The following is a 142,262-nucleotide window of genomic DNA, read 5'->3' as shown; positions in this document are numbered from 1 at the left end:
TGTGGCACCTCAGGATGATGGACAGCCCTGCTCCAGGGGGACAACAGCACTGGGACCACGCAGGGACAGAGGCAGAGGACGCAGAACAGAGCCTCCCTCCCTGGGCTGGATCAGGCAGGCCCTTCCTGCTGTGTGAGGCCAGGGCCTCCCCTTGGTGACACACGGTGTTTCCCAACTAACCAGAGCGGGGACAGGCTTACTCCCCGGGATGGCACTCAGGCTGGAGTGCAGTGGCGTGATCTCTGCTCACTGCAACTTCTGCCTCCTGGATTCAAGTGATTCTCCTGCCTCAGCCTCCTGAGTAGCTGGGATTACAAGTGCCCGCTACCACATCCAGCTAATTTTCGTATTTTTAGTGGAGATGGTGTTTCACCATGTTGGCTCTGGTGCAGCCCCCACTCTGCCCATCCCTCCATCTGGTGACCAGGAACCTTCCAGAGCCTCAGGAAGGGAGCAGAAGTAGAGGCGAGTTGAGGGCTGGCAGAGGAGAGCGCTGGCTGTCTCCCTGCTGAGGCCCAGCTGGTGCTGAGAAGAGCCCGGCTTGGGGCTTCCCGGCTCAGAAGCTTCACTCCTGCTCCTCATGGTTGGCAGAATAGCGACCCCCAAAGATGTCCACGTCTTACTCCCTGGAACCTGTGAATGTGCCACCTTTCGTGGCAGAAGAGGCTTTACAGATGGGATTAAGTTAAAGACCTTGAGATGGAGAGATTCTCCGGGGTTTTCCAAGTGGGCCCCATGCAACCACAGGGGCCTTATCAGAGGGACAGATTGAGAGAGATTGGATGATGTTGTGCTGCTGGCTTTGAAGATGGAGGAAGGCACCACGAGCCAAGGATTGCAGGCGGCCTCTAGATGGTGAGCAATCAATCAATCAGTCAACCTTTCTTATTTGTACCCATGAATTTTGTACCCTTTTTATTTATTTATTTATTTATTTTTGAGACAGAGTGTTGCTCTGTTGCCCAGGCTGGAGTGCAGTGGTGCGATCTCGGCTCACTGCAGCCTCCACCTCCCAGGTTCAAGCTATTCTCCCACCTCAGCCTCCCGAGTAACTGGGATTACGGACACATGCCAACACTCCCAGCTAATATTTTGTATTTTTTAGTAGAGACAGGGTTTCACCATGTTGGCCAGGCTGGTCTCAAACTCCTGACTTCAAGTAATCCTCCCACCTCAGTCTCCCAAAGTGCTGGGATTACAGGTGTGAGCCACTGCGCCTGGCCTGTACTCTTTTTTTAATCATTCAACTCTAAATATTTTCTAGAATCTCTCATGATTCCTCTTTAAACCATAAATTACTTAGGAGTGCATTTTAAGTTTCCAAAATATAGTGTTTGAGGACTATCTTTTTATTGTTAATTTCTAATTCAGTTACTTTGCAATCAGAGTCCATGTGTCCTTGGAACGAAGGAATGGTCTCAATTCATTGCATGCAGTTTTATATTTATCTGTTTGGTCAAGACTGTTAATTCTGTTGTTCAGATCTTCAGTGTTCTTGCTAAGCATTTGCCTGTTTGATCTTTCTTTCTCTTTTCTTTTTTCCTTTCTTTCTTCCTTTTCTTTCTTCTTTCTTTCTCTTTCTGTCTTTCTCTCCTTCTCTCCTACTCTCGTTCTCTCTTTCTTCCTTTCATTCCGTTTTAGAGACAGGATCTTGCTCTGTCACCCAGGCTGGACCACAGCGACACCATCACAGCTCACTGCAGCTTTGAACTGCTGGCTTCAAGGGATCCTCCGGCCTTGGCTTCCCAAAGCAATGAGATTACAGGCATGAGTCATCACACCTGACCTTTGATATGTTTCTGGTATTTGAAAAAAAAAAAAAATTCTGGGCTGTACACAGTGGCTCACACCTGTAAGCCCAGCACTTTGGGAGGCCAAGGCAGGAGAATCACTTGAGTTCAGGAGTTTGAGACCAGGCTGGTTGACATGGTGAAACTCCATCTCTACTAAAAATCCAAAAATTAGCTGAGTGTGATGGCACATGCCTGTAGTCCCAGCTACTCGGGAGGCTGAGGCAAGAGAATCGCTTGAACCCAGGAGGCGGAGGTTGTATTGAGCCAAGATCATGCCACTGCACTCCAGCCTGGGCGACAGAGTGAGATTGCCTAAAAAAAAAAAAAAAAAAAAAAAAAAAAAAAAAAAAAAAAAAAGATTCTGCCATCAGGACTGTGGATGTGCTAATTTTTCCTTGTAGTTATATTGGTTTTGCTAAAATTGTGAAGCTGACCTCCCAGGCAAAAAGAAACCATGGTAAGCTCTTTGGTCCTTCCTTTCAATATTATGTAGCATCCCTATCTATCCTGATTTATGCTTTTTACCTTAAATTCCGTTTTGTCCATTATGAATATTGATACAATGGCAGTCTCTTGTACATTGACATTTATGTGTGACAATTTTTTCAGCTTTTCTGTGTGATCCAGTTTTATGTATTTTTGTAAGCTGTATATATAGCTGACTGATTTTTTGAGTCCAATCTCACCATCATCTTTATGTTTTAATGGATAAATGAAATCTATTCCCACTTATCGTGATTACTGACATGTTAGTGCTTGATGTCTAACATCTTATTTTGTGTTTTATTTGTCGTCTTTTTTACTTTATTTTTTCCTGTATTCTGGTTAACAAGGTTTCTGTATTCCTTTTTTTCCCCCTGAATGTTTGGAATTCAATTCTTCTTGCGATTTCCCTCAATTTTTAACATTTGTGCTTAACTGCACAGTTTTAAAAGAAACTGGCTGGGCATGGTGGCTCACGTTGGTAATCCCAGCACTTTGGGAGGCTAAGGCGGGCAGATCACCTGAAGTCAGGAGTTCCATACCAGCCTGGCCAACATGGTGAAACCCCGTATCCACTAAAAATACAGAAATTAGCCAGGTATGGTGGTGCATGCCTGTAGTCCTAGCTACTCAGGAAGCTGAGGCAGGAGAATCACTTAAATCTGGGAGGTAGAGACTGCAGTGAGCTGAGATTGCGCCACTTCACTCCAGCCTGGAAAACAGACATAGACTCCATCTAAAAAAAAAAAAGAAAGCATAATTCTCTAATATTTCTTTTACTCTTGAAGCAAAGAAGAGCTCTCTCCCCACAAGTTGATATTACAATCTATAGTTTTAATTTTCCTTTTTCTAAGAACACATTTGAAAGACTCTAACTAGTTAGTAAACTTACCAACACATCTTATTGCTAACTGCACTATTGTCTCTGAGATCCTGTACCGTCCATCTGAGTTCTCTCCTCCTCATGTTCAAGTATGTCTTTCAGTTACTCATTTAGTGATAGCCTCTGTGTGGTAAACACTCTCAGTCTCTGCTTGTCTGAAATGATTTTGCTTAATAAGAGTTTATCAGAGGTTCTGGAAAAGATACGTGTACACCCATGTCCCTGACAGCATTATTTACAATAGTGAAAATGTGTCCACCTACAGTTGATTGGATAAGCAATATATACTACAATGAAATATTACTCAGCCTTGAAAAGGAAGGACATTCTGACATACGCTACCACATGGAGGACCTCACTGAGGACATTGTGCTAAGTGGAATAAGCCAGTTACAAATGGGCAAATATTGCATGATTCCACTTACAGGAGGCCCCTAAAGTGGTCAAATTCCTAGAGACAGAAAGTAGAATGAAGGTTGCTGGGGTGGGAGGGGCAAATGGGAATTAGTGTTTTATAGGGACAGAGTTTTCGTTTTACAAGATGAAAAGAGGTAAAAAGACAGATAACAGCGATGGATGTACAACAGGATGAATGTGTTTACTGCCACCGAAATGTACGTTTCAAAATACTTTAAACTGTTGTGTGTATTTCACTACAATTAACAATTTAACAAAAGGAGAACGATCGTTCTGCAAGACATGAAGTTCAAATTTGGTCATCATCTTTCCTTAGTGCTTTGAATTATTTTCGCTATTTTCCTTCAAGGTGTGTTGCTGCTGTTGAGAAGTCTGCTGTTGATTTGGAGGCAATCCAGCTTTCTCACTGACATGTTTGGAGACTTTCTCCTTAACCATGAGGTTCTGAAGTTTCATCATAAAGTGTCTGGATGTGTAGTTACAGCATTTGTATTTATCTTGTTTACTACTCAGAGAGTACTCTCAGTCAGGGGATGCAAGATTTTCTTCAACTCTTCAAAGTCCTCAGCCATTATTGCCTCAAGTAAGGTTTCTCTGCTGTTTGTATTATGCTTTTCTGGAGCATCCTTTTTTGTGTATGACAGGGTCTTGCTCTGTCACCCAGGCTGGAGTGCAGTGGCAAGATCATCATTTACTGTAGCCTCAACCTCCCGAGCTCAAGCGATCCTCCCACCTCAGCCTCCCAAGTAGCTGGGACTACAGGCATGTGCAGCCACACCCAGTTAATGTTTTTATGTTTTTGTAGAGATGGGATCTTGCTATGTTGCCTAGGCTGGTCTCAAACTCTTAGCCTCAATGATCGTCTTGCCTTGGCCTCCCAAACTGCTGGAATTACAGGCGTGAGCCACTGCACCCAGCCTGAAACATTCTTTAGACATATGTGGGAACTATCAATCTTTCAGTCATGTCATTTAACTTTGCAGCATAGTTTGATTTTTTTCTCTATACATTGCTTTCTGGGGGAATTTCTCAGAGCCATCTATGAATTCCCTAAATTCCTCAGTTGGGCCCAGTCTAGAGTTTGTCCCATAATATTTTTATTTCAATTACTTTATAGTTTTTACTTCCAAAATTTCTAAATGATTCTTTTTCATACATGACTTATTTTATTTCTTTCTGATTTTGCTTCATTATTCCTTTTTTTCTTTTTTCTTTTTTTTAGACATGGTCTCTCACTGTCGCCCAGGCTGGAGTGCAATGGTGCAATCTCAGTTCACTGCAACCTCCACCTCCTGGGCTCAAGTCACTGCAACCTCCACCTCCCCCTTGAAAGTCCTCAGCCATTATTGCCTCAAGTAAGGCTTCTCTGCTGTTTGTATTATGCTTTTCTGGAACACCCTTTTTTTCTGTGACAGGGTCTTGCTCTGTCACCCAGGCTGGAGTGCAGTGATACGATCATCATTCACTGTAGCTTCAACCTCCTGAGGTAATAATGGCTGAGGACTTTCAAGGAACAAGTGATCCTCCTTCCTCAGCCCCCACAAGTAGCTGGGACTACAGGCACACGCCACCATACCTGGCTAATTTTTGTATTTTTTGTAAAGGCAGGGTTTCGCCATATTGCCCAGGTTGGTCTCGAACTCCTGAGCTCAAGCTATGGGTCCACCTCAGCCTCCCAAAGTGCTGGGAGTCCAGGCGTGAGTCCCCGCCCCTGCCTTTCTTGTCCTTTTTAGATGACAAAAAACATCTTTTTTTTTTTTTTTTTTTTTTTTGCTTTGCTTATCTCTCTGAACTCCTCAAATTCTTGTCTTAAAGTCTTGTCAGATCGTGCTGTACATATATTCACTCTTTTTTTTTTTTTTTTTTTTTTTAAACTGAGACTCACTCTGTCACCCAGGCTGGAGTGCAGTGGTACGATCTTGGCTCACTGCAACCTCTGCCTCCAGGGTTCAAGTGATTCTCCTGCCTCAGTCTCCCAAGTAGCTGGGATTACAGGCGCATGCCACCATGCCTATTTTTTAATACTTTTTGGTAAAGACATGTATCTTTATATGTCTTTTTACATTACAAATACATTTTACATTACAAATACTTTACAAAGTATTTGGTAAATACTTTTTGGTTTCACCATGTTGGCCAGGCTGGTCTCAAACTCCTGACCTCAAGTAATCTGCCTGCCTCGGCCTCCCAAAGTGCTGAGATTACTGTATTCACTCACTTTAAGTGTAAACTTTGATGACTTTTGACAAACGATTCCCCCGGTATGCCACCACTGCAATCAAAATATAGAACATTTCCATCACCCCCAAAAAGTGCCCTTGTGCTAAAATCACCATCTCTGCCACCACCAGCTTTGGACCAGGAGGCCGCTGATGTACTGTTTGTCGCCAGAGTCCTGTGTCTTGTTCAGAGTCTCATCCACATAGAGCCATCTAGCGTGCAGGCTTTTGTGTCTGGCTCCCTAGGCTCAGTGGATGTTTCTGGAATTTATTCAGGCCATTCGTGTGTATCAGGAGTTTGTTCCTTTTTACCGCTGAGTGGTATTCAGTTGTATGGATGAACTATGATGTAGTTATCTTTCAACTGTTGGTGGACGCCTGGGCTGCGTCCAGGCTGGGATTGTGATGAATAAAACTGCTATAACATGTGCAAGGCTGGGGGTCTATGTTTTTACTTCTGTTAGGTAAACACCAAGAGCGGAATTATCAGTTAACATGGTAAGCGTATCTTGACTTTATAAAAAACTAAAGTAACTGTACCATTTCACACGCCCCCCAGCAGTGAGAGTCCCACTTGCTCAGCACCCTCATCGACACTTGTGATGTCTCATTGTGCTTTTAATTTGCACTTTGAGGGGTAGCTTTTAAAGGATGGGCATCTTTTCAACCTTTGAGTCATTCAATCAGGATGTGTTGATGACTTAGGTGAGGAAGAAGGAATTGAAGTGAGATCTAAAGTAAGAACATGAGGCCGGGCGCAATGGCTCACACCTGTAATCCCAGCACTGTGGGAGGCTGAGGGGGAGCAAATCACAATGTCAGGAGTTTGAGACCAGCTTGGCCAACATGGTGAAACCCCATCTCTATAATAATACAAAAATTAGCCGGGTGTGGTGGTGCACACCTGTAGTCCCAGCTACTCAGGAGCCTGAGGCAGAATTGCTTGAACCTGGGAGGCAGTGACCTGAAATCGTGCCACTGCACTCCAGCCTGGGCAACAGAGTGAGACTCTGTCTCAAATAAAATAAAATAAAATAAAGTAAGAACATGAATACATAAAGCTGGTGTGTTTTTAAAACCCCATAAAGGTGAGGAAATGTGTGCGTTATAATTCTCTGTAGAAGTTAAGGGCACTGATTCTGGATTCAAATCCCATCTTCACTGCCTGCTTGCTGTGTGACCCTGCGATCTTGTGCAAGTTACTCATGCAGGCTGGGCCTCACTCCCCACAACTCTAAGATGACAGAACCCACCTCCTAAGATTGTTGAGAGAATTAAATGACTTGATATATGTTAAGCTTTAGTTGGTGCTGGCTGTAGTGGGCACTCTGAGAATTCGAATTTATTATAATTCTAAGCAGATGTGGTGGCACCCGCCTGTAGTCCCAGCTACTCGGGAGGCTGAGGCAGGAGGATCGCTTCAGTCCAGAAATTCAAGACCAGCCTGGGCAACATAAGGAGAGCCCATCTCTAAAATGTAACGGTAAGAGTAATTCTAAATCCTCCCGCGGCCGCCCTGGGGTGCGTGGTGATCGTGCCCACCACGAGGGGTCAGGCTTCAGCAACTTTCATTTACTCGAACCTCGCTGGCTTTCAGGGTGGGAGACCCGGGGACTGTCTTCTGGGGGCGCAGACGTCCCGCCTTTCCTTCCCTGCCCGAATCCGATGACCCCCAAGCACTACAGCCCCCTCCCCGACGCCGGCTGGAAATGGGGCGGAGCCAGGGGCTCCGGGCTGGCCGGGCGACCCCTGCAGAGGCTCAGGTCCAGCTCACTCGCGGACTAACTCCCTCGGAAGGGAAGGGACACCCGCTTCCCTGCTGCCTGCCGGCGGCCACGACGCCAGGACCCGGGCTCGGTCCTCAGCAGCTGGCGAGCCTCCCGGAACCGCCCCGCAGCCCCGCCGAGCCCCGCGGAGGCCCTCGGCCGGCGCTGCAGCGTGGGGGTGCTGGCCTTCGCGCATTCGTTCCCTTGTTCATGCACTCGTTCATGCACTCATCAGTGCCCTTCGGCGCTGACCGGACGCAGGAGGCGGAGAGAGGAACCCGCAGCCTGGTGCGGAAGCGCGGAGCCCAGACAGGAGCCGCTGGCCCGGTGACCACAAACTGCGCTTCACTAACGGAGCGGAGCGTCAGGCAGAGCGGGCATCGCTGCCCCAGGCAGCCCTGGCCCGCGGACAGAGTCTAGTCTGCCCAGCTCTCGCCCATGCCAGAGCTTTGGTATGCAAAGTGTTTCCAATTTTTTTGTTCGTTTATAAATAGCTTTAAGAAATATATGTATTTCTTAAAGATATAAATATATATATAGAGAGAGACAGAGTCTCACCTTGTCGTCGCCCAGGCTGGAGTGCAGTGGCACGATCTGCAACCTCCGCAGCTCACTGCAACCTCCGCCTCCCGGTTCAAGCAATTCTCCTGCCTCAGCCTCCCGAGTAGCTGGGATTACAGGTGCCTGCCACCATGCCCAGCTAAATTTTGTATTTTTAGTGGAGACAGGGTTTCACCATGTTGGCCAGGCTGGTTTCAAACTCCTGACCTCAGGTGTTCTACCCGCCTCGGCCTCGCAAAGTGCTGGGATTATAGACGTGAGATATGTAAAATTTAAGAAAAGACAAGGTCTCACCCTGTTTCCCAGGCTGGTCTCGAACTCCTGGGGTCAAGCGATCCTTCTGCCTCGGCCTTCCAAAGTGCTATGATTACAGGTGTGAGCCAGCGCGCCCAGCCGGTTTGTAAACATCTTTTGAGGGCCTCCTCCTTGGTGTCCACAGCTCTAGCGCTGAGCGCCTCGCCCACATAGATGGGATGGTATGCGCTGGCAAGAGAGGTTGGGGAGTGGGGCTTGGGGGAGGCGGGGCAGAGGGAGCAGGCCCTTGAGCTCTGGGAAGCTCAGCTCAGGTGTCAGGACCGCACCCCAGGATGGGTACGACATCTCAGGAGGCCTGATCTCAGGGTCCTGCATATCCTGGACCCTGCTTCACTTGAAGGAACATGGGAAGCCATTGAGCAATCTTAGGTAGGATCAGATTATAGGTGTTAAGTGAGTATTCACATTAGAGCACCTAGGAGCCCCCCTATTTGTAATGTCTTATTTTTGTTGTTGTTGTTGTTGTTGTTTGTGTTTTTGTTTGTTTGTTTGTTTGTTTTTTGAGACAGGATCTTTCTCTGTTGCCCAGACTGGAGGGCAGTGGTGCAATCTTGGCTCACTGCAGCCTCAACCTCCTGGGCTCAAGCATCCCACCTCAGCCTCCCTAGTAGCTAAGACCACAGGCATGTGCCACCATGCCCGGCTCATTTTTAAATTTTTTTGTAGAGACAGGGTCTTGCGTTGTCACCCAGGCTAATCTCAAACTCCTGGGCTCAAGCAATCTTTCCTCCTTGGCCTCCTAAAGTGCTGGGATTACAGGCATGAACCACCTTGCCTGGCCTGTAATGTCTTATTTCTTAAACTGGAAGGTAGACTCGCTGCCTAAAATGACTCATAACATATATATATAGGGAGAAGAGCCACTCTGGCAGTGGGTGGAGAACAGTCTGGAGGAACCCAGAGCAGACAGACCGGGATGCTGAGAGGCTCCCGCAGCAGTTCCACTGGTGCTGATGGTGGCTGGAACTGGGGGTGGGCATGGAGAGGGAAGTAGGGAAGGGGACAGAACCTGGGGGTCTTACACAGTGGTATCACATACAGCCTCAGTTTGGAGGGGAGTCCTGAATCCTGTCTCTCAAACGCTACCCAGGATGGCCTCTCCCAAGCCTCAGGACCACTCTGCTCCCAAGAGCATTAGGATGACGCTGGAGGCAGGGGGCCACTGGGAAAGTGCCTCCCCACAGCCTGTCACACACACCTAGAGCTCCAGAGTGAAGGGCTGGAAGGGCCTCATTACCCACTCACATGACTTTGAATTGAATTAGGGCAGGTTTGGGAGTAGCCACAAACTGGGAAAAAGTCTAAAATGAACCCACACAACAGGCAATAGACAACAGGTTAATACACCCACAGCAAAGGAACAGACAGCGGATTCACACACACACACACACACACACACAGAGCAAAAGAATAGATAGCAAGTTAAAACACACACACAGCCAGACGTGGTGCCTCATACCTGTAATCCCAGCACTTTAGGAGGCCAAGGCAGGAGGATCCCTTGAGGCCAGGAACTCGGGACCAGCATGGGCAACATAGTGAGACCCTGTCTCCACAAAAAATTTTAAAAACCTAACCGGCTGTGGGCATGTGCCCTTAGTCCCAGCTACAAGGGAGGCTGAGGCAGGAGGATGCCTTAGCCCAGTTGTTTGGGGCTGCATTGAGCTATGATCGTGGCACTGCACTCTGGCCTGGGTGAGAGTGAAACTCTGTTTCTAAAACAAACAAACGCATGCACACACACACACGCACACACACACGCGCACACACACACGCGCACACACATGAGATCAACAAGGAAAGACTCAGAAAAAAAAATGAGCAAAGCATATGAGCAAGCAATTTACAAAAGATCCAATTCAAATGAATGTTGTACATTTGAACTGATGTTGAGCAACTGACCTTGGATCTACCAAGGGTGGATCTCATCTGTATGTCAGTGGGGTCACTGGAGGACCTCTGTGGCATCTAGTGGCTTGAAGGTGAACTCATGCTTCAACCCAGCAATTTCACCCAGAGGCATGGACCTCAAAGAAGGCAGTATTGGTCCCAGGGTGCGGTTGGAATTTTGTAGGGTGTTTCTATTTGTCAGAATGCTGGAGGACGGGTGGGCAGGCCCCACGTTGCTGGATATCCCATAACATCCAAGGAGACACTGTCCCACAATTTCCCCTAGAAATGCCTAGTATTTTTTGCATGGTTTTAATATATACTGAAGATTTCCTAGTATGCTATTCACTAGATCTGTAGATGGAAGATTTTACTTAGTTTTCTGAGAAATTCTACTGAGCTTTGTTCATTCACCATTTCAGAAACTCTTGTCACTAAAAAAAAAAAAAAAAAAAAATTTCAGAAGGCTACATATAATGTAGCCACACTAAAATGTTTCTATTATTTACAGGTACACACGAAGAAAGTAAAAAGATGAAAACACACGAAGACATAACACAAAAATCAGGACAGTATCTTATCCTTATGGGGAAGGAAGGCTTCAACTCTATGTATAATGATTTCTAATTTTAAGGAAAAATATGGATCCGACATAAACAGGGCAAAATGCTAAGATCTGACAAACTTCGTATGGTGGTGTTATTGTTCCTTATATTATTTCCTATTCTTCTCTGTGCTCTAAATTACCCAAAAGCGGGAGAGACAAGAGGCAGAGAAGGGAGGCAGGCAAACAGGTGATTTATTATTAAAACTGTTAGTCTCCATGCTGTAAAACTCTCCAATGCTGAGCAGCTACTGGTAGTTCTAAGGCTACATGTTATTGAGATTTTATTTTTTTAAGCCATGACAGCATTCTTAGCTCTGTGTCTTCTGTACTATCACTATATTTATTCTCAGTCCATTCCCCTAGAATTTTGTCCCCAACTAGCAGCTGTATACTCACTCAAGATCTCACCTATCTCAAGGTACATTTTAACAGTGCTCTACCAAAGATGACTCAAAAAAATGACTCTAAGAAATGACTCTGATATTGAAGTTTGCATATTTTGCAGCTATTTTGGGCAGAGGTTCTACCTGGGCACAAATAGGTAATATGAATCTTAGCAGACTCCTCCTCTGGTAACTGAATTATAATACAATCCCAGGTGAGAACTGAGATATTGCATTAGAAACAGGGAATGGATGTGAAATTTGCAAAAATCTTATTCATCTACCCATTTTTAACAATTTGAGTGGGGCTTTTAGCTAGGCATTTTTTCATCTATGTTTATCAGAAAACACCCCAAATAACTGCTTCCGTTTTGGATTCTGTTCTCATCACCTTTTTGGGTTGTCCGTGTGCTCTGGCTCTGCTGTGATGAGGGCAAACACAAATTAAAAATATGAAGTTTAGCTGGGCGCGATGGCTCACGCCTGTAATCCCAGCACTTTGGGTGGCCGAGGCGGGCAGATCACGAGGTCAGGAGATGGAGACCATCCTGGCTAACACAGCGAAACCCTGTCTCAACTAAAAAAATACAAAAAATTAGCCAGGTGTGGTGGCGGGTGCCTGTAGTCCCAGCTACTTGGGAGGCTGAGGCAAGAGAATGGCGTTAACCTGGGAGGCGGAGCTTGCAGTGAACCAAGATTGTGCCACTGCACTCCAGCCTGGGCGACAGAGCCAGATTCCGTCTCAAAAAAAAAAAAAAAAAAAAAGAGTTTGGAAGTTTGGCTGGGCACGGTGGCTCACACCTGTAATCCCAGCACTTTGGGAGGCCAAGGCAGGCAGATCACTTGAGGTCAGGTGTTCAAGACCAGCATGGCCAATGTGGTGAAGCCCTGTTTCTACTAAAAATACAAAAATTGGCCAGGTGTGGTTCACGCCTATAATCCTAGCACTTTGGGAGGCCAAGGCAGATGGATTGCCTGAGCTCAGGAGTTCAAGACCAGCTTGAGCAACACAGTGAAATCCCATCTCTACTAAAATAAAAAAAATTAGCTGGGCATGGCAGCATGTGCCTGTAGTCCCAGCTACTCGGGAGGCTGAGGTAGGAGAATTGCTTGAACCCAGGAGGTGGAGGTTACAGTGAGTTGAGATCATACCACTTCACTCCAGCCTGGGCAACAGAACAAGACTCTACCTCCAAAAAAAAAAAAAAAAAAAAAAAAATTAGCTGGGCATGGTGGCACATACCTGTAGCCCCAGCTACTGGGGAGGCTGAGGCAGGAGAATTGCTTGAACCTGGGAGGCAGAGATTGCAGTGAGCCAAAATTGCATCACTGCACTCCTGCCTGGAGGACAGAGCAAGACTCCATCTCAAAAAAAAAAAAAAAAAAAAAAGCTCTTAAAACAATGAGACACCACTACACACCTATTTGAATGGCTAAAATCCAAAATTTGATACCACCAAATGCTGACAAGGATGTGGATGTGGAGCAACAGGAACTCTCATTCATTGCTGGTGGGAATGAAAAATGAAACAGTCACTTTGAAAGACTGTTTGACGGTTTCTTTTTATTTGATTTGATTTTGAATTTTTTAGAGACAGGGTCTTGCTATGTTGTCCAAGCTGGTCTTGAACTCTTGACCTCAAGTGATCCTCCTGCCTTCGCCTCCTGAGTAGCTGGGATTACAGGTACAAGCCTCTGCACCTGGCTGTTATTTATTTTCAGTTCGTTGCAAAACAAAACATACCCTTAACATATGATCCAGCAATCCCACTCTTTAGTGTATAGTGAAAGGAGCACATAAAAATCTACACATGGATGTTTATAGAAGCTTTCCTCATAATTGCCAAAACTTGCAAGCAACCAAAATGTCCTTCCATTGATGAATAGATAACTAAACTGTGGTACTTCCAGACAATGGAACATGATTCAGCAGTAAAAAGAAATGAGTGACTAGTCCAGAAAAAGATATGAGGGAATTTTAAATGCATATTACTAAGTGAAAGAAACGAATCTGAAAAAGCTACTTACTGTCTTAGTCCGTTTTATGCTGCTATAACAGAATACCACAGACTGGGTAATTTACAATGAACACAAATGTATTGGCTCACAGTTCTGGAGGTTGAGAAGTCTAACATCATGGTGCTGACATTTTTCAAGGGTCTTCTTGCTGCATCACCCCATAGGAGAAGGGCAAAGAGAGGGTGAGAGGGAGAGCAAAAGATAGATCTTGTAGCCCTTTATAGTCAGCATTAATCTATTAATGAGGGTGAGGCCCTCATGACCTAAACACTTCTCATGAGACCCCATCTTTTAACATTGTTGCGTTGGGGATTAAGTTTCCAACACATGTGTTTTGGGGGACCCATTCAAACCATAGTAGCTACATACTGTAAGATTCCAAATACATGACATCCTGGAAAAGCCAAAACTGTGAAGATAGTAAAAAGATCAGTGGTTGCCAGGAGTTAAGGGGGAGAGAGGAATAAACAGATGGAGCACAGGGGCCTTTTTTTTTTTTTTTTTTTTTGGAGACGGAGTTTAACTCTGTCGTCCAGGCTGGAGTGCAGTGGTGTAATCTTGGCTCAATACAGCCTCCACCTTCCAGGTTCAAGCAGTTCTCACAGACTCAGCCTCCGAGTAGCTAGGATTACAGGTGCCTGTCACCACACCTGGCTAGTTTTGTACTTTTAGTAGAGACAGGGTTTCGCCACGTTGACCAGACTGGTCTCAAACTCCTGACCTTAGGTGATCCACCTGCCTCGGCCTCCCAAAGTGCTGGGGTTACAGGTGTGAGCCACCACGCCCAGCCCGCCCAGGGGACTTTTAAAGCAGTGAGAATACTCTATATGGTGCTCTAATGGTGGAACCATGACATTACACTGTAGGGGCAGCAAAGTTCTACCTCCATTCTCTTAGGGTCCTGGCTGGGCCTGAGAAATAAATTGAAATAAGACAGATTAACAGAAGAAAAGCATACAAACTTATTTAATACAAGTTTTATGTGGCATGGGATCCCTTTTAAGGAGATGAAGACCTAAAGAAAACATTATGAGTCAAACACTTATATACTGAATGGGACAAAGAGTAGTAAGCTGTGAGAAATCAGCCACATTATGTGGGGAGACTTTACAAACGTGTGTGTTATTCTAACAAAGCCTATGCGGCATTCTCTCAACTTCTCATCCTGTGTCCCGGTGTATAACATAGGTTCATCGGTTGTGACAATCGTACCACTCTAATGGAGGTGTTGATAGTGGAGGAGGCTCTGTGTGTCTGTGTGTGTGTGTGTGTGTGTGTGTGTGTGTGTGTGTGTGTGTGCATGGAGGGGCAGGGGGTATATGGGAAATCCCTGTACCTTTTGCTGAATACAGCTTGAACCTAATGCTGCTCTAAAAAATAAAACCTTTTTTAAGGCTTACTTTTCCCTGTTGAAAATAAGGGAGGAGGCTTCCCTTTCCTCCCTTTTCTTGCAGAATTTCCTTCTCTGTCATTTTCAAATGTGTGTAAATCTTTTTAATGGCTACACAAGCCTGTTGCAAGTCTAACAACTCAGTCGTGCTTCCTCTGGGAGCCAGGACCATCTCTTTGAGTCTTGACATCAAGCAGTAAATGCTGCCACCCTCCCCGTTTCCTGAGAAGCCTGACTTCAGCTGTCACCTGACTCCAAATCGCAAAACCCACCTCCAGTCATAGCGATAGAGAAAATCAGCAATTTTGTCCTGAAAACATGAATGCAATGGGTTGTGTCTGCTTGGCTGCAGAAGGGTGAGATCTCTCTCCATCTTTGCGATCTCTTAGGGGGGAGAGATCGTGATGCAGATCACATTCCAGTTTAAAGTTTATTCAGTAATAAAATTGTTTTCTTTTTCTTCTACCTTCGTGGAGAAGTTTTCTGGGTTGGCAGGAGATTTTGTTTTTAATTTTATGTCCCCACCAGGGCCCACGTCCAGAGACAAACATTGGAATGTGTGGCTTGGCAAGTAAGGTCGCCAGTGGAGGCAGCCTGCTGGGCTGTGTCCCTGGGGAAGACCGTCCCCGGGTTCAAGGGTGACATGCAGGTTCTGGTTCATGCCCTGTCTACTTCTGAAAACCTCCCAAAGCAGAGGCACGGTCACCCCTCTGCCCCAAGAATCACATAACCTCCTCTTCCTGGGCCTCAGTGTCTCATTTGTGAAATGGTCATAAAAATATACTCTATTGTTTGAGGGAAGAGCAGCCCAAACTGTTCCCCAAAGCTCCTCCCTTCTCTCCAGCAGAACCCGCTGTGGAGCACCTGCCCCCGCTCCTTTGATCTCAGAGCCCTGTCCCCCACCACCCCAGCCATCTGAGTCATGGGTCCTGTGTTCCCAGCTCATCTCCCCAGCCGTTTGGGGCGACACATCCTGTGGGCTCCGTTCGCTCTGCTCATGCCACAGTCTCTGAGCCTCTGCTTTCTGCCAAGTGCTTCGTCCAGGGCTCTGGGGAACTCTCCCTCCGCCGTGGGACTGCTTTGTGCAGTAAACTGATCCTGGGCGTCCAGGGTGCTATGGTTGGTGCAGCAGAGAGGCAAGGGGCAGAGCACTGTGCCCCCAGCTCAGGGCAGCGCGGGTCACCTGGGCACCCTAGGCAGGATCTTCAAGGAGAGAGGGACCCAGGGAGAGAGAGTGCCAGGGAGGGAGGCAGGCAGGAAGAGAGAGGGAGGACAGGCAGGCCTGACCTGGCCTGGCATTTTGGGAAAACGGGGAGGGCGTGCATCAGGGGCTGGGTGAGTAGGAGCAGGAGGTCTAAGGTGGGGACCTGGGAGCTCAGACCAGAGCAGCCGGGGGAGGGGCGGTCAAGCCCTGTCTGTCTGTCCGGGAAGCTTGGGTTGCATCCTCCCGGAGACAAGTTGGCACCAAGGTGAGACTGCGTGCAGCCAGGTGAGAAAGGGGAGTGGACTGGGAAGCTCGGAACAGGTCTTGGGAGGGAGGGAGATGGGCCTGAAGGCTGAGGGGCAGCGCCGGGGAAGAAAGGCCGGAGGGCTGGAGAGACACCCCCACTCCTCCCTTCACCACTCCAGGGCAGGACAGGGGCAGCCGCGGGCTGGGCGGGAGGGCTCAGGGAGGAAGGAGGCCTGGGAGCTAAACGCGGAGAGCACAGGGAGACCCCGGGCAGGGCGGGCTGCATTCGCGGTGGCACAGGGTGGCCGCGGCGGGTCTCAGCAGCCTGGTGGCCCCTCGGGCTTAGCACGCCCGACAGCACTAACGCGCCGGGGCCGGCCCAGCAAATCTTTTGTCCCGGGCGGCGCTGAGCCAGCAGGGCGCTGCCCGGTATAAACCGGGACCCGTGGATGGGGCGGGGCGCACCATGGCGCAGCGCTCGGGGAAGGTGAGTCCCTCAACCCCAAGGAAACCGGGCAGGGCCCCACCTTCGCCCCCTGTGAGAGGGGATTCAGGAGGGTGCACACTGTTGCTGGATGACAAACCCAAGGGAAGCTGGTTCAATTTCTTAATAAAACGGGGTCGGCCTGGGGCCTTTCTAGTGTGGGTGGATAGGAAGGTCTCCGTCTCCACTCCTTCCTTCCGGGGTTCCAACCCCTGGCCTCGCAGTCAGGAGCAGGGAGGGTGGTCAGACTCCCTGGGGCTTCCTCGGGGTGGGGGAGGCTTGGCTTGTCCCACAGCCCTCGGCCCCACTGCTGCAGCTTCTTTGCCCAAGGCTGGTCTGTGTGGCTTGTCCTTCCTCAGGGTCTCTTCAGGGACACTCAGGGCTGGTTCTCTGAAAAATGTTGAGATTTGAGGGAGCCCCGAATCCCTTTGGTGCCCAGGTCTCCCCGAAAGCCTCAGGGGCCCTCTACCAGCCCTGCCTGGTGCAGGAAGGATGGGAGACGTGGCTCTCCCTCCCTCTCTCCAGTGCCGCTAGCCTAGCCACTCCCATGAAGCCTCTGGTCTCCAGGGCCACATGCCAGAGTGTCTGGGGGTGACTGTGTTGCTGTATCAGTCCGCATGGGCCAGGTGATGCTTCAGTAACAAAGGCCCCAGTAACTCTGGGGTGCAGAACACCAGGGTGTCCGCCTCCTTTCTGGTGAAAGCATGTGGCCACGCCTGACTCCAAGGGGCCTGGAAGGGCATTTCTCACGTTCTTTTGAGCGAACTGGAGACACTGGTGAGGCGCAAACGGCCATAGTGATTGGGAGCATCACTGCGCTCTGACAGGCCTGTTGTAGGGCCGCAGTTCTTGAAACCCAAAGTGTTAGGGAATGGTTGGGGTTTTAGGTTCCACAGCAGGAAAGGAGTTTGGGGGGTTGTTATTGCTTCCCTTTGTTTTGTTTCGGGACAAGGACAACCTGTGGGTACCACGTAGCTACAGGACACGATGTCTGAACTCCCACCAGGGTGATGGAGCTCCAGATCTCATACGTGCCTGCTACCCAAAGGAGTGGCCTACAAAACACAGAGAGACAGGGTGGCACTTATAAGCCCTCTTTTGAGAACATTAATCCCGAGCCAGGCCCTGACGCGGCTTCGGCCGATTCAGCCTCTCCATTGAAGGAGGCCCAATCCCAGGAACCTTTCTGCAAAATATATGTTGGGTTACCACGAGAGGGTTGTGAGTGCAGTTTCTTCTTTTGAAAACACCTCCTTTAATGTTATTATCGGCTTTATGTTTTAAGAATTAAAAAATGAGTTAAAAAATGCAGTGGAAGTTGACAAGAGCCCATTTTGAAATGGACACCTAGGCAAAGGGGAAGCCCCTGTCCCCAGACCGCTGTTGAAATTTGTCTGCTCCACTGTGAGCTCCTAAGGGTAGGAAGGAACAGTAGCTGTGTTTGGCATCAGTCTGCCAGCTATTCATGCTTTTGCCCAATTGGCAAATAATGTTACTGTGTGCAGCAGGAGTGGGCTTTGGCGGGCCTGGGAGTAGGGGTTCCGTCGAGGGTGCTGAGTCCCAGACACCAGCCTCCAACACTGAAGGAGAGAAGCCCCTGACCCTCAGGCTCTGTAACCTGCCCTTTCTAGATCACTCTCTATGAGGGCAAGCACTTCACGGGGAGGAAGCTGGAGGTCTTTGGGGACTGTGACAACTTCCAGGACCGGGGCTTTATGAACCGAGTGAACTCTATCCGCGTGGAGAGCGGAGCCTGGGTCTGCTTCGATCACCCTGACTTCCGGGGCCAGCAGTTCATCTTGGAGCACGGCGACTACCCTGACTTCTTCCGCTGGAACAGCCACAGTGACCACATGGGCTCCTGTCGGCCTGTAGGAATGGTGAGTGGGCCTGTCCACCGAGGGTTGAGTCTTCCTGCCGGAGGGACCGAGGGTCAGCCCTGGCAGACAGTGGTAAGGAATTGGGGAGCGTGGGCCTCCCAGCTTTAAAGTCTGTAAGACTGAGGGAGCTATACCCGGAGCCACCTGCTGGCATGAGGTGAGTAGGTGGGGGCCGAGTTGCTGGGAACCGAGCGGGAGTGGCCCTGAGTTTTCATACAGGTATCAGGAAACCACTTTAAGTTTTGGATCCAAAAATCTAGCTGCATTGTCCATTTAAAATGCCGTTGAAATCGTCCAAATTTAGATTTCCAGCCAGATAAGGGACACTCAGCCAATGGGAGGCTGATTTGGGCCTAGTGTGGCCACTGGTACAGGTGGTCTTGTAGCACATTCTGGAGCCTTCCGTACTGCGGTCTTGGAGTGGCTGATGGAGGAAGCTGAAGAATCACCCACCAGTCAGAGGAAAATTGGGGGCAGGTCCCTTGGAATTACACAGGTAGCTGCCACCCAAGAGGTGTATGCAGGGAGGGCAGACGAAGGGCATGGCTCCCCCGTGGTGAAGGACTGTTTCTGTCCAGCTGCTCCTAGGGTGGGATTTAAGCAAGGCGGTTCCCCCAGGTCATGAGTACTCGCTGACCTGCTGTAAGCTCTGGGAGCTTCCGGTGGGAAGTAGGGGATTCCTGAGCCTGGGGGTATGCATGTCTCATCACAGAGAGTCTGGGCTTATGTCTGCCGAGGACCCTCCCCTGATACCTGGGCCGGGCGGTTCTGGTGAACGTCTGAGGAACCCCAGGGAAGGGGCCTCTGTGTGGGGCCCCCTCTCTTTTCTGTATCAGTTGCAAAATCAGCTGGGCTTTGGCATCTCAAATTGTAAGAATGCTTTCTTAGTATTTCTTCCAGGCTGTGGTACAATTGGCAAAAAAGAAATTTAAATGGTTGGCCCTGGACCCTGCATAATGCTATTTACATGAAAAATATCCTTGGTATCTTGAGAACTGCTGTTCTCCTAAGAGCTATCCTGGGGCCAGCTGTGACGCAGACCAGGCCCGGCCGGCTTCTGAGCCAGGCAGGGGCTGGCCCTCCTCTGTCTTTTGGAAATGCGGGAATCGTATAGGGAGACGTGCTGAGCCTAGGGGGCGATGATGTCAAGGCCAGCAGGAGTTTCAGCACACGAGATCTGGTATTTGTTTTAGATTTTTGGCTTTATGTTTTACTAAAAGGTTCTATTACAGTTTTAAAACGTTATCATTTGAAGGCTTGCCTGTGGGCTGCGGCCCTGGAGTGAAGTCAGAAACGGGAGTGTGTTGGTGTGACCAGGGCAGAAGTCCCCCAGGCTGAGCACCCAGAGGGAGTCCTGAGACCCCAGCCCTGGTCTGAGCCTGACCGCTGGCCTCTGGTCAGTTTGGCTGTCTTTGGACCTCAGATTTTCTAGTTGTAGAAAGAGGTGCTTAGACCAGCTCAGTGGCTTGAAACAATTTTAGAGTAATAGAACCCTTTCTTCCAACAACATCTCATGTGGAAGAACAAACAGAAGTGCGGGACTGAAGTATGTGGGGTGGGGGTGCCCAGTGCCCTGGGTGCCTCCTAATTCCTTCCTGCCTGGGGCTTCTATTTCTGGGAGAGGGTAATTCACAGTAGCCTCCTTCTTTCCTTCTTTTTCGCTTGGTCTTGGAGCACGGGGAACATTTCCGCCTGGAAATCTTTGAGGGTTGCAACTTTACGGGCCAGTGCCTGGAGTTCCTGGAGGACTGCCCCTTCCTGCAGAGTAGGGGCTGGGCCAAGAACTGCATCAACGCCATCAAGGTGTACGGGGACGGAGCGTGAGTACAGGCCAGCCATGTGGCCGCACCCCAAGGCCCAGCTAGGCCCTTCAGCACCAGGCGTGGGAGGCTGCCCGCCATGCAGGGTTGGTGGGTGGGGTGAGAATGAGACCTGCAGCAGGGGGCAGCGTGTCCCTGGTCCCACAGGCCATCTGTTTTCCTCACTGCCTCACCTGCCCCAGTCAAGCAGTGGGGAGCTTCCCCTATGGCCCAGAAGGGCCTCAGAGAGGGACCCTGGGCTCCAGAGGCATCCTGAGACCTTCCCTGTAGGGCATCGGTCCAGGAACAGAGGTAGGAGAGGGCCTTGAAAGCTGCACAGTTCTCTGCGATTGATCTGATGCAAGAGACTGCCTTTGGTTTTCTTGAGCTGGGGGACACCTGCTTACCAAAGGATCCCCCCCAGCCAAAGGGCCTTATGGGCTGGAAAGCCACAGTGGGCTCACCTGCTCAGAGAAGGGTGGACCAGCCCACCCTGCCCAGCGCCTACCCAGCAAACCTGACCCCTGAACTGGGCCTCTCTGCAAACCCTACCGCCCTGGACTCTGGGGGAAGACGGACTTCAGGGTGGCTCACTTCTGGACAGAGAGTAGCTGGGGGGATTTTGCCCAGGCCCAGACGGGTTTGTCTGCCCCACACTTGGGTTTCCTCCTGGTCAACCAAGGGCAGCCTTCGTGCCCCCTCCTGCCCTCCCGCATACTCCCCTTTTGCAACTACCCTCTGAGCACCTTCAAGTTGGCCATCTATTTTCATTGTCCAGCCCACACCTCTACGTCAGGTAGATATTATTGCCCCCGTTCTACAAAGGGCAAGCTGAGACTCAGAAGGCTGACTGCCCAGCCGTCCCGTGGGAGTGGCACAGCTGAGACTACAGCCAAGCCTGTGTCTGTCCCTGTTCCACAGCTGGCCGCTTTCCCAGGCCTCAGTTCCCTCCCCTCAGGCCAAGAGCCCCTCACACAGGTTCCAGCTGGCTGTGCATGCTTCTGGCGCCTATCAAAGCAATTGAAGAACAATTTGCCTTCTATACTCCAGAGGTTCAAGGCCAGGGAGCTTTGGAGAGGATGCAGGGGGCAGAGGGACTGCAGGGAGACAGAGACTGAGCCAAGGCAGAGGTGGGCACAGGTGGCACCCCATGTCCGTGGGCTCCAACCGCACAGTGAAAATATCCCCCCACAATTGTGTCTATGCTGAATATGTACATTATTCCCTGAAAGATACTGTACAGCTATTTACATAGCATTTACGTTGGATTCGGTATCATAAGTAATCTAGAGATGATTTCAAGTCCAGTAAGTCCTCACTTAACATTGGGGATAGGTTCTTGGAGACTGTGACTTTAAGTGAAATGATGTATGGCAGGTCCTCGAATATGTTGTCTTGTTCAATGTGGATTCATTATAAGATTGATGAGGGGAGAAATGGCTTTGTTATATATCGCGTGCTGAAAGCCACGGTTCCCAAATACCTACTGATGGGGTTAAGCGAGGACTTACTATATATGGGAGGATACGCGTGGGTTATATGCAAATACAATGACATTTTATATCTGGAACTTGAGCATCCTTGGATTTTGACATCCAAGGGAAGTCCTGGAACCAGTTCCCAGGGATAGGAGGGACTGTGTACATCCCACCTTTCCCTGGTGGCCTGATAGTGGCAGAAATCTGCTGTTTCTGTCACTCTAGCTAGCTCCAGGATTCCATTTTATGAAATTGCATTTTGCCCTAAATTGGTGGCACCTGGAGCCCAGGGGTGGCATTCCAAAACAAGAATTTGCCCTGGAAAACTTGCTGGCTAAATTGTGTCTTGTAAGGCCCAAGTCACACCTTTGCATGGAGGATGTCCTGAGGCCAGAGACACAATCCCCCCGCCCACCCCAGCACTCCGGGGCTTGTTGAGAAGGAAGGTGGAGAAGGTGGAGATGAACATTTCTCTGACTGAGGGGCACGCAGTCCGTCTCCTTCAGTCCCCACCGTCCCTGCGAGGAGCCAGCCGTCAGTCCCCCAGGTGGGGGGCCCAGGTGCTCAGCCTTTGCCGCCTAAGACTCTAACTCTTACACAAATGTAAGCCCTTGTCAAGGAGGTAACGCCCCCGGATCCCCTGGATCTGGAGGGGACACTGCTAGGAGGCGTTTCCTGGGGTCTGGGGAGTGGGCGAGGCAGGGCCCCTCCACCACCTCCCACTGCAAGACTCCTTCCCTCTGGGTCCCACATCAGCCCAGGCATGACCCGTCCCCTCAGATCCATGTCCTGGTGGGCTTTCGGAGGAAAATGTGCTGGCGTTCTGCCCCCAACCACCCCCACCTGGGGAAGGGCACGGTGCTCATGTGGGCAGGACAGGCCCCTGCCCCTTCCCCTTTCTGCCTCCTCCCAGTAGCCACAGCCAGGACAGGGGACGGGAGGATGGGCGGTTCCCTGTCCCCTCCTTTTGGGGGTGTCCATGTGAGCACCCTCATGTGGCCCAGGACATGGCTTAGGGTATTTCTTGCCCACCACAGGGTAGGAAAGGACCAGCTGACTCCCTGAGGTGCCTCTGAGGCCCCAGCTACGGCATAGGTGTGGGGTCAGAAAGCTCTAGGTGTGGAGGAGCATGGACGCGGGGGGCCATGAGGGTGGGGTCCAGGCTGGACCAGGCCTGCTCTGAGTCCCCCAGCAGGTGCTCCAGGCTGGCTCACACCCTCTGCCTCTCTCTCTTCCTTCCTGGCGCCAACCCTCGAGGCAGCAGACTGTGCCAGGCACCAAGTGTGACAAGCCTCGCTCGTCTGAGAGATGGTGAGGGAAGGACAGGGTCGGGCCAGCCCCTGCTCCGAGCTGTCCTGAGGCATCTTCCTTGTATCACATGCCCCTTCCCAGGCAGAGGCCACTACCCTGGACCTCCAGTCCCTTCCTCCTGGTCCCCCATTCCCTCCCTACCACACCTTCCTGCTTTTCTGGGCCGGGCCCACAGCTTCCTGGGTGATGGAGGGCTGTGTTCTCTCCTGCCCCCACCAGCCCCAGGTCCTCCAGGCTCCGTAAAGACTTGTCCTGACTGTTCCTGCTCTCTGGATTGTTGTTGGCCACCCCGGAGGTGTGCAGAAGGGGAGGAGGAGAGGAAGGGGCCCCACTTGGGACTCCCTGACCCTCCTCTGTGCCCTGCAGGCTCCTCGGTGCAACTGTACCCCCACAGCCCATTTCCTCTGCAGGGGAGGCCCCATGAGGGCAGGAGGGGGCAGGAACTATGTCATGTGACCATGGCACCTCTGGTACCTGACATGTTGGGCACACATGTGGGAACCCACTGGCATTCACTGAATGAATGGTGCCCTCTGTGCCAGGCCCCCCGTCAGGTGCTGGGGGCACTGTCTGTGCAAGGTGGTCCTTATCAGGGAACAGGAGTGCGTGGGGCGTGCAGTGATGGCGGCAGTGCATCCTTGCCAAGGATGGTTGAAATGCAGTGGCGAGATCTCAGCTCACTGCAACCTCCGCCTCCCTGGTTCAAGCAATTCTCTTGCCTCAGTCTCCTGAGTAGCTGGGATTACAGGCATGCACCACCACGCCCGGCTAATTTTTATATTTGTAGTGGAGACAGGGTTTCACCACATTGGCCAGGCTGCTCTCGAACTCCTGACCACAAGAGATCTGCCTGCCTCGGCCTCCCAAAGTTCTGGGATTACAGGCATGAGCCACCACACCCGGCCAGGACTGGTCAGTTTTAAAATGTGGACGTTACTAGGCCTGTCCCTACACGTGTCACACCCCTGCACGGACCCCACACGGCACTGAGGAAGGAAATAAAAGCCAAGGTGGGCACCGTGGGTGCGTTCGTGTAGCCCAGAGTGAAGGGGCCACTCGGCCAGGAGGGGTTGCTGGGTGGCCAGGCTGTGCAAGCTCTTCTGTCCGGAGTCCAGGGGGGCTTCCCAGCGGCCCCTGATCCCTGCTCCCCTGGCCTCCAGGTGGGTCCTGTACGAGGAGCCCAACTACCGCGGCCGCATGTACGTGGTGGAGAGGGGCGACTTCCGCAGCTTCTCCGACTGGGAGGCCCACAGCACGCGGGTGCAGTCGCTCCGCAGGGTGGTCAACTTCTTCTAGCCGAGCCCTCCCACCAGGATGGCCAGGCACAGCTCTGGGGACAGGGGCAGCCCCTTGCGGTCCCACCCAGACCTCAGGACCTTGGGCAATAAAAGTCCTCAAAGCCAATGGGCGGCTTCTGAGTGCTCTCTTGGCAATGGATGTCCCAGCCCTGGGAGGAGCCGGACGATCCAGGGCGCTTTCCTGGACTCGCAGGGACCCCCTGGGCCAGAGGGGGGAGAGTGGTGGGGAGAGGTGATGAGAAGCAATGAGGAGAGGGAAGGGCCGGAACCCAGGCTGGTGCGGGGCTCCCCAGGCTCGCTTGGGGCTCTGCCTCTCTGTGACTCAGCAAGGTAAGGCTGCCAGGCCACGTGGCCAAAGGCCTGACCCCGGGTCTCTGTGTCTGATCTCTGGGTTTTATCCTCATGGCTAATCTTGGCCTCGGAGTTTCTAAGGGCGACCGCTCTGGAAGGATGGTTTGCACCCAGGGCAGACCCCTCTCCTACGAAAGAGAAAAAAATTAGTGGTGGTGAGTGTCGGAGTGGGGGTTTAGCTTGAACAGGTGGGCTCTGTGGGAATGGAGGGGCTTTCGGGGAGAAAGGGAAATGGGGCGTGTCTGCTGCAGCTGTAGCCCCTGGAGCAGTGGGGCCCGCAGACCCAGAACCGGCAGCCTTGGCTCAGGTCTTCACCTCGTGCAGCACCAAGTGCCCGCCTGCAGAATTCCTCCAGGCCTGGGCCCTCTCCAGAACACTGGGTCCTCCTGTGGGGGTGGGCTTGAATCTCGAGGGGACACCCCACCCCTGGGGGACGGAAGGGAGGGAGAAGCCTGTCCTGGAAGGAGGTACTCGGCCCAAGCAGTGGGATTCCTGAGCATAAGAGGGTCCACATCCCCAAAAGTATCCCCCCACTGCCTCCCCACCCATGCCTACACTTCCAACTCACAGGGGAGAGAGGAAAGGACCCTCGAGGGGGAACTCTGGTCCCTGGGGGTGGCCCAGGTAACTCCCTGCTGCCAGCAGCCCCCTAGGAGAGTCCTGAATGGAGGCTGCCTGTGAGGAAACCGTAACCCACTCCAGAAGGAGGCAACAGATGGAGTGCTCTGGGCTTCTGAGGAGAACGCAGGGGCTCTGGACCCGAGGTCCCTGAGCACGGGGCTCCTGGACATGGAGACCCCAAAGATGTGCACACGGCCTATGCCTGGACCGAGGCCTGGCTGGATGAGGGGATCGGGGTGGGGGGGGGCCAGGTGCATGGGTTGGATCACCCATGTGCCCACAGCGTTCTGGTCAGGGACCTGGCTCCTGGTCCAACCTTTAATCCCCCACAGAGATCCCAGAGGCCCCCCAACCAGCTGGCTCCCGACTGGCCTCTCAGTTCCCGGGTCCTCCTCACCACACATCTTGCTCCGGTTTTCTGAGTAGGCGGAGGGGTTTGGACTGGGGATCAGCCCTCTAGGCTGGTCGCCGGGCTCAGGACTCCCAGGGAAAGCCCAGGAGCCCTGGGTTACTATCGGAATTGAACTGAGACACGCTGACAGGCCCAGAGGGTGATGGATGTATGACAGGGCGCTCAGGGAGGGAACACAGGTTCCCAAAGGAAAAACAAAATCTCAGGGGCTGATTCTGCCGCAGAGTGTGGTGGCCTGAATGTGGTGGGCCAGGGGATGGCTGTCCCGTTCCTGGGTGTCCTCCAACCCCTCCCCATCCCTCACTGAGAGAGCAATGGGAAAAGAGTCACGATGAGTCACTCAATTCACCCAAAACAATGCCCCACCAAGAGCTGGGTGGCAAAGACGGAGGGGCCATGACCACTGTGGGAGCCCCGTAGGCTGTCCCATGACGGCTGAGGCCAAATGAAGGTATGAAACCACTAGGCAACCATCCCCTCCGCCATCCATGTGGTAGTCGGGTCCACAGAAGGCCTGCTCTGTACCCCTAATGCTCCAGCCCCTCCTCCTTTCACCTGCAAACCACAGAGCATGGAGCCCTAGAAGCTTCGGAGCTGAGGACTTCCAGGTAAGCAGCTCTCTTCAATCAGATCAAGGACTGGAAGAGGCCACCACAAAACCAGCAACAACTCAGCCACCTGTCCTGACTGCAAAGCTCTGAGCCTGGAACCGATCGACATGGAAATGCACCTGCACCGTTTCTGAGCCGGGAGAGTGTTTGCTGAAAATCATGCCCTCAGTTTTCATTTCTCTGCCAGTTTGTTAGGAGGTGGATCCTTCTGTGTGGCATATCTGCCAGCGGGAGGCCCTCGCCACCCATGGCAAGGGCCCTGTCTTTTCTGAAACAGCCGTCCAACCCTCCACAGACTCCTTGGGCCTTGGCACCCTGCTGCCCTCAGGCCTCCACCATCTCACACCTGTTAGCCCACGGCTGATGATGGTGATGATGTTGATGGATATTTGTGGAGCACTGACTTCATGCCAGGCTCTGTAGTAGCTGGAATCTGTGTAATTTTACTTATCACGTACAATAATGCCAAGATGATGATACGCTTATCACCACTGTACAGACGAGGAGAGCTAGACACAGATGGGTTAAGCAACTTGCCCGGGGTCACACAGCAGTCAGGACTAAAACCCAGGTCTGGCTGGCTGATTGATCCTTTTTGTTCCTCACCAGTCCTCTATACTGCGCCACACATTTGCATATTTAGATATATTTTTGTCATGAATTTGGTGCAAACCCAAAGCCTCTCCAGGCCTCAGACCCTGTTCTGTGAAATGAGTGCAATCATGTCTGTTGTGCCAACTGTATACCCTTGTAAAAGCCAAAGGCGTGACCTGTGAGCAGGTGCCATATGAGGGCTGGTTAGTGGTAGGTGACCCAGCAGGTGACGGGGTGGGGAAGCAGGCAGGGGAGTGGCGTCACAGGAGAGAGGGTAACTTGGCTCCAAACTCCAACCTGATTCCCACTCCATCACTCACTAGGCTATGACATTGGAGAAGCCACTGCTGTGTGTCTCAGTGTCCTCAGACATACAGCAGTGGTAATCATTCCGCCCCCTCATAGGCAATTAATGCCTGGGGAATGAAATGAGAACCGCAGGCCCCACCGGTTCAGTCTAGGTCCTTGGGAGTCACGGGAAAAACCAGGCCTAGCAGTCGTTCCCATGAGTTCCAGAGGCTTCCCCTGAACTACTCCTCTCCTCCCCAGCACCAAGGCATAGCAGCACCTCATTAACTGGTGATTTAATGCTTCTCGAATGGGCTTTGTGCTCCTGGGTGACCTCCTCCTCACCCCAGCCCCCTGCTCCCTAATCTGTCAGCAAATCTGCTTTTTGTCTGAAAGAGGAAAAACAAGATTCCCACCAAAGTGCTTGTGGGCAGCTTGTAATTTATCTGAAGTCTGTCCAGGGGTCGATGGACCGAGGGTGAGAGGCCCTCAGAGCCACACATGCTTCACATATTTCTGCCTCCCTCTGTGGTTTGGAAAGCTGGGACTTTCACAGAACCATCCCCTCATGTCCTCAGCCCTGGGTCCCTCTGCCCTGCCGGCCCCCTGCACTGTTTATCAGGTCCAGTCTGACCAGAGGAAAAACATTCCCTTTGAATCCCCCCAGCCACCCCATCCCCCGAGCCAAGAAGTTCCTCCCACCAACCAAGGGCTGGTCCAAGAAGTCTCTGTTGGCCCCTTCCTCTTCCTGGGCCTCCCTCCCGTGCCCCGAGGTGGCCAGCGGGCTACCGCCTTCTTGGCTGGAGTCTTCTTGGCTTGCCTCTTCATGCCACTGGGTGCCTTCAGAGCAGGTCTGTCCTGCCTGTGTTCCCCCCAGGAAGCCACAACAGATCTTCAATCAAAGCCCGTTGGATGAGTTTGAGCCCACCCAGGGACGTCAAAAAAAAAAAAAAAAAAAAGACGAACAAACAAAAAGCTTGTCGAATGAAACAGATTTAAAGATTTAGCTCCAGAGTTTCAGTTTGTGAAGATGACAGAGTTCTGGAGACAGACAGATGGTGCTGACGGCTGCACAACTGTGTGTGTGCACTTAATGCCACTCAACCACACACTTCAAATGGTTAGCATGATAAACTATATGTGTATTTTGCCATAATCAAAAAATATTAACTCCTTGTTGCTCAGGTGCTCAGGACTGTGGGAGGCAATGTGGGAATGAAGGTCCTCCCTGGATCCCAGGGAACCCTGCGGGTCTCCTGTGCGACCACGCCCCACCCCCTACCTGAAGAAGCTGTCACCTGCTTGTTGATGGAGTGGGCCCCATCAGCTTGGCAGGGCTCTTGGCTGTGGCTGCTGGGGAGGCTGAGATGCAGGAGGAGGAGGTCCTTGTCCTTCAGCAGAGCCCCCTGGAGCGTCCCTGTGGTTGCCTGGGACTAACCCTGCCTTCCGGACCCCTAGACCTTAGTAGCCCGGGTCTGGGGACAGCAGGAAGGAGTGACTTGGGCAGCCTTCCCTGAGCAGGGAGCATTTGTGTAAACAGGCTCCTGGCTTCTTGCCTGTGGCCAGCCCGCTTTGGAATCGTAGTTTAAAAGGATCCTGTAGAGCCCAGCTGGCGTGGGCTGTGTGTGGAGGGGTGGCAGCTCTGGAGCCAGCCTGTGGGTCTGCAGCCCCTTGCTGGGGCTGGGGGGCAGGCTGGGCAGGTCAGTGCTGGTAACCCTAGTCCTGGTCCATGCCTGTCCTGGGACCCCCAGGACTGCCCTCCCTGGGTAAGGGCAGGGGCAGAGGGTAGGGCTGGACTGAGGGTAGGGCTGGGCTGAGGGCGAGCATTCTCAACCTGAAGAGGGCTCAGCGATGTGTAGGACTGCTCTGGCTAGGGGACTGACCAGGTTATAAGGACCCTCTCCACGCACCCTGTCTGGCCCCCAACACCAGGGCGGGAGTTCTCACCAGTTGGGCTGGATCGTTCCGCAGGCTGAGATGGTCGTGCCCTGGGTTCCATTCCCATAGCGGTAGAGTGTTCAGTTCTAGATGCCAGGCACAGGGAGCAGGGTGGCGTCTCCCCCGCACAGTGTACCCAGCCTAACTCCCAGCCCCGGCATTCCTAAACTGCACAGACAGTCATGCGGGCAGTAGAAATGGGCGCTCCCACCCAGTGGGGCTGCTGGATGGAAGTCCCTTCCTGGGGCTGGTGATGGCAGAGGTGGTGTCACCTCTGCACACAGAGGGGATGCTCAAGTGCTGCTTTACCCCTGGGGGAAGGGAGCCCAAGGCCAGGGGAGGAGTCCATTGTGATAAAAACGCAGACACAAAAAGTGCGGGAGGAAATCGTTGAGGCAGAGGGGACTTAGAAAAAGGTTGTAGAAAAAAGCTAGGCATCCATAATACTCTCCCTGGCACAAGTCCTGTGCTCTCTGCTAGAGAGGAACTCCTAATAGGGCCAAAGCAAGCAGGGAAACAGGATCAACTCCATCATTTGCTCAGTCCCAAAGATGAAAGGAAGTGAGTTTTCCGGAAGAAGCCCAGCAATTCCTGGGACCCAGGCCAGAGAGAAGTTTCTTCCATGGGTCTCCTGGCCCCATGCCGATCACTCACAAGCTGCACCCTCCACGTTAGCCCTCCTGCAGGGAAATTAACAGGTTTCCTAGGATTTTCTCTAATAGCATCCCACAGGATTCGGTGGATGGCACTGTGCCAAAGTCAACTTTTTGTGGGGGAGGAGATTTTAACATTTCTGGTTTACATGTGAGTGTGTTGCTACTTTTAAGTGAACCTAATTGGGTCATGAAAGTGGGGCCTGGCAGCGATTGGTTATCAGTAGATACCAATACCAACAGCATTTTCTCCGGTAATTACTGGGACCTAAACTGTGTGCTAGCCCATATTTTACATATAATGAGGTGGGTATATTATTTTCTCTCTTTTACAATAGAAGAAATAGACCTAAAAGGATGATTGTAACTTGCCCAAATGTGTGCCATAAATAGCCAAAGAGGCCAAGTGCCCCAGGCTGTCTGACCCCCGAGCCCACGCCCAACTCCCTCTGCACATCACCCCACTGTGGCAACGGCTTCCCCATCTGTTTGACTGAGACTCACATGTAGGTCATTAGATACAAAACTAACACAGCTGTGTCACAAACAGTCCTACTTTCACTCTTTAGTTGAGCATCAATGTTTTCTATTTTATTTTACTTTAAAAGAATGCTGCTCAGAGACCCACGAAGCTGATTTCACAACCTCCTAGTAGGTCACAGTTCTCCAGTTCGAAAAATACTACACTGCCTGGTGTAAACAAATGAAGATTTAAGGAGCCACAGCCTTCGCTGTGGATTAGCTCTTCCAATCCCAGTTCCCTCCTCCCTCCCTTGCCTGCCTTCACTAAAGCATCTGGAAAAGCCAAGTGCTCTTTTCTCTGCCTTCCAGGCCATGGGACACAGCTCTGGTCACCGAGATGAAAGCTGACAGAGGACTTCAGAAAAAGCTTTGGCTTTCTGGATAGAAAGCCCCTTTCCCCTGGCTTCCTGCCTTGAATAAAGATGTGATGCCAGGAATTCAGGCAGCCTTTTTGTAATCATGAGATAAAAGCAAAGAGAATCAGGGAAAGGCTGGCTCCAAGCTCACTGAGCTGCTAAATCAGCATCCGCAGCCACCCTTCTTGTCATGTAAGAGAAGTGAACCCTTATTTGTTTCACCACACTTAGGTTTTCTATTATTTGCAGCTGAAAACATTCCTAACTGATAACATCATAACCAAAAACCCCAAAACCTCCAGCAGGTAGTTCCTCCTGTGTTAAGCCGTGTGCTTCATTGTCTGGTGAGCAATAAAGGCGCTTGCACTTGGAAATACTAAAATAGATTTTTAAAAACCAATCTATTAAATAGTTCATCTATTTAAGGTCATAGTTTGTTTTTTCCCAATTAGAGGCCCTGCCTGCCCTGTGACATATGTTCAGTGGCCGCGGTGTCCTGACAGCGGCTAATTTTTGTATTTTTAGTAGCGATGGGGTTTCACCATGTTGGCCAGGCTGATCTCGAACTCCTGATCTCAAGTGATCTGCCTGCCTCCGCTTCCCAAAGTGCTGGGATTACGGGTGTGAGCCGCCACGCCTGGCCTATTTGTTTCTATCATGGGGCAAACCCAAATTCTTTGGAAGACAGTTTTGTGGGATGTGGAAATGGTAAACAATTGCACAGAAATGCCACAGTGTGGGGCCTTTAGGAAGAGATGCATGAAAGGTTTCCAGAAGAGAAGGCAACATGATTCACGCTGGAAACTGCAGGGCTGTGGTTGTTTAGATTAGAGAGAAGGGACCGGGTGCCTGGCTGCTGTAATAACAAGTCTCTGTGTTAATTTCCAAGTTCATCCTTGTCTTCATTTATGTTTGATGCTAACCTGTCAGGTGAGCAGGACAAGTCTTGTTGCTTCTGGTTAATGAAAAAGGAATCGAGACCCTGAGAGGAGGAGGGGTTTGCCTGTGTTTACATCCTAGGTCTCAATGGAGCAGTCCAGTCCTCTTCCCAGAGCTCCTGCTGGCCTTTCTACCCAGAATCACTGCCTTTAGGCAATGACCCTTCCCCAAACCCTGCCTTGGTTCTGGTGTGTGTGCCTCACCCTCAATGCCCTACCACATGTGGACTGGGCCAATCAGAGGCACTCCTGGGAATTTGAATCTTACACAGAGACACAGAGGAACCCAAGGTGGTTGGAGGCTGGAGCCAAGTCTGTTTCTGTTACCTGCACACCAAAAACCCTAACTGACAGAACTTTCTACTAGACAGAAGGTTGAAGGCCACAGGCCAGCAGAAAAATGTGGGATATTTGGAATTAGTTATTGGGATCTAGATGAGTAGAGAGTAGTTAAATTCCCATTTGCTTTCTGGTGTGGACGGCATTATGCGTTGACACTGTAACGTATATATTGAAGTCCTAACGCCCAGCACCTCAGAATGGGACTGTCTTGCAATGTACTTAGTTAAGTTAGGAGGAGGTCTGTCTTAGTCTGCTGAAGCTATCAGAACAAAATACCAGAAACTGGATGGCTTAAACACAGAAATGCATTTCCTCATAGCTCTGAAGATCGGGAAGTCCAAGATCAGGGTGCTGGCCAACTTGGTTCCCGGTGAGGGGCCCCCTTCCTAACTTGCAGTTGGCTACTTTTTCACTGTGTCCTCACATGGCAGAAAGAGCAGAAGATCTCTCTCTTCTTCTTATGAGATTAGGTCTCCACCCTTATGATCTCATTTGAGTTTAATTAGCTGATAAAGCCGTATGTTCAAATACAGTCACTTTGGGGCTTGAGCTTGGATACATCAATTTTGGGGAGTCCACATCAAGATACTACTAGAGTAGGGTGGGCCCCTGATCCATCATGACTGGTGTCCTCATAAAAAGGGGAAATTTAATTAGCCGGGCATGGTGACAGGCGCCTGCAATCCCAGCTACTCGGGAGGCTAAGGCAGCAGAATCGCTTGAACCCGGGAGGTGGAGGTTGTAGTAAGCCGAGATCGTCATTGCCCTTCAGCCTGGGTGACAGAGCAAGACTGTCTCCAAAAAAAAAAAAAAAAAGGGAAATTTAGACAGACACACAGGCAGGGAGACCACCATGTGAAGTTAAAGGCGGAGACCCAGGTGATGCTCCTGTGAGCCAAGGAACCCCAGAGACGGCCAGCAAACCGCCAGAAGCTGGGAGGGAGGCCTGGAACAGATTCCTTGAAGCCCCGGAGGGACCCAACCATGCTGACACCTTCATTTATCTCAGACGTCCAGTGTCCAGAACTATAAAACAGCACATTTCTGTTGTTTGGGCCATTCAATTTGTGGTACTTTGTTATGACAGCCCTAAGAAATGAATACAGATGGGGAGAGCTGCCCATGGTACAGACGGGCCACATGCCTAGTCAGGCCAGCCTCTGTGGCCAGCTGGAACCAGGTGTGCACTGAGGCAGGGTTTTGAGGGTTGTACAGTTGCTGTTGTGACATAATTTTAAAAGAATGCAGAATGCAGCTGACATGTAGTTGCCTCTGACAGCACTGGATATTTGGATGCACATCAAGATTAAATCCTACAAATCTCATCTCAAGGTGGAGAGCAGAACTCAAGGCTTTTCTGTGACCAGGCTAAAATCTCATTAGAGACAGAGTTTGGAAACAAACCTGTAGTTTGCTAAATGAAAACGTTAGTTGTCTGCATGAACTTCCCAGAGATTTGATGTGAAATTTAAAGCAATAACACAAAAAGGATGAGACACCAACCACTGGAATATTTGGGAGTATTTGGAAAACTAGGAGAACCTCCAGATCCCCCGAGTCCTTTAAAACACCCCCTACTACGTTCCTTTTACCTGAGAAAGATGCTCCTCTTTTGAAGGGGAGAATTAAGAACTCCCTTCACAGCCCACTGCATAGCGTTGCTTGCCCCATAACAGGAGTTCAGCTTGTATGGGTTAGACTACAGGGAGAAGTGCAGAGAGACCCAGAGAAACTGCCCCAAGTCACTCATCCACATTGCCAGAAGTCTGGAGAATGTTTGTGGGAATGGATTTTGAGGGTTCTTGGCCAAAGAAGGAAGAACTGGATTCTGGCTTGCACCAAGGGTATTGATAAGACAATTCTGCATTCTGTGTACTGGCTTAGGGGATGCTGTCCATATCCTAACAACCTGCTGATGCAAAGTTGATGGTATTGAAATGACGCAGAAAGGCTAGGAACCCTTGGCATTAGAGAGAGACTGGTTCTGAGCTGTGGGAGACAAGATGCTGAAATAGATACATTTGTGTGTTTCCACCCTACCCACCCCTCAGGACGGACCTCAGGACCTCAGGACGGAATCAGGTGACTCCACCACCCTCAGCCTTGCCACAAAGTGTAAACTGCCATGGAATGTTAATGGGAGGGACAGTGATGGAAAGGGGGTCCCCGATCTCTGAGGGGTGAGAGAATTGCTGGGAGCTGGGGGTTTTCACTCTGGAAGTGCACTGGATAGGGCTAAGTGGAGCCTGGATATCAGGGAGTCGTCTTATCTTCCAAAATCTCAGGTCATGGATGATTGATAGGGATCCCCCAAATTATGTCGGTAATCAATCCACTCATGTCCACCTTTTTTTGCAGACTCAGGAAGTTTGCAAGAGGCCCAAGTAGAGCCAGCATGCTAGAGAACCATGGCCTGTTATGAAATTCCCAGACCCGGATCAGCTCACAGACCTGGCACCCTTTGAATGGGAAGGCTAGGCATCCTTGAAGAGGGCAGCTGCTATAATATCACATGTGTATTGTGACTTTTTTTTTTTTTTTTGAGATGGAGTCTCACTCTCTTGCCCAGGTTGGAATGCAGTGGCACAATCTTGGCTCACTGCAACCTCCACCTCTTGGGTTCAGGTGATTCTCCTGCCGCAGCCTCCCAAGTAGCTGGGATTACAGGCACGTGCCACTGTGCTGGCTAATTTTTTTTTTTTTTTTTTTTTTTTTTTGAGACGGAGTCTCGCTCTGTCGCCCAGGCTGGAGTGCAGTGGCTCAATCTCGGCTCACTGCAAGCTCCGCCTCCCGGGTTCACGCCATTCTCCTGCCTCAGCCTCCCGAGTAGCTGGGACTATAGGCGCCCGCCACTGCGCCTGGCTAATTTTTTTCTATTTTTTAGTAGAGATGGGGTTTCACCATGGTCTCGATCTCCTGACCTTGTGATCCGCCCACCTCGGCCTCCCAAAGTGCTGGGATTACAGGCGTGAGCCACCGCGCCCGGCCTGTGCTGGCTAATTTTTGAATTTTTAGTAGAGAGAGGATTTCACCATGTTGGCCAGGCTGGTTTTGAACTTCTGACTTCCTGTGATCTACCTGCCTCAGCCTCCCAAATGCTGGGATTACAGGCGTGGGCCACCATGCCCGGCCCTTCTGTGACTTTTTAACTTTAAAAACTCTAACCCTTAAGCCAGGTGTGGGACTTGGCACCTGCTGTCCCAGCTACTTGAAAAGCTGTGGTGGGAGGATTGTTTGAGCCCAAGAGTCCGAGGCTGCAATGAGCTATGATCATACCACTGCACTCCGACCAGGGTGACAGAGCGAGACCCCTTCTCTTAAAAAAGAAAAGGTAGGGTATTTAAGTCTTCTGTCCTTGGAATTAAACTTGGTGCAAAAGCACACTGGGAAAAAGCAGGCTGGAGCCAAGTTCACTTGCAGCAACATTGTGGAGACAATTCCACAAGGCCGGGCTGCCGAGCTCCCTGGCATCTCCCTAGTGCTTATCCTTCAAATCTGGGTATTTATCTCTATCTTCTGTTGCTCTCTTTTCAATAAATCATTTTTTTTTTTTTTTTTTTTTGCTTAAACTCACTAAACTAATTTATTTCACCACAACCAAAGAATCTGGATGGTTCCCACTTTCTCCCTTTTCCGCTCCCAGCAGCATAAAGGCAGTTGTGGAGTGGGTGGCCCCACTGGCCTTGGCTCCCACTAGGAAGGACACTGAACTCACACAAAATACCTTTTGTAGGATTAGCAACTCCAGCACTCCTGAAGCTGGGCTTCAGAATCCACACAAAGAATAAGCAAAGGCATCATTTTGTGGGCAGTTAGAAATCCTATGGAGTGAGTGGAAAGAGACATTCCTGCATGGGGCTCCCTTTTCATCCATCCCAGTCACACACACACTCTAACTAGGATGCCTAAATGTGGCAGATAAGAACAAAATCCCCTTTCAAGACATGTGGTGCCTGCGTGCAGAAGATCTGAGATCTCCATCTGGGCTGGGAGAACTGTGCCAGGTGCCAAGGGTGATTTGCTTGTCTCAGTCCTCAGAAATGCACAGAGAATGGAGGAAGTGGTCGAGGAAGGGTCTTCCAAGTCCTTTGGATTTTCTCCTTAGCATCTGGTATCTCCCAGGCCTGAGGCTGGAAGGATTTGTGATATTTTTCCCATTCTATGGGTTGATTTTTCACTTTCTTGATCATGTACTTCGAGGCACAAGAGCTTTTCATTTTGATGAAGTCTGATTATTTTTCCTTGTTTGCTTATTCTCTGGGTGTATCTAAGAAATCATTGCCTCATCCAAGATTAAGAAAACTTACACCTATGCTTTATTCTAAAAGCATTAGAGCTTTAGCTCTTACATTTAGGTCTTTGATTCACTTTTAGTTAATTTTTCTATATGGTATGAGGTAGAGGCCCAAATGTATTCTGCATATGGCTATCCAGTGGTCCTAGGCCCATTTTTTGTAAAGATTACTCTTTCCCCTGTTGAATGGTCCATACATGTCTGGGCTCTCAATTCTATTCTATTAATCTATATGTCTATCCTTATGCCATATATTGATTGATTTTTGGATGTTAAACCAACCTTGAATTCCTGGGATAAACCTCGGTTATCATGTTTTATGGTTTTTATACATTCTTGAACTCAATTGCTAAAGTTTTTAAAAGAATTTTTGCATCTATGCTCATGATAAATATTGATGTATAATTTTCTTATTTTTATTTATTTTTTTGAGACAGGGTTTTGCTCTGTCACCCAAGCTGGAATGCAGTGGTGTGATCACAGCTCACTGCAGCCTTAACCTCCCAGGCTCAAGTGATCCTCCCACCTCAGCCTCCCCAGCAGCTGAAACTACAGGAACATGCCACCATGCCCAGCTGATTGTTTAAAATGTTAGTGCAGCTGAGGTCTTGCTATGTTGCTCAGGCTGGTCTCAAATTCCTGAACTCAAGTGATCTTCCTGCCCTGGCCTCCCAAAGTGGTGGGATTACAGGCATGAGCCACAGTGTCCAGCCTGTACTTTTCTTTTCAAACAATGTCTCTGATTTTGGTATCAGGGTAATACCAGCCTCATGGAATAAACTGAGAAGTGTCCCACCTCTTCAGTTTTCTGGGAAATTTTGTGGAGAATTGGTATTATTTCTTCCTTAAATGTTTGATGCAATTCCCCAGTAAAGCCATCTAGACCTTGACTTTTCTTTGTGGAACATTTTATCCAGATATTCTATTTTTTAAATAAATAAAAATAGATATAGAGCTATTTTGATTACATACTCTTCTTGATGCAACTTTGGTAGCTTGTGCATTTTATGTTTTTGTGATGGGGTACAAAGAGTTTCTTGGATCTATGAACTTATTCATCAAATTTGGAAACTTTTCAGTCATTATTTCATCAAATATTTTTTCTGTTATCTTCTTTTTCTCCTCTTCTACAAGGACTCCAATTACATATATTTAGGGTACCTGTCCCACAGATCATTGATTTTTTTTCATTTTTAAATTCCTTTTTCTTTCTGTTTTTCATCTTGGATAGTTTCTCCTGCTATGTCTTTAAGTTTACTAATATTTTCTTCTGTATCATTTAATCTGCTATTAATCCCACCCAGTGTTGTTTAATTCCAGATACTGCTTTCATCTCTAGATGTTCAATTTTGAATTTTTTGATATCTTCCATGTTTCAACATAACTTTTTGAACATATGGAATACAGTACAATAACTGAATAACTGTCTTTTTTTTTTTTTTGAGCAGAGTCTCGCTCTATTGCCCAGACTGGAATGCAGTGGTGCAATCTCGGCTGACTGAAAGCTCCGCCTCCTGGGTTCACGCCATTCTCCTGCCTCAGCCTCCCGAGTAGCTGGGACTACAGGCATCTGCCACCGCGCCCAGCTAATTTTTTGTATTTTTAGTAGAGACAGGGTTTCACTGTGTTAGCCAGGATGGTCTCGATCTCCTGACCTCGTGATCTGCCCTCCTCGGCCTCCCAAAGTGCTGGGATTACAGGCGTGAGCCACTGTGCCTGGCCCTTTTTTTTTTTTTTCCCTCGAGATGGAGTCTGGCTCTCTCTCCAGGCTGGAGTGCAGTGGTATGATCTTAGCTCATTGCAACCTCCACCTTCCAGGTTCAAGCGATTCTCCTGCTTCAGACTCCTGAGTAGCTGGGACTACAGCCGCCTGCCACCACGCCTGGCTAATATTTGTATTATTAGGAGAGACGGGGTTTCACCATATTGGCCAGGCTGGTCTCGAACTCCTGACCTCATGATCTGCCAACTCTGGCCTCCCAAAGTGATGGGATTACAGGTGTGAGCCACTGTGCCTGGCCAATAACTGTCCCTTTGAAAAATTATTTTCAAATTTTATTTTGGGTTCATGGGCACAGGTGCAGGTTTGTTAACGTAGGTAAACTCGTGTCATAAGGACTTGTTGTACAGATTATTTCATCACCCAAGTACTAAGCCAGGTACCCAACAGTTATTTTTTTCTGATCCTCTCCCTCCTCCCACCCTCTACCCTCTAGTAGGCCCCAGTGTCTGTTATTCCCCTGTTTGTGTCCATATGTTCTTTTTCTTTCTTTCTTTCTTTTTTTTTTTTTGAGATGGAGTCCCACTCTGTTCAAGGATGGAGTGCAGTGGCACGATCTCAGCTCACTGCAGTCTCCGCCTCCCGGGTTCAAGTGATTCTCCTGCCTCAGCCTCCCGAGTAGCTGGGATTACAGGTGCATGCCACCACACCCGGCTATTTTTTGCATTTTTAGTAGAGACAGGGTTTCACCATGTTGGCCAGGCTGGTCTTGAACTCCTGACCTCATGATCCGCCTGCCTTGACCTTCCAAAGTGCTGGGATTACAGGCATGAGCCACCGCACCCAGCCCCATGTATTCTTATCCACAGCAACTGTCTTCACGCCTCTGTCTGCACTATTCTCCACTCTGCGCAGATGCTGAGTTGCCTCTGACCCGATCTCACTTGGAGTCATTTCCTCCCATGCACGCACTGACGGACACTCAGCTGATGTGGAGAGGGAACACGTGGAGCTCTCCAGGGCACTCCCTTCTCTAGATCTCTGTCCTGCTCACTCCGGTCCCTTAGTTCTCCCGAGACACTCAGCTGTTTCCTCAACCCAGGAAGTCCACTGGGCTCTGTCTGGGATCCCCGTTCCTGCTCTGTGGTCTGGACATTCTCTCAAGGCAGTAAACCAGGCCAGTCGTTGACTCGCCTCATTCTTTCCCGTCTCTTGGGGATTACTGTCCTTCACCGCCTGGTGTCCGGTGTCTTGAAAACAATTGCTTCATATATTTTGTGTTTGTTTTGGGTTGTTTCAGAGAGGAGGCAGGAGGGTAAATGGGTCCTTGTTACGCCCTCTTGGCCAGAAGCAGAAGTCAAAGTGAGTGAATTTTGAAAGCTGTTTCAAAACTGCATTCCCTCTATCTCATTAGCCTCTGACATTTCTCTGAAGTTGCCAGGAGGAGGCTGCATGGGGGATAAACTAAAATGTAGGGGGATGGGATGTTTACCAGCTGGCCTGCTTTCTCCAGAACTGCCCTGTACTTATAGCATAGCCCTGGCCAGAGACCCAGGAAGGGCCCAGACATTCCAGTCCCAGGTGCTGGGGGATCACAGAAACCTATGCACATCCTAACTCCAGACCTCCCTCTGTGCCCAGGGCCAGGCTCCAAGCAGCAACTCTCTCACTCAGCTGGGCCTGGCTCTGGACTCCAGGGCTAGAGGCAGTGACCAGCAGAGACCAGGACAAAGACTTCCTAGCAGGAGAAGGCGATCTGGTCTCTTAATGCTGCCTCCTTTGAAATGCAGAACCTGACTGAATAGACACTGACCCCTTGGAGCCAGATGGAGAGAACGCTGTTCTGAATGTGAGGGAGTGTGAGGGGTGGGGGAGATCTGAGCCCTTGAGTGCATGGCCTGGCTCAGGGACACCAGGGCTCTCTGAACATCTAGCGCTGCTCCCATACTTCTGTGGACTCCAGCAGCACTGACAGTCTGGACACATATATGTACTGGGTTCTAAGGGTACATGGCCACATGTTATTCTACAAACATTAATACTTTTAATTCTCTGATAATTGTTCTCCAAACATTAATCACAGTAGTAATAATAGAGGTGCTTCAGAGAGCTTTTTCTTTTTAATGGCACAAAATAAGTTTTATGTGTGTATGTGGTGAAACACACATAAAATTTAACATCATAACCATTTTAAATTGTGCAACAGTGGCATTAAGCATATTTACAATGTTAGGCAACCATCATCGCTGTCTGGTTATAGAACATTTCATCACCCCAAACCAAAACCCGGTACCCAGGAATCAGTCACTTCCCATTCCCCTCCTCCAAGCTCCAGGCAGCCACTGATCTGCTCCCCTCTGTAGGGATTGGTCCATTCTGGAGATCTCCCATCAATGGAGTCATACATTGGTCCTTTGGTGTCTGGCTTCTTTCACTTAGTGTGTTTTCTAGGCTCAACCATATTGTAGCGTGCATCAGTGCTTCCTTTGGAGCTGAACACTATCCCATTGTACGAACACAGCACGTTTTGTTGATCTGTTTATCTGTTCATGGACACTTGGGTTATTTCCACCTTTTGACTATTGTGGATAGAGCTGCTATGAACATTAAGCCCACATTTCTGTTTGAACACCTGTTTTCAGTTCTCCGAGGTATGTACCTAGGAGTAGAATTACTAGATCATACAGTAATTCTGTGTTTAACCTTACTGAGGAACCTCCACACTCTTTTCCAAAGTGGCGGTACCATCTTACATTCCCATCAACATTGCATGAGTGTTCCAATTTCTCCACATCCTCACCAGCACTTGTGATTTTCCATTTTAAAAGTGATGGCCCAGACTAGTGGATATGAAGTGATATCTCACTGTATGTATGGTTTTTTAAAAACAGCTTTGGTGAGGCCGGTGGTTCACGCCTGTAATCCCAGCACTTTGGGAGGCCGAGATGGGAGGATCATGAGGTCAGGAGTTTGAGACCAGCCTGACCAACATGGTGAAACCTCATCTCTACTAAAAATACAAAAATTAACTGGCCATGGTGGCACATGCCTGTAATCCCAGCTACTCAGAAGGCTGAAGCAGGAGAATCGTTTGAACCCAGGAGGTGGAGGTTGCAGTGAGTTGAGATTGCGCCACTGCATTCCAGCCTGGACGATAGAGTGAGACTCCATCCAAGTAAAAAACAAGAGTGAAAAAAAAAAAAAAAAAAAACCCAGCTTTATAGAGATATAGTTCACAAACTGAAAAACTGATCCAAGTAAAGTGTACAATTCAATGGTTTTTTTTAATATATTCACAGATATATTAAAATAAGCAACCAGTACCACAGTCCATTTTAGAACATTTTCATCACTCCAAAAGGGAACCATGTATACTATACCCATCACTTCTCCACTCCCCAGACTTCTTCCCCAAGTCCTAGGCAACCACTGACCAACTATCTCTGTAGACTCCCTTGTTCTGGATCACTCATATGAATGGAATCAGGTAATATGCAGTCTTTGGTGACTGGCTTCTTTTACTTAACCTGTTTTCAAGGTCCCCCTGCACATCATACCATTTATCAGCAGCTCATTCTTTGTTATGGCTGAACAGTATTCCATTATATGCATACACCATATTCAGTTAATCTACTCATGGGCTGATGAACCGTGGGGCTCTTTCTACCCTTGTCTATTACGAATAATGCTCATTTCTCTTGGGTATATATGGAATTGCTGGGTCACATTATAACTCTACATTTAATCGTTTGAGGGACTGCCAGACGGTCACATAGCAGTCGCACCATCTTACATTCTCACCAGCAGTGTGTGAAAGTTGATTTTTCCACATCCTCACCCACACTTATTTTATTTTTCCCATCCTATGATTACCCATCCTAGTGGGTGTTAAGTGGCATTTCACTGTACGTTTGATTTGCATTTCCTTTATGACTAATGACAGTGAGCATCTTTTCTTTTCTTTTTTTTGAGACGGAATTTCACTCTTGTCGCCCAGGCTGGAGTGCAATGGCGCCATCTTAGCTGGCTGCAACCTCTGCCTCCTGGGTTCAAGCGATTCTCCAGCCTCAGCCTCCTGAGTAGCTGGGATTACAGGCACCCGCCACCATGCCTGGCTAATTTTTTCTATTTTTAGTAGAAATGGGGTTTCTCCATGTTGGCCAGGCTGGTCTCAAACTCCTGACCTCAGGTGATCTGCCCACCTCCGCCTCCCAAAGTGCTGGGATTGCAGGCGTGAAGCCATCGTGCCCGGCTAACAGTGAACATCTCTTCATGTGCTCATTGGTCATGAGCACATCTTCAGGGAAATGTCAAGTCTTTTTTCCATTTTAAAACTGGGTTGTGGTCTTTCATTGTTGAATTGTAGGAGTTTTTTTATACGTTCTGGATTGTAGACCTTTGTCAGATACATGATTTTCTCCCATCCTATGGGTTGTCTTTTCATTCTCTTGATAGTGTCTTTTGATGCACACGTTTTGAATTTTAATGAAGTCCAATTTATTTTTCATAGAGCCTTTTGTATAGTTTTAAAACTTATAGTGTTTATAAGATAGTACAAATATAGATACAAAGAATAATCTAATGAAACCACATGTACCCACTACCAAGATTTCACATAATCATTTGACTTCAGACTTTCAGTGACTGAGGTTTTAGGTGTGGGCGAGTATTTCTGAGACTGGGTTTTGCAGGTTCTCTGTGAGGTTCATCTTTGGCTCCCTAGTATTTAAGTCGACACTCCTGCTCCCAGAAGAGGAGACTCCCTCCTCTTCTTGTTCTTCAGGGCTCTCACTCTATCTGTTGCCTGCTGCCTCCAGTATCATCAACTTCTCTCTCCAAGTTCTTTCTTAGCAATATCTAAAGCTGACCTCTGTCTCTAAAAAGTTGAGTTCTTCCACACTGTGCCCTTCTCTGGCTGCCTTCCTCCAACCAGCATCTGTGTCATTAGCACAGATGCTCCTTGAGTGACTAACGATGTCATGTTCTGATAAACCCACTGCAAGTTGAGAATATCCTAAGCCAAAAATGCATTTAATATGCCTAATTTGCGGAACATCATTGCTTAGCCCAGCCTTCCCTTAAATGTGCTCAGAGCACTTGCACTACCCTTACATTTGGGCAGAATCATCTTACACAAAGCCTATTTTATAGTAAAGTGCTGAATAGCTCATGTGATTTATTGCATACTGCACCAAAAGTGAAAAACAGTGATTGTATTGGCACTTGAAGTACAATTTCTACTGAATGCCATCACTTTCATACCATCATAAAGTTGACCAATGCTAAGCTGGGACTATCTGTACAATTTCCCTCAAGTATATCTTGGATCACGCACTCTCACCCCCGGGGTGAAAAACCTTCAGGGCTTTGTTTTCTCTCGACTCCCCTGGGCCTGGGGTAGCAAGGGCTTCTCCCTGGAACACAGTGCTTGTGAGAGTCTGCAGGTGGTTGCAGGACTGGGAAGGCTTCTGTCCTGTTGAAAAATACTAGCACTTAGCACAGTACCTGACACACAGTAAGTACCCAAACTAGGAAGATGACGATGACCACAGGCACCCTCACCACCAGCACTGCAGGTTGTGCCAGAAGGGAAAAAGCAATTCTGACAAAGCTCTGGCTATGACGTTCCCTGTGGGTGCCCCTCAAGGTGCCTCCCTCTGGCACCCTCCACCCCCCCTCCACACACCACTTGAGAATATCCAGCTTTCTGCATGCTTCTCAGAGAGGCCCCAGAGGGTCACTCTTTCCAGCAGGGTAAATGGTGGCAGTTCCTGTGGCACGGGAATAAGCACTCCCTGGCACAAAGTGCACCCCCCCAACCCTTCACCTGTTAACCACTGCCCCTTTCTTGCTTCTTAAAGCTTAACCATCTCCTCCTACCAGTTTCCCTTCCCATGGTGCCTTCCATTGGCCTGGGCACCACTGGACTTCAGGCCCTCTTGGAGGCTCCAGAAGAGTTAAAGGTGTGAAAGGGGAAGGGCGCCCAGGTTCTGCTGGGGACCCAGCCTGACTCCTGGGTCTCTATAGCTTTGCTATCTCAAGGTGGAGGGTGGGGGAGACCGCAGTTTCCGGGGAATTAGGGGAGACCTCAGTTTCAGGGGAATTTGGTGCTGTTTTCCAGTCTCCCCAGCTTCTTGTACTCCTGTTATATTTGGGGGCAATTTCCCAGAAGAGAGTCTGGAATCTACGACCGGCAAGAGAAAAGGGCAGACAGGCTGGCTGAAGACGTCTGCACCTACAGCTCTGCAGTCCAGACTCAACCCCCAGAGACCGCTGGCTCATCCCCACCAGGGGGCCACTTTGTGCCAAACCAGAGAAGGATGGGTGGGGAAGGTGGAGAGGCCAAAATAAAAAAATCTGTCAACTTGGAAAGAGGAAGTAGGCAAGGTCAGCCGTGTGTGGATTGGAGGCTTCCAGGCTGATGGCGCTGGCGCTTCTGAACCCTCTGGCTGCTGGGAGCTGAGCACGGGGCTGACGGCTTGCGCTGGTTGCGGAAGAGAGGAATCAGAGTTCATGGGTGCCACCTTGCTCAGGAATCCTGCCTGACCTCCTTGAAAGTTAAGCTTTTCTCCTAGTGGTTCTTTCCTCTGGCCCACGACCAGGCAAGCTCGCCCAACCTACCGTCTGTCCCCAGCTTCCAAACTGCTTTCAAACCCCTCCCCTCTTAGTCTCCAAAAGAGTGATGCCTGGGTCTCCTTGGCCCCTCTGCCAAGAAAGTCTGGGTTTCCTCTGGCACTTCTCCAGATAAACCCTCCCAGCCTCCGTGGTCCTCACACTCACCTTCCCCAAAAGCTGCAGCGCAGCGCCTGCCCAAGACCCCACCACACCCTGTCTGTCCTCACCTGGGGGCCACCTGGATGTGCAATGGCCCCCTGAGGTTCACTGGTTCCTAAGAGGAACGCGTGATCAGCCCGTAGGGGACAAAACCGTCTCCCCAGCCTCTCAGCACAAGAGAGGCTCCCTGTCCTCTCCCTCTGGCAGGCATCCAAATTCTGAAGCCTCCACCTCCTGAGAACGCCTCTCCTTTCGGCCTCCCTGTCTTTGGCTGGATGACCCCAAATCTCGCCCTAACGCTTCTCCACTGGTCCCCTCTCCATCACCTGCTAAGGAAGGGCCACGCTCCTTAAGCTGAGGCGCCAGCAGATTTACAAGTTTTGAGGGAAAACAACGTATTTCTCTGGTTAGGCCACTCAGGGCATAAAAGACCCAAGGCCCTGGGAGACCCCACGACGGGGCTTCCTTTTGGAGTCTGCATGGAGCAGAGCGTGCAGGGGTGGTAGTCCCGTTGCGGGCTGGCTCGCCAAAGACGCCCCTTCCTTGCCTTGCTCCCCCAGGCTCTTGAGAGAGCCCTGGAGAGTTCTGGAAATCCTGCTACCTTTAGGACCTGGGGAATCCAAGTGGGGGGGTCACCTTCCCCGCCCCCAGCGAAGTCGGCGCCGGAACTGCCCTAATGGAAACCAGCCGCCAGGCACTCCAGGAGGGCTCAGGCCGACCCTGGGGGCCATCAGAGGTGCGCCAGGCCGAGGGAGCTCGCGGCGGCTGGAAGATGAACTTGACATCCCGGCTCCACCGTCAGCGGCTCGCACCCCATCCCCACTCCGGCCGGACCAAAGTAGAATCCGAGGTGTGCACGTGATTTCCCAGGGAGGGCGGACTCGGGGCTTTCCCTGTCGCACCCTCCATCGGGGGACCGTCCCCAAGTCCCCGAGAGTCCCTCGGGCAGGATCCTTAGGGCTCAGAGCATAAGAGGACCTGGCTTGCCTGGCGGAGGCGAGCAGCCGAGGGGTCGGTGGAGCTGCGCCCCAAATGAGTTCCTGGCGCGCGGTTCTCCCCACCCGGACCCTTTGTCCGCCTCCTTCTCCCTCGTCCCGGCCCTAGGCTCAGGGTACCCAGGCGGCAGCGGCGGAGGTGGCAGAGGGCAGAGCCCAGAGGCGCAGCCCTGACAGCTGGGAGGGTCTCACGTGGAGCCGTCCCCGGGATCCGCGCAGTGACGGCGGTGGTGGTGGGGGGATAGGCTGCGGGCGCGCGGGATGGGGGCTGGGGCGCAGCCCGAGAAGTGGGAGGGGATCGGGTGAGGGGTGGTCTCTGAGGAGGAGCCAGGCTGGACCGTATTGTTCCGCGCTCGGCCGGGGAGGGCGCGGGGCGTTCGGCTTCCCATGTTCCTCTCCCCGCCCCCGCCCCGTGGGCGCGAGAGGAGGCTGGGGGCTCCTTGTGCACCCGAGACGCCGCTGCCTGGCTCGCCGGGTGGGGTGTGGGTCCTCCGAGCGGTGCCGGGAAGGAGGTGCTCTCTGCCCGCGCTCCCAGGACTGCTCTACCCAGGGCGGGGGTCCGGAGTGGGCCGACCCCCGCAGCGCCCTGGGTTTGCGGGCCCAGAGGCTGGAGGCAGCGAGGAACTAGGGTCCTTCACCCTCGTCGCATGCCTCCCCAGGAGTCGGCGTCCCAGTTCCCCGCGATGGCCGCGGGCCGCTGCCGTACGGAGCCGCTGCGCGGACCCCGGGGCGCCCCTTCCTAGCGGGGCGCAACTCTTTCTTGTCCGCCGCCGGGCCAGCGGGATGGGGGGCGGAGGGTCGGTCCTGAAGGTCTGCGCCGACCACCGCGGGGGCATCAACTGGCTGAGCCTGAGCCCCGACGGGCAGCGCCTGCTGACGGGCAGCGAGGACGGCACGGCCCGGCTCTGGAGCACCGCCGACGGCCAGTGCTGCGCGCTCCTGCAAGGTAGACCCTCCCACCCCCTCCTTGTCCTCTTCGCCGTCGCTCACTGGCCCCAGACCGCGGACCCCAGCTCCTGCGCCGGCAGATCCCTTTCTAGAAGTCCAGCCCCTCTCATCCCCGGGGGCACACTGGCGGAAGAGCGTTTGTCTGGGCCCACCATCTGGCTATTGAGCTCTCGGCAGGGCAGGGTGAGGTCCGGGGGTGGAGTGCGGGTGCAGAGCAGGGTGCGGTCGGGCGGCGTCCGCTACAAAGGCCAAGATCATTTGTCAACCAGCGTCAGGAAATCTCCCTTGACAACAGTGTTAACAAACAAAAAGTTAAACCTATACCCCTTCTAAGCAAACCTTCCCTTGTATCTAGGTGTCTTGTGGCCTCTTTGTGGCCAATTGTGCTCTTCTGCTGGCATTTCCTGTTGACGACTATCGTGGCTTGTTAAGGGCCAGCGGTGCGGAGAAGTGTGCCGTCGTCACACTATGTTACCCCACATACAGACATGGAAGCAGGCTGGGAGTTAAGGAATTTGCCCAGGTCGCACAGCCAGTGAGGGGTAGATGGCAGTCTGAGCCCTCTCATTGCTGTAAACCCCGCCTGCATGCCTGTTGATTTCTATCTGTGTCCTGTACTCATTCAGGAGGTCAGTGTGCCTCAGGTTCACCTTCTCCTGGGCCTGTCCCGTGCACTGTGAGGTCCCTTTCAGCTCTGGCCCTCCTACCGCCCAGGTAGCACATGCAGTGGATGAGCCGGGAGGCTTTCTGTTGTGGGTAGTTCTTTATCACCGCCGCGTTTTCCATCACCATCAGTGAACCCTCTGTGGCCTCGCTCAGGCCTTCCAACTTAGCTAGGATATTAGCCCCAATATTGGCTAATCCTGATACTGATGGTTTTAAATAAGAGCAGTTGACCAGGTGCGGTGGCTCACACTTGTAATCCCAGCACTTTGGGAGGCCAAGGCGGGTGGATCACCGGAGGACAGGAGTTTGAGACCAACCTGGCCAACATGATGAAACCCTGTGTCTAATAAAAATACAAAAAATTAGCCGGGCGTGGTGGCGGGCGCCTGTATTCCAGCTACTCCAGAGACTGAGGCGGGAGAATCATTTGAACCCAGGAGGCAGAGGTTGCAGTGAGCTGAGATAGTGCCATTGCACTCCAGCCTGGGTGACAGAGCCAGACTCTGTCTCAAAAAAAAAAAAAAAAAAGAAAAAAAAAGAAAAAGAAAAGAAAGAAAAAGAAAGAAAAACGAAAAAAAGAAAAGAAATAGTTAGGGTAGATATTTCAAACCCAACAGGGATGACTTTTGGATTACCGGTTACTTGGGAGTTGGTGTGGATAATGGAGAGGTGGCCACAAACTAACCACATCGCCCCCAAACAGCCACACACACTTACAGGCATGCAACCAGGAACGGAAAATGTGAGGTCTTTTAGAAATGTTAAGTCCAGTTGGTATTGCTCCCAAATATAAGACTGTATTGGGGGTAGAGGGGTGGGTGGTGTTTCTGAAATGCAGATCCCCAGGCCTGGGATCCAGTGATGCAGTCCTCTGTGAATAGAGCTGTAGAATTGGCATTTCTTGTTGTTGTTGTTTGAGATGGAGTTTCACTCTTGTTGCCCAGGCTGGAGTGCAGTGGCATGATCTTGGTACACTGCAACCTCCACCTCCTGGGTTCAAGCGATTCTCCTGCCTTTCTCCTGCCTCAGCCTCCTGAGTAGCTGGGATTACAGGCGCTCACCACCATGCCTGGCTAATTTTTTTGTATTTTTATTAGACTTGGGGCTTCATCTGCTAGCCAGGCTGGTCTTGAACTCCTGACCTCAGGTGATCCACCAGCCTTGGCCTTCCAAAGTGCTGAGATTACAGGTGTGAGCCACTGCGCCCAGCCTAGAATTGGCATTTCTAACAAGCTTTTGGGTGGTTCTTATGCACAGCTGGCCCCGGGAGCCCCTGGGCTGGGGATGATGGAGTGTGGGAGCCCAGCTCATTAGGTGGGTTTTCTTCCCAGTGGGGCTCCAGGCTTTGCCAGACTGCCTGTGGCCTGGTGGGTCCTTGGCTTTGCCCCCATGGCACCTCTGGAGTCTCACCAAGCCTCCAGGGCCTACCCTCCTGCCCAGCTCTGTGCCTGGCACCTGCGCTTCCTTCCTTCACACCCACTTTGGTGACCCTCACAGCTGCTTGTCCCCTTGAGGTACTTACACTCACTTTCCAGGGAGGGTGCCCGATCTTCTGCCCTAATTGAGGGCAGGGCTGTCCCCACTCAAGCAGGAAACTAGAATGAAAGAACTGCAGCCCATTTTGCTAGGATTATTTTTGCTATTATATGGGTTGGCATTTCAGAAATTTTCAAGGACGGGGACAGAGGTCATCTTTCTTTATCCTGAGATTCTGCTGATACACTCAACTTGTAAGAGTCATCGCGAGTGTGTGACAGTCCTTTTGTGTGGACCCCCAAGGAAAGCAAGGTCTTGCCAGTTCCTTTCTCCCGCAGGATTTTTTTTTTGTATCAGTGAAATATTAAAACGTCTTAACATTTGTTTAGTGTCCCATATTTTATAAATACACATCTCTGTGCTTTGTTATTGTGTAATGATAATCCTCACGACGCTGAGGCGGGTGGGATTGACACCAGTTTACAGAGGAGAGTGGGAGGTGCAGATTCGTTAGCAGCACACGCGGCATTCCCGTTGTTTTCTAGATACCACCGACAGTGGGGTGGGTGCTGTTGCCAACATCCCCGGAGGCGCGGTGCGGTTGCAGGACTCATCCAGGGTGCCGCAGCTGGTCTGTGGCAGAGAGGGCTTCTGAAGACTGCATGGCACTTCTCTTACCCCAGATGCCGCTGCGGGGGAAGTTGTGTCCGGACCACACGGCTGGTCTGCGGTGGCCCCATCCCTAGAAGCGTCCTGACTCTAAATCTAGATCTTTCCACTCCGGCTCCTTCCTGGTCCTTGCACAGCTCTGGCCCACAGGAGCCTGTGATTGGCCAGTCCTGGATTTCTTGGGCAGAGCGGCTGGGGCTGGCAACTCCTAAGATCTCTCTAGAGGTCTTTCCTCTGGAGACCTCTGGCTGTGTTCGTGGCAGCAGGGGCAGTCAGGGGCTGGCTCACAGTGAAAAAGGCTTCATTGCAATTACTCTGCAAAGAGAAGAATTACTTGCCACGTGCTTATCCCTGACCCCCTCTTTTTCAGGTTTATTCATTGGGTATCTCCTTACTTGGGGGCACTTTGTTGGTTCGGTGAGATGAGTGACATTTTCCAAAATGGTGGTGCCTATCCTATCCTGTTCCAGTTGAGTAGGGGACTCAGCCTGAACGTGGCAGCCCACTGTGGCTGTCTCACTCTCGTCCTCGGCTTCTAACATGAGGGGGCGGGGATTGTGTTTCATTTCCTGGGTAAATCCACACATTCCCATTTGCTAGCAGCCTGTGGTATAGGAGGTTCCCTGTGAAACCTGGCAGGAGAGCAGTGGCGGAGAAGACTGGGCTGAAGGAGGCCTGGAGCACACCAGTAACAAGAGCTACAGCAGCCTCACACGGCTTGGGAGCAAGTGACCGCTCCCACCGGAGAAGTCCAGAAAGCCAAGCTGCATAGGTCTTGGTTCAAAGTGGGGCCTTGCAGATTTGCTACAAGTCTCTGGTGGCCACTTCAGTGTCCATTTCAGCCACACTGTCGGTGCTTCTGGGCTCAGATGTCACCTGCCTCAGGGTCCCGGCACCCTCAAAACTGGGTTCTACCAGGAGAGATTAATAAAGGGACACTCTGCAAAATGCAGGTGGAGCATAGAAGAACCACAGTGACTGTGGCTTGGACCAGCAAGGCTGCCACCTCTTCTGGGCCTGAGTCTGGGATGCAGCCACTGCATCCTAGAAACAGCTGAGAGGGCTTCCTTCCAGGTTGGATGGCCACAGCCAGTCTGAGGGAGCCCTGCAGGGTCGGAGCTGGGGGAGGGGAACGTATCCTGACCTAGAGTCTCCACCTGCAGCTCCCACTTGTCCGAATCCACGGTGGGCTCCCTTTTATCTAACCCAGTGGGAGTCTTAGATAAGAGTGAGCCCACTGTGGATTCATGTAGTTGGTGGGGGCAGAGTGGAAAAGAGGAGGAGTGGGGAGCAGAGGAAGGTTCAGTCTTGAACGGCAGGCTCAGTGGGGCTTTCCCAAGTGAAAATAACCCTTGTGCTACAAGGGCTGGAGTAAGCCAGGTCAGCAGTGCCATCCCTGCCCCGTGTGGCCACCAGGACAGCTGTCCAGTCCGTTGTCTAAAGCTGGGACACAGGGAAGGCAGACACAGCTTCCATGCAAGTCTGGGGCAACAGGCCCACTGCAGCCCACCGCCAGCAGAGACCTGCCACCACCAGGTCCGAAGCTCTGAGCTGCTTTTCCTGCATGGGGTGGTGAGGGAGGGAGCAGTTTGACTTGCAACTTCCAGTGAGTCCTCAGGGTGTGCAGGCGCTACCTTGGCAGAAAACTATCGGCCTCAGCATGTTCTTTGAACATAATAACTGCATCTTATCTGCATTCTTCATCCCTTCAGAAATATTTATTTTTAGTTTGGCTTTTTTGCTTATTCTGCACAATCCCTGCAGCCCCTGGAGGTATGATGAACCCGCCCTCCCCAATGCCTTCCCTCTTCTGTCCTGGGTTCCGCGGGGTTGGGGTGGGTGCCTCATTGGGGTGAGGGCCTCAGCTCCAGGGGTGGCAGGCCTGGTTCCGCCTCCTCCGTGCTAGGGTGATCCCGCAGGCCTGGGTCAGTGGAGGCCTGGTTAGTATTCTGTGGAACATGGGGATTGGGGTTGGGGACATGCTCTGTTGGCCCAGCTCTGACCCGTGACTCACTCGGGTATGTGTTCAGATGTGGGTGACTGCTTGGAAACCCAGGGGAAGAGCCTATCCACAGCAGAACCCTGACCACTGTGGGCCTCTGCTGGCTCAGTGCCAGGCTCTGCCACAGGGCAGAGGGCAGAGGGCATCAGGGCAGCCTGGCCCGGTTCAGAAATGGAGGGTTTTTTTAACCTTCATCATTGCCTGTTTTCTTCAATCTTTGTATGTATTTACATTCTTATCAATTTGCCATCATCTGCATATATATCCTTTATTCCTTACACACATCATAAAGTGATTCCTCATTTCAGGTCTTCAGCATCTCTGGCTTCAGGCTTTAGTTCCACCAGGTATAGATGCCACAGCTCACTACCTGCCATTGGCTTTTAAGTGCTTTTCTTGGCTTAACATACGACTCCTGCGCTTCACCTTCCTGTGACTGAGATGGGGCGGGAGCAGCTGGGCTTGGCATCGGCCCCACAGGATCCTTAGGCAGGTGCCCGGTACCTGAATGCCCACAGCACACCTTGACCGCCTTTCTATCCTGGGTGTCTCCAGCCTGGATCTCTCTGCTGAGCCCTGCTAGTGGCAGCAGGGAGGGTGGGACGGATCTGTTCCCAGGGAAAGTTTATTGACAATCTTAAAATATTTTATAAACCCTCTGGGGTTGGCAAAAATCTAGCCTGTGTTTTGGCAAACACATTGCCCTCAATGTTTAAGCCGACATGTATTTTAAAGGAAACAGAATCTGCAGTTTCTTCAAATGTTGACTTAATCCGTGCATTGTTTTCTTAGCAGCCTGGTATATGCCCTCCAGGGAGACGGGAAAACTTTTTTTGTTAAATTATGTTTCTTAGAACTCAGGAAGTTGCGTTTTTCCAAGAGTAACTGAACTTAAACTCAGGGGGTCGGGGGAAGGGGTGGATGTGAACTGGCTTGAAACTACCCAGGAAATTCTAAATCCCTGTCTACCCAATACCAGCTGTCTAAATGAAATTTTAAAATTCTATCAACATTCTTAGTGTGATCAGTACATTCCCCCAAATGTGTGGATGTTTGAATTCGTCCGTTGTCTCATCTGTAAAATGGCTCTTAGTTCTAACAGTCTTTTGATTTGACTTCCTGGTCCCTGAGTTCCTCAAATCCAGTTGGGCCTTCCTGTCCAACACGTTCTGCACCTGTGGGTTCATCCAACCACAGATGAAAAACATCCAGGAAGAAAAAAAAATTCCACAAGGCTCCAAAAAGCAAAATTTGGCTTCGCTGCTCACGGAGTACTACGTTGAATCCATACGAGTGAAGTGATGTGTAGGCATGGCCGTGGCTGTCGTAAGTAACCTAGAGATGAATTAAAGTGTGCGAGAGGATTGCATAGGTTATGGGCAAATGCCACGCCACAGGGACCTGAGCGTTGTGGAGTTTGGTATCTGCAGGAGATCCTGGAACTAATCCTTGATGGGTATTGGGAGACAACTGTATATATTGGGGGACAACTGTGTACACACCATCTTTACCTGAAGGGAAGGCCCTACTAGCATCAGAGACCCTGAGGGCCCCCAGGGCTGCTAAGCAATGCCCAAGGCATGAACATTGATCTGGCAGCCAGGGCAATAGTCAAGCTATCTAACTGCACCCATGAGATAGAGTCCCAGCCAGCCGGTGGGGTAGCTCAGGTGCTGGGACCCCAGACACTGTGGCACGGCCCTTCACTCTTGGCCCTCCATTCTGGCCTCATCAGCCATCTGCTAAGCACTCAGACTCTGGCCTGGAGGCGCCCCATGGAGCCAGCCCTGCATGCCTGCTCTCCCAGCCGCTGTTCTCCCTACAGACACCCTCTTCCTGGTCCCCAGTGCTCAGGCACTGTGGTTGTGTTCAGGGCCCACCTGGATAATCTAGGAAAATCTCCTCAGTCAAGGTCCTTAACCTCGTCACATCCACAAAGACCCCTTTCCAAGTAAGGTCACATTGACAGGTTCCAGGGATTAGGACCTGGTGTCTTGGGGCTGTCGTTCTGCCTACCACAGTATCTCTCCCCAGTGTAAGAAAAATAGTGAACGTGTGCCATTCCCTCTGCGGCTGCCTCTGTCCTCAGTCTGCGCTACATCCCGTGAGGCAGGCACTGTCCCCATCCCAGGTGAGGAAACGTGGAGTGCAAAAGCTGAAAGGTTTGAAAAAGACTGGCCGGGCGCGGTGGCTCACGCCTGTAATCCCAGCACTTTGGGAGGCCGAGGCGGGCGGATCACAAGGTCAGGAGATCGAGACCATGGTGAAACCCCGTCTCTACTAAAAAATAGAAAAAAATTAGCCGGGCGCAGTGGCAGGCGCCTGTAGTCCCAGCTACTCGGGAGGCTGAGGCAGGAGAATGGCGTGAACCCGGGAGGCGGAGCTTGCAGTGAGCTGAGTTCCCGCCACTGCACTCCAGCCTGGGCGACAGAGCGAGACTCCGTCTCAAAAAAAAAAAAAAAAAAAAAAAAGAAGAAGACTAAAAGAAGATGATAAAGAATGAGGAGGGAAGGAGATGAGGGAGGAAGGCAAAAGTGGAAGCCGAGGAAACAGGGTTTAAGGTGCAGGCGAGTACCCATGGATTGCTCCTGCTGCTGATGGCTGCTGTGAAACCTCAGTTCTTGTCTTCTTAGTTTAAAAGAATTGAAGCAAGAGACACAGCAAAGGAGATGCAGCATAGAGCAGTGTATTGCACAGGAGGAAGAATACCCTGAAGGTTAGGTGCAGAATACACAGGATGTCCTGAGAGGGAAGTCAGGGTGGGCTGCCCGTGAGGATGAGATAGCAGAGACCGACTGGAGGGAGGATCCCTTTTTCGGAGTCTTACCTGATTATTCGTGAGCACGTGGGGAAGGGGGTTGCTGGGAAGCATGTTCTGTGTGCACATGCACCATGGCTGTGCATCCCTGTTCATACATCACATGTCTCACTGGCATCTTACATCTCCATGCAGGGCTGTGTTTTTTCTATTGTAATGAGCAGAGTGTCACTCTGAGGACAGGTAAAAATCAAAGTGCACGTGCTCTCTACAGGGGAAAGTCCCTACTGGAGACAGCTTTGCTTGAATGAGCTTGCCTGCCGTGCGAATCCTGGGGCTTACTGTGTTGACGGCGCAGTCGCCATGGTTGCTGCGTCCTGAGGACACGGTTACTTCCCTGACTATCTGTCCTGCCTCACTGGTACCCCATGCTTCCTGAGAATCACTCAGACTGAAGTCATTCTTTCAAAAGGATGAGTTGAGGGCTGGGCGCGGTGGCTCACACCTGCAATCCCAGCACTTTGGGAGGCCGAGGCAGGAGGATCACTTGAGGTCAGGAGTTCGAGACCAGCCTGGCCAACATGGCCAAACCCCGTCTCTACTAAAAATACAAATAATTAGCCCGGTGTAGCAGCGGGTGCCTGTAATCCCAGCTACTCAGGAGGCTGAGGCAGGAGAATCACTTGAACCTGGGAGGCAGAGGTTGCAGTGAGCCCAGATCACACCACTGCACTCCAGCCTTGTGTCAGAGTGAGACTCTGTCTCAAAAAAACAAAACAAAACAAATGCTAACTGACTCCAGCTTGTCTCAAACACTCTCTACATCCTGCTTTCTTCCTTTTTCAAACATTGTTCCCAGAAGAAAAGCAGCAACTGGCATCCCCAGTATGCTCGTCCCCGGTATGCTCAGTATCTCTCCTGTCCCTCATCTGCAGGACACGAAAGCTACGTGACCTTCTGCCAGCTGGAGGATGAGGCTGCCTTCACATGCAGCGCCGACTGCACCATCAGGAGGTGGGACGTGCTCACCGGGCAGTGTCTGCAGGTGTACCGAGGACACACGTCCATTGTGAACAGGTCAGCCTGGCTGGGGGCTTGAGCCGAGTCTCACCATGGGCCCCTGGTGGGGTTGAGGGGTCAGAGATATGGGCCCCTGCACGTGAGGGCCCTCAGCTCTCTGGGGAAGTAAAAACGTGAACAGCTGGGAGGTGGTCAGTAGCACCCAGTGACGTGGACCCAGGACAGGTAGCAAGCTCAGTGCCCACAGCTGCATGTGGGGCAGGGAGGCAATGCCCATCCTCTGAACTGAGCCTGATGCTTTCCCCTTGGGGGCACAGCTGCTCCCCGCTGGGTGCAGGGAAAGGCACCAGAGCCTGCAGCTCGTATGGATGGGGACAGATTCCATAGGAAATGGTTTAATTGAGACCCGATGGTGGACAAAGGTTTGCAGGAGGAGGAGCGTGGGAGATTGTTCTGAAGATGGAGTTGAGTGTATTTTTAAGCCTCTCCTTTCTTTGTGGCTGTGGAAAATATCCCAGCCCCTCCTTCTCAAGAAGGTTGGAATTGTTCCTTTCTCAATGAATTTGGGTCTGAGCTGAGCAATGGAAATTCCTTTGCTGATCAGATCAGTTGGACACTGTTGGAGTCACCTGTGGTGGTCCCCTCGGACTCCTGAGGGAAACCTCCTGGTGCCCCTCGGGCCTGGAAGCTGCACTGGAGGAGAGGCACTGCCTGGAAGCTGACCCAAGTAAAGACAGGGTGGCGCAGGCTGGCACTGGGGGGGTCCTGAAGGTGGGGCTGGTGGCGCAGACCAGACAGGATGAACCCCACCGGAGGGATGCTGCTGGTTGAGCTCTGACGGGAACCCCTACTCAGTGGACCAGCACAGGGGGGACAGGAAAGGCAGTGAGAGCCATCAGCCCAGCTCGCTGGAGTCCCAGGTGGCTGCAGCCAGAACCGATAATCAATAGTCGGCGGGCAGGGAGCTGGGTGACACCCTGAGGAGGAGGCTGAAGGGATGTGGGGACTTCTTAGAGTGAATGGGGGGTATGCAGACATCAGGTAGGGTGCCCGACTGGCCCTAGCCTTCCTCAGCTGAAGCAGGTGAGGCCCTGAGACCTGCCCAGGCAGCCCACAAGGTGGTAAAGAAGGGGCTAGAGAACTCAGGGCTCACGGCTCCACTGGCCTCTTCCCAGCACTCTGACTTCCCTGAGAAAGAAGTTTGCCAAGGAAGAGGAGAATGGGGCTGGGGAGCACCCTCCTGTGAGTCAGGCAGAGGCTGCAATGGGCTCAGCAGGGAGAAGGCCTGCCCACAGTGACAGTGGGCCCTCAGCTGCCAAACCCACAACTGTCAGATGCTTCTCAAAAGCAAAACTGGACCATTTAAGGTAGAAATCATGTTCGGCCAGGTTTACTCTTGCATGTGCACACACAACTGACACATACACACATGCACACACAACATACATATACACCATACACACAACTTACACATGCATATGCAACATACATATACACCATACACACAACTTATGTGCACACACAAACATACATATACAACATACACACAACTTACACATACACACGTGCACACATACACAACATACATATACACTCACACAAATTACATACACATACAACGTGCATACAACATACATATACACCATACACACAGCTTACGTGCACACACACAACATACATATACAACATACACACAACTTACACATACACACGTGCACACATACACAACATACATATACACTCATACACAAATTACATACACGTACAACATGCATACAACATACATATACACCATACACACAACTTACATACACATGCATACACAACATACATATACACCGTACACACAACTTACACACATACACATGCATACACAACATACATATACACCATACACACAACTTACGTGCACACACACAACATACATATACAACATACACACAACTTACACATACACACGTGCACACATACACAACATACATATACACTCATACACAAATTACACACATACAACATGCACACAACATACATATACACCCATACACACAACTTACACATATGCACACACAACACACACATGCACACACATAGACACACACCTTACACAAGCAACAAAACATACACATATACACACAAAGTATATGCAGGTACACATCACACACAGCACACATGCACGTGTACACACATGCACACACATACATATACACATGCACGCATGTACACATGTGCTCACAACACATACAAATACACACACTATTTTGATCAGTCATGGCTCCAAACCCACAGCTCTGTGTAGATATTTGCATGATTAAGTAGCTGTCCTCATAAAACAGTGAGATCCCTGAGGAACTCACTTCCTCCCGTGTTTTCAGAGCCAGGTCAGGCCTGTGAGCTTCGGGGTCACCGATGGCTCAGTGGCCTGGTGTCCCTGCCTTCTCACACCAGGCAGGACTCAGCCACCCCCTCCATGCCCCAAGGCCTCCCGCTGTGCCCTTCCTCCCGCTACACCCTCTTCCTCCCGCTATACCCTCTTCCTCCCGCACTTTGCCGCAGCAGCATCAAGGCATCATTTCCTTTAAAAATACATGTAATCCCAGCTACTCGGGAGGCTGAAGCAGGAGAATCACTTGAACCTGGGAGGTGGAGGTTGCGGTGAGCCAAGGTCGCGTCACCGCGCTCCAGCCTTGGCGACAGAGTGAGACTGAGTCTCAAAAACAAAACAAAACAAAAAAAACATTTTGTGAAAATCATCCTATCTGGGTCTTAGGGAAGAAGCCAGCTGGAAAGGGGTGTTGGCATTTGAGTGCAGCCTGTGTTGTTGAGCTGCTTGTGGGAAGTGAGGAATGCTGTCGGGACCCTTCGGAGGCGGGAGGCAGCAGGCTTGTCCCCTGAGGCTGGCCGGCAAGCCCTTCTTGGGAGGGCGGAAGGAGCAGCAGGTCTGGCCGAGGTCCTGATTCAGGAGGGTCCCACCCTGGCAGGGATGCATCTTGCTCCAGCGCAGCCACGGCTGCATCCCTTGGCGGTCTCCTCTTCTGGGGTGCAGGGCTTCTTACCAAGGGTGTGTGTGCAGACCCCCTGAGGTTCTGTGCAAAGCTCTGCACTGAATGTGCAGCTACTGCAAATGTGTGTTTTTCTGGGGCGCTCTTGGTTTTCATCAAAATGAAAATAAGAGTCGTGAATACTGTGTGGGGGCCTTGGTCTCCCATGGTTGGTCAGTTGCACTGCATGGACTTGTAACTGAGCGAGTAAGAGAGAAACGCCACGCTTTGAGATGAATTCAGGAGTCCTTTATTAGCTGGAGACCGAGAGACAGCTAGCGCTCAAAATTCTCTCGGCCCTGAAGAAGGGGCTAGATTTTCTTTTATACTTTCGTTTAGAAAGGGGAGCAGGGGAGTCTAGCTGTAGCAATCTTCCCGAAGTAAAACAGGCAAAAAAGTTAAAAAGACAAATGGTTACAGGAAAGCAAACAATTCCAGGTGCAGGGGCTTTAAATCCATCACAAGGTTGGGCTTTGGGCGCTATTAACCGGACACAAACGCGGGGGCTTTAGGTACTATCAATCTGGCGAATTCCTGGGAACTGTGGATGTAGCTTGCCACAGCATCAGTTAATTGCACAGCAATTATCAGTTAATTGCATTCTTTGATGTGCTGGGAGTCAGCTTGCACAAGTTAAGTCCTTGAGGAAGGGTGGGTAAGGAACCCTTAATGTCTTGCAAATGAAGGAGCCAAATGGAGTCCATCTGTCCAGCTTTCTCAGCTAAGAGAGAGTCAATTAGGTCAATACAAGTTAGGGTATCACAGACGGACTCTCTTGGCTACCCAACCCCCAGTTCCCAGCCCTGTGGCTGGAACCCTGTTGAGGCTGTGACCTCAGTCTGCATGGGGATTGCCATGACAGCTGGCAGCAGAGGCCCCCACTGGCTGCGGCGTGATTCCTGGCTGTGCCTCCCACAAGCACCCCTGGGTGCACTATGGCAGTTCCCAGTGCTCTCCAGCCTCGCAGGGCCCTCATCTGAAGTGCCCCGGCCCAGCCCCTTGAGCCGGCCCTGTTCCCAGGGTGACCAACATGTCCCACTCTGCCCTGGACTTTCTCAGTCTTAGGCTGAAAACCCTGCATCCCCAGAAGCTTTTCAACTCTGGGCAAACTGGGAGGGCTGTGCTCCCCTACCTTCTCCCCCTATCTCCTCCCCCTACCCCCTTCCCGCTGCTCCTGGAGAGCTGCTGTGGGGATGTTGGAGGGATCCCAGCAGAGTATATAAGCTTGGTCCCTGCTACAGGTACCTGCCTAGGGGTAGGCAAGGAAGGGTGGGCATGAGGGGAATCAGGGTGGCTTCCTGGAGGTGGGGGCAATTTGAGCTGGACTTTGGAAGGTGAGTGTGACAAGCTGGGCAGACACAGGGAGAGGTTATTTTAGCTGCAGTGCTGAGCATGGCCCGTTGGGAGGCTGTGTGGATTCTGGAACCCGTGCCTTCTGATCCCTGACCCCTTCCCTCTTGCCCCCAGGATCCTGGTTGCCAACAACCAGCTCTTCAGCAGCTCCTACGACCGGACAGCTCGGGTCTGGAGCGTGGACAAGGGGCAGATGACCCGAGAGTTCCGGGGCCACCGAAACTGTGTGCTGCCTCTAGCCTACTCTGCCCCGTGGGACCTCCCCAGCGCTCCCTGCGTGGAGGAGGCCGTGGCCGGGGGGCTCCTGGTGACCGGCAGCACGGACGGCACGGCCAAGGTGTGGCAGGTGGCCAGCGGCTGCTGCCACCAGACACTGCGGGGCCACACGGGCGCAGTACTGTGCCTGGTGCTGGACACACCCGGCCACACGGCCTTCACGGGTAGCACCGATGCCACCATCCGTGCCTGGGACATCCTGAGCGGGGAGCAGCTGCAGGTGTTCCGGGAGCACCAGGGCTCCGTCATCTGTCTGGAGGTGAGACTGTCCTGGTCCCCACCCAGCTGCCAGGGGAGCCCAGGTCACCCCCTGCACTGCCGCCCTGCCCTAGGTGTCCGTGATTTGGCTGCATAACAAAGCGCTGCAGATGGGGGCCTGGCAAGTGCCACAGAGGCCTCCCGGTCCTGGGGCTGGGAGTCCAAGACACAGGGTCCGCAGGATTGGTTTCTGGTGAGGCCTCTCCTTAACCTGTAAGCGCTGCTTTCTCCCTGTCCGTGTGTGTGTGTGTGTGTGTGTGTGTCCTAATATCGTCTTAGAAGGACACCAGTCATACTGGATTAGGGCCTCGTATGAACTCATTTTAACTCAACTGCCTCTTTAAAGACCCTCTTTCCACAAGGCCACATTCATAGGTACAGGGGCCGGGTAGGGCTGCAACATGTGAATCTGGGGTGGGCACGACGTAGCCTGTAACACTCAGCTTCTGGGTCTGCATGCCGGGCGGGGGCTGGGGCACATCCTGCCTGCAGGGCGCCTGGAGCAGGTGTTGACTGTTGTCCTGGTTTGTCTTTGTGCTGTCAGGCTGAGCACCGGCAGCCTCCTGGGCTCCGTCCTCCCGGCCTGGGGACTGGGACGTGGCCTATCATGCTGTAAACCGACAACCAGGATGGAGGAGACACAGCGCTGTAATGGTGCGGCCTTGTGGGATGTGGGGTTGCTGCCCCGTCTCCGTTGCCTCCCCTGGACAAGCCACCCAGCCTCTGTGGGCCTCAGTTTCCTCACATGTACAAGGAGGATTACACCCCTTCTTAATTCCTAAATCCAAAAAATTCCAAAAAACAAAAATTTTTTTCTTAAGCCTGACACGAAAACTCGTGGTGGCAGAGTCTGGCCTGAAGTGACTGTGACTGTGCGCTTCCGTCATCCCAGTGCCTGAGGGTCCTCACACCTTTACTGCAGATGCAGGAGTGTGTCTGTAAGCCCAAAAATCCCGAAACGCGTGGTCCCAAGGTTTTGGATAAGGAATTATGGTGTGAAGTTGCCCCATCCGTGGGCTTGTGGGGATTTGGTGAATCAATGGAAGACACATGGACAGTGCTGCCAGGCAGCCCTTAGCCGCCGCAACCGCAACCATCCTTGCTGCTGTTGTTGTGAAGGACCTAACGGTGTGCCTGGCCGGAGGACCTGTTGGGTGTGATCCGCCACGCTGGGGTCTAGATGTTCCCGGCTCGGTCTTGGCCAGCCTCTGCCCTGCTCCAGGGTGGGCCCGACCCCTGAGGCAAGCGGTTCGGGTGCATTGCTGCCAGCACCTGGTGCTCAGTGAAGCCGCAGAAGACGTGAGGGAAAGACTCCGGGCGACAGGGCTGGAGTTGGGGCAGCCCTGAGCAGGCATTGCTGTGCTCAACCCCACAGGAGAGCCAGGCCAGGGACCCATTTGGGGCTCTGGGGGTAAGGGCGGACCCGGGGCTCCAAGACCAGGGGAGCAGGGAAGGGCTCACTTTCGCGCGGAGGGAGGGTCACCCAGGTCCCTGAGATGCTGGGTGGGGCACGTAAACCCCACGTCTCTAACTCAGCTCCCACCTGAGGACATTGGGACGGGAGGACAAAGAGAAGGAAATCAGCAAATGCCGCGAGATGAGGGGCTTGGGAGGGAGCTCATTGTGGGGAAGGGCACAGCGGTGCAGGCCCAGCTCACACCGTCTGTCTGCGCGGGTTTCCCTTGGCCTCGGCCCCACCCTGGTGGTAAGAATGTTTCTGTTTCTTGATCTCCTGTTTTCAGGAGGGAAGGGAAGGTCAGGGTGCGCTGCTCGCATCTGGTTTTCACGTTCATTTAACTCAACATCATCCTTATGCTGAAGGAGCGTGTTTTGGGGAGCACACTTCACCACTCTTCACGCTCCCCAGCCTCCCTCCGTGTCCTTACTTGTCAGATGATGGTGGGGATAACAGCTCTCCTAGTCTCCCAGCATTCCCGTGAGAGTCGGCACTAGTGGCCGAGACTCGTGAAGAGCTGGGGCCATCTAAGGCCTCTTTCCTGGCAGGCAGTTCTATGGCGGGTGGTGTGGAGTGAGGCTGAGGCCTCCCCACCTGGCTCATATCTGTGCTCTGAGCTTGCTGGGGCAGGGGGTCGGGAGGGGAAGGGGCCGGGAGTTCGCTGGGAGGCCTGTCCCAGATGGAGCTGGTGACTCGCCTTCATGTCGCCAATGAAAGAAATGAACCAGCCCAGGCATAGAGAGGCCGCTGGCCAGGTGGAGGCAGGTGCTGGACCAGCCGGGGAGAAAAGCAGCACTGTCCTCCCAGGTGACAGCTGCCCCCACCCCAGGGTGGCAGGATTACCCAGGTTCACTCCCCGGGCTTTTCCGTACGGTCTCAGTGCTGTTCTTCCCGGAGAGTGGGAGCGTAGGGTGTCCCGGCAGAGAGTCAGGAAGGCAAAAGGAGAGAGTGCAGGGGGCCAGCTCCCACCCGACACACCTGTGTGTGCACACAGGCAGAGGCGCACACACTCCACATGCACATGCATGATATGCGTGTGAACGCACACCCCACAGGCACACGTGTGTGAACACACTGCACAGACACAGGCCACGCATGTACATGCATGCCCACAAACATGCCACGCAGGCACACATGTTGACGGGTGTGAAGAGAGAGCCCCTGAGGGGCAGAGGCTCTGGCTGTGGACTCTGCCTTTGTTTTCTTTCCCTTTGAAACTTAGGCAGCCCCATAAAGCAATTTGAATGGGAAGAGGAGTGGGGACAGAAGGTGCCCATGGGAACAGCCAGGGACAGCCTGGCCCAGGTGGCCAGTGGGGCTCAGTCCTAGCAGAAGGGTGGGGTGCAGGGAGCCAGGACTGAGGAATGGGGAGCTCTGGAGACGGGCAGGGCTGCCATGAGGGCTGAGACCCCCTAGGAATGCACTGGGCAGAAGGTTCTGGGAGGTGGAGGTGAGCCTCTCAGGACCATTAGGTCTGGTACAGACAGAAGGAAGGCAAGAAGGCAAGGAAGGACGTAGCAGGCGCCTGGGTAGCAGCCCCACGGTGTGCAGGGTGCACAGCCTGTGACAGGCCTGGGAGGTCCCTGGGCGGCCGGAGGCCCCAGAGTCTCAACTTCTGGTAGTGGCAGGGGTGGAGTTTGCCTCCTCTGTTAGACTTGGCCTCCCCACCTGGGAGCCAGGCCTGCGGGATGAGCGAGTGAATGGGCGGCGCTCCACAGGGGTCAGAAGCTGCAGGAGGCATGGGCAAGGCCACTCCCTGGGTGGGGGCTTCAGGGGTTACATGTTCTCCACACAGGGATGCTCTCACGGTAGGGGACTCTGGGGGCTTTACCCCTGTAAAACAAACCCTAAGTTCCAGCGTAAGTCCCCTTCGGGGAGGGGGTTCCTGTTCCCTGATGAGGAGTCAGTGGCGGCTGGGTGGGGGTCAAGGTGTATGAGAGGCTTGGGGTGCGGGGGGCACATGGAGAGAGGGCCGTGCTGGCCGGCTGGATGGGGGCGTGCAGGCAGGAGAGGGGACATGGCCCAGGCCTGGGTACAGGGGAGCATCAGGCTGCAGCATAGGCTGGGGCCCCCGGTGAGAGCTGGGGTCCAGGACGTCCACTCCTGGGGAGCACATGGCTGGCTCCAGCCTGGCTGTTGCATCTCAGCTGGGCAGCTCCTTGCCCTGCCCTGAGCATCTGAAGGGGCTGGCAGAAGGAAGGCAGCACACGCCTTTGCAAAAAGAGCAGCTGGTACTGAAGGCAGCCAAACGTCTGGTGGTTTGGTCGCTGCTCAGGTGGTCACTAAGGTAACTATTCAGTGACACCCCGCTTCACTGGGGAAGGCCTGGTGGCTGAGGTAGAAGAAGGGCCCCCATTGCCCAGGATGGTGGGATAAGGTGTCAGCCTGACGGTGCGTGGGAGGGGACCGAGGAGGAGGGGCGTCCCTGTCCTTTGAGTTCTAGATTCTGGGTAGACGAGGGTTTCTTTCAGTTTGTTCCCACCATCTCCCTAATTGTTCAGCACCTTCTTAACCCTTGGGAAATCTGTTGGGTGACATTTTGGTGCATCCGAGTGTGTTGTAACTGCCCACGTTTACAAGTCCCTCTTTCTCCCCATCACAGGGTGGGGAAGGCACCTTTTCCCACTCCTCCAGATCTGCCTCTTGAAAAGGACTGTCAGGCCCCAGACCCGGTGCTCAGAGAAGCAGAATCCAGTCGGCCCCTCAGCCTCGCTCGGGCTCCCAGCTCACCCAGCTGCGTGTGGGGAACCATGCGGCCCACAGAGGAGACCATCTTGCCTTTCTCTTCCCTTGTATATGATTTCTTTCACCTGACACCACTCAGAACGTTGGAGTTTTGCAGGGGTTAGAAGGCTGCTGTCTTACAAGCTAGGTTTGATTAGGGCAATGGGACATTTTTCACACTGTCCTAAACACAGAGATTCAGGGGCAGGGAGCCAGGGCAGGAGGCCGGCCTCATGAGCACATCTGGGAAGCAGGACTTCTGGGTCTGGCGTCCCCTAGCCCTCGCCAGTCCCCGCCCCCACGGGTGGCTTTGTCAGCTCTCCCTCCTGCCCTCTGTGGCTTCTCTGACAGAAGGCCATCGCCGCCACAGCCTTTATCAGACGGGCTGGAAGTGTGGCTCATGATCTGCCTTTCCAGAAGGACCTGACTGGCCCTCTCGGGTCCAGGAAGCACAAGAGGGGGAGGGGGACCCACAGGATCAGCTGGGGCCTCCCTTTCAACCATTTTCAGTGTTTACTCAGCGGTGTGAAGCACGTTCATGGTGTTGTGCAAGCATCATACCATGATTTCCAGACTTCCATCAGCCCAAATCAGAACTCTGTTCCCCATTAAACACTGACTCTGACACTGCCCCTCCGTGCCCCGGGCACCTGCCCTTCTGCTTTGTGTCTTTGAATTTGATGACTCTGGGTCCTCACATGAGTAGAGTCTTGCAGGATCTGTCCTTTACTGTCTGGCTTATTTCATGAGCGTAAGATCTTCAGGGTTCATCTGTGTTGTGGCATATGGTGGGATTCCCTCCTTTTTCCGTGGCTGATAAATATTCCCTGGTGTGTGGATACCGCGTTTCGCTTATCCGTCACCTGCTGATAGACACACGGGTTGCTTTCACCTTTCACCTGTTGTGAACGGGTGGACGGGATCTGGTGCATCCTGCCTTCAGTTCTCAGGTATGTGCCTGCCAGTGGGACTGCAGATGACTTGGTAATTCTCTGCTCAGCTTTTTGAGGAACTGCCAAAGTGAAATGACTCTTAAGGCGCGTGTAGAGGGAAAGGGACAGGAGGTGGGCATTGTACCATCCCTTCTGCCCGCAGCCTCAGGACGCTGTGCAACTTCCCGAGGCCCCCTGATTGTGGTGGGGGGCTCCCTTTTCACAATCTGCCAAGTGGGGACACACAATGGCTGCTCCTGGGGCGGCCAGATGGGGTCCTGATGTGGGGGGTGTGCAGTGAGCTCTGGGTTTGGTCTATTTCACTGGGAGAGCTCCGTCGTTCAGGGCCGAACCGGGGACTTTTCATCTCCTCCCCTCTAGCTCCTTCCCTGCTCCGCAGCCTGGCCCTGCGAGTGCTCCGTCCCCCCCAGCTCTGACTGTCCCTTGGTTCGTGGCACCAGGGCTGGCCATTACACCCCACACGCTCTTGCATTTCAATCCTTTTGCGGCTCCTGCCCCGTGGCCTGCCTGGGACCCTCACTCTGCCTCAGTGCTCTGCTGGGCTGGAGATTGTGCATTCAGCCAGCGTGGCTCACCGACAACCCCATCCACAAACTGCTCTCAGGAACGTGGCACCTGCACACAGGTCTGTGTGGCTCCTCCACCACAGCCCAGAAACCCTGTGAAGCAGGTGGCACCGTTGCCATCTGAGAGTGAAGCACAGACCTGCTTGTTGCTTTTCTCGCCTCTCAGTGTGTAGTCGGGGTCACTGACCCGTGGTCTATGACACCTTATCTCCTTCCCCTACCTCCAAATGAGAGAGGCCTCATGCTCACCTCCAGGCATCCGTCTCCTGTGCGTACAGGCCTGGTGGGTGCCCCCTGCCCCATGCAGGGAGGAGCGGGCAAATTCTCTCCAGGTGCCCTTGAGAGTCCTGGGCCCCCACAGTGGCTTTGCAAGCCCCAGTGTGTCACCTCTGAAATCGTTTTGCTGAAGAAGCATGTGTGCTTGCAAGTCAAGAGGCAAGGGAGAGAGTGGCCGAGGTTTCCTGGTGGGCCAAGTGTGGGGCGTCTGCTGGGACCTGAGTGAGCCGCCCGGTGATGGTGCGTTTGACCGAGCTGTGGTGTTTGCACCACCCACATCACACAGGTCAGGCTTCTTTGGTTTGTAGAGATAAACACATGGATAGCCTTTCCAGAGGCTGGGGAGGAAAAGAGGAGACTGTGCAGTTTCACAGAGTCTTGGTCCATTGCAGCTCCTATAACAAAATACCTTGGACTGGAGGGCCGGGCACAGTGGCTCACGCCTGTTATCCCAGCACTTTGGGAGGCTGAGGTAGGTGGATCACCTGAGACCTGAGTTCCAAGACCAGCCTGGGCAATCCAGAGAAACCTCATCTCAAAAACAAAACAAACCAACAAACAAAAAGTGCAGAACACCTTTGACTGGGTAATTTATAAGCAATAGAAATGTATTTCTCACTGTTCCAGAGGCTGGGAAATCCAAGGTCAAGGTGGCAGCACATTCTATGTCTGGTGGCTGCTGCTCTTGCCACATCCTTCATCTTGGATGAAGGGACAGACAAGCTCCCTCCAGCCCTTTTATAAAAGGGAACTCATCCCATTTATGAGGCGGGCCCTCTGGACCACTTTACTTGCTAATGCTGTCACAGCGGGAGTTAAGTTCCAGCATGAATTTAGGGGGTACCGACACTCAGACCGTAGCTTCATATACCCCGCCTCCTACTGTCAGCCTGGGGACCAGGTGGCCACAAAGCATCCTCCCTGCTTCCCTGGAGCCTGCGGCCCACTCCAAGTTGGCCAAGAGCAGAGGTGAGGTCCCAAGAAACCACCATGCCCAGAGGGGCCTCTGCCTCCCTCGCTTTTTACAGGATTGCATGCAGGGTTGAGCCCACTGACCTCAGGGGTCTCAGAAGCAGGTAGGGATAAAGCCAGGAGCACACAGGCCTCCTTTGGAGACAGTTGGGCTAGAGGTGGTGTGAGGACCTGCTTCTCAGGGACAAACCCAAGGTCAAAAAGCCAGAAGGCACCCTGTCTGTGGTGGCCCCTGCACTGCAGGGCGGCCTCGCCCCTGCTCTTTGAGGGATCGCCCAGGTTCTGGGCTTGACCAGGGGTCCTTGTAAAGGAGGAGAGATAGAGCCTGTGCCCTGTCCCTTCATGGTTTTACAGGGATGTTTTAAACATTTTAGTTATAAAACATTTCAAATGTAAATTGTAAAAAGTAACTAAAACAGACACCTAGGCACCCACTTTTGAAATCAGATAGCAACATTGTGATTTTAAAGAAATGAAGCATTTCAAATCCAGCCAGAGAAAAGAAAGACCTCCCAGATCCTTCCGGGAGCCCGAGGCGGTGGCGACCCGGTGGGGACCACAGCAAGGATGTTGTGGGGCAGTCTCTGGCTGCAAAAGCCCTGTGGTGCCAGTTCATGAGTCTCACCCAAGCCCGAGGCGCTGGCGGGCAGAGACTGCACCTGCCTTTTAGGGATGGGCAGGGGTTACCATGTTCAGACCCCGGGCTGTGTGTGCACGCAAAGCAGTGCATCAGCCCTTGTGGCCTCCTTAGCGGGAGGTCCTTGTTTCTCATGTTGCACATGAGACAGTGGAAGCTTGGAGAAGACAAGTAATTTGGCCACGTCTCATAGCCGCTGAGGGGTGGAGGCAGGATTTGAACCCAAGACTGTGCATCTGTGAGCCCCGTGCGTGTGAGCACCACAGCATGTGCAGGGCTGTCACCAGGCGGGTGACACGTCCCCTGACACTCTTGCTTGGGAGGAGGATCTCGGAGGATCTGCTGCTCTGGAGCCTGCCAGGCCCTGTGCGGCCTCCTCCCACGCCTGCTGGGCTCTCTTGGAGTCTAGGGAGCTGGAGGCCCGCATCTGTGACCTCAGCAGCGGAGCTCTGGGCCGGTGCCCTCTCCTGCTTCTGCTTGGTTGGATCTCATCACCGGGAAACTCCTCAGAGCCACCGTGGCTGCGAGGAGCCCTCAGTATCATCCTGCCTTCCCCCTTGGCTCAGGCCTCCCTGGGCCACCTCGCTCTCCCTGTCCTGTTAGGAAACCAGCTAGTGGGAACAGCAAGGCCTCCACAGGCTGAGGACCCTGGGGCTGGGAGCGCCCCCTTGGCCTGTGTGGCTGTGGCTCGTGCTCGGCAGGGTGCTTCTGGGAGGGCTAAACACAGTGCTCACAGGCCTGGTGTGGTGAGGGCCGGCTGCCAGAGAGCAGGAGGGGCTTCCCTTTGTCCTCTCCCGCCCTGGACACCCAGCGAGCGTCCCTGGTGCAGGGGCTGAGCAGCACAGAGGTGTGGGGCTGCGAAGCTCTCCCATCCTTGGGGGTATCTGTCTGAAACGTTCCACCCTTGCCCACTCCTCTCATTAGAGTCCGAGAGGCTCTGTGACTGACTGGGACTCAAGGACAGGGAGCCTGGCTGGCCCTGGAGCCGGCCATGTGGTAGGGAGATGGCCAGGAAATGCTGCGCTGGCGGTGGTCAGCCTGGCCTCCAGGATGCAGACACGGCGCGCCGGGGGTGGTGCGAAGAGGGGTCCTGGGCTTCCACTTGCCCGTGAAGGAAAAGGGAGGATCACGGTACAAGGGCTTTCTGGGCAAGGAGGACTTGTAGGAAACCTGGGAGGAAGGCACGTGCCCAGGTGTCCTGGGGCAGCAGTGTGGACACAGGTGTGTGGAGTGGAAACCAGAAGGTAGGGCCAGGGAAGCCGAGTCCTGCAGGGCCTCCGGGCACCAGGCGGGAGGGGTGGTCTTTCTCAGGAAGCGGAGGGGCTGTCAAAGACTGTGAGCGGCTGACTGTGTGCCTGGCAGGCTCAAGAAGGTCCATTTGTCCTTCCTGCTGGTGCCCATGTTACTGGCAGGAACTGTGCTCCTGGGTGGTGCGGACGGCTGAGGTCTGAGTGCAGGAATGTTCTGGAACCCTGCCAAAGCTGACATGGGCAGGTGGGCAGTCACACACATCCCTGTCCTTGGGGAGGGGACCATCCAGTTAGGGAGGCTGCCTGGGCTGGGGCCCACCATAACCCCAGCAGGGCTTCAGCACAGGGCCTGAGAGAGGGCAGGCGACTGTCCACAGGAAGCACCCACAGCCTCTGCCTCCCAGAGGCCACGCTGTGCTCCTTGTGGTTCCACTGCCCTCTCTGGCCACAGTGATTGGCCCAAAGCCAGTTAACTCCTTTGACCTGGGCTGTGGCCTGGGTCGTGGAAGCCCTTTCCTCCGCAGTTTGAACAGGGAGATAATATGGGGAACCGACAGCGGGAAGTGACCCAGAGCGTGGTTGTGAGGGGAAAGTTAGGAGGGACATGTTTGGGATGCTAGTGGCCAGCGTGGACTGCCTGCCTGCCAGTGGGCCCACTGCCTGCTGACCACAAGGGAAGCGCACTGCGTGCCTGACCCGCTTCTGACTCCTGGTTCCTGGGCCCCAGCAGTGGTGGCAGGTGGCCTCTCTGGGGCATGAAGCCTGCGCCTGTCTCCTGTGCCATCGCGCCAGGTCACTGCAGCTGTGGAGCCTGCCTCTCCGCCCTTGCCTTCTCTTCTGTGACTCTGCTGACCAGGTGCTGGCTGGGAATGCTCTTGACTGGGTGGTGTTTAGTCTAGGGGAATTTACAGAATTATTTTAATAGTTTCTACACTTCCCTGGGGCTGCTACTCCTGTCCATCTTGGTGAGGGCCTCTTCCCTTGTCTCCTGGGTCCTCTTCTCGCTGTGAGCCCCATGAGTAGGGGGAGCAGTGACCCTGTGACAGCCCCCAGCTGTCAGCTCCAGTCCTGGCCGAAGTCTACCTCACACCCTCGCTCAGGACTTTCTGTGTCCTGTCTGTCCGTCTGAAGCATGTGAAAGCCCTTCTCTGGAAGCCCTTTCCTCAGCCAGCAAGAGCAAGCAGTTAAGTGCCTGTACCCCATACACCCCCTGGAGGAAGGGGCAGTCCACATCCTAATCCTCAGGGGAAGCAGCTGAGGGGCAGAGAGCCAGGGACTGGCTCAGGGCAGTGTGGGGCTGAGCGGCCAGGCCTGTCGGAGCACTGGCTGTCCCATGGCGCAGGAGGAGCCGCCTGCTTTTGGGTGCTGAAGTGGGCAGTCTGGTGGGGCCTGTGGCGGGGCCATTCCAGGCTCACCCATGGTTTCACCATTGAGACCTGTACACACCCCTTCCCCCCCTTACAGAGGGAGAAATCTGGGGTGCTTCAGAGCTGCCCCAGCTGCCAACCCTCCCTGCTCCTCCTCGCAGCTGGTGAACCGACTCGTGTACTCTGGCAGCGCGGACAGGACCGTCAAGTGCTGGCTGGCAGACACGGGGGAGTGTGTGCGCACATTCACGGCCCACAGACGCAACGTGAGCGCCCTCAAGTACCACGCGGGCACCTGTAAGTGACTTGGCCCGGCACGACCCGCGCCACCCCAGCCTGGCTTCTCCTCCCTGCTTCTTTACTTCCTGTGCGATTTTCCCTCATTGAGCCTTGGCTGCCAATCACCAATGTCCAATGGCGGTGCCCCGTCCTTCTCCACACAGCCATGCCTGCAGCTGGTTTGCAGAGAAGGTCCAAATAAGGGTTTGGTGGTTCCTCCCCACCTTTCTCCAGGACAGCCTGGGAGACTGGACTGCTGGGAGGGTCTCGGGTCAAAAGCACGTCCCGAAAGGTACATCTTAATTCTCCAAGTGAGACAGTGGCTACCCCTTAATCCAGCCAGCCTCGAGGACCACATGGGTTTGGCCTCATTTGGCCTTAGGATTTGTATGCAGGGAAGAGAAAATCCAGGTAGCTGTGGTTCCAATGAGGTAGTGGTTTATTTTCTCTCAGGTAGAAGAATTTCAGAGGCTGATGGTCTAGGCTGGAATGAGTGGCTCCACAAAGTAATCAGGCCCCCAACTTTCTTCTGTCACTCTGCTTCGTCATCCTTAGCACTGACCTTCTATCTTTAAAGAAGCCTCATGATTCAAGATAGCTGCTACAGTGTCTGCCATCGTGTCATGTTTTAGGCAGGAAGGGAGAGAGGATGGAAGGGTGAAAGGACGCGTCTTCTAGAGAGGATGGAAGGGTGAAAGGATGCATCTTCTAGCTGAGTTGGTCCCTTTAAGATCTTGCCTGGAAGCTTCATCCAAGGGCTTCCACATACCTCTCTGTCACCGTTCTGTCTGCAAGAGATAGTGAATCATATAGCCTTTTATTTGAGGAATTTGATGCCAAGATGGAATCAGGGTTATTTTGGAAAGAAAGAAGGGCAAAATGGCTTGTTGAACAGGCAATGAGCTGTCTGTCCTACAGGTCTCAAATTGTCACACATCCGGGCCATTTGGCTCTGCCTCTGGGAAGGAGGAGACGGGGTGGGGGAAGAGTCACAGTGGAATATTCAAGTTGACCTCACAGCAAAGGTGTTGGAGGAAGATAGAATGCAGATATCTGAAAATAGATCCTGACATGCCCTCAGGATTCAGGTGTCTGACACGGAAAAATTATTTTTCGTTTGTTCCTGTGTCCAAGCTTGGAAGTGTGGTTATGGCTCTACTCCCAAGTCTGGGTCCTCTAATTGAACACGAGGAAGGTTCTACTTTCGAAGGTTCTACTTTCAAAAGCTCTGGCGGGTGGCTGCCTAGAACACCTCCCCGTGCAGCTGGGGCATGGAGCCTGCAGGGAAAGCGGAGCCTGCAGCCCACTGTTGCCCATCTCAGTTCTTGGTCTTGGCCAGCAAGGCTATGGGATGACCAGACTTTGTTTTTGATCCTCTTCCCACCCACGGGGAGCTCAGCAGCCACACTGGGTTTTCCAGGCCATGTCCATTTGTCTCTGAGTTTGTGGGGGGAAGGCAGAAAGGGGCTAGAAAGAGACCCAGAGATGAAACTTCTCCTCTGGGGCCATTCACTCTATAGTTTTTTAAAGAAAGGCTGGAACAGGCTGGGCACCATGGCTCACGCTTGTAATCCCAGCACTTTGGGAAGCCAAGGTGGGAGGATCGCTTGAACTCAGTAGTTCGAGACCAGCCTGAGCAACATAGCAAGACCCTGTCTCTATAAACTTTTTTTTTTTTTTTTTTTTGAGACTGAGTCTTGCTCTGTTGCCTAGGCTGGAGTGCAGTGGTGCAGTCTAGACTCACTGCAACCTCTACTTTCCAGGTTCAAGAGATTCTCCTGCCTCAGCCTCCCGAGTAACTGGGACTACAGGTGTGTGCCAACCACACCCAGCTAATTTTTGTATTTTTAGTAGAGACAGGGTTTCACTGTGTTGGCCAGGCTGGTCTCAAACCCGATCTTGTGATCTGCTCCGCCAGCTTCAGCCTCCCAAAGTGCTGAGATTACAGGCATGAGCCACTGCGCCCAGCCCCCCATTTTTTTTTTTTTTAATTAGCTGGGTGTAGTGGTGCATGTCTGTGGTCCCAGCTGTTCAGGAGGCTGAAGCGGGAGGATCATTTGAGCCCAGGAGTTCAAGGTTAACAGTGAGCTATGATCGCACCACTACACTCCAGCCTGGGCAACAGAGTGAGATCCTGTCTCCCTGTCTCAAAAAAAAAAAAAAAGAAGGCTGGGGAACAAGTACCCACAGAGCACCCTCAGATAGGTAGCCCAGCACCCTTACCCCCAGGTGGTCCTGCCCCTTCTCCCCAAGGTCCCAGGCAGGCTTGTGCCCTAGCTGCCCACCGTAGTTACCTGCTCATTGACAGACCAGGACTTCCTCCCTCCCTCTCCACCTCCTATTTCCCTGTGAGCGTTTCCTGGGACGCCTGCCAGGTGTACTGTCTGCGTCAAGTCCTAGCAACAGGGTCGGCTTCAGAGAGCCCAGCCTAGGCCAAGTGAATTCTTCTAGTCCACATCCTCAGTGTGGCTTCCTGACTAGCAGCAGCTTGTCACTTAAAACTGGCTAGAAATGCAGATTCTCAGGCCCTGTCTGCTAAAACAGATTCTGGGATGTGGCCCCATGCTCTGTGGCTAAGCCTCCAAGTGACGGATGCAGGCTGCTGTTGGAAAACGATTGGACTAAGTTCTTAGGAAAAAACCCCAGGGAGAGACAGCCACCTGGGGGAGGAGACAGACTGAGGGTGGAGGCTCGCCCCCGCTAGGGGTCCTGGGGGTGCGTGATCATGAATCCCAGAGGACTGGGCTTTGATGTGGGGGCCGATCCATTAATGAGGATGGGAGGATAAGGCTGTGACGCAGCGGAAGGTGGGGGGGGACGCGACTTGAGGACCTTAGGATTATCCCCAGGCAGGGTCCTCCCAACCAGGCACGGGAACCAACTTCACCAAACCGCGGAGTGGGGACTGGGCCCGGGCGGTGTTCAGCAGGGGCAGGGCCAGCTGGCGCGCAGGCATCTGCAGGGTGGAGCTCAATAACTGTGGGGATCCCTGTTTCTCTGGAGGGGCGCTGTCCACTTCCCATATGAGCCTCAGGATACCCCCGTGGGGCGGAGTCCCGGAGATGCCCCAGGTCACGCTCTCGCTGCCCCATCCCTGCCTGCGGGGAGCCGGGCAGGGAGGGAGGGAAGGAGGGAGGCCCAGTGCGCCCTGTGTGTCCGCAGTGTTCACGGGCAGCGGGGACGCTTGCGCCCGGGCCTTCGACGCGCAGTCTGGAGAGCTGCGGAGGGTGTTCCGAGGCCACACATTCATCATCAACTGCATCCAGGTAGGTCCCTCCGCCTTCCTCAGGGCCGCTGCCCGTGGGAGGGAAGGTGCCCCGCCCAGATCCATCAACGCCGGCGGCCGTGTCCCCCCTCCTACCGCCTCGCCAGTGATGTCCGCCCCTGCACCCGCAGGTGCACGGCCAGGTGCTCTACACCGCCTCGCACGACGGCGCCCTGCGCCTCTGGGACGTGCGCGGGCTCCGAGGTGCCCCGCGGCCCCCTCCGCCCACGCGCAGCCTCTCACGCCTCTTCAGCAACAAGGTGGGCTGCGCCGCCACACCCCTGCAGCCGGCCTGACCACGCGGGCAGGGACAGCCCAGACGCCCATCGGCTCCCAGAGCGCCCTGCTCTGCTCCCCGCGGCGGTGGCGCCCGATGGCCGGGGAGGAGCGAGGAAGCCCGGGCGGGAGGAGAGCCCGGCGCAGGCGTCTGGTTTTTCTTTGGTGGCCAGGAGGCGCTGGGAGCGGGAGTGCTCGCCCTCGGGACCGCCCTCTTTTCCCTTTTAGGGTGACTCCTGCCCTCCCTCCCCATCCCTGACCTGGCGAAAGGCCTAGTCTCAGGGACCCTCCCACCTCAGGGGCTGCAGGCGGACTGCCCCAGCTCCCCCAGCCCCAGGAAACAGGACCTTTCCTGCTGAGAGGAAGTGACTTTACAGAAGCCACTGAATCTGGTTATTTTGGCAAATTGTCCGTCTCGAGGGCCTTGGGGGGAACTAAAATACACAGCCTGAAAGTTCAGAGTACTCCTGTGTCCTCTTTTTGTTTTGCAAACTGAGTCTTAGCTTCCTTTCGGAGCTTGAGATTCCAGGAACCCAGGGCGGCGGGCCTCCTGCCCTCTGCCTCTCACACCGGCCTGGGCAGCTTTGGGGGTGACTTGTGGAGATGCGGGGCTGCTGCCAGTGTCACTGGTGCGGGGAGTGGACTTGGAAGAGGCCAGGGAGCAAGGGAGCGGCTCTTTAGCCTCTGCAGGTGACAGCGGGGACCCTGCTTGGGAGCTCTCATCATTTTCTGGCATGAATCTGGGAAGTTCCTTCAGGACCTGGATTGGGGGGAGGGGGGAGGGGACGGGCAGCAGCCCCATCCGCGGGCTCGTGCACAGGCGTCAGGGCAGTGCCTGATGCTGGGAGGCGCGACACACACGCCAGAGCCACCGAGCACCCAAGGGGAGCCCTGTGCGCAGGGGCTCAAGGGGCCAGTGGGGCTCAGTCTGCCGAGAGGCCCTGCAGGAGGCCCCTCAGCACCCTTCACAGCACCTGGAGGGGGCGCTCTTCAGCCCCTTGGTGGTGCCGCTTTCTGCATCCATGTGCCCCGGTTGGCCCAGGTGCCAGGAGAGAAGCTGCAGTTGACAGTGTCTGCCGTGAAGAGCTCATCATCTCGCTGCAGAGAGAAGCATCTGCTGCAGGAGCAGCCCCTTCAAGTGGAGCAGCCCTTTCAGGTAGAGCAGCGTGCACTTCGTAGTGTTAATGCAGAAAATACTTCATCAGAGAGGGCCAGGGCCGCCAGGGCTCACCTGCCAGGCCTGATGGGCGGGTCCACCCTCGCCCGGATGAACAGGTAGGGATTGCACTGTGGGGAGTAGGAAGGAAGGGACGCAGGCGCTGTAACTCCTCTAGGCCAAACCTCCAAACCCTGAGAACCAAAGTGACCCCGACCCCCACCCCAGGAAAAAGGGCTGGTTGGGAGGTAAGCAGATCGGTGCAGGAGAAGCCGCAGAAACGGCACCACGCACTGTTCTCTGGGTGAGACTTAAGCACACACAGACCTGGGGTCTTGTGCTAGGTCTTGTGCCAGGTCTTGCTGCGACCCGGAACCACTGGGGCCTGTGGCTGCCGCAAGGGGCGTGTCTACCAGAGAGGAGCTTTCCATCGTGCTGAAGGGACGGTTCCTGAGATGCAGGCCAGAGAACCGCCTTGAGTGCTGCCTCCGGGCAGTGCTGCCGGCTGGCCCTGAGCCTGTGCAGACGCTCGCACTGACTCCTGCCTGCCGAAGACACTGTTGGTTGGTGATGCTGCACTCTGGCCTGAGCAGCCCCTCACTGATATGTCAGCTCCAGTCCCCACCTTATCCAACCACATCAGGGAATGGAGCACGCATCAAGCCATCCAGAGAAACCAAATGGGGCGTGGACCCAAATCACGGGCGCTGCACTCACTTAGCATTTTTATAGCAACACACATTGGGGTAATTTCTACTTCCACCGCACAGACAGCTTTGCGAGATGCTGAGGACATAAAGACAGCCAGATGTCCATTCTCTCTCTGGTTTCTGAGAGCCAGAGAGACATGGTGAGTGAGAGACTCTGATCTCCTGAACCCAGGCCTGGTCCCCTTCCAGCCACACCACTGTCGCCTTGCTATGAACGAAGAAACAAGGTGTCTGCTTTTGATAAATTGATTGAGTTGGCTAAGAGAGGAAGGACAGGAGCTACCCATAGGACATATGGGCAGGAACACAGGGACACGGTAGGGCAGTGATCAGCATCAAGGACGCCTAACCAGTTGTGCACACCATCATGCTGGCATGGGCTGCCCTCACCTGCCTGCCACACGCCCCTGCCTACTCCTGCTCCTCTAGTGGCATCCAGCCTCCCCACTGTGATCAGCAATCATACCATCCGCCACCATTCTTCTCCCCACAACTCACACCTTCTGGCAGCCCATGAACATGTCACACTCAGACTGTCCTGCCCCAAATACTATCTCATTTGTCCCACATCTAGACTGTTCTTTGTCCCACAGCTAGAATGTTCTTTTTCCTTTGACTTCCCAAGGAGAACCCTCCCAGGCCCCCTCCTCTGCAACAGTCTCTCCTTCTCCAGCCTCAGCACCCTCCTGCCCCCTCCTCCACCACCTGTCCAGTTCCACAGGGTCAGTTGTAGGTACAGCAGGCCTGGCCCGAGTCTCCATGCCTGCAGGGCAGCCCGTCCTGGATATAGCGCATGCCCAGAACTGCCCCCACAACCAGCTTCCTGTGCAGCTCACTCTTCACAAGATAGGGAAGAGTTTTGGGGCCTGCTGGTGTGTCACTGCTTCTATGATGGCTAAAAACAGCTGGGAAGCTAGAAGACACGCCTGAACCAAGCTCAGGACAGCGACTTGCTAGCAAAAAGCTTCAATTCAGGCCCCAAATCCAAGTGTGGCATTGTGTCAAATGAGGCTGAGACTTCGCGTCACCTCAGCTCACCAGGCACTTCTGAGGCAAACCCTGACAGGTGCATTTCAGTCCCCTGCCCAGGATCTACCCCAGCCCCACTTGGCATGTGGCATCTTTCACAGCAGGTGCCCTGTGCTGCTTCTGAGGTCATCCTTCCATCTCCTCACAAAACTCAGTGGAAACAAACATCTTGCAATCACGATGAAGCACTAGTCACCCAGACGCTTTCCACACCTGCAGCTGGGGAGGCTGAGTCAATTACTGTAAAGTCTGGGTGACAATTTTTGAATATATTTTCCACCTTTTATTTCCATCAGTATCATCCATTTAAGAAGAATGACAAGAAGTTTCCCATCAGTCCAAACTGGACCACCCACGCTTTATGAAAAGGTTAGAGCATTTCTGCCGGTCCCACATGACCCATCCGTCTTCAGTCAGTGCCTTCTGGAAGGGAGGAAAAGTCTTGGATCACCTGGAGCTCAATCCACTCGGCATGTGGCTGCTGCTGCAGTCCTGGTGCTGGAAGGAGCCCCCACTGGGTGCACATCTACAGAGGAGTACGTGGCGCAGTGAGGACGGTTACTGCTGGAGCCGACACACAGCGAACTACATACTTTTAGAAAGAGCCTCTGTCACATGGATAGAACAACAAAACCCCCACAAAAACCTGGAGAAAATATATCTAAGCCTCTGATAGATCTCTTAGCTAGCAGTGAGTTCAGTATGACAGCACAGCGTCTACAAATATTAATTAAAAATAAATTGCTTTGGTTAGCATTTAAACCTTTCCCATTCAGTAAAAGATTTCTGTAATGAGGAATGCTGAACATATATAAAGTCTGACACTCAATCTTGAATTTCCAGGGCGTGTTTTACTGAACTAAGAGCATCAAACACTGGCGCCCCAGGCTGAAGGCATCTGCTGCGACCTGGTGTGGCCCCCAAGGCCAGCGCCTCATCACTATGCCCCACAGCACTTGGAAGGAAGACTTAAAGGATTATTTGAGGGGCAGGGGAAGGGTGGCACAGGAACCCATGGGGCACCCTGGCAGAGATGGCAGCGTGGGAAGCAGGAAGGCCATGGGCAGTGGGTACATGAGGCAGGCAAGCCAGGCAGATGGAGCCATAGCTGGAGAGGAAGTGGTTGGGATGCCCTTCCCAGGACCCTGCCCCGGACACCTTCCCCAGGATCCCTGTTCTGCAGGACCTCTGTTCCTTCCCATTTCAGGGTAGAACACCAAGCTAGGGAAGGGGTTAGGGAGGCAGACCCGGGAGGCAGATGGAACGACCTGCACCAGGCCAGAGGAAGCTTATTCCCCGAGACCACGCATGAAGGCCCTGGGACCCCTCCTGGCCTTGTCCCCTGCCCGCCCCCTCCTACACCCAAAGAGGAACTTGCAATTCAGATAAAAAGTAAGAACAGAAAGAGCTGCATGCGCCTTTTCATAATGATAGCATTTATAAGCAGAAAATGAGTACTATTTCTGTTCATTATTTAGTTTTTCTTTGTTGCTGACTTCATATTTTCTACATAGGATAGGTACTCTGCAATAATCATTTCTTCGTCTTCCAGAGTTGAGTCAAGATAGTCTTCCTCATGCTCTGGAATGTCTTCCAGTATCTCATTGACGGCCTCTGTCTCCATGTCTTCGTCTGTTGAGGCACTAGAGGTTCCTACAATAAAATACCGCGGGAGTAAGTGAATTATGTGAGGATTGTCCTGGGGACACTGCACAACCACAGTCAACCTTAGATTGTGCCTCCTGCTGGCCACACTGTCCAGGTGGCCAGCCCAGCGACGTCAGGGGATGCCCCTCTCAGTCTCCACGTCTGCCGTGGCCTAGGGCACTGGCCCCATCTGTTGGCTTCTGAAGACACTTTGCTGTCAACGTGGCCCTCAGAGACCTCAGACCTACCTGCAGAGTCAGAAGGGGATGTGGCTGGCGGGGACAAAGAGTCTTCCGGCGACAGTGGCAGGTCAGGAGGCAGGCTTCCTCCGTTGTGAGCAAGGGTCTGGGCAGCCAGCTGGACGTTGCCTCTGAACACTCTCAGCGCAGCTTCGGCCACAAGTGCATCAAAACCCATGTACACCAACTAGGGGAGAGGGCAGGGTCACAGCCTCGGCCACCCCCATCACCCACAACGAGCAGACAGCCGGCTCTCATGTTTAAGAGCTCCCGGCATGCGCACCATGGCCCTTTTGGCACAAGTCATGCTTCTGTGCAATGGGAGCGTGGAGCAACCTGGAAGGGGGCTTGGAAGACTCGAGTCAGGTGTGTCAGTGAGCAGCCATCTCAGGACAGGCAGTGACCTCGGGCTGAGAGCAAGGCGCCACGCCAGTCTCACCACAAGCACCGTGAGGTCAGTGGCCACAGCATACAGGCATGCTAATGTGTGTGGGGGGACAAATGTGGACAGAGTTGTCACTTGGGACACAAAGCTGGATGGGTTTCACAGGTCACAGTGACATCCTTTTAGGTCACAGGCAGATAAATGGGACTGATGTAAACAGCGGTGCATAGAAAAAGGAGGCAAACCTAAAGAGAACTTCCTGACACTTCCCCAGATTTCCTGCTTTCCGAGGAGGCCTCCCCTGCCCTCTGTTGCTGCGTGGGTGGCCTCTGAGGTGGCAGGTTACACCTGGAGCCTGGGAGCCAAGGTTTCAGCACGGACTCCCCCAGTCCTGCGGCCTGATTCACCCGGGTTACCCCAAGCAACCCCACCCAAGGCTGTCCAAGCTGAGGGCACAAAGACGTGTCACTCACTTGGTCAATGTTTTCCTGGGAAGGACTTTCTTGACGGTTGTCGGTTTCAGGATTGGAATCATTTAACCACCACATCTGAGGGTTGCTGAGCAGAATCTAAAACACACAGGAACACCCTTTACCCATCACTAAGCTCTTCACACATTCAGACAGGCACCGCATCCTGCCGTGTGCTCGGCAGACCCAGCCGTCCTGTGCTGCTCTGAGGCAGGGAAAGGGCTCCCGCCCAGGCTGATGTGCCCAGAAGGCTTCCAGCCAGAGACCGGGACAGCTGGGGTTTGGAGGAGGAGCGAGACTAGTCAGGGGAAAGATCCCTTCTGACAGAGCAGGAAGGGACGGAGAGCAGGCGGAAGCGCATCCAAGAAAACAGGTTTCGTCAGAGCCACAGACAGAAAGGTCTCTTAAGCAGCTCAGGGCTGCCTGATTGATCTTTGAAAGTGTCATGCCCTCTAGACTTAAAATATCAGGCAGGTAGTAGAGTTATTTTGACCATTGGTTTCTTCGTCACACAATACTTAATCTTAAAAGACTCTGTGGAGACTTTCCTTTCCAACACTCAATACTTCCGTGTTGACTGGAGGTATTTATGTGCTACTCCTATAATTCCAATCTACTTCGAGACCCCTCAGTCCCTTCGGATGTTCAGAATTTCTCACCTCTTAATATTTCTCCAACACAAAAAAACAAACTAGATATTCAAATACAATTTTAAAATTTAACGTATATGTTAAATATACATATACATCGTAACAAAAGTACTGACTTGTGGAGCCTTCCAGGGAACAGGGCAGGGATAAGAGACAAAGGCAGGGTGGACCCCCCGTGCCTGCTGCACCCACACCCGCCTCAGTAGGGCAAACGAGTACACCTGCCCTGCCCTCCACCTGCCTCCACCCCCATCTCTGCCCCCCAGCCCCGCCCCCAGCATGCACACAACCTAAGCTAGCTCCTACCACTCCGCCTCCTGCCTGCCATGCTGCCCCAGCATCTGCCTGGACTGCTGCCTCCACGCAGCCAGCCCCCTGCCTCCCGTGCACCCCTGGGGACTCCCCACTACGTGTGCTCTGAGTTTGTCTCTCACTGAGCTGCGGGGCTGAGAGGGCAGAGTGCGCTTCCATACCAAGCTGCCGAGACGCAGCACAGCACCTGCCCTACTGAGGATTCCATCTGCTTCTCCAACACAGGGAAGGAAGTGGCCCAGGTAAAGTCACTGCTGTCTGGATCCCAACCTGCTGTCACTCCTGAGGGGTTCTTTGAAAAGCTTCCCCTTTGCCAACATGTACTATGGACTAAATAAATAAAACTAGATACTTACAGTTAAAATTTTAATGCCAAACAATTATACTACAAGTTGAATTACCATTCTCTTTTTCTGCTGTGGAAACGGCCTGTTTACACTACACTCTGCTGCACACACAAACCCTATATCAAGTCCTGGCCTGTGGACTCTGCTGGTGTGGACAGGCACCATGTTCTGGAGCCAGGCCTGGGCCAGGCACTGAGCATGGGGCCTCATGGGGCCTCATGTGGCCTCTGTCCGGGCTGAGGCCCAGGAGAAAGCTGCCCTTCAGATCTGATGACGGGGCAGCCCATAGGAGTGAGCCTGGGAGGATGCCCGAGAGCCATGGAGGGAGCTCTGGGCAGGACCCACTGCTCAAGGACAAGGCCAGAGGCCCCGAGGGAGTGGCTACCTTCAGGGCCTCGTCCAGGTTCCCGCTGGCTGCGTGGAGTGCCTGCTGGGCTGCGTGCATGGAGTAGCCCATCCCTTTCAGAGACCTGATGTTCTCGAGGCGGCGTCTTTTCTTCTCTTTTTCCTCCTTCCTTATTTGGGCCAATTCCTTTAGGAAAACAGCAAAGTCCCATCCCAAGTTAGGGACTGAGATTTCACAGCATCTCAGTCTACGCTCTGCGGGATTCTCGGGGTTTCCAGGCAAAGCCAAAAAACCAAAGCAAAGCACAGCAGGACCTCTGTCTACCTCTCCTCACCCAGCCAAATGGCAGAGGTGCCACAGAGGCAGAGGGGTGGTGGAAGCGCTGCTTCTGAGGGCAGGCAGTGGAAGTGAGACGCCCGTGGGGCAGGAAGGAAGTGCCTCATGAGCCCTGCCATCCAGCATCAGGATGGGCCACTCGCCCAACCCAGCGCACTCCCACTGCAGAGGTCGCAGGCGTGAGGTGCATGGATTCTCTTCTAGGAACTGGGCAGAAGAGCTTCCTGCATGTGGTGGGAAGGCCTTCCAGCCTTTGATGAATCGCCCAGGGACTCAAGTTCAAATGTGATGTGGAGTCAGGGGGCTCCTGGGCAATGCCATGGTTGATGACCCACCCACCACAGCTTGGGAAGCAAGGACTCCAGGGCCTTCTGAGGCCTGTCATTCCATTCAGAACCCACAGAATGCCCAAGGGACAAAGTTCATCTAACCTCTTGGTTCTCAACCCTGTTTCTCAGAGTTGCCTGCTATTGCTGCAGGAGCACAAGGCGGCTGCAGAGGGTTCTAGTCTCTTCGCCTCTCCCACCCAGGGCCAATCAGGAGGGTTCCCAACTTATTTTGTAAACTAGTATGCCCATAAACATGTCATTTAAAAAGGGGATTTTGCTGCTTAAAAACAACAACAAAGCAAGTTTGAAAACCAGGAGTTTAATCCAACCTCATTATTTTCCCAACAAGGAGACAGAAACCTTTCAACAAAGGTAAGTGACTGCCACATTCTCCCAGGGAGACCAGCTCCACCATCAGCAGCAGTGAGGACGGGGGAGAAAACAGACTCCCCTCCTTCCAGAGACCTGCTCCTGCCTCCCACCCAGCCCAGGCAACAGGCACCTCCCTGCGTTTTCCCCACAGCAAGAAAGTGGCCTCATCTCTCAGGAAAACAAAAGCACCATCATCGTGGAACCAGACTCCACAGCGCCACGGTAGGAGGAGGCAGAGCAGAGTGGCTGCTGGAAACATCTCCAGGGATGAAGATACCTGTAGACTCATGGCCTGTCTCTATCACGGGAGAACCTCCCATAGTTGGTGTACATGGGTGCCTCTCTGCACCCCGAGAATCCAGCTGCACCAAGCCTGTCTCATGCCCCCGTTACGTGCTCTACCTCTCAGCGGCCAGTCTCCCCCAGCTCCAGCCCCGCTGCACAGCGCAGTGGGCTCCGTCATTCCAGTCACCTACCTAAAAGCCCACAGCAGCTCCCGACCACCTCCCCACACTGAGGCACCAGCTCCTTATTATGCTACTCAGGGCTCCCACTCCCTAGCCCCAACAACACTTCCAAACTGACCTTATCCTGCCACACCACCCCAACCACGCACGCCAGCAGGAGCCTTTCATGCCACTCACATTTGCACTTTTATTCACACTTACACTCCACATAAAATGCCTTTACTGGTCCCATCCTCTGCTTTCAATACAGTTTCTTCCATTTATGTTCCAAAAGGCTAAGAAGCATGCCTAACATCCAAGCACAGAGAAGGAGGCTGCCAGATAGCAGACCTGGGCATTACCTAACACAGACCTCACATCAACTGGGAGCTTCGAAGAACATTTCCTTTCATTATAAATGTCTTAGTCTGTTTCCTTTTAATCATGTAAACACACGTGAGAAAATTATTTTCTGATATATTTCTCTTTATACTAGGATGAGTTAGAAAGATAAAGTAGATCAATCAATGACAGTACTGCACTAAAGTGGCTATAGTTAAGTAGAATCAGATTTCAAGAGAGAGGCATTGTGTGGTCACAAGCAGCTGGGACGACCACTTAGGAAGGCTGCCTCTCACAGTCTGGCCATACTGAAGCATGATCTGTGATCTCTGTTTCTACAGCTGTTGCTTTTTGCCAGATGAGAAACTGGTCTGTACTCAGGGCCATGTTGCACAAAAAAATATAAATTTTAAAAATTATGTATTAAAGGCTGGGTGCAGTGGCTCACACCTGTAATCCCAGCACATTGGGAGGCCAAGGTGGGAGGATTGCTTGAACCCAGAAGTTTGAGACCGGCCTGGGCAACATGGTGAGACCCCATTTCTACAAAAAATAAAAACAAAAATCAGCCAAGAGCTCTTGGCAGGAGGATCATTGGAGCCCAGGAGATCAAGGCTGCAGTGAGCCATGATCATGCCACCGCACTCCAGCCTGGACAACAGAGCAAGACTCTGTCCCAAACAAAAGCAAAGAATTTACATTCAGTTCAGTCAGATGCCCACACCTAGAATGTTGGAACTCCGTGGGCAGCAGCTTTCTCTCGCTCATCTAAAGCTCCGATAGGAGCCCACTTTCTGTGGGACATTGTTTTTGTCTTTCCAGAACCCGTTCTACCCCTCCCTGAAGTGTGGGAGGCTGCTCCAGCTCCCCAGGTGGCCCCTGAACGGGCAAAGGTGGCGACCCTCTATCTCTTGCCACAGGCCTAAGCCAGTCTTGGCATTCCTCCAGCCTCAGTGACAACAGGTTCAAGGCTTCCCAATCACAAGAAGCTCAGGATTTTCCCTGAGGATTCTGGGACAGAGATTATGGCCCTTGGTGTGATTGGATGACACTGATGACACGGGGTGGGGGGTGGGGTAGAGAGACAGACCTCAGGTCCTCAGTGACATCAGTAAGCCACTGAATCACCTAACCCTGAGACCCATCCTACTTCTGGACTTTTTACAAGTAAACAGGCCAATAAATCCCATCACATCCCTTTTTTTGATGTTTAGGCAATTTTGTTTTTTTGTTGTTGTTGTTGCTTTCAGCCGAAAGCATCCTAACCAATAACACCCATTGGGTGGAAGAGGGAGCACGATCAACTGCACTATACACACTGTTGTTTTTTATTTGCATTTTCTCCAAGGGCTTTTAACTTCAGAAATGTACAAGTGATGTGATTCCACTATGCTTTAAAAGACCGCCTCTGAGCTACAGCTCTTCCCGTGTGTAAGATGAGAAGTATCTGTCCTCTGGCCTCTCGGGTGGTCACAGGCAGAAGTGAATGACATGAGTGTGACAATGTTTTATGAACTATAGTCTCATACACTGATGAGAATTGTTTTCCAAATGATCTCATTTTAAAACACTAGCTTTCCAGATGCTAATAAAATCTTACTGGTAGTGGAGTAATAGTAAAGCAACAAATCAGTATCAGCAATGTTTGTTTTTCTGTTAGTACTTAATTAGACCATGTAAAACTCAAACACACAGAACTCAACTTTTCAGCTCATCGCAGTGGCTCACACCTGTAATCCCAGCACTTTGGGAGGCCAAGGCAGGCAGATCACTTGAGGTCAGGAGTTCGAGACCAGCCTGGCCAAAATGGTGAAACCCCATCTCTACTAAAAATACAAAAAGTAAAGCTGGGCATGGTGGTGGGCACCTGTAATCCCAACTACTCAGGAGGCTAAGGCAGAAGGATCACTTGAACCTGGGAGGCAGAGGTTGTAGTGATCACGCCACTGCACTCCAGCCTGGGTGACAGAGTGATACTGTCTTGGAAAAAAAACAAAAAAGAACTCAGCTTTTCAAAGTCTCTGCCTTTACCTACTCATTGACTTCTATAGCAAGACCCAAAGGACCACGATTGGACTAGGCAAGAGAGAGAGGTAACGACCACAGTTGGTGTTGTAAAAGGAGAAACCCAAGCAGCCCTGGGACTGCTCACCATGGAATCAACCCACGAATCCACTCCCTCTCTGGCATCATGTGGGCAAACAACCACGGGGCTTTCCTGCTCCCATCCAAATACCCCGAGGCTGCTTTTATCCTTCGGGATTATCCTAGTGTTTAGCAAAAAGGAAAACGAGGTAACATACATGTGAGGATTCTAGAGACTTCTGTGGCTGGAGTTTACAGCTAGAAAGGGCCTGTGAGATAATCTAGTACCAACTTCTTGTTTTGGCAAAAGAAGAAAAATGGTTCTCCTGCTAATCTTCCACCATGATCTCCCTCTAGGCCTCAGTTATTTTACTGCAGGACATACTGGATAGAATAAGGATCCTTCCAACTCCAAAATCCTAAGGTTTTCTTTAATGTACTTAATTGTTTCAAATGATTATAGTTTTTTAACCTGTGCTTTCATAATATAATACAACTTGTTTCTATAATTTGACTTATGTTTCTAGGCAAGGATGCAATCCCCAACTTTAATAAAGACCTCATGAAAAAACAATTTTCTGTTTTTAAAATGACTTCCAGAAAGAGAGTTAAAGAGAGAAAGGGGACTGTTTGCCACCACAGCAGGAAACAAAACTAAGGAGACTGCAGCATGTGAAAAATGATCCAATTGAAAAAGACAAGTTTCAGCCGGGCACAGTGGCCGACGCCTATAATCCCAGGACTTTGGGAAACTGAGGTGAGCTCATCACTTGAGGCCAGGAGTTTGAGACCAGCCTGGCCAACATGGTGAAACCCGTCTCTACTAAAAATACAAAAATTAGCTGGGTGTGGTGGCGGGCACCCGTAATCCCAGCTACTCAGGAGGCTGAGGCACGAGAATTGCTTGAACCCGGGAAGGGGAGATTGCAGTGAGCCAAGATCGCGCCACTGCACTCCAGCCTGGACGACAAAGTGAGACTCTATCTCAAAAAAAAAAAAAAGGTTTCTCCTTCCTTCCAAATCTGGAGTAATAAAGAGTTCCTTGTTATTAACACCTCCTGTGAGACTATCTTTTTTTGTTCTTTCATACCCAAGAGAGCTAGGGCATTGTGAAAGTGGGTACCTCTCTGCGGTTGGTAATATGAGTGGCCGCATGGTCCACGTTCCCATCACATGCCCTCAGGCCAAGCCGGGCTTCCTGGGCAGTAAATCCCAACTGCAACAAATTGTCCACTTTTGATGGATCAATATATAGCTCTTTCAAGAGCTGACGTGCCTAGAGACAGGGAGAAATGTAAGAATCATGTAACCATGGCAATACTTAAAGCTTAATACAAAGTTAAAGCCTAAAAGAAATTAGATTGTGCCCAATGTGAATTAAAGGGCATCAGATTTTGGATAAAATCTCTAGGCCTGTTATTAACAAGTACAAATGGAAAGAGACCAACACTACCTCTACTCACATTACACAGCCTCAGCACAGCACCAGGAAAGAGGCTGGCTGTTGTGGAAGTGACTGGTATCCACTTTTTTTTTGGCAACAAAAGCCCCTGAATTTGAGCTGTACACGTGGCATTTCTCACCCTCCCGTGCAGCTGGGTGTAGCCAGGTGGTGAAGTCGAGGTCAATGGCATGCAGCCACAGCACTGGGTGCAGCTGCTGGGCCCTCTCTCAAGTGGCCTGCTCTGGACGCTCTCTTGCCCCCTCTGCTGGTTGTAAGAGGCACGGACAAGAGCAACCTGGGACGCCTCGCTGAGGCTGGCGGGCTGCTCACTGCTTTGGCCCCGCTCACCTCCAGACTGCAAGATGAGTGAGCCATAAACTTCTATCCAATTAAAGTCACTGTCTTTTTGAAGTCTCCTTATTACAGCATCTGGCTGTACTCTAACAAATACAAATATGTTTCTGGTTCAACATCTCCTGTGCACGGAGAAAGCACAGGCATGTTTCTCACAAGCCACAAACTACTAAGGTAAAATCCTTAACCTCCGCGAGTCCGCGAGTGTTTTTTAAAAGGAGGTGAAAACAGTTACAACTTTACTTTTCTTACCTTGTTAAGATACTCACAAGCCTCTACATCATTTCCACTGTGATAGTTTCGGATACCTTGAAGTAAGTAGAGTCTTAGAAACAGTACTTTCTCTTTCCCACAATTTCCCTAAAATTATTGAAGAAAAAAAGGACAAAATTGCCTTATTTCTAATTACAGGTGTATAATACTCATATCTGTAATTCCCTTGGTCTCCAGAGGGGCAACATGGTAGTATTAAAATGTCCATGGCTTCACTATGACTGATGGCAAAAGTGAAGCCCCTTTTTCCCCATCCCCTGTGGTACGACGACATTCCTCCAGACATGCAGCACTGCAGACGTGCAGCACTGCAGACGTGCAGCACTCCAGACGTGCAGCACTCCAGACGTGCAGCACTCCAGACATGCAGCACAGTGGCCCTCCTGGTCAGCAGAGAAGTATGCAGAAATCCAAACCAGGTATAAGAGAGTCTACATCAGCAGGATTGTGATGACTTGCGGAAATCAGAACAATCCTTACTCGAGCCAGAGCTCTTGAGCTGGGACTCATTCACTCTAACTGTTACTGCTGAAATGTCTATTTTCTGCATTTACATCTTGCAAATTAGACTCTACCCATATAAAGAAGTCAGCAGCTCTCTCCTGGTCAGGGTGATCACTGGTGGGGTTCTATGACTAGCAAACTGTGTTCCTTTGGGCTAAATGCTCACACACTAAAAGAGACAGCCAGATTTGTAAAACATGGAACACTTTATAAATATATAGGTTAACAAGAGTATGCTGCATATACTACTATCAAAATGAAATCACCTTCTGGCAGTAGTTCAAATACTTTAACAGGAATAAACACAAATGCTAGAAATGGACTCAAGAAGACATAAAATGAATTCCAGGAACATACTTTTATGTGGACCAGTCTCTGATGATTTTCTCCATAACAATTTTTAAAGCATTTCTGGGCCAAGTTTAATTTTTTTTCTGCATCATCAAGGCATTCCAGTTGTTCCAGGCGGAAGTAACACCACACTATATCCAGCTGGAGGACGGCGTAGTTATCCACTGTGTCCAGCAGCTCTCTGCAACACTCACTGGAAAGAGAAGGAAAATGACATCACTGCCAAGCAGGATTTGAAACATTTTTAGCATCTGAAACCTTTTTGTGAATTACTGGAATTCTTTCCCAGTTCTTGGTATATGTTCAAAGGCTGACTGCTCTAAAAGAGAGATCCTAATGTTTAGGAAGGGAGCTGTATTTATAATCTCATCCTTCTAATGGGGGAAAAAAGGAGAAATCAGGGCTTAGGAATCAAAGCTTACCACCACTTGCCCCAGGACACACATGCAGTCCCTTGACAGGAAGGAGAACCCAGGGCCCCTGTTTCAGAGGCCCTCAGCAAATACTGGGAAGACCATGCTTTAAAACTGTGACTTCCAATCCTGACTGCAAATTAGCATCACCTGGACCAGAGCAACATTCGTTCGTTCGTTCTTTCTTTCTTTAAGAATCATTGATCCCACCTAGACCAAACATAATAGAAATCTCTGGGGGTTGGGCCTGGTCGTTATATTGCCCGAGTCTCCCCAGGTGAGTCTAACATACAGCCAGGGCTGAACACCGCTTCTTTAAAGATGCCAAAAAAATCCCTACGTATTATGAATGCCTCAGCTGATGAAGGCTCAGACAAGACATTCATGTTCAACCACATTCAAGCTGGGGGAAAATCAATCCAGAAAGCGCCAGGCTCTAACGGCCCAGCTGATTTCTGAGGGCCTGTGTGCAGGCAAAACGAGACTCTGTATCCATGGCAGCAGGCTGAACCCAGGCACAGAGAAGGGAAGAAAGACAGCAACAGAAGTCAGCGTGCTCCAGAAGTGCTGGCAAAGGCAGCCATCAGAGTGACTGATTTTAAGTTATGATTACGTTAAAAATTCCTAATGCCAATCTAGGTCTCAAGTCTTCAATAAGAACATTTGGAACCACACATCGTACATGAACAAGGTTTTATATCTTTGTATTCATTGGTGTTCTACTAAAAATAAGACTGCTCTTGTATAAAACTACAAAATCCACATGGCCTCAAGCTTCCTGTCCTGCCTATCAAAATATGCGTGGAATAAAAAAAAAAAAAAAACCCAAAAGGACTTTTATTTTGTCATTTGCCCTTTAAAACAGTAGTCTCCTAAAGAGGGCCCGTGTAGACAGTCCAGTTGGGGTGCGGCAAGAAAAATGTATCACGGCAGTATTTTTACACCTATTTTCATCTCTCTCAACATTTCGAATTTCGTGAATGTTTGAGAACATATACACCATATTTTACACACACATGTGCACGCAGGCACACAGATGTGGAGCTGGGTGAGGGGTACTGTCTCCAAATTTACTGCTCAGCCTGAGAACTTGACTTTGAGAGAAAAAGCAGCACTTTGTGGGTTGTGGTCTGATCTCACAGGCACGGTGAGACTTCCTGGCTCTGGACACATTCTGGTTCCTGCGACAGAAGACTCTCCTGCCACTCACAGGAAAGCAATGGGCATGTGGCCGAACTTCTCCATCTCCCGCATGTTGCTCTAACAGGCTCATTCATGTTTTACTAAGCATCAGGAGCGTGGACAGAAATGGCCTCATGTCAGTTAAAAATAAAATCAATATGCCCTTATCTCAAGTTGGACCCAGGATCGAGTATTTATTTGTGCAGCCAAAAAAAAAAAAAAGAGAGAAAAAAACCAACAAAATGAACAAACACACAAAACCAAAGCAGAGGTCTCAGAGGGGTACATGTCATCCTTTCAGTTTTGAGAAATCAACACATTATTATATATAAAACTGTATTTAAACCTGATCATTTGCTTGGGGAAAAGTGGTTTCTTAAAGCCTGGTATAAATGGAATTTAGAAGGCCGGGCGTGGTGGCTCACAGGCTCACACCTATAATCCCAGCACTTTGGGAGGCTGAGGTAGAAAAATCACTTGAACCCAGGAGTTTGGGACTAGCCTGAGCAACATAGAGACTGTCTCTTAAAAAAAAAAAAAAAAAAAAAAAAAAAAAACCTATAAAAATAAAAAATTTCATTTAGAGTATACTTTTATTAACACTACTTTGGTTTACAATTTTAGTAGCATTAATATTCAGCACTGTTGATACATTTTCATGCTGACAATATTAAAATAAACGTACAACATTTATTTAAATAAAATCTTCTGAGCCTAGCTTTCAAAAAATAAAATCCTGGCCAGGCACAGTGGCTCATGCCTGTAATCCCAGCACTTTAGGAGGCCAAGGCGGGCGGATCACCTGAGGTCAGGAATTCAAGACCAGCCTGGCCAACATGGTGAAACCCCATCTCTACAAAAATTAGCTGGGCATGATGGCGGACGCCTGTAATCCCAGCTACTCGGGAGGCTGAGGTGGGAGAATTGCTTGAACCCAAGAGCCGGAGGTTGCAGTGAGCCGAGATCGCGCCATTGCACTCCAGCCTGGGCGACAGTGCAAGACTCCATGTCAAAAACAACAACAAAAATTAAATCCCATTTGAGCTTAAGTCAGTTTTAACAGAAATTTATTATGTTAGTCTTACAGTTTAATTTTTTTTTTTTTTTTTTTTTTGAGACGGAGTCTTGCTCTGTCGCCCAGGCTGGAGTGCAGTGGCGCGATCTCGGCTCACTGCAAGCTCCGCCTCCCGGGTTCACGCTATTCTCCTGCCTCAGCCTCCCGTGTAGCTGGGACTACAGGCGCCCGGCTAATTTTTTGTATTTTTAGTAGAGTCGGGGTTTCACTGTGTTAGCCGGGAGGGTCTGATCTCCTGACCTTGTGATCTGCCCGCCTCGGCCTCCCAAAGTGCTGAGATTACAGGCGTGAGCCACCACCCCCAGCCCAAAATTTTTATGTTAAAGAAAGAAAGATACTAATTTCAAGAAAGGTAAGCCTGGCTGGGCGCAGTGGCTCACACCTGTAATCCCAACACTTTGGGAGGCCAAGGCGGGCGGATCACCTGACGTCAGAAGTTCAAAACCAGCCTGGCCAACATAGCGAAACCCCCTCTCTACTAAAAATACAAAAATTAGCCGGCAGTGGTGGTGGGCGCCTGTAATCCCAGCTATTTGAGAGGCTGAGGCAGGAGAATCGCTTGAACCCAGGAGGCAGAGGTTGCAGTGGGCAGAGTTTGCAGTAAGCCAAAATTGTGCCACTGCACTCCAGCCTGGGCGACAGAGTGAGACTCTGTCTGGAAAAAAAAAAAAAAAAAAAAAAAAAAGCAAGCCAAACTTACCTAACTTTTTTCAAGAAAGGTTGCCTAAAAAGTTATTTTCAATTTTATTACTGGTTTTAAGGAATTGGATTATAGTGTGCTACAGTGTAGTTTTTTTTCTGATATTTCTTGTACTTGGGGTTCATTAAAGTCATTGCATCTGGGGGTTTATAGTTTTCATCAAACTGGGAAAAATTATGGCCATTTTTTTCTTCAAGTATTTTTTCTGTCCCACATGCCTCCCTTTCCAGGGACTCCAATTACATGCATTTTAGGTTGCCTGAAATTGTTCCACAGCTTGCAGATGCTCTGTTCATTTTTTCTTTTTTTCAGTCTTTTCTGTTTTCTCAGATAGTTTCTATTGCCTTACTTAACATTTACTCATCTTCTCTTCCATAGTGGCTATTTTGCAGTTCATCCCACCTCATGTACTTTTCATCTTATGTGTTGTACTTTTCATCTCTTACATTCTGGTTTGGGTCTTCTGAACGTTTCCCATGTCTTTATCTGAAATGTTCAATTGTTCCTCTGCCTTCTTGAGCATATGGATTACCGTCACTGTTTTAATGTCCTTGTCTACTAATTCTATCTTCTGTGTCACTTCTGGATCTGTTGCTACTGACTGATTTTTCTGCTTGTTATAGCTTGCATTTGCTTGTTTCTTTGCATGCCTGCTAATTTTTCAGTGGATGCTTGATATTTTTGAGTTGCTAAATTATTGCAGTTTGTTAGGGATGCACTTATTTCAAAACAGCTTTTAAGCTTCATTAAGTGGGACCAAATTATGCCCTAGTACTGAGGCAACACCCTTCTGAAGATTCCATTTGACGTCCTGTGACTACCAAATTCTCCACTCTGGCTGGTGGGAATAGGAACTATTCCCGGCCTTCTAGGAACTCTGGGGATTACTCCCTGCTTCTTTCATGTGGTACCTTGCCCAGCCCTGGGTGGTTTCCTCACACACATGTGCTGATCATCGCTGAGCAGAAGACTCAAAGGCTCCTCTGAAGCTGGCACCCTCTCTCTGGCAGCTCGCTCCTCTCACCTCCTTGGCCTCCTGCACGCCCAGCTCCATCTCCTTAACTCCAGGGAGCACAAGGCTCTGCCTGGGTTTGCCGCCCTCCCTGCCCCGTAGCCTGAAACTTCTCCAGGCACGGAGCTCCCCTCATGTTTCCCCACCCCAGGGTCACCGTTCTGCACTGCCAGGAAGTCACTGTTTCATAGTATTTGGGGAAAGAAACTATTCTTGGTCATACTACATACCATACTCCAAGACATATGGTAGGAAGTTGTGACAGAACTTCTAGCTTACTTGGAGAAGTTAGGGGGAAAAAATCAAATGGAAAAGGAAATGGAAAAACTGAAGTTTCCTCCATCTGCATTCTATTTGGCTTGCATTACTGCTGATTTCCTTTATGAAAAGGGAGAAATCACACACACACAAAATATGCTAACAAGTTGGCCAGGATAAACAGATGCCCAGAAAACAAATAACTTTCTCTACTTAGAAAGACATTGACAATTATTATTTCATTATTATATCTACTACTTACCGAACATGTTAATGTACCATGAACTGATGATGTCGCAAAATTTTTATTCAGTGGTTCCCTGAGACCTAAAAATTATTTCAAGGATTTGTCCAGGGTGAAAAGATTGAGAGGCTCCCACAGATGTATGAAGATCAACCATGTCCTTATAACTGTTGAAGCTCGATTATGGGTGTATATGGAGGCTCATTATACTAATTTTTATTTTTATGTCTATTTGAAATTTTCCATAATAAAAAATGAGAAACAATTATGGAAGGGAATGAAAATTTTACTTAAATTTTTAGGACCTAATTTACAGCCTGTTTACTCTGCACTGTTTGCAGAAGAGAACGAAACTAACATCCTTTCAGAAACAGGCAGAGGCAGAGACCGCAGAGGCACCCACCAGCCCTCATTCTCACTATTCCCAGCCCGGCCCCTCCCCTCCCAATCCCTTCTTTGTGTACGTTAAAGTTGGGACTTGTTCACTTAGAACCCAAAGGCACTGACCAATGGAAAACTATAAATATTTGCATTCATCTTCTGGGAGTATACAGTATTATCTTGGGAATGCACCAAAACAGAAAAGAAGTTAACACTAAATTTGTTAACTTTTGACCATTTTCAAAAAATCAAGTCTACTTTTCAAATGTTGAATATGTCTGCATCACAGTCTCTTAGTACCATTTCCCATGAAGAGGAACCAGGACTCCTTGGGAAATTGCTGATTCCTGGTCTGGGGCGTTAAATGCCCAAGATGAGCCTGGAGTATCTTTGGATTCCAGAAATCAGAGACTGCAAAGACTAGTAGGGTTGAGTCAAAAAACCACAGGGGCTGCCTGCCAGCCAGCGATGACCAATTCAAGCACTGAAGTTTGAAACACATCAAATGTTTTAAATCCATGAGTTAATAATGACACTTAAGAAAATGAAAAGAAAAAGAACCTCTTTGGTCACCTTTGGAGGGTGACAGTGAAGGAACTCATTTATTTTGAAAACAAGAAAATAAGGAGAAAGGAACAAAGTATTTTATTCTATCTTTCCTATACAAATTGTACCTCCACATATAAAATAACTGATGAGCAAAAAAAATTTTTTTCAGAATTCCAACAATAAATGCAGAAGGGAGACCAGGTGCGGTGGCTCACACCTGTAATCCCAGCACTTTGGGAGACCAAGGCGGGAGGATCACATGAGTCCAGGAGTCCAAGACCAGCCTGAGCAACACAGGGAGACCCCATCTCTATAATAATAATTTAAAAAAAGGCAGACACAGTGGCTCACACCTGTAATACCAGCACTTTGAGAGGCTGTGGTGGGTGGATCACTTGAGCCCAGGAGTTTGAGACTAACCTGGGCAACATAGTGAAACCTCATCTCTACAACAAATACAAAAAAACTATCTGGGCATGGTGATGTGCACCTGTGATCCCAGCTACTTGGGAGGCTGAGGTGGGAGGATCACTCCAGCCCAGGAGATGGAGGTTGCAGTGAGCTGAGATGGTGCCACTGCACTCCAGCCTGGGTGACAGAGTGAGACTCTATCTCAAAAAAAATAATAATAAGTGCAGAAGGAATAATATCACCATCATACGGCTCTTAAACAATGGATTTGAGGAATAATCATCAATACTACCCCAAAACCATTAGGTGACAAGCTGACCGGAAACTTTATAATGGAAAGTTCCAACTAGCAACACAGCACATGTACAAAAGAAGAGAGGATATCCTACCTGCTTGAAAATTCTTTTCTTTACAGGGAGGAAAGGTCAATTAGAAATACAAAGGGAAGAAGAAATTCACTGGTCTACACCATAACTACTCTTTTACATTAACCACTGTCGTAGATGAAAGTCTGCAGTCTCAAGGGCATGGCAGGGTGCTCTGTAAAGTCTGGGCCATCTTCCTTAAAGCTGGTATTCACCAAGTACAAAAGCGCCTACCAGAAATATTTGTCAGCGTCCAACAGACATGGCAAGGCTATTCCATATTCTTTTCTTTTCAGGAAAGCTCTGCCCTTCTCATGATATCCCATAGCTAACATAAGGGCCTAGGAAAAAATATGAATTTAAAAAACATCACTTTAAAATATAATAAAACAAATTATATTAAAAGCATATTACTTTTCAAAAACCAAATAAAGTAAACAAAAACCCCACAGATATGTTTAAGATTAAACCCCTCCTTACCTATTCCAAATTATAGAACAGGGAAAGGGTATGAGGAAACAGGGGAGAGATGTCAGAATCGCCTGCGGACTTTTCCCAAACCACAGTTTCCTTGCCCCTATTCTGATCCATCCCTTAGGGGACATGGTCCTCTAGTAAAATAAACTAAACGAAAAGCACTGCCACAGGAGGCCGTGTGCACTGAAGGCAGTGGGTCGTGTCCTCAGGGATGCTGAAAGTCACTGCTCCAGGATGGCGAGGTATGACATTTTGTACTAATGCACTGAAAAGCACAGGGTGAGGCCCACTGGATGCCAGTGCTCACCACGTGGTGACATTTGCTGTTTACAAGGCTGGAGATGGAGCACTGTTTCCAACCCTTTACAACACTTCCAACATAAAGTAACTAAAAAACCACCCCTGCCCTGACAACAAATCTAAGGACAGGCCACACATTCTCAGAGTACTTACTTTTCTTTCTGATGTGGGAATTCTGATTGATCTGCCTGTCTGGTTAGCTATGTCTAAGTACGGTGTCATTTCTGGATCCACCACCGTCTCAGCTGCTGTAACAAAACCAAAAGGACCTCCATTAACTCAATGTTAAACAGCTGTGAGGATAACAACCTTAAAAATGTCAGACTGTTGAGGTGAAACTCAGTGAGAGCCGTGATTCCCCCACGTGTGTAATTCAGTGCTGCCCCTAAGCGTCTGAGTGGGTGACAAGCCCAGAGCTCTGGGTACCTCTCTGTGCCAGTATTTCTAGTCCTCTCTTGGTCCTCTGAATTTGTTTTTCTTTGAGTTCAGCCTCGTTTTGTTCCTCTTCCTCTAACTGGAAGTTTTTCCTCACATCCTCTTCAGACTGTTTTAGTTCAAGCACCATCGCTTTCACATTGTGAGCCACGCCTTGTTCTTCAAGGGTTTTCCCTATAAAAATCAGAATTGCCTATTACTTTAAAAAGCCATTAAGCTCACCAGGTAACAGTCCATTTTCTATGTTAAATGGAATTGTTTTTATTTTTGAGACAAGGTCTCACTCTGTCACCCAGGCTGGAGTGCAGTGACACGATCATGGCTCCCCACAGCCTTCATCTCCTGGGCTCAAGCAAGTCTCCCACCTCAGCCTCCCGAGGAGCTGGGACTACAGGCCCATGCCACCACATCCAGCTAATTTTTTTTTTTTTTTTTTGAGACTGAGTCTCGCTCTGTCCCCCATGCTGGAGTGCAGTGGCGCGATCTCAGCTCACTGCAAGCTCCACCTCCCGGGTTCACGCCATTCTCCTGCCTCAGCCTCCTGAGTAGCTGGGACTATAGGCACCCGCCACCATGCCCAGCTAATTTTTTGTATTTTTAGCAGAGACGGGGTTTCACCATGGTCTCGATCTCCTGACCTTGTGATCCACCCGCCTCGGCCTCCCAAAGTGCTGGGATTACAGGCTTGAGCCACCGCGCCCGGCCACATCCAGCTAATTTTTGTATTTTTCGCAGTGATGAGGTCTCACTATGCTGCCCAGGCTTGTCTTGGACTCCTGGGCTCAAGCGATCCTCCCACCTCAGCCTCACAAAGTGCTGGGTTACAGACATCAGTCCTCGCTCCTGGACAAAATGGAATTCTTAATCCTGCATACTGTCGCACCACATAATTGGTAAAATATGCCTACCTTTGCTTGTAAGTATGTCACTGTTAAGCAGTGGTTAAAATCAGCTAGCGACAATAGAATCAACTAAATTCATCATTTCTAATCTTCTTTATTCTCAGCCTAAGACCAGATCAAAGCAACAAATATTTGATAATCTACTACAGGGAGAACACTGTGCTAGACAATATCAACGGAAAATGAGAAAGTATAACACTACCTTCTAGTTGGAAAAATAACAAAGCCAATTCACAGCTACAAACAGGAAGCTGTACTGCAGCCTGCTGTCATGGTTAAAAGCAAAGACCAGCAGGTCGTGGCGGTTCACACCTGTAACCTCAGTACTTTGGCAGGCTGAGGCAGGTGGATCGCTTGAGCCCAGGAGTTCAAGACCAGCCTGGGCAACACATGGACCCCGTCTCCACAGAAAATAAAACATTAGCCTGGCATGGTGGTACGCACCTGTGGTCCTCGCTACTCAGTGGGAAGCTGAGGTGGGAGGATTGCTTGCACCTGGGAGGTGGAGGCTGCAGTGAGCTGCAATCGCACCACCACACTCCAGCCTGGGTGACAGATAGAGACCCTATCTCTAAATAAATAAATAAAAGCAAAGACCATGGGCTCCATCTACCGTTTTAACTCTGTGGCCCTGAATAAACTACCTGTCTTCTAGGACTCAGTTTCCTCATACATAAATTGGAAATAAAGGGCAGAAATCAATGAAACAGAATGAAAGAAAACAGTAACAAAATCAAAAGCTGGCTCCATGAATAAATTAGCCAATACACAAATCTAACAAAAATTATGTCAAAGATGCAAATAAACAAAATAAAAAAGGGTAAACATAGATGCAAACAGATTTTAAAATAACAAAATAATATTGTGAACTAAAAACACAAATGTAAACACATTTCTGGAAAACTGTAGCTGGATTGTCTGAGAAATATGGCAACCTTTCTAACATTAATACATAAAATAAAGGTCCATCAGTGGTTAAGCCATCTTGATTTAAAAAAAAAAAAAAAAAGGCAAGGGTTGGGGGAGGTCACCAGATTTTAAGACTACAACAAAGCCATAGTAATAAAAAGAAAACCACAGGTGACTAGGAAGAACAGAAAGTATAGAAACAGGGCCCCCCGAAAAGGGTCACCACCAATCACTGGGGAAAAGACAGACTATTTAATGAATTATATAGGAAGAAAAATAAAGGAACCCTTAGACTTTATATAGAAAGGGGGACTCTGGACAGACTGAGGACCTCTTATAGATTAAGCTAATATTCAAGAAAATGTAGACTCTCCTTGTGGCCCTGGGGTTAGGGAAACGACTTCAGCAAAACACAAACCATAGGCAATGGGTTTGATGACACCAAAATCAAGGATTTCTGTCCAGTGAAGGATGCCACAAACAGAATTAACAGAGGGATGAGGCAACAGTGAAAAGATATCCATGACATCTAAAATAGACAATGGGAAATTGCTAGAGACGACGCTGGAAAGGAAGGCTGGGTAAGCTGTGAAGGGCTGGCTTAGATCAAGCTAAGAAATGTGAACTTCATTCTCGAGGCCACAGGAACGCACTGAAAACCAACAGGCTACAGGGCTTGTATGGATTGCTGCAATAGCTAACTGGTCTCAAGTCAACTCATGCCACCTTCAAATACATTCCTCTACTACGTGACCTTTCTAAAACACACACAGAATTGTGTGTCACTCCGCAGCACAGATGGCTTTCCATTTCTCTCAGGAGAAATGTACTCACACTGAGTAAGGTCATCTAGTTTCTCGCTTCCCAACAGCTGTGCTACTGACATCTTGGGCTGGGCAAGTCTGTGTTGTGGGGCCTGTTCTGGGCATTGCACGTTCAGCAGCATCCCTAGCCTCCACCCACTAAATGACAGCAGCACAACCTCCCCCGTCACCAAGTTATAACCACCAAAAATGTCTCCAGACAATGCCAAATGTCTCCTGGGTATTCAGTGTGGCCTCTGCCTGCCCCTCCATCCTTAAAAAGCACTCCCCTCCCCTCACTCTCCACACACAGCCACGCTGGACCTTCCTCAGTTCCTCAAATTCACACCATAGTGCTCTGACACAAGGCTTTCCGTCTGGAACGCACGCCACCATGGTCTCCCCACTGTCCTCACAGAGCCTTCGCTCTTCTCGCTCAAGAAGAATTTGCTGGAACTGGCATCTTACACTCAGCACACCTCATGTTCCATTCTATAACATTTTATCTAAGCTGTAATGAGTGTCTTTCTTCCCACTATCATAGAGCAGACAATAAATATTTCTTGGAAAAGCTATTTTCTGCTTTACATTTTTTTTTTTTTTTTTTTTTTGAGACGGAGTCTGGCTCTGCCGCCCAGGCTGGAGTGCAGTGGCCAGATCTCAGCTCACTGCAAGCTCCGCCTCCCGGGTTCACGCCATTCTCCTGCCTCAGCCTCCCGAGTAGCTGGGACTACAGGCGCCCGCCACCTCGCCCGGCTAGTTTTTTGTATTTTTTAGTAGAGACGAGGTTTCACCGGGTTAGCCAGGATGGTCTCGATCTCCTGACCTTGTGATCCGCCCGTCTCGGCCTCCCAAAGTGCTGGGATTACAGGCTTGAGCCACCGCGCCCGGCCTGCTTTACATTTTTATTTTAGTAAACTTCTAAATCAGTTTTGGATTATAATTGCAATAAAGCTACAAATTTTTGAAAAGCCAGTGAGAAAAAAAGGGAAGTCATTATTTCTATATTTGGTTCATTGAAAACTTATGCATACTCTGCCATACATACCTAGTTGTAGCTGCTTCTTATTTATGACAATTTTGATATAATTTTCTTGAAATCCAAAGGTTTCAGCTATTCTGTAAAACAAAAACCAGTGAAAACAAAATTGTTATTTATTACCCATTGAAAAGACTTTAGCCAGGCCCAGTGGCTCACACCTGTAATCCCAACACCCTGGGAGGCCAAGGTGGGAGGATGGCTTGAGCCCAGGAAGGAATTCAAGACCAGCTTGGGCAACAGAGAGATCCTATCTCTACAAACAATTTTTTAAAATTAGCCAGGCCTGGTAGCCCGTGCCTGTGGCCCTAGCTGCTTGAGAGGCTTGGGTAGGAGGATTGCTTGAACCCGAGTTTGAGGCTGCAGTGAGCTCTATTCACGCCACTGTGCTTCAGCTTGGGTGACAGAGCAAGATCCCATCTCTAAAAAATAAATAAGTATTTTTTAAAAGAAGGCTTTAATCATGATAGCTATTTTATACATTTTATCAGAAACACGCAGGATTTCAACTGGCTGACTCACAAACATCACAATAAAGCCATCTTACTAGATGGCTATTTGAAACTGTAGGAGACAAGGTCCTTTTTAAACTCTGTTTTACTACTTGTTTCCTCAGGCGGTGGAGACCACAATGCTGTAGATCCATGTGAACAGCAAGCCCTAGTTGCACATCCAGAGAAAATCCACCCCCTATACCTTCTGTGGTCTCCTTGGAGGAGCCCATAACGGGGGCTGATCCACAGGATCTTCTACGCATGTGTGTTGAATGTCATTTCCTGAATCCACCCCTAACAGTCCTGATGTAGACCAAAGAAGGAAATGAGAAAAATCAGCTGAAGAAATACACCCGCTAGCTAGCCCTGGAGGTGCTCCCAACACCATTTTAAAACATATAAGGAGATGAAATAACCCACCAGATCTCAAAGTTAGGATTTCACTAGTATGTGGCAGACAAGTGTGTGTGTGTGTGTATGTGTGTGTGTGTTTTACAGATGGGCCAACAGCCTGAAATCAGATAAAACACCATGCTGAAGGTCAGAGCAAGCTACTGGTGCATTAGGGAAAAAAATAATAATTCAAAACTGATGAGCTAGTGAGTACCAGGTGTCTCCTGTTTATATCACTCACTCACTCCTTCAAACATACACCCAGTGCCCACCATGTGATGGGCATGGAGTTCCCACCTGCTCGGAAGTTACACCAGGAAATAGTGTTTGCAAGTCTTGAGCCCTCACTTTGCCACTTACCTACCAGTATCAGCTCTAATAAGTCCTTCAACCTCAAAGCCTCAATTTCCTGTTCTATAAAATGAGGATAATACCTGCCCTACCTATCTTAAGAGGACGCTCACAGAGGATCAAATGAGCCAGTATAAAAAGGCCCAGAGCACCTAGGACACAGAGTGCACAGATACTCACTTGGACCTCAGTTCTCTGCCAGTGATGAGCAATCGGGTCTCCAACAAGTTTTTCCTATCCTGTTAAAAGTAAGACAAATAAAGTGTACTTGAATTTAACACACTTTGGAGAGATTACCCTGTGAAATCAGAAAAGCTGACGGCAGAGGATATAAACTTAGCTCACCGTTAAGAACTAAAAGGCTGCCTGACTAGAAGTCTACTGAACATAACCCAGCACAGGCTGACCCTGTGACCTGCACATCCTCAAGGGGGCGGCAGCGTGGCACCACCAGGCAGGGCTACTCAGAGGGGCCTCTCCCACAAGGCTGGACGTCTTTAACATTTCAGAACATTTCCACCATCCCTCAGAGAAACACCTGGCCTGTACCCCACTCACTCCCCTTTGCCCCCCAGCCCCTAGCAACCACTCATCTATTTTCTGCTGCTACCGATTTGCCTGTTCTGGACATTTCCTGTAAATGGGATCATGCAGTACGTGGTCTTTTGTTCTGGCTTCTTCCCTAAGTATCATGTTTTCAGGTGCACCCACGCTATGGACGCATCAGCACTTAATTCCTTTGCATTGTGAATAGTTTTCTGTCGTATGAATATACCATATTTATCTATCCCTTCATCTGTTGATGGACATTTGGACTATTTCCATCTCTCAGCTACTGAATAGTGTTGCTATGACCATTTATGTATGAGGTTTTACATATTAATATATATGTGGGCGGCAAGCCACTCAGGTGCCCAGGCAAGAGACCGAGGGCACAAGCTGTTCCAGTATAATAAAGAAAATATATAGAATAAGAATAGTTATACTAGAAATAGATTATAGATACGATTATATATATCATTAATTATTAGTTTGTAGTATTATTATTTCAATATTATAATAATCTTTGCTCTACAATTATAACCTAGGAAAAACCAGGCCATACAGAGATAGGAGCTGAAGGGACACAGTGAGAAGTGACCAGAAGACCAGTGTGTGAGCCCTCTGTTATGCCTGGACAGGGCCACTAGAGGGCTCCCTGGTCGAGCGGTAACGCCAGTGCCTGGGAAGGCCCCTGTTACTTAGCAGACCTTGGTCTAGCGGTAGCGCCAGTGCCTGGGAAGGCACCCGTTACTTAGCAGATCAGGAAAGGGAGCCTTTCCCTGGGGGAGTTAGAGAAGACTCTGCTCCACCACCTCTTGTGGAAGGCCTGACATCAGTCAGGCCCACCCACAGCCATCCTGTGATGCTGTGCTTCAGTGGTCACACTCCTGTTTCACTTTCATGTTCTGCTCTGTACATCTGGCTCCGCCTTCAGAGAGCAATAGCAGAATTAGTGAAAGTATTAACATCTTTGATCTTTCTGAGAAGAGCATAGAAGAAATAATGACGTAAGCTGTCCTCTCTCTGTCCGCCTCGGCTACCTAAAAGGGAAAGGCCCCTTGTCCGGTGGACATGTGACTCCCGTGACCTTATCAATCACTGGAGATGACTCACAGTGCTTACCCTGCCCCTTTTGCCTTGTATCCAATAAATAACAGCACAGCCAGGCATTCGGGGCCACTACCGGTCTCTGTGTCTAGGTGGTAGTGGTCCCCCGGGCCCAGCTGTCTTTTCTTCTATCTCTTTGTCTTGTGTCTATTTCTACGATCTGTTGTCTCCACATATGAGGAGAAAAACCCACAGACCCAGTAGGGCTGGACCCTATACTCTTATTTCTTCTGAGAGTGCTGGCACTGATCAGTGCCAAGAGACTCTGGATGCCTTGCCACAGTGACATTTGTAGATGCAAACTACCTGGCCATGGCAATGAGAGGAGGTGACCCCACCCAGATCTCCTCGGACCTGCTTGAGCACTTGGCAGACTGCCCTCTGACCTCTACTGGAACAGGAAAAGGATGAAGCCTTCTGTGCTGTGTCCTCCTGCACAGGTATCTAGGAAACTTGGGAGTCCTTTATTCCCCATTACTTCTCAACATCCGCACTCTAGAAAGGATCAGAATGTGACATACAGCTCTGTGGCGTTTTAGAGGCCCAAGAGGTTCTCTAAAAGCCTACCCTGGGAATGTTCCAGTTTAAGAATCTGTAACATTAACTTTTAAGTTGATAAATTGCTCAATATGTAAAGTCACTTAAAAGAATTCTAACTTTGGATTGTAACCTTCCAAAAAACAAAAACAATTTATTTGATCACATCACTAACCAGACATTAGTGCCTATTCAAATTTAGGGAAATTACTCACTTTTTTTAGTCTTGGTGGTAAAAACACCTCGATTGTAGCAATTCCCGTTGTTCTATAATTTTCATTTCCTGCTCCACGCTCAATTGCCTTGCAACGTATTTCTTCTATTATCTTTTCTACTTCATTTTCACAGCATTCTAGTTTGTCAGAGTACTTCTTAGTAAGGTCCTATCAAGAAAAATCAGAAAATGGAATACTGACTTAAAAAACAAAAAGGCAAAATACAGAAAAGGGCATGAAAGACTCTAAGGCCATCAACTCTGATGAGTAGAGGTCACCCCTTTACACTGCAGTCCACGCTGTGGCTTGACATCTTGAGAGATGTGGAGTTTAGAGAGTCCAGGAAAAAGTGAAAACATTTATTTGAGACTGGGCGTGGTGGCTCGTGCCTGTAATCCCAGCACTTTGGGAGGCCAAGGCAGGTGGATCACTTAAGGTCATGAGTTTGGGACCAGCCTGGCCAACATGGTGAAACCCCATAACTACTAAAATACAAAAATTAGCTGGGCATGGTGACGTGTGCCTGTAGACCCAGCTACTCGGGAGGCTGAGGCAGGAGAATCGCTTGAACCCAGGAGGCAGAGGCTGCGGTGAGCCAAAACTGCGCCATTGCACTCCAGCCTGGGTGACAGAGCAAGACTCCGTCTCAAAAAAAAAAAAAAATTTCTTTGATAAACGTTTTCTACGCACAAATAGTAAAAAAAAAAAAAAGGCTCAACAGAAAAAGTAAAAATACTTGAGAATCTTCTAAGGTGAAGAAAAGGGTGGGCTATGACTTATGTGACTGCAATCTATTTAAAAAGTATAGTGAACTGTTCAACTCCACTAGAGGGGAAAACGAAAAAAAAAAACAGAAAATATTCCAATTTTTCAACCTTGTGAGAACAAATCAAGTTGGACTTAAACAATTTTCTTAATGAAAAACTGTGAATCATGGGTACTAGTTGTAAAATTACTTGTCAGGGAGAGCTTTAGAATTGAGGAAAAAAAAAGAAGATTGAAAGGGCTCAGGAAACGATGAGAACCAGTTACTACTGAGAGCAAAGTCATTATGGTTCCTCCCCAAAAGAATCCAGATGAATATCTCTAATCCAAAAATCTGAAATCACCAAAATTCAACATCTGGAGATGCTCAAAGGAAATGCACGTGGAAGTATTTTGAATTTTGAATTTTCAGATTAGGATGCCTGACTAGTAGGTATAAAGCAAACATTCCAAAATCCAAAACACTTCCAGTCCCAAATAATTCAGATATGGGATACTCCTCTCAATCGGTATTTGCATTTGAGGTTCAATGTTTCATTAAACATCTCATAAAACATTAAACACTTCAAAAAACCCCAAAGATCAAGGTTTCATTAAATTCATAATGTAATACCATACAGTACATAAAAATTATGGTGTAAGCATAAATTTATGGCAGAAGAGATGTTCATGATATATGTGAAGTTGGAAAACTTTATAGATAGGAGTATAGGTTGGGTGTGGTGGCTCATGCCTGTCATCCCAGCACTTTGGAAGGCAAGGAGAGAGGATTTATCAAGCCCAGGAGTTCAGGACCAACCTGGGCAACAAAGTGAGACCCCGTCTCTACAAAAAATAAAAATATATTAGCCAGGCGTGGTGGCATGCACCTGTAGTCCCAGCTACTCCCAAGGCTGGGGTATCACTTGAGCCCAGGAGTTGGAGGCTGCAGTAAACTATGCCCATGCCATTGCACTCCTGCCTGGGCAACAGACAAAGACCTTGTCTTGAAAAAAAAAAAAAGAAAAAAAGAAAAAAAAATTTTTAAGTAACATAAACCTATATATACTTTTTTTTCTTTTAGAGACGGGGTCTCACTATGTTGCCCACGCTGGAGTGCAGTGGCTATTCACAGGTGGGACCACAGCATACTACAGTCTCCAACTCCTGGGTTCAAGTGATCCTCCTGCCTTAGCCTCCTGAGTAGCTGGGACTACAGGCATGCATCACTGGGTCCAGCAATACTGTTTTTTAACAGTCACGTAGGAAAAGAGGAAGAATATACCTATGTTAATGACATTTGACGTATTTTAGAAATACATTTATATTTTTGTATTTATATACATACTTTTAAAAATCTAGTATATTATAAGTACTTCAAAAAAAACTTTCTATAATTTTCTAGAAAACCTAACTAGTGAGGATTTCTTTCTTCCTCCTGTCACCAGCCAACTCTGACACCAACTGGAAGTCCTACGATTCAATTCTGACACTAACTACCCAGAGTTAGCGTTAGACTCCACAGGTTTAAGGGCTCACTCCACAAAAAAGCCCTAACTTCAGATACCAGTTACCAAGGATCTGGTCCCCAGGTTACCCATACTTTTGTCTGCCTTAGCTACAAAGTCGAGGGTTCACACAAGCACCCCCTTCAGATTCCATGATTTGCTAGAACAACTCACAGAACTCCAGACAATGGTACACTTACAAATATAGTTCATTACAAAGGACACAAATGACTATTCATATGAAGAGGTACTAAAGCAAGATCTGGAAGGGCCCTGAGCATAGAAGCCTCTGTCCCATGGAGTTGGGGGTGTACATCTCAACATGTGGATGTGTTCACCAATTTGGAAGCTGCCCAAAATCTGTCATTTAGGGGTTTGTATGGAAGTTTCATTATGCAGGCCTGATTAAATCACTGACCATTAGTATTAGTCATCAGCTCACTTTTCCCTTACCAGAGGTTGGAGGGGAGGGCGAAAAGTTTCAAGTGTCTAATTACAGCTTGGTACTTTCGGTGACCAGCCCCATCCTGAAGCTATCTAGGGGAAACCAAGCCTCATTAGAACAAAGGTTGTCCCCATCATGCTTACCACTCAGGAAATCCCAAGAGTTTTGGCTCTGCCAGGAACCAGGGACAAATATCTTTCCTTTATGCCACACCTAGTTTCTAAACCAAGAGACTATAACAAGTAAATTCAGAAGCAAGGTCGGAAGGTGGATTGCAAAGAAAAAGTGAGGCCTGCTTGGAACAGAAGAAACAGAAAAACTAGGACCCTAATACAGTTTGTCACCTCCCAAGCACATCATTATGTCACAACATAGAGCAATTCAATGCCTGATGACAATCCCTAGTCCCTGATAAATGTTACATCATGTTCAGGATACTCCAAATGACAGCAGAGAAGTACATGCTAGGAAATTCCAATATGATAATGAGTACTGTTATTTGCTTAGAAAAACAAGCACACTTCAGTTTCTAGAAACATCACTTACATACAATACCATTTCTGATGATGCCATGAAAAACTGAGAAACAACTGTTAGAAAAAAACCTATTTTGGAAAAATGAACACTGATAGTGAGAGCATCAAGAAAACTGGGGGAAAGGAGCAATTGTTTTATAGCAGATGATAGCAAGGAGGACCGAGAATGAGCCAAGACACTGTCACTCTGAATACACAATGCAATAACTTACTGGCACCAATACTGTTGCACTAATGGGTCAAAATGAGTTCCAGATAATAATGTTATGTAATTCTGTGATGGTATTAAAAATATATGCCTGAAAAATTAGATAACATCCTTATGTGAATAAAATATTGGTAAACAAAAATAAGGTTGTCAATTCCTAGTAAAAAGTGGGTACCTGCTCACCATTAATGCTTTTGGTTATGGCAAAAGTTTATATGGTCATGCCTGACAATTCAGAATCTTATTTACCAAGGAGATTTATAATGCTGCCAATTATTGACGTCTTAAAAGAAAAATACCTTTAATGCCAAACCAACTTTTTTATTTTCATCTGTATATGGAGGTTTCCAAAGCTGAATCCTGTCTTCCCTTAAAAACTGGGTCAATTTTGCTTGAAGGTATTTCTTTTGTGCCATCCCTGAAAGCAAAACAATACAATAATAAAACTCCACACTGCATTTTAAAGTGTTAATAACTTACCTACATGTTAAGGTATTTTGTTGGGTAAGCAAAGCTCCCTTCTTCTCTCATTAAATATAAATTACTATGGTTTAAACAAGCTCCAGACTTCTCTAAAAATATACATGGAAATATATGTTCAATTATATATATTACATATATAAAACATGTATTTCAAAGTCACCAATATGTAGCAAGGATTATTACACGTTTGCTATTTCTTAATCTGCTATTCTCTTATCTAAGAGAAAAGAGAAAATACAAGAAAGATAAATCCCTCGAGTGGTGAACTTTTTTCTTTTTTTTTGAGACGGAGTCTCGCTCTGTTGCCCAGACTCGAGTGCAGTGGTGTGATGTCGGCTCACTGCAACCTCTGCCCCCTGGGTTCAAGCCATTCTCCTGCATCAGCCTCCCTAGTCACTGGGATTACAGGTGTGCACTACCACGCCCACCCAGCTAATTTTCATATTTTTAGGAGAGATGGGGTTTCGCTATGTTGGCCAGGCTGGTCTCGAATTCCTGACTTCAAGTGATCCACCACCTTGGTCTCTCAAAATGCTGGGATTACAGGCGTGAGCTTGTAAATTCTATCATACTTTGGCTAGTTTCACATAAAACAAAAGGCCAACCATCCTGGTAGTTAAATATAAAGAAAAGCTTGCTTGAACTGTAAACTATCAATAATAAATATTTTCGGGTGGGCGTGGTAGCTCAGGCCTGTAATCCCAGCACTTTGGGAGGCTGAGTTCAGGAGTTGAGATCAGGAGTTCGAGATCAGCCTGGCCAACATGGTGAAATCCCATCTCTACTAAAACAAACAAACAAACAAAAAATGAACAATTAGCCGGGCGTGGTGGCAGGTACCTGTAAACCCAGCTACTCAGGAGGCTGAGGCAGGAGAATCGCTTGAATCCAGGAGGCAGAGGTTGTAGTGAGCCAAGATGGCACCACTGCACTCCAGCCTGGGCAACAGAGTGAGACTCCGTCTCAAAATAATAATAAATATATAAATATTTTCTATGCCAGAATTTTTTAAATTAAAAAGATTACAATACTAGAAAAATGTTGCATATTTTCTGATTAACAGCCTAACAGCACATCTACTATTCAAATCTAACACTGATTGGATCATTTTACAGCTGAGAAAACCAGGGCCCTGAGTTTGTACCATGACTCAGGCAAAGACACAAAATTAGGCAGCATCAAATTGAGCGTAACTTCCACCCACAATACTGGACTCTGAACTTCTGTCGTGGAGTCCCTTGCTGCTTGCCTGTTTCAGGTATGTAACTTTTCTCTCCCAGAGAAGTACATGCCACGATGGAGCTGTCTACTCATCCCACACTAGCACAGCAATTCAAAGATGCGTGTGAGGCAGCTGAGATGTGAGGCGGCTGGCAGGTGTAGCGCAGCGCTTTAAGGTTTACCAAATCAGACAAGCAATAAGTAAAGAAAAATGTGATTAGTCCCTGAATGATGAAGACAAGTTCTAGAGAGTGGAAAAAATATGAGTTAATATTATCGAGATAAATTTCTTTTTTCTATTGAGGGCCAGTATTTCACATCCCCCCAAACCCAATTCACACAACTTTGAAATCAAGTTTGGTAGCTTGTGTATTTCATAAACAAATATTTTTTTAAAGAAAGTTCAAATCTATTTGATGTCAGTGCGGGGCACAAGAATTACGTTAATCAGGACAGGGAGGAGAAAAGAGAGGAAGGAATAACACAGCCAAGGAAGTTGATGTGTGCAACCTGGGTGGCCCATGGGAGAATCCTCCATTTTCAAGCACTGACAAACAGCTTATCACAGCAAAGCAAATTAGTACTTAAAGCATTAGCTTTTCAAACAGCAATAACTTAAAAGACTACTTTACATACTACTCATGAATCTTCAGAAATTCAGAATAAAATATCACAGCAACCCTACTGTTTCCCCACTGGGGGACAGTAATTTCACAGGTTGGTTACTGGAGCCAAGCAATTTGAAAGGCTGATGCGGTACTCAAAGATGCCATCCACGGCCGGGTGCAGTGGCCCACGCCTGTAATCCCAGCACTTGGGAGGCCGAGGCCAGCGGATCACCTGAGGTCAGGAGTTCAAGACCAGCCTGCTCAACATGGTGAAACCCCGTCTCTACTAAAAAAATAAACAAATAAAAATTTTTAAAAAGATGCCATCCAAGCCACCACTTGACAGAAGGACAAAGGAGTATTACAAACCTAGTGCGTGTCAGACACTCCAGGGAGCAAACAACAGGTCCAGGGTCTACACCTAATAGGATTTAATGTTAAAAAAAATTAAACCACTATCTTGAAACTTAGGAAACTTCAGTTATAGACAACAGAGTAAGTGGTGACATATTTTAAGTTTAATAAGTCAGCTTTTAATTTTAACTGACATGAGAACTGAGAAAGTTTCATGCATGCCATACAATGTTTCACATTGTAACTAAGAAAAGACGAAACTCATTAAAACCACTCCCTGCTCCAAACAGAAAGTGAAACGTTATAACGATCCTTTAAAAATTTCACTTTCACTTTTGTAATGAATCAATCAATGCTACCTTTAGCCACAGTTTTTCAACTATACATTATATACAGTTGAAGCACAACTATATCCAGTCAAGACACATTCATTTTTTCTTACGAAAATATGTAGGAAAATGAAAGATTCTTGATTAAAAATAAAAGGGAAGGAGGTGAGAGTAATAGAATCAGGTCGTCAAGGTTAGAGAAAATCAAGTGTCTCGTCATTAAATAGCAAAGAAAATCTGGCTTTGATTGCAAATAAATCCCAAATGGTATACTCGGAGTAAGTGTTATGATTCAAGTATAGCATTTGGCTAATTTTTTATAGATATATTTATTCCTTTCTCTCCCCAAATCAATACACTCAACATTTTCTTTTAAATACCCCACACCTGTGCCTAACTCAGCGCAAACCAAAGGGCCCCGAAGGGCCAGCGCGTCCCGAAGCCCGACCCGCCGCTCCCGGCCCCGGCCCAGCTTCACGCATGGCCGCTCACCCCAGCCCCGCGGCCGCTCCACACCCGCCAGGAGAGGTGCCCAGTCGGACCGGGAACCGGGGCGCCGAGCAGCGCTGCTGAGACTGGGGTCGGGGACACTCGGCCGCCGGGTCCTCACCTGCGCCACGCCACGCCCGCTGCGACCAACAGAGTGCCCGGATGCGCCGGCGGCCGCCGTTTGTTTTCATTCCGGGTGAGGCCAGCCCCGCCCCCGCCCCCGCTGCTGCTGCCGCCGCCGCCGCCGCCGCCGCCGCCGCCGCTTGGAAGGAGGGTTGTGGGCGGGGCCAAGGCGAAGCCAGCCGTGGGCGGGGATACGGTCGTGTGGGCGTGGTTACTGCGGGGCGGAGCCGCGACGGGGGAGCTAAATGGAGGCGGGGCTGGGCGAGGATGTGGCCTTGTGGGGCGAGGACCTGGGAGTTGGTGTCCGACACCGCCCCAGGCTCAGGCTTCCAGGACCTCCCGCCCGGGCCCAGTTTGCCAGCCATCAAGAGGAAATGGATCCTGGCTTTGTTTCTCCAAAATCCTTGAAAGAGGCTGGGGGAAGGGTCGGGACCGTCCAAACCCACATCTCATCCCTCAGCCTAGGCTGGACCCCCTCCCTAAACCAGCGGCTTTTCACCCCGCTCTCCACAATCCCACCAGGGACTTCCCTGGGGTGAAATTAGGCTGCTTCCCGGGAATTTCCTCCCCCATGCTGTCCACGACCACTAGGGACTACAAAACCTAGGGAGCTCTGCCTGCTTTCAAGGCCCCATTCCCAAGGCTGTGCTCAACAGTGACGCTTCTATTTTATTATCAGTTATTGCTGTTAATCTCTTACTGTGCCTAACAAATTAAACTTTATCGCAGGTATGTATGCATGTATAGGAAAAATGTAGTGTGTGTGTATATATATATATTTGTGTGTGTATGTATATATGTGTATATATATAGTGTGTGTGTGTGTGTATATATATATGGGTGCAGTACTATCCGAGGTTTCAGGCATCTACTGTGGGTCTTGGGACATACCACCTGTGTGTGAATAAGAGGGGACTGCTGTAACCTTGCAGTGACCAATCCGCTTTTCGTTCCCTGTTTCTGCTTTCTTTAGGCCTTTTCTACCTATAAAACCCACCTCCTCTGCCCAGCTCATTGGAGTACCGTTTCTAAATTTTTAGAGAAGATGCTATCCTGATTCGTGAATCAATAAAAGCCAATAGATCTTTAATCTAAATCTGTGGAAATTTTGACTTCTGACAAAGAGATATTAAATAACTGTATAACCGCATCAGACCAATCTGATTCACTTTTTATATACCCAAGTTGTGAGTTGTTTTTCAGTTGCATGGACTCCCAGAAGGAAGGTTTCACACGTAAGCTGAGGATGCCCAGATGAGCCGAGCATGCAACCCGGGCGGAACCTGAGTGCTCAGATCAAAGCAGGGACTGAATTAAGAGATGGGCACTGCATGGTGAGATCCAGAATGCAATCAGATCAAGCCCTGGCGTCACCCCATGGCAGGGTCCAGTCAGATGAGCATCCCAGCATCACCTCATCGCAAAATCTAATCAGATCACATGTCATTACCGTATGCTTACAAAACCCAGCTCAAGGAGACAGAGTTGAGGGTTTCCTCATGTCTCCTTGACAGTCAACTCACGACAAAGCCTTTCTTTTCTCAAAAGCCAGTGCCATGGTGTTGGCTTCTGGCACATCAGGAAGCAAGCCCGTTGATTGCTCAGTAGCAATTGCAGCAAGGTAGAAGGACAACAGAATCTGTTCTGACAGTTTTTTCTGAGGGCTTTCTCTGAAATGAGTAACAAAGATAGTTTCACTTTTACGGTTACATACAGTTACATAGTAGACCATCAGGAAATTGAATGTACACGCTCAGGTGTGATGGAGAAGCTTGCGGTAGACAAAGGCTCCAACTAACAACTAGAAAAGCCAGAAAGCAAAGTCAGAAAACATCTGTTTGAAGGCAGTGGAAGCTGCTGAGGCAAGAATGGGGGGACTTGATATTCCAGAGAATGAGGAACCTTCAAGGGGTGAGCTAATGTCCGCAGTGGCCTGTATTGATGTATGAGGGATTTTGCCAATTCTGGATACAAGGATGAGGCTGAGAATTTAGACTTTGAGACCACAGAAGGCCACTGCTGGGGACAGAAAAACAACACAGCTTTTGCAGAGACATAGGGGGAAATTCCAAGGACAATTGCTAAATTCAAGGCTTGTATGGGGCAAGAAACTGAAACATAAATGGAAGGCCTCTGAAAGCAGAAGTTTTTGATGGACTGCAAAACAAAGATTCGAGTCTGAGATCTCCTAGGGTGGTGGTGGAAGTGGGTTGCTGCAGAGCCTACACCATGTTCCCAGTTGGAAACTGGAGGGCAAAGGTAGCTTGAACCCTACCAGAACCTCAGCCCAGCCTTTACTCCACACAGTCCTTGATTGGATTAAGGTTATTGGCCACTCCTCTCTTTGGTTTTGTGGAGGAAAGGGAAAACCCTCCTGAGAGAATGATAACATCTGAAGCCTCTACAACTTTTTAGAAGTTATATTTGGCATCTCATTAAAAAGTTACTAGATAAATGAAAAAAAATAAAAAGACAATAGAAACAGACCCACAGATGAGTCAGATATTGGAGTTGCCTGATTAAAAATAACTATGATGACCATTTTCAAGAAAACAGAGAAAAAGATGAAAAATTTCACCTGAGTATTGAAATCTATAAAAATAAATCAAATGAAAACTCTAGAGGTAAAAAGTATAATAAATGAGGCTGTGAGCTCTGGATGTTAGACAAAACTAAAGACACGATTAGTGCACTGCAGGCACATCAATAGAAAACATCCAAACTGAAGAACAGAAGGAAAGAATGGATAATACAGAAACAAGCATTAGAGACACATGGGACATGATGAAAAGGTCTGCCAGGTATTCTGTTTCCCAGAAAAAGAGAGAATGGGGCATAAACAGTATTTGAAAAGATAATAACCAAGATTCCAAGTTTTGCAAAACTGATGAAAGACATCAAATTACAAATTCTGTAAGTTCTATGGCTCCTAATCAGGATAAATACAAAATCAGCCATACCCAGTGCATTAGTAGAACCACTGAAAACCAAGGAAAAAGATAAAATCTTTAAAAGATGCCAGGGCCAGGTGCAGTGGCTCACGCCTATAATCCCAGTACTTTGGGAGGCTGAGGCGGATGGATCACCTGAAGTCAGGAGTTGAAGATGAGCTTGACCAGTATGGTGAAACCTTGCCTCTACTAAAAATACAAAACTTAGCTGGCTGTGGTGGCGGGCGCCTGTAATCCCAGTTACTATTTGGAAGGCCAAGGCAGGAGAATCACTCAAACCTGGGAGATGGAGGTTGCAGTGAGCCAAGATCACACCATTGCACTCCAGCCTGGGCAACAGATTGAGACTCCGTCTCAAAAAAAGAAAATTAAGTTAAAAAAGAAAAAGGTGCCAGGGGAAAAGATGCATTGCCTTTTAAGATTGTCAGCTGAATTCAGAAACAATAAATCCAGAAGATAATGGAATGGCATCTTTAATGTGCTAAAAGAAAATACACATATTTAATTCAACATTCCTTAATATTTTAGGCAATAAGATTTGTTAAGAACACAGAAATGATGCAGACTTCTGCTTTTATCTTTGTCATGCATATATGATGTCTTCTGGAATTAAGTTTTAGAAAGCAAAAGAAGTAAGTTATTCTGGCATCCCATGGAGGTTTCTCAAAAGGTAAGCCTACAGTGATGATTAGCCACCTTCTTGCTTCCAAGGTCATCTTAGTTTTTATTCACCCTTAAACTTAAAATCACATGACTAACATTGTATATCAAATTCTTTTTAACATTAAAAGGGGTTAAAGAACAAACAGATAAAACACAAACAGATGATCCTGAATTTAATTCAGTAGTACTATTATCGTGGTTTTATTTATTTTATCATCTCTGTCCTTTTTTTTAATCTTGTTAGAGTAAGTATATCACCTACCTAACTATTGAGACAAATGAACCTGGGTTAAAAAATTTGGACCAGAATATGTCAGAGATTCAAAACCAGGACACAAACTTTGAGGACTGATTACATGCTTCCAGAATGATTCTACCTGAATCACAGGTGAGAAGGCCAAGCTCTTTCTCACAGTGACTATGGCAACAGGAGTTCATGACCTCCACTGAGATAAGGCATCCTAGCCCATGTTTCCTAGGAATCAGAGTAATCCTCCTATGCAATTATCTTGTAACTTTGTTTAGCTTCTATCATCTGTTGGGGTGACTGAAATTCTGGATTCCCAATCAGATGGGAACAACTTTTCCTCACCACTTACTTGATTTCTTTCTTCCATGTTCTTCATATCCAACTAAGATGCTGAATAAAATTACTATGTCTCCAAACAGCATGTTAAAAAATTATTTATGGGCTGGGCGCAGTGGTTCCCAGCACTATGGGAGGCCAAGGCAGGTGGATCGCGAGGTCAAGAAACTGAGACCATCCTGGCTAACATGGTGAAACCCCGTCTCTACTAAAAATACAAAAATTAGCTGGGCGTGGTGGCACACACCTGTAGTCCCAGCTACTCAGGAGGTTGAGGCAGGAGAATCACTTGAACCCGGAGGTAGAGGTTGCAGTGAGCTGAGATCGCGCCACTGCACTCCAGCCTGTTGATAGAGCGAAAATCCGTCTCTCATATATATATACATATACATATATATACATATATATACATATATATACATATATATACACATATATATGTGTGTATATATATATAGACCCCTGCAACAGGTCTTGCAGTGGGGGAGAGAGACTGGACTCAACTCCAAGTCCAATTAGGACATGTGGGAATTTATAATCAAGGAGCAAGAGGGGCAGAAGAGGGGTCAGTGGATGAAAAATCAAAAGAAATATCAAGGAGAAGGGGTTTCTGGCTAAAATGGCTTGATACTATTGTTCCTGAAGGCAGGCCAGGGTGATCAGATATAAGATAAAAGGATCAGATACAAAGGATGAGGGCCTTCTCTCAACTGACTTGGCAAAGTTCTTGCTCTAACTGGATTCTACAAGAAGAGAGAGAAGCCCAAGGCTGGGCCTAATCAGAAAGGACTCAGGAGACTGACTAAAGTTTGGTCAGAAGAGAGAGTCTTTGTCAAGGGTTCCTAGTAAAATAGAAAACCCGCCAGACTGAAAGTGTGAGTCATCGTTCAAATTCCCCTAAAACTCCAGTTGATAACCACTCCCCAGAAATTCCCATTTATAAATAGGAAAGTCAAGAATTAACTTGTTTTCTTTTTAAATCCACTTCCCCGTGTACAAAAGAATTTTACCACACAACTTAATCCAAAGCATATATGGTCATCCCTTGGTATCTGTGGGAGTTTGTTCCAGAACCACCTACAGATACCAAAATCCTCAAACGCTCAAGTCTCTGATCTGTAAGGGCATAATATTTGCATATAACCTATGCACATCCTCCTTATACTTTAAGTCACTTCCGGATCACTTATAATACCTAATACAATGCCTACACACCACTTCGTTCACGTGGATTCAGCATAGTACTCAGCATGCAGCTAATTCCAGTTTTGCTTTTGGGAACTTTGTAGATTTTTTTTTTTCCTGGATGTTTTCAATCTGCAATTGGTTGAATCCGTGGATGCAGAACACACAGACATGGAAGGCTGACTGTATCATTCTGATCAAAGCAACTATCAATAAACAGGAACCGCCAAAACTACCTATTACTTTTCACTCTTCCAACAGGAATTGATAATACTCAACATTAAATTTTGCTGTCGTGCAGAGGGTGTTTACGGAGTTTCTGATTTTACTCCAGCAGAAGTAAAGTTGGTTAAGTAGAAGTTCCTTGATTCTTTATCACCACAAAACCCATGCCAGGCTCTTGGCCACTGCCTGGGAGTCAGGAAAAACGCACACACGGGGGCTTTGACCACTCTTCAATTCTTCCACTGCTGCTAGGAAAACAGCATGGGATTCAGCCCACCGCGCTGACCATGTTTTCACCTTCTTCGATCAGAGTGGCATCTTTGCAAATAGGATGTTGTTCATTCACCTTGGAACTGCCATCCACAAACCTGGCAGCTTTTTCTTGGGCAACTGAGATGAGTCCTTTGAGTCTCCCTTTTGCCTTTCCCCGGTCTCTTATTAATTAACCTAATGTTTTTTTATCAGCATCTGTAAGACCCATGAGGGGAAGCTGAAATAGCAAATTGGATAAAACTTCCTAAACTGTCTTTTGGTTTTCATCAATAAAATTATATGAAACATCCACATCAAAAGGGCCCCGGAAACCACAGCATCTACCATGACCTGAGTAATGGGCCTCTTCAGTGACTGAACATCCCAGTCATCAAAAAGCTAGTCCCACATCCCATGCATACGAAGCATATGAGCTGCTTCATCCAGGGTGTTTCACTTGGCATTTATAGGACCTGTAATCTCCAGACAGGTCCTTCCTGCCTGATGCACAGACAAAATCAGTTCACGGAGACAGCAGCACTGCAGTAAAGAAAGAGTTTAATCGATGCCAGGCCAGCCATGCCACCTGGAGAGACAGAGTGATCACTCAGATTAGTCTCCCTGAATGTTTAGAGGTTAGGGGTTTTCAAGGATAGTTTGGTGGGCAAGGGGCTAGGAAATGGGTGCTGCTGATTGGTTGGGGATGCAATCATGGGGGCATGCTGAGCCCACCTTTGGGTGGGGCCACAGGACAGGTTGGGTCATGAGTCACAAGTCGACCTCTGGGTGAGGTCAGTCAGTTGCTAGAATGCAAAGTCAGAAAAATATCTCAGAAGACCAATCTTAGGTTCTATAATAGTGATGTTAGCTACAGGAGTAATTGGGGAAGTTACAAATCATGTGACCTGAGAACAATGCCTGGTTATTGTTTAACTATGCCTACATCTTAGCAGAATTCAAGCCTCTCTCATAAACCTAACCTGGTGGTCATTCCTTAGTTTTAGAAAGGTGGCTTAGTTTTGGGAAGGGCTATTATCATCCTTGCTTTAAGGTTAAACTGTAAACTAAATTCCTCCCAAAATTAGCTTGGCCTACACCCAGGAATGACTGAGGACAACTTGGAGGTCAGAAGCAAGATGGAGTCAACCATGTCACATTTCTCTTACTCTTATAATTTTGCAAAGGTGGTTTCAGGGAGAAACGAACAATTCCTCTTTACAGGGTAAGCAGAACTTACAATGCCTTTTTCCAGTCCAGCAGAGGCTGTATTCCATCGGGAATAACCTGCTGTGTGTCTGCATCCCATACAACCATCTGTGATTGTTCTATAGTGAGCTGTGGGTTCGGTATCAAGTCAAAATCTCTTCCACCTGGCATCATTGAAAATTAAAGACAGTGCCCCCTTGGCCGGGTGCGGTGGCTCACTCCTGTAATCCCAGCACTTTGGGAGGCCGAGGCATGCGGATCATGAGGTCAGGAGATCAAGACCATCCTGGCCAACACGGTGAAACCCCGTCTCTACTAAAAAATATATATATATACAAAAAAATTAGCCAGGCGTGGTGGCGGGCGCCTGTAGTCTCAGCTACTCGGGAGGCTGAGGCAGGAGAATAGCGTGAACCTGGGAAGCAGAGCTTACAGTGGGCCGAGATCACACCACTGCACTCCAGCCTGGACGATAAAGCAAGACTCCGTCCCAAAAAAAAAAAAAAAAAAGAAAGAAAGAAAAAACGAAAAGAAAAGAAAAGAAAAGAAAGTGCTCCCAAATTAGTTACCTCACAATCCATTTTAGTAAATGTTCTTCAGGAAGCCAATGATGCCAATCCACAAAACAAAACAATTCCTCCACACTGTACCTTCTGGTTTCAGTAGTTCCTGATTTTGCTTTTCCCCTACATTGACTACCTTAGTAACCACAGGCCTTAGAGGTACTTTCTCTTGTCCCTGAATAATTTTCCCCTTGGGAAGTAACTTTGAGGCTCGTGGCCAGACCTCATACTCAACTGAAATGTGAGCTTGATTTAGTATCAAGGTCCCCGCCAACACTCTCTTTTAATTTCATTTTAGCTGTTACAGATAGCAATTACCTAGGAATTGAGTATCTGCCATTTTCTTACTAGCTTGCATTTTTTTCTCCCCCCTTTCCTCTCTTTCTCTAATTTTTTTTTTTTTTCTTTCTTTATGAGACAGAGTCTCACTCTGTCGCCAGGCTGGAGTGCAGTGGCATGATCTCGGCTCACTGCAACCTCCACCCCCCAGGTTCAGGTGATTCTCCTGCCTGAGCCTCCCAAGTAGCTGGGACTACAGGCACCCACCACCACACCCGGCTAATTTTTTGTATTTTTAGTAGAGATGGGGTTTCACCATGTTAGCCAGGGTGGTATCAACCTCCTGACCTTATGAGCCGCCTGCCTCGGCCTCCCAAAGTGCTGGGATGACAGGCATGAGCCACCGCGCCTGGCTTCTTTTCTTTTTTCTTTCCAGACAAGTTCTCACTCTGTTGCCCAGGCTGGAGTGTAGTGCCGTGATCATTGCTCACTACAGCCTTGAACTCCTGGACTCAAGCAGTCCTCTCGCCTCAGACTCCCTAGTAGCTGGGACTACAAGTGCATGCCACCACACCTGACCAGCTTGCATTTCTTTTTTTTTTTTGAGACGGAGTCTCACTCTGTAGCCCAGGCTGGAGTGCAGTGGCCGGATCTCAGCTCACTGCAAGCTCCGCCTCCTGGGTTTACGCCATTCTCCTGCCTCGGCCTCCCGAGTAGCTGGGACTACAGGCGCCCGCCACCTTGCCCAGCTAGTTTTTTGTATTTTTTTTTTAGTAGAGATGGGGTTTCACCGTGTTAGCCAGGATGGTCTCGATCTCCTGACCTCATGATCCGCCCGTCTCGGCCTCCCAAAGTGCTGGGATTACAGACTTGAGCCACCGTGCCCGGCCAGCTTGCATTTCTTCATGCTCCCAGAGAACCAACTTCCTGGAAGTTAGATCCATCCCTGTGTTTTATTAACTTTTATCTTGGTAGCTGATTGCAACACAGCTGCTGCCCCATGTTTATGGAGCCATCCAGGAATCAAAGCTTCCTCATCCCCCACCCTTTTATCTTTTTTCTTCCCAAACCACATGTTTCTGTGAATACCATGTCCTACTTTTGACACCAATTCTGAGAATATAGGGAAAAAACAAACTCAGTTTCTCCTAGAGTCTCTCTCAACAAGCAACACGGAAGACCACACCAATCAAGCAGTCAGTTCGGCAGGGGACACCAGTCGGCTATCCTCTAATTCATTCAATTCTTGCACTTATCTAACTGGAAATGGCATCAGATCCCACAAGTTGAGGGCTCAGACCCCACGACTGCCCCTGCCATTTATAATGCCAGTTCACAACCCCAGGCTGTTTTACCTGTGCTTCTGACCGAGCGGCCCTAAACGGAGGTTCCCACAACCCCCTCCTTAGGTGTAATTACTTTGCTAGAGCATCTCACAGAACTCAGGGAGACATACACTTACGTTTGCTGATTTATTATAAAGGACATTACAGTTGATACTGATGAACACCAGATGACCAGATGGATCGGATAAGAAATGTGGGAAGGGGTGCGGAGCTTCCTTGACCTCTCCAGGCCCTCCACCCTTCAGGAACCTTCATGTGTTCAGCTGTCTGGACACTCTCTGAACCTGGTTCTGTTGGGTTTTTAGAGAAATTGCATTATACAGGCATGATTGATTTAATCACTGGCCTTTGGCGATCAACTTTGCCTCCAGTCCTGCTGCCTTCCCCCAAGATTGGGAAAGTGAGGCTGTAAAGTCTCAACTCTTTAATTAGGTCTTGGTGTTTCCTGGGACCAGCCCTATCCTGGTGCTATCTAGGAGCTGCCAGTCATCAGCCAACACGTTACCATAAAAATACATCACTTTGGGCCGGGCGCGGTGGCTCAAGCCTGTAATCCCAGCACTTTGGGAGGCCGAGACGGGCGGATCACGAGGTCAAGAGATCGAGACCATCCTGGCTAACACGGTGAAACCCTGTCTCTACTAAAAAATACAAAAAACTGGCCGGGCGAGGTGGCGGGTGCCTGTAGTCCCAGTTACTCGGGAGGCTGAGGCAGGAGAATGGCGTAAACCCGGGAGGCGGAGCTTGCAGTGAGCTGAGATCCATGGCCACTGCACTCCAGCCTGGGCGACAGAGTGAGACTCCGTCTCCAAAAAAAAAAAAAATACATCACTTTGGAGATTCCAAGGATTTTAGAAGTTGTATACCAGGAAATGGGAACAAAGACCAAATATGTATTTCACAATATCACACCATAGCAACAAAAACAAACAAATGAGGAAGAATTCTTCATCTCAAAAAATTGCTATTGGAGCCATTAAATTTCAGCGTTGAGAATAAGATAAAGGAGGCAAGATAATAAAATATATCCAGAACAATAAAAGCTGAATTATTGGGTCAGGAGTATGTGCATTGTGATTTTTTTCTTCTTTATTTTTTGAGACAGAGTCTTGCACTTGTCCCCCCCCAGGCTGGAGGGCAATGGTATGATCTCAGCTCACTGCAACCTCTGCCTCCCCAGTTCAAGCCATTTCCTGCCTCAGCCTCCCAATTAGCTAGGACTACAGGCACCCACCACCATGCCTGGCTAATTTTTGTATTTTTAGTAGAGATGGGGTTTCACCATGTTGGCCAGGCTAGTCTTGAACTCCTGACCTCAAGTGATCCACCTGCCTCAGCCTCCCAAAGTGCTGGGATTACAGGCATGAGCCACCGCGCCTGGCCTACATTGTAATTTTGATAGATACTGTTTATATTGCCCTTCAAGGAGTTATACCAATTTAACCTCCTACAAGTAATGCATGAAGGTGCGTTTTCCATATTGCCTTGTCATTACAGCACGTTATCAAAATTCTTCCAGCTTGATAGGTAAAAAAAATTTTTCCAGCTTGATGTAAAAAGTGGTATCTTGGTGTAGTTTTAATTTATATTTATCTCCTTATGAGTGAGGTTAAGTAATTTTTCATGTTTATGAATTATTTCTATTTTCTTTTCAGTGAATCATATTTTCTTAGTCTTTGCCCAATTTTCTATTTTGTTTTTGTCTTACTGAATTATAAGAGCTCTTTACGTATTAAAGAGATTTATCTATAATGTAAGTTGGCAATATTTCCCCCCATTTTGCCATTCGTCTTTTGCCTTTGCTTATTAATTTTTAAACACAGATTTTTCAAAATGTAATTTATCTTTTGTTTTGTTTTATGGCTTCTGGATATTGTCTTAGGTTAAAAAAAGGCTTTCTTCTCTTTTTCTAGAACATTTGTGGTGAAGCGGCATAGTTGTCTGTGGTAAATACCTGGGGTTCATTGTCTCACACCAAGAAGATTAAGGACATGGACACACACAAGGAGTGAGTATAGGAGCAGAGGTTTAATAGGCAAAAGAAAGAAAAAGCCCCTTTCTCTCCCTGGAGAGACAGAAGGGCTCCTGAAAGGGAAAAACCAGCCTGTGGTATACAGCACCAGATTTTATAGGCAGGCTTGAGGAGTGGTGTCTGATTTACATAGGGCCTACAGATAGGTTTGACCAGGTGTGACAATTACATAGCATGCAGGGAAGGCTGTTTGCCCCACCCTAATCTTATTATGCAAATGGGGTCTTTGCCTGGCCAGCTCCATATTGTCTTCTCCTTGCTGTACACGTGATTTGGCAAAGAGAGGGGAAGATGGAGCTGTCCTTTTGAACATGCCTAGTCCCAGATAGCCTTTTCCTATTGGCATAACTGCCAGTGTTCACCTGTGCAAGCTTCCAGCTTACTTGTCTATGTCTGCAGTTCGATTTTTCAGGCTGCTCTTTGTTAGAATATAAAATGATTTTAGGGCTGTTTTTCATTAAAAGGAAAACCTTGCCAAGGACTCCCATACCCTCACTATCTGCCTGAATAATGTCTTCTTAACTCCCCTATCAGTGGTTTCATCTTTTACACCATCATCTTTGATTCATCCGGAATTCATCCTGGTGAACCGTGTGAGATATGGATCAGACCTTGCTTTTTCCCTGATAGTTATTCAGTTGTCTCTCTCCTATTTGCTGCTGCTGCTGTTGTTGTGAGAGAGGGTCTCACTCTGTTGCCCAGGCAAGAGTGCAGTGGCACAATCATGGCTCACTGCAACCTCTGCCTGCTGGGCTTAAGCAATCCTTCTATTTCAGCCTCCTGAGTAGCTGAGACTATAGGTGTGTGCCACTATGCCTGGCTTTTTTTTTTTTTTTTTTTTGAAATGGAGTCTCATTTTGTCACCCAGGCTGGAGTGCAGCAGTGTGATCTCGGCTCACTGCAACCTCTGCCTCCCGAGTTCAAGTGATTCTTGTGCCTCAGCCTCCTGAGTAGCTAGGACTACAGGCATGCCCTACCATGCCTGGCTAATTTTTGTATTTTTAGTAGAGACGATGTTTCACCATGTTGGCCAGGCTGGTCTCGAACTCCTGACCTCAAGTGATCTACCCGCCTCAGCCTCCCAAAATGCTGGGATTACAGGTGTGAGTCACCACGCCCAGCTGATTTTTGTATTTTTTATAGAGATGGGGTTTTGCCATGGTGCCCAGACCGGTCTCAAACTCATAAGCTCAAGTCATCTTTCCACTTCAGCCTCCCAAAGTGCTGGGATTACAAGCATGAGCCACCACACCCAGCCTATACTCTTTATCAAATAGACCAACTTTTCTCCATTGATTTAAGATGCCACCTTTATCATATACTAAATGTCCTGCATGCATTAGAACCCTCCCTATCCCAGGATTAAGAATGAATGCAAATTGTTGCATTAGAAAAAGTGAACACATTAGAAAAGTGTTGCATTAGAAAAATTACTGCTTCACACCTGTAATCTCAGCACTTTGAGAGGCCAAGGCAGGCAGATCACTGAGGTCAGGAATTCGAAACCAGTCTGGCCAACATGGTGAAACATCATCTCTACTAAAAATACAAAAATTAGCCAGGCATGGTGGCACGTGCCTGTAATCCTAGCTACTCAGGAGGCTGAGACAGGAGAACCGCTTGAACCCAAGAGACAGAGGTTACAATGAGCCGAGATCACGCCACTGCACTCTAGCCTGGGCAACAGAAGGAGACTCTGTCTCAAAACAATAAATAAATAAAAATAAAAATAAAAACTTACAAGTCCATAAAACAGTGATTACCCTTATTACATGCAGTACACTCTGATTATTTTTATTTGATTACATCTTCTTTAAAAAATGCTACTTGACAACTGTCTTAGTCTGTTTACCACAGAGTGGATAATTTATAACATACCATAGAGTGGGTAATTTGTAGAGAAAAGAGACTTATTTGGCTCATGTTTCTAGAGTCTAAGAAATCTAAGAAATACCACCAGCATCTTCTTGGCACCTGGCAAGGGCCTTTGTGCTGTGTTGTCCCACGATGGAGGGTGGAAGGGCAAGTGAGTGCGAGAGAGAAGGAGAGGGCTGAATTCACTCTTATAACAACCTACTCTTGCAATAACGAACCCACTCCCACAACAATGACATTAACTCATTGATGAGGGTAGAGCCCTCGTGGCCTAATCACCTGGTAACAGTCCTACTCTCTATATTGTCACAATGGCAATGGCATTTCAACACAAGTTTTGGAGGGGTCATTTAACCATAGTAAGAACCACCCCACTGATTTCAAGTCTGTGGGTAAATGGTTAATGCAACCCTTTCTCTTTCTGCATGAGAATTTAACCATTGTTTAACTTTCTAGACCTTTCCTTTGGAAACCTGATGAAGGTAGAATGTGAGCTTTGTTATTAAGGGACATTGTTTATGATTAAATAATCCCTGGCTGGTAAATTGCACCTGGACTAGAAGGAGCTATAAGTATATTATAGAGACCTAATGAGGACTCCACACCTCAGGTGTCCCTGCATATACTAACTTTCACAATTAAGTATGTACCGTGCAGATATCAGGAAGCTACAGTATTCTTACAAGAGTTATGAGTGTATAGGTGATGAGCCTTCCAAGTCAGGATGGTTCTTGAACCCATCTGATGTGAGTCTCATTTCCTTGAACCTGTGCCACATCGCCTGGGGTGCAGGATACAGGAGAACACCTGGAGAGTAGTGTGGATGTCTGCATAGACTGCTGTAATGATTGCTACTGTGGAAGAATACTCCACAGTGCCCTGCGGTCTGTTTCAGGCAATTTGGGCTGCTATAACAAAAATACCTTAAACTGGGGAATTTATAAACAACAGGAACATATTTTTCACAGTTCTGGAGGTTGAGAAGTCTAAGATCAAGTCATTGGCAGATTTGTTGTCTGGCGAAGGCCCACTTCCTAATTCACAGATCGCAACTTCTCTCTGTGTCCTCATGCGATGGAAGGGGTGAGAAGTTTCTCTCCGGCCTCTTTTATAAGGGCACTAATCGCATTCATGAGAGCTCTACCTAAATCTCTCCCAAAGGCCCTACGTTCTAAGCATAACCTTGGAGGTTAGGCTTCAACATATGAATTTTGGGGGAACTCATTCAGACCCTGCCACTGTCCCGTATCCTTCTATGTGAATTTAATGCCATATGTGGCTATGACAGTTTTGTGAGTCTGACTGTTTAGCTGACCCACATGTCAACATCAGAAGACACCTTGGAGGGTGTGCAGAGCCTAACAGTCCATGACCTATGGTTAGAAAAACACTGTCTGGCTAAATGTGGATATATGAGGGGCCTGCAAAAAGTTCATGGTCAATGTATTATTTTTAAAAAGCTATATATAAATTTCAAAAAATTTTTGCACCAAAATAAACTTGCACTAACTTGTTATAACGTCTGAACGGGATCTAGTTTGAGGCACTAAGAAGGATAAGACACCAGTTTTAAAAGAGCCCCATCAGGGCAACATGAATTCTGCTAAAATTGAAGCAAGAACAAACATCAAGTTTGTAGTGAAGCTTGGATGGAAGAATGGTGAAATCACTGAAACTTTACAAAAAGTTTATGGCAACAATGGGAAAATCGATAGTTTACAAATGGATAACTCATTTTCAGAAGGTACCAAACCATGCTGAAGATGAAGCCTGCAGTGGCAGACCATCCACTCTAATTTGTGAGGAAAACATTCATCTTATTTGTGCCCTAATTGAAGAGGACCAACAATAACAGCAGAAACAATAGCCATGGGCATCTCAATTGATTCAGCTTACACAATCCTGATGGAAAAATCAAAGTTGAGCAAACTTTCCACTCAATCTGTGCCAGAACTATTGCAACCAGATCAGCTGCAGACAAGAGCAGAGCTTTCAATGGAAATTTTAAACAATTAGGATCAAGATTCTGAAGCATTTCTTTGAATAATGGTAACAGGAGATGAAACTTGCCTTTGCCAGTACAATCCTGAAGACAAAGCACAATCAAAGCAATGGCTACCAAGAGGTGGAAGTGGTCTAGTCACAGCAAAGCAGACTGGTCAAGAGCAAATGTCATAGCAACAAATTTTTGGATGCTCAAGGCATTTTGCTTGTTGACTTTCTGGAGAGCCAAAGAATAATAACATTTTATTATGAGTGTGTTTTGAAAAAGTTATCCAAAGCTTTAGCAAAAAAGTACCCAGGAAACCTTCACCGGAGAGTCCTTCTTCACCGCAACAATGCTCCTGCTCCTTCCTCTTATCAAACAAGGACAATTTTATGAGAGTTTCTGTGAGAATCATTAGACATTCACCTTACAGTCCTGATTTGGCTCCTTCTGACTTCTTTTTGTTTCCTAATCTTCAGGAAGATCTTTAAGATCTTTAAAGGACACCAATCTTTCTTCAGTTAATAATGTGAAAAAGACGACATTGACATGATTAGATTCCCAGGACCCTCAGTTCTTAACAGATGGAATGAATGGCTTGCGAAAGTGTCTTACATAAGTGTCTTAAATTTGATGGAGCTGATACTGAGAAATAAAGTTTATTTTTAAAATTTTTTATCTTTTAATTCCATTTTTCCATGAACTTTTTGAAGTCGCCTCATATAGATAGAAGCTATAGTGTTAGAGTACAAGACGTGCAGTTTTTAGATTTTCTACATACTACTGTCAAAGAACAAAATTACAATACATTTAAAAATTGTATTGGGTTTATCGCAATTCTAGAATCAGGCAACACTTCATTCTATAAAATAGAATAAGTGCTCTGATGAGTTGAGCAGAAGAGGTTGGCTTTGTAGGCAGAGAAGAGCTGCAGAAAGCAGAAGCAAAGAACAAATAGTGTATTCATTGTTTCAAAGCTACTTTTCCTGTAAGGCAGGGACAGGGAGATAGATCAGAGAAAACAGCTGATTAGTTAACATCAGATTACTTCAGGCTACTTCTCTTGCATAAAAATTGAAGCAGAGGGAATTTCATTATCATGCCAATTGAAGATTTAGCTGCTGTGTTTGCAAAGGTCAGATAACAACTGAGTTTGGGTTTGGTGACTCAATTTTAATTTTTTTGGTTTAGAGACTCCATTTTGATTGATTTTTAGTCTGTTCTGTTGGGGCCTAGTGCAGAGCTTAGTCAAAAACAATTACTGCCTGTCGGGCGTGATGGCTCATGCCTGTAATCCCAGCACTTTGGGAGGTTGAGGCAGGCGGATCACTTGAGATCAGGAGTTCAAGACCAGCTTGACCAACATGTGAAACCCTGTCTCTACTAAAAATACAAAAATTAGCTAGGTGTGGTGGTGCATCCCTGTAATCCTAGCTACTCAGGTGGCTGAAGCAGGAGAATCACTTGAACCCAGGCAGCAGAATTTGCAGTGAGCCAAGACCATGCCACTGCACGGACCAGCCTCGGTGACAGAGTAAGACTTCATTTAAAAAAAATTACCTCATATAACTTTGATTTACTACTACCTTATAATTATTCAAAGTGTATTAAATTATACTTTCAACTGCACTGTTATGAGAATTTCCATTTCCCCAAATCCTCACCAACACTTAAGATGATCAATGTTTAATTTTTCCCATAATCTCTGGCTCTGAAATAAGTTGACTTGTTCTAAAGGAACTTGGAAACCTTTTCTCCAGAGAATTGGATTTCCAGGGAATAGAATTTTTAAAAAAATCTCTTTGCCTTCCTTCCATTCTCCAATTTGTTCTTCAAAATGACCTAATGTGCCTTACATGGTAGGCAATAAATATAAGTTGTTGAATTGAAAATGTAAGCTTTATTTGCTGGAATGTGAGTAAACCAATTTATCTGAACTGTAAAATTTTTTGTAGAAGAGGAACAGTAGGCAAGATGAATTGAGTAAGAGATCTCAGTTATACATAGCTTTGACTGAGGTAAGAAGAATGAAAATACATATAGATGTAATGCAATCTCTATCAAAATACCAGCTGCCTTTTTCAGAGAAATTCACAGGCTGATCCTAAAATCCATATGGAAATGCAACAGACTCAGAATAGTCAGAACCATCTTGAAAAGGAATAAAGAACAAAAGAATCTTGAAAAGGACAGTTTCCTAGTTCAAAATTTACTACAAAGTTATACTAATCAATACAGTATGAGACTGCTGTTAGAATAGGGATACAGAGAAATGGAAGATCATTGAAATAAACCTTCACATTTATGGTCAATTGACTTTCAACAAAGTTGCCAACACAATTCAATAAAGGAAAGAACCATCTTTCCAACAAATGGTTCTGGGCTACCTGGATAGCCACATGCAAAAGATTGAAGTTGAACCCTACCTAATATCATATACAAAAATTAACTCAAGATGGATTATAGATCTCACTAAAAGAGTCAAAAGTATAAAACTCTTAGAAGAAAACAAATGAGTAAATCTTCATGATCTTGGGTAAGGAAATAGTTTCTTAGCTATGGCACCAAAAGTACAAATGATAAAAGAAAAATTAGGCAAGTTGGACTTTATCAAAATTTAAAATTTTTGTGCTTCTAAGGACATAATCAAGAAAATGAGAATACAGGATGCATGCTGTGGCTATGCCTGTGATTCCAACACTTTGAGAGGCTGAGGTGAGGGAATCCCTTGAGCCCAGGAGTTTGAGACAAGCTTGAGCAACATAGTGAGATCAAATCTCTACAAAAAATAAAAAAATTAGCCAGCTGTGGTGGTGTATGCCTGTACTCCCAGCTACCTTGGAGGCTGAGGTGGGAGGATTGCTTGAGCCCAGGAGGTTGAGGCTGCTGTGAGCCATGATTATGCCACTGCACTCCAGCCTAGGCACAGAACAAGACTCTGTCTCAAAAAAAGAAAAATGTGAAGACAATTCACTCTACGGGAAAAAATATTTGCAAATCATATATCTTAGCAGGGACTTGGATCCAGAATACACAAAGAACTCTAAAGATCAAATAGGCTGGGTGTGGCAGCTCACGCCTGTAATCCCAGCACTTTGGGAGGCTGAGGTGGGTGGATCACCTGAGGTCACGAGTTCAAGACCAGCCTGGGCAACATGGTGAAACCTCGTCTCTACTAATAATACAAAAATGTGCCAGGCATGGTGGCATACCTATAATCCCAGCTGCTCAGAAGGCTGAGGTAGAATTGCTTGAACCTGGGAAGTGGAGGTTGCAGTGAGTGGAGATCATGCCATTGCACTCCAGCCTGCTCGACGAGAGTGAAACTCTGTCTCAAAAAATAAAAAAAAAGATGAAATAATAAACAGACAACACTTTTTTTAATATTCAAAGGATCTGAATAGACATTTCTCTATAGAAGACAATGGCCAACAAGCACATAAAAAGATGCTCAACATCGTTAACCATTAAGAAATTGGGAATTGAAATCACCATGAAATAACATTTTGCACTCCTTAGAATGGTTAGATTGAAAAAGAAAGATGTTGGTGAAAATTCAGAGAAATCAGAATCCTTAAACATTGCTGGTAAGAACAAAATGGTACAGCTGCTATGAAAAACAGTTTGGCATTTCTTCCAAAGCTTAAACATAGGGTTACCATATGACCTACCAATTCCACTCCTAGTCATAAGCCCCAGAGAATTGAAAACTTATGTTCTAACACAAAAACTTGTACACTAATGTTCACAGCAGCATTATTCATAATAGTTAAAAAGTGAAGACTATCCAAATGCTCATTAACTGATTAATGGAATGCAATAATATTCCATATAATGGAATATTACTCCACTGAAATTCCATATAATGGAATATTATTCCATTATTCTTTTCCATACAATGGAATATTATTTGGCAATAAAAAGGTATGAAGTACTGACACAATATAACATGAATTAACCTTTAAAACAGTAGAAGAAGTCGATCAAAAGAGACCACATTTTATACAATTCCATTCTTATGCAATGTTCAGACTAGACAAATCCATAGGAACAGAAAGTCGATTAGTGGTGCCAGCGATTGGGGGAGGTAATGGCGAGTGTGGGATGGAAAATTTCTAGTTAATTAGTAATATTTTGCATTTCTACTGAGTTTGCACAACATATTTTGGAAATAGAATTGGGTCTGCTTGAAGGAGCCCTTTGTTATTCCCGCAGTAAAGCCTCCTCTTCTTCAGTACACAAGGCCTAACAATTTTCAAAGAAAGCAGATACGTTACACTTAGTAACTGAAACTCCACTGAACATGTGCTGATTAACATGTCCCTTAGAAAGCAGAAGGCACTTCAGACTTCTCCGGTACCCAGGCTCACTATTATCATTGCTGGTTGCATTGCACTGAACCAGTTCCCCTATTCATCCTCCACATGAATCAGTCCTGAAGTCCTGACCATGTTTCCATTGCACAGTTCTTGGTGTTTTGCTCTCTCTCTTCTTGCTCTCTCTGTCTACAGTCAAATCCAGTGTGTCATTTCACACCTGGGTTCGTTCCATAAGCTCTTGATTGTTTTATGAGATCCTTGAGGTGTCGCTTTTCTGGTCGGAAACCTGTGGCTCGTGGCACCTTCGGTTGAGTTTTGCTGGAGCCCGCTGGGCTCTTTCTGCCCACGCGGCCTGACGGGCTGCCCTCAGCTCCTGCTACCAGCCTGGATCCCATGCCTCCACGGAAGACTGCAACTCAGGTGTGGAGCGGCAAGGGGTGTGTGAGTGAGCATGGGGTCTGGCCACTGCACAGTCAGATACGCCAGCTACTGCTGTGGGGTGGGCAGCTCCAGGTGGTGGCATGGGCTCTCTGCAAAGCTGCAGCTGGACCGGGGTACTGCAAGCAGCTTCCCTGGCTGGCACTGGGGAATGAAGTGGCACCTAGAAGCTTGGAAATGCCAGGAACCACAGGGCCCCAAATAGGGAGTCACAGGTCTGGGCTCCCCAAAGGTCTGCAGCTCTCCTCTCCTTTTTGCCCACAACATGGTGAGCAAGGGGGGCATATTTCAGTCCTGTGAGTGTTATAGCTCTTTTAGCCCTGCCATACAATGGGTCCTAAGTATTTGTCCTGTGACCAAAAGAATGAGGTACACAGACAAGTGGAGGGTAAGCAAAATGAGAGGAGCTTTATTGAGCAATAGAACAGCCCAGCCTCCCACAGTGGCCAACTCCTTTCCACAGCCAGGGTGTCCCGATGAGTGTACAGCTCCCAGCAGAGAGGAGACTGCAGTGAGAAGCTCCTCTCTGCAGGCAGCTTGTCCCATTGTCTCTGCAGTTTTCAGCAGGCCCTAGAGTGGGTTGCTCCTCTCTACAGGTAGGTTATCCCACTGTCTTCCCAGCTCTCAGCAGAGAGGAGGCTCTGGAGTAGGTCGCCCCTCTCTGCAGGCAGGTTGTCCTGCCGTCTTCCCAGCTCTCAGCAGAGAGAAGGAGTGGCTTACTCCTCTCTGCAGCTGGTCATACCAACGTCTGCTTGAGTCTCAGCAGAGAGGAGGCCCTGGAGCGGGTAGCTCTTCTTTGCAGCTGGTCATCCCAACATCTGCTTGAATCTCGGCAGAGAAGAGGCCCTGGGGAGGGTGGTTCCTCTCTGCAGCCGGCTGTCCTGACATCTTTCTGCCCTCTGCTGTGCTCTAGCTGAGCCCAGGGCTTTTGTGAGCCTCAGAGGGGAGGAAGTGCATGCCAGCTTGTCCATGGGCAGACATGAGTAGGCCCAGAAAAGGCACCACAGCCCCCACTCCAGTCCATGGGAACTAGCAGCTCAGCCCCCAGCCTTCAGGCCCTTCCTCACCCTGAAGGTGGGACCTGCTCCCTTCCACCCAGGAGCCTGACTGCCCCCTGCTGCTGTCCATGGAGCCCAGGCTGTTCATGCCAAAGGGCACCTACAGGCCAGTGCCAAACCTCCCTCAATCCCCACCTCAGCTTCCCCCAACAATGCCTGTTGGTGCCCAAAGTCCAGAGGGAGTTGAGGCAGCTTGGGGGACTGGCATGTCAGTGGTACCACAAGAACCCCAGCCAGGCTGTGACAGTGCCCGGGCTTGGCCCCACATTGCTCCAAGATCAAAGCAGGTGCTGACAGCAGGTAGAATACAGGCAGTGGGATCAGGAACTTCTGAGCCTGCAAGGGTCGGGGGGCCTTCCCAGGCCCCCAAGAGCACACGGAGGCCTGGGTCCACAGCCCCAACTTGGGTGGCTGTAGCTGTGCCCAGGAGGGCAGGACTGCTGGCTGCTCCTGGCTCCTGCCAGCTACTCGCAGCCTGGGGCTGGGGCTCCAGGTCCTCACTGGGCCCAGGCCAGTGTGTGGGGCAGAGGCAACACCGCCACGAGCTCCGCCTATTTCCCCAGTGCTCAGAGGTGGCCCAGAGTGGAGTGGATGGGCCCCAGACCTGGCTATCAGAAGCGCCAGGCTCAGCAGTAACCCCAACATGGGGCAGATCCCAGGGATACGGCCCCAGGCAGCCCTGCACAGAGCTTCCTCCTAAGGCACAGGAACCCAACACCTTCAATGGAGTGGGCCAGGTCTCTGAAGTGGGTGCCATTCCCATTTCTTGCCCCAGGCCCTGGAAGTATGGCCCCAGCTCTGCACCCTGGGCCCAGCCCCTATGTTCTGTGTGTAAGTACAGCACTGCCCTGGGCCCAGCTCCACCTCAAAGCCCCTCTCTGCCCAATTGCACTGCTCCCCTGCTGGTGGGCAACCTGGCCCAGCCCCATCATGGCGGCTCCTAGGGCAGCAGGCTGCAGGAAGACTGTCTGTTTCCTCCCCACACCCTCCCTGCAGTGGCCAGTGTGATGGCAGGGGCCACTCCAGATGGCCTATCACTGGCATCAATTGTATGCCCTGCATCTGGCTTCTCCGTGCATCTCATGGCTAAGCTCGTCATCCCGGAATTGACCCTCACAAACTGGGCAAGCAATATCCAGGACCCTACAACTCTACTCTTCAAAATCTCACAAAAATAAGAATAGTCAATTAGGATAAGTGAAGCTACGCAAAGAACATTTCTTGGGTAGGGGAGGGGATCAGGAAAAGTGGATAATAGTGATAGGCAGCAGCTACTGAGCACTTTGCATTCGCAATCTCACTGAATGCCTACAACAACGCACACAGGTAGGGTCATTATTATCCCTGTTGAGGCAGAGCAGAAAGGAACTCACCCAGGTGGCCCAGGTCCCTGTTGGAGCAGCGTGTTTAGGACCTGTACCTTCAAACTCCACACATGACAGTGCTAGAGCTGGTCCAGGGATAGGCTTTGGGGTTTGGAAAGGATGGGGCCAAGAGCCTCATCTGAGCAGACCTTCTGGGGTCAGAGATGTATTTGAAACCAGTCCAATTTTTCCATATAACTAATGTTTTTGGTCTCTCTTAAATAAGCATGCAAGTTGGCCCTCCCAGTCTTAAAACTTGAGAAAGTTAAGTTGTCTTATCTGAGGTCCTTTCTCAGGAAACCAACTACCAGGCCTCCCGGACAGCGTCAACAAACCAAAACTTACCAGGTCCCCGCCTCTGGACAATGAGATGCCAGACCTCTAACTCATAATGATTACCTAACAGACCACCTGCTGCCTGTTGACAGATTCCCCTTCCTTATCACTTCTTAATTCCTGTTTTCTTGCAAATAGTTACATCTTTTTCCTGTTATATAAACCCCCTATTTTAGTTGGTCAGGGAAATGGATTTGAGACTGATTACCCATCTCCTCAGCTGTAGCAACTAATTAAAACCTTTTTCTTTGGCAATACTTGTTGTCTCAGTGATTGGCTTTCTGTGCAGTGAGCAGCAGGATGTAGAGCAAGCTTGTCCAACCCACTTTATTTTGTTGTTGTTGTTATTGTTCTGTTTTGTTTTGTTTTAGGCCTTTAACAGTCTGAAGCCATGGTTTTTAGTTTCTGTCTCCAGTGATAAGTGGAAAAGAGGGATGAGGAAGGGGCTTTACTGGCCCAACCAGAAACAAAAAGTAAGAACCCATGACTATTTTTTCCCTGGGACACTCCTGAACTAGACCAAACCTCTGGCAGTTCAGTAACATTCTGTCACTCTTTCCTTCCCTGTCCACCTACCAAAGGCCTCACTAACCATCTCTCAAAGCTCTGCCCAGAACCTGTGCTCAACACCTGGGCTGCACCCTCATTCTTAGAGCATTCACAAATTGCCCTTATATTTTATGCATATTTGTCTTATTTCTTCACCTAGACATAAGGACATGGGGACCAGATCATAGGTTTATTTGTGCTATGTAACAATATACTGTAATAAAAGTTATGTGAGTGTTCTCCCTGTCTCTCTCAAAATACCTTATATCTTACTCAACTGTACTCACCTGTTTTTAGAATGTGGGAAAATAAACCTTGGAAAGTGAAACATGGATAAGGGGGAACTACTGTACTTTTCTTATAGGGTTAAAACCAAGGAAACTTCCTTATCATGAGAGCTAACCTGGCCCTTTTGGGGATTTAGTTACATGTCTCTCTTCTGATTTCTTAGAGGGTCAGATAAACAACTTAGTTTGGGTTTGGTGATGTGGAACTTTAGCACGAGTGACTCCATTTTGCTTGTCTGTTGGAGTCTAGCACAGAAGTTCAGTCCAAACTGACGGCCTCCCATAAATTTTCTTTAATGCCCTGCAGTGTCTGAAGGCTTGTCATCAATAACTGAGCCATGTTACATTCAACTCAAGCAATTAAGGTGGTTGCCAGGTGCATTTAGCAAAACCCAACAACTATCATTTCAGAAAATACAGGGTTTTTTGTTTGTTTGTTTTTGTTTTTGCTTCTTTCCCAGAGGGGTGCAGTCCCTCTGGAGAAACCATCTGTGCTGCAGGGGAAAACCATGCACAGCGGACAGCATGGCCTTCCACCTGCATGAAAGTCACATTCTGATTCCAGGCAGCTGTTTCACAACTCTGTCACCAACGGTAGGAAAAACAGGCTTACCTTCTATCTGCCATTCATCTCAACATTCCTTCAAGCCACATGACTCCACATGAATGTGTGCTTCTTGACTCCTCTTTTTTTGTTTTTCGTTTTTGTCTTTTGAGACAGGGTCTCACTCTCTTGCTCAAGCTGGAGTGCAGTGGCATGATCTTGCTCACTGCAACCTCCATCTCCTGGGCTCGAGTGATTCTCATGCCTTAGCCTCCTGAGTAGCTGAGACCACAGGTGCAGGCCACCATGCCTGGCTATTTTGGGGCTTGTTTTTTTGTTTGTTTGTTTGTTTTGTATTTTTGGTCAAGATGGGGTTTTGCCAAGTTTCCCAGGCTGGTCTTGAACTCCTGAGCTCAAGCAATCCGCTCATCTCAGCCTCCCAAAGTGCTGGGATTATAGGTGTGAGCCACTACTCACAACCTTGACTCTTCTTTTGAAATGGTTATATCATCTGCCTAGTTTCCACATGAATTAAATAAAACCCTTAACAGTGTTCATTTTTAACCTGAAAAAGAGTCATGGTTTTACTTTTTTCCCTGAAATTTATCTTTCAATGCTTCTGTGCCGTGGACAACAGATAGCAGCTGCACCTCCAGGCATTGTGCTTGTGGTCCAGACCAGAGGAAGCCGGGAGGACAAAGAATGGAAAGCACTTGCCCACCAAGTCTGCCCATTTTTGTCAGGCAAACGGTAGCTTGTCCGGAAGCCCCATCCCTTGCACTTCCTCACACCTGACTGCCTGGAAAAATGCCACACAGACACTCCTAATTGCAAGGGCTCTTGGGAAATCATTGCCTACCCACTACAGAAAAAAAAAGATAATCTACGAGTAAGGAAGAAGAGAATGGGCGCTCAGTAGGCAACCAGGCTGCATCAACAAGGACCCACTCCAGACAAAGCTTTAGGCAGAGCTTCAGATGACCTCGCTCTTCTGTGCACATTCCCCCATCCTCCCATCCAACCTCCTCACCCCCACCCATGCGCTCATCTTGCAGCCACTAATGACCACGCTGCTGCAGCGTCTAAGTGATTTAGCAGATTTTTAGTGGGGTACCCCCAAAGGAGTAGTACAGAGGAGTCCGTGTTAGTGACAGAGCTGCTGTCATCAGGTCAGCTTGTAAGGGAGCTTTGGTGGGAGCTGGGAAAGAGGGGCATCTTCCCTTCCTTCCCCACTCCACTGGTTGATGCCTGGATTACCAGCAGATCCCTACACCACCTGGATACAAGACTGGCCCAAGAGAAGATTTGCTGAATATCTTTTTTTTATTTTTTTTTTGAGACGGAGTCTCGCTCTGTCACCCAGGCTGGAGTGCAGCGGCTGGATCTCAGCTCACTGCAAGCTCCGCCTCCCGGGTTTACGCCATTCTCCTGCCTCGGCCTCCCAAGTAGCTGGGACTACAAGCGCCCGCCACCGCGCCCGGCTAATTTTTTGTATTTTTAGTAGAGACAGGGTTTCACCATGTTAGCCAGGATGGTCTCGATCTCCTGACCTTGTGATCCGCCCGTCTCGGCCTCCCAAAGTGCTGGGATTAAAGGCTTGAGCCACCGCGCCCGGCCCTGAATATCTTGAGAATACTATTTGATACATTTTTCTTACTTTTTCATTATTAAAATGGTTTTCAAATAATAAAATTAAATGAGAGAAGAATAAGAAAACGAGAGAATTGTATTTTAGGTAATTTTCCTTACCTAAAATAGAACCATTATAACATGCTAAAGTTTTCCAGAGTTTTCTTTCTAATAAGAGCTTTTCTTAGAGTCATCATCCTAGGTGTGCAAATTTTTAACCCATTTTTTAAAAAAAATTAATGTATCTTAAGCATCATTCATTTTATTTTATTTTATTTTATTTTATTTTATTTTATTTTATTTTATTTTATTTTGTTTTATATTTTATTTTGTTTTGAAATGGAGTCTCGCTCTGTCCCCCAGGCTGGAATGCAGTGGTGAATCTCAGCTCACTGCATCCTCCGCCTCCCGGGTTCAAGCGATTCTCCTGCCTCAGCCTCTGAGTAGCTGGGATTACAGGAACTTGCCACCACGCCCAGCTAACTTTTTGTATTTTTAGTCGAGACAGGGTTTCACCATGTTGGCCAGGCTGGTCTCAAACTCCTGACCTCAAGTGACCCGCCCACCTTGGTCTCCCAAAGTGCTGGAATTACAGGCATGAGCCACCGTGTCTGGCCTTAAGCATCTTTTATGTTATTTCATACCTTCATTAATATAACTTCAGTAGCTACTTCATGTCTCCCCAGGTGGACATAACCATGGATTAGTCAATCGTACCCTATTACTGGTCATTTCAGTTTGTGTTGCCAGAAGACAGACTTACCTGTAATCCCAGCTACTTGGGAAGCTGAGGTACAGAATCGCTTGAACCCGGGAGGCAGAGGCTGCAACGAGTTGAGATCGCGCCACTGCACTCTAGCCTGGACAACAGAGTGGAGTGAAATTAGCAAAAATGCAGGAAGCGTTGATTTTTTTTTTCTCTGAGACTCTGTGTCAGAAAAAAAAAGTCTCATCATCAACATCTACAATAACAAAGAAAAAGAAGAACTAGAATTGATGTTTATAATGTGTCTTACTCTAGCACAGAGATACATAAGCTAAGAAAGAAAAACAACTTCATCCACCCCATTCAGAGATGCATTTCCAATAAAAATGTATTTTTATGTTTAGCAATTGTTAATTAGTTTGTCACATATTTATTCTGTTTTAATCAAATATCCATAATGGTGATAACTGTAACCAGAAGGTAACATTTCCACACTTAGAGACCTGATCACAAAGGTATCGCTTCCTTCAATTTCAGTGTATAAACATATTTTCGTTTCTGAGAAGTATGAGATGTATAAGCCATATGACTTTTAAACATAACATACATTAGGATAAAAGTTTTATGAGGGAGGTGGATGGAAAGAATGGTTAAAGAACTCATTTATGTAGGTTTAAATGGTGGGTGTCAGAGTGCTACGATGCCTACATATCGCTGAACACATAACCAAGAGTCACATGTCTTATTTTCAAAATATTAATATTTTTAATAAGCTGGAAGTTGCATGCTTTTCAGTCAATTAAACCTGGAGGAAAATTTTTAGGTGCAAAATGGAAAACTGTGAGGACACAGCTGTCAAGAATTGAGCAGTACCCCAGCTGCCTCGGGATTTTCCTGAGTCTAGGGCTCCCTCTGGTGGTAAGATTCAGAATTTGTGTTAGATCACAGCCCCGGAGATCCGCCTAGCAAGAATTAAAAGCACCACGTTCTGCAAGCCAATCCCTTCTTGGTGTATTTCCTGGAATCGTCGCTGTAATTTTTTTTTTTTTTTCATTTTTGAAACGGAGTTTCTCTCTGAGCCCAGGCTGGAGCGCAGTGGCGCGATCTCGGCTCATTGCAACCTCTGCCTCCAGGGTTCAAGCGATTCTCCTGCCTCAGCCTCCTGAGTAGCTGGGACTACACGCGTGCGCCACTAATTCTTGTATTTTTAGTAGAGACGGGTTTTCACCATGTTGGCCAGGCTGGTCTCGAATTCCTGACCTCAAGTGATCAAGTGGGCCACTATGCCCAGCCTGTCACTATAAAATTTGACCATATTGCCCCCCCAAGCCCAGAACCTTCAGAGAATAGTACACCGCACACCTCACCAAGCCAAATCCTCCATGGTCATTCATTAACCTGAAGGACGTTTACTGAGCACCCACTATGGGCCAGGCACCCACTGTATCTCTCTCTAAGAAGTGTGAAGAAGTTCCTAAACAAAAGAGGAACCCAACACGAATTAACGACCACAGGAATTCACCAAAAAATTAAAGTGACCTACAAACGTTTAGAAAGAGGTTTATCCCCTCCAGTAATTAAAGAAACACAATGAACCACAAGAAATCACTTGCCTGCTCTTAAGCTCGGATAGGCTTAAATATCTGATAATATCCAAGGCTGCCATGGGTGCAGGAACCAGGAAATACATGTCTTCATACTTTGTTGGTGAGGATATAAACTGGCACAATTTAACGGACTATGAAGAATATTAACATTTTTTAAGTTCATGCTTTTGACTCATGAATTCTTTTAAGACTTTCGTCAGGGCCCCGGCCTGGCCTGCTGCTGAGATCCTCAGGACCCTGGTAAGATGCGCTGGGGTTAGAGTATCTGAGAGCCCCTCTCCTAACTGTTGAAAAGAAGCGAGTTCTCCAGCCTTTGGTTACATGTCCCCAACCACTGCCATTTTCTAAGAACAGCCTCTGGGGCTCTGCTCTCAGCACAAGCTTTCCCGTGCCAAGAACGGGGGGGCAGTGGGGACTGGCGCCTGAGTCAGTCTCCTGGGTCAGTGGGTAGGGAGCGTCCCGGGGCTCAGGTTGCCTCATCTTTCTCCACACCTGCCCTCCTTTCCATCTCACACCCACACTCACACACACTCATACCCACACTCACACACACCCACACTCACACACACCCACACTCACGCACACACCCACACGCACATGAACTCATACACAACCAAACACACCGATACACATGCACTCACACACCACTCTCTCTATACCACACACACACACATACACGTTCACTCATACACACCCACCAAACATCAATACACATGCGCACACACCACTCCCCCCACACACACTCTCACACCCCATGCACACCCCACACTCACACACTCCCATACTCACACACACGAACTCACACACACTCGTACACAACCACATACATCCATAAACATGCACTCACACACCATTCCCCCACACCACACACACCCACACACACGCATTCACTCATACACACACCCATACACATGCACTCACACCTCTCCCACGCACTCACACACAAACTCAGTAACACATACCTTCACACACTCACATACACCCACATACATACACTGACATACCACTCCTCCACACCCCTCTACACACACACACCACACACACACATCCACACCCATACTCACAAATGCACATTCATTTATACACACCTACACACCCATACACATGCACTCACACTACTCCCTCACACTCACAAACTCACAGCCACACACACCTTCACACATATACATTCACACACACCCACACATTCACACTCATACACTCACAAACACACATTCACACACACACACGCACTGACACCACACTTCCTCACACTCTCACACACACACCACACACACACTCACAAACACACACATTCACACACATGCACTCACACCACTCCCTCACATTCACACACCACCCCCACACACATTCACACTCACACACTCACAAACACACACATTCACAAACACACACATTCACACACTCATACCCACACACACCCATACTCACACATGCACTCACACACCACTCCTCTACAGTCAGGCACTCACCAACACACACAGCCCCCACACACTGACACACACTCACACTCTCACACTCACACACATCCTGTGGAAGACTAGAAAGAGCCCTGAACTTGAACATGACACCGACATGGTCTTGCCTCTCAGGGTCTCAGGGGCCTGCCTCGCTATGGGCCTCAGTTTCCCCACCTATACAAGGGGATTGGACTAGATGATGCCTCTGAGCCCCCACCCCAGCATTAATTCTAGTTCTGCCCTTCAAGGAGGCTATTATCTAATAGAGGAAGCGGGAGATGCCCTCCAAGTCATGCCACAATGAACGTCTTAAACACCCCTAAATGGAATGCTGACATATTCCACTCCCAAATACACAGTCATGTCCTACATAATGATATTGGCCAATGACAGATGGCATACATGATGGTGGTCCCATAAGATAATGGGACCCATAAGATTATACCATACATTTACTGTACCTTTTCCATTTTTCACTATGTTTAAATACACAGTACTGGCCGGGTGTGGTGGCTCAAACCTGTAATCCTAGCACTTTGGGAGGCCTAGGCAGGAGAATCACTTGAACCCAGGAAGTGGAGGTTGCAGTGAGCCAAGATCGTGCCACAAATACAATATTAGAAAAGAAAATAAATATTACTAAGAATGAGAAAAAAGTTATAAATTTTAAAAAGTAAAAAATTACACAGACTTTGCAAAATCCAGAAAAATAACAAAATGTTTTTATTAACTGACACATATCCATAATACTTTTTACTTTCATTTTTTGGCTATAGGCTCTTTGACTCTTTAAATGACAACAATGTTATTAGAGAAATTAGAAAGACAATCTTTGCTCTAGCATGGTGGGTTAAAATTTAGTGATTTATTAACTTAGAAAAGTTTCTTTTAGCTTCTGTGCCAGTTGTCAATTTATTGTATCTCAGCTCCTAGTATGTCCGTCATTGCCTGCCCTCCTAGAATTGAGCTGAGCCTTGTAATTAGTTGCTCTTTGCCTGCAGCTGCATGTCAAGCTTTGTCAGTAGAGGGCGCTGAAGGGACACGGGAGGAGAAAGGGGTTTCTCTTCCCAGTCTGGTGCACTCCTCTTGGCAGGCACCTGTGGCCCATGAGGTTTCTCTGTACCAGCTCCTGCAAGGCACCCAGCTTCTGCAGTGTCTGGCAGCTCCAGCAGCATGTGTGGCTTCTGCAGCACCAGCTCCAGTTCCCAGCCACCAGTAGCTTTTTCTGGAAGCCCCCTGGGCAACTTTGCAGGAGTTTGTGGCCAGTAGGGCACTGTCCTGGGAACAGCTTCCCCCTGCATTTTCTCCTGTGGCTTTGCAGACTGTTCTGAGGCACGATGTGTCACTGTGGGTGATTCCTCTGATACCCCAGAGAGCAGATTTCCAGCCTCTTCTGCCAACCTGGCACCTCAGTGACTTCCCTGCCACGATTTCTCCCATCAGGTCTGGATCTCAGCCCTGGCAGGGACCTTCTTCTGGGGTGCATTATCTCAGCCCTAAGAGTGATGGTTGCACCTCTATCGGCCATTCCTGCATTTCTCAAGAGTTCTCTTAACTTCTTTCTAGCCAGGCCTTATTACTCCAATCCCCGGTTAAAGTTAATTCTTTTTTTTTTTTTTTTACTGAATTTCATTCTGTTGCCTAGGCGGAAATGCAGTGTCACGATCTCGGCTCACTGCAACCTCCACCTCCTGGGTTCAAGTGATTCCCGTGCTTCAGCCACCCAAGTAGCTGGGACTACAGGCGTGCACCACCGTGCCTGGCTAATTTTTGTATTTTTGGTAGAGATGGGTTAGCCAGGCTGGTCTCGAACTCCTGACCTCAAGTGATCCACCAGGCTCAGCCTCCCAAAGTGCTGGGATTACAAGCATGAGCCACTGTGCCTGGCCTAAAGTTAATTATCTATGGGAAACATTCCTTGTACAAATTATTGTATGGTTTCTGTCTTCTGATTGGAACCTGACTAGTACAGCTTTACCACCCACTGTTGGTCATAATGATTGTATATCTGAAATATTATTTTCAAATTTGGGAAAATGTCTGTCAGGTTTCATATATGAGTTGTAAGATTCCAGGGCATTTCATGGGTTTTGTGCTTATTGACTAGTCTTAAAAACCCTTTGAATGAATGACAGGGTGTCCTCTGTGACATGATGCTCTACAAACACTGTTGCATCAATGTCAGCATTTCATGTCAAACTGCAAAGAAGTTCCATCCTTTCCCA

General features: G+C 48.9%; 3 protein-coding genes across 13 annotated transcripts; 2 read left to right on the top strand and 1 right to left on the bottom strand.

The window, feature by feature from the left end:
* Positions 1–16,389: 16,389 nt before the first annotated feature.
* CRYGN (crystallin gamma N) lies at positions 16,390–27,726 on the top strand. 3 transcript variants are annotated; one of them, XM_007983531.3, is made up of 4 exons: positions 16,416–16,663; positions 18,292–18,540; positions 20,215–20,360; positions 26,379–27,726. In XM_007983531.3, exons 1-4 carry the CDS (start codon positions 16,643–16,645, stop codon positions 26,509–26,511), a joined length of 549 nt encoding a protein of 182 aa, XP_007981722.1. In that variant the 5' UTR covers positions 16,416–16,642; the 3' UTR covers positions 26,512–27,726. The 3 variants fall into 3 exon arrangements, with proteins under 3 accessions (XP_072865607.1, XP_007981722.1, XP_007981721.2); XM_007983530.3 differs by lacking the exon at positions 26,379–27,726 and adding an exon at positions 24,289–24,507; XM_073009506.1 differs by lacking the exon at positions 20,215–20,360 and having other exon boundaries at positions 16,390–16,663; positions 18,292–18,697.
* Positions 27,727–45,698: 17,972 nt separating this feature from the next.
* WDR86 (WD repeat domain 86) lies at positions 45,699–77,617 on the top strand. 6 transcript variants are annotated; one of them, XM_073009503.1, is made up of 8 exons: positions 45,699–46,781; positions 55,290–55,431; positions 59,880–60,300; positions 70,598–70,797; positions 73,942–74,045; positions 74,176–74,304; positions 75,363–75,476; positions 77,512–77,617. In XM_073009503.1, exons 1-8 carry the CDS (start codon positions 46,223–46,225, stop codon positions 77,523–77,525), a joined length of 1,683 nt encoding a protein of 560 aa, XP_072865604.1. In that variant the 5' UTR covers positions 45,699–46,222; the 3' UTR covers positions 77,526–77,617. The 6 variants fall into 6 exon arrangements, with proteins under 6 accessions (XP_072865604.1, XP_072865605.1, XP_007981707.2 ...); XM_007983516.3 differs by having other exon boundaries at positions 45,701–46,781; positions 70,662–70,797; XM_073009504.1 differs by lacking the exon at positions 74,176–74,304.
* NUB1 (negative regulator of ubiquitin like proteins 1) lies at positions 77,470–110,737 on the bottom strand. 4 transcript variants are annotated; one of them, XM_007983526.3, is made up of 16 exons: positions 110,589–110,737; positions 109,665–109,716; positions 107,283–107,401; positions 103,543–103,710; positions 101,321–101,379; positions 99,912–99,982; positions 96,241–96,423; positions 95,968–96,062; positions 95,272–95,378; positions 88,454–88,640; positions 87,572–87,679; positions 86,645–86,797; positions 81,651–81,797; positions 79,960–80,055; positions 79,111–79,288; positions 77,470–78,868 (listed from the first exon to the last, which is right to left on the bottom strand). In XM_007983526.3, exons 3-16 carry the CDS (start codon positions 107,397–107,399, stop codon positions 78,690–78,692), a joined length of 1,848 nt encoding a protein of 615 aa, XP_007981717.1. In that variant the 5' UTR covers positions 107,400–107,401; positions 109,665–109,716; positions 110,589–110,737; the 3' UTR covers positions 77,470–78,689. The 4 variants fall into 4 exon arrangements, with proteins under 4 accessions (XP_007981717.1, XP_007981718.1, XP_007981713.2 ...); XM_007983527.3 differs by having other exon boundaries at positions 110,471–110,629; XM_007983522.3 differs by lacking the exon at positions 109,665–109,716 and having other exon boundaries at positions 110,589–110,732.
* Between the last annotated feature and the right edge of the window lie 31,525 nt (positions 110,738–142,262).

This window comes from Chlorocebus sabaeus, chromosome 21, assembly GCF_047675955.1.
Source record: "Chlorocebus sabaeus isolate Y175 chromosome 21, mChlSab1.0.hap1, whole genome shotgun sequence".
Classification (NCBI taxonomy): domain Eukaryota; kingdom Metazoa; phylum Chordata; class Mammalia; order Primates; family Cercopithecidae; genus Chlorocebus; species Chlorocebus sabaeus.
This window is presented reverse-complemented; position numbering and strand designations above follow the sequence as displayed.

Bases quoted from the DNA above. Each gene is read 5' to 3' on its own strand.
- CRYGN (XM_007983530.3), top strand. From the start codon at position 16,643: ATGGCGCAGCGCTCGGGGAAG. The intron at 16,664-18,291 runs GTGAGTCCCTCA...TGCCCTTTCTAG, and splicing joins TGGCGCAGCGCTCGGGGAAG to ATCACTCTCTATGAGGGCAA. The intron at 18,541-20,214 runs GTGAGTGGGCCT...TTGGTCTTGGAG, and splicing joins CCTGTCGGCCTGTAGGAATG to CACGGGGAACATTTCCGCCT.
- WDR86 (XM_073009503.1), top strand. From the start codon at position 46,223: ATGTTCCTCTCCCCGCCCCCGCCCCGTGGGCGCGAGAGGAGGCTGGGG. The intron at 46,782-55,289 runs GTAGACCCTCCC...CCTCATCTGCAG, and splicing joins GTGCTGCGCGCTCCTGCAAG to GACACGAAAGCTACGTGACC. The intron at 60,301-70,597 runs GTGAGACTGTCC...CCCCCCTTACAG, and splicing joins GCTCCGTCATCTGTCTGGAG to AGGGAGAAATCTGGGGTGCT.
- NUB1 (XM_007983522.3), bottom strand. From the start codon at position 110,658: ATGAAAACAAACGGCGGCCGCCGGCGCATCCGGGCACTCTGTTGGTCG. The intron at 95,379-95,967 runs GTAAGTACTCTG...ATTTTTTCCTAG, and splicing joins TTCCCACATCAGAAAGAAAA to GCCCTTATGTTAGCTATGGG. The intron at 79,289-79,959 runs GTGAGTGACACG...CCTCTCCCCTAG, and splicing joins CCCAGGAAAACATTGACCAA to TTGGTGTACATGGGTTTTGA.